This window comes from Dermacentor variabilis, chromosome 5, assembly GCF_050947875.1.
Source record: "Dermacentor variabilis isolate Ectoservices chromosome 5, ASM5094787v1, whole genome shotgun sequence".
In the NCBI taxonomy this organism is placed as follows: Eukaryota; Metazoa; Arthropoda; class Arachnida; order Ixodida; family Ixodidae; genus Dermacentor; species Dermacentor variabilis.
Genome location: NC_134572.1, coordinates 170,978,948 through 171,123,126, shown reverse-complemented (window position 1 = coordinate 171,123,126; position 144,179 = coordinate 170,978,948).

Here is a 144,179-nt window from a genome sequence, read left to right as displayed (position 1 = left end):
TGAACCCATATTGCTTATCACATTTGTGGATAGACTGAAGGTCATTTCTTGACTCATGCGCTAATCTCATAAAAGAGCCTAAGTTTCATAATCTTCCACCCTCGTTGGCTGCACACTGCACTTCGGCGCATGAAACTCGCTGGCAACACCACGTATCTCCTGAAACGGTAACGTCATCGCTATTCAGCGACAATCCGAAGGGACACCTGAGTAGACGTCTGGTGACCGCACTCTAAAAATGTTAACACCATTAACGGTGTAAATTGCCTGTCCCATGGGTGACATCCGTTTTGGATGTATTGCTACAATCCAAGCAAAAGGTTCTAAGTAACACCCCACAAAGGAAAGGGTGTTAAAATGGCGATACTTTGTCTATGGGTGTTAAATGAGCGGCACCCTTTAAGACATGGGTGTGAAACAAACGACACCCTTCCTATATGGTTATAACATAGACACCCCCCCCCCCCCTTCAATGTGACTGTAGCATGGACACCTCTCTTACAAAAACGTGTTATCCCTGCAAGGAAAAGTTCAAAATTAAATTATGGGGTTTTACGCGCCAAAACCTCTTTCAGATTATGAGGCACGCTTTAGGGGGGGACTCCGGAAACTTGAACCAACTGGAGCTTTTTAACGTGCACCTAAATCTAAGTGCACGGATTTTTTCGCATTTCACTCCCATTGCCGTGGCCGGGATTCGATCCCGCGACGTCGTGCTTAGTAGCCCAACAGCATAGCCACTAAGCAATCACGGCGGTTCTCTGCAAGTATATTAGCGTTCACTACAACCATGTAGTTAATGCACCACCTAGGTATTGTAAAAGTTGCCTAGCCTTAGCTATGTAACTATCTTGTTCAGCATATGAGCCAGAATGCAAGAGGTGTGGCCACATTGCTGCCCCGGTTGAGCATGCAGTACTATATTTAATGTCAGACCCTTTCAAAGGCAAATAAATTTCAGGTTTCGCTATTGCAGCAAGCACACGCCCCCTGCTTTTCATCATCTTCCTCTGCAGTGATATTGCACTGCCAACAGGCAGCACAGCATAATAACAAAGCATGCTGCAAGGATATCCCACTGCTTTGCACACCAGTATAATATAAATGCGCAGCCTGCCAACTTTCATTGATCATACTATAGCCTTCTTAATTTGCATCCGTAAAATTAGGGCCTAAATTAGGGCTGGAGTATTCCGATGGTGCTTTTTTGTGGAACACCCTTGTTTGAAAAAAAGTCGTTTCAAGGGTGTTTAAAAGGGTGAGAAAACCAAAGCACCCCTATTACACCTATAAGAGTGTGAAATTCTTAAGAGTGCAGATGTCCTCGGCGTCTGTTGCCGCATTGCCAAGGCTTGTTGAGAGGTCATATGGTTCTGATCCACAGTGAACGAATAACAACGCAAACAGAAGCCGATGGGAAGGGGACAGACAGATTCTCTAAAATGCATGCACTTGTATTTTCGGAAGTGTCCGAAATATAATAGCATATGCATTCACGCCCGAAAATGAAGAAACAAACAGATACAACAATCACGTGCCCGTGTTGGCCGCGTAATCATAAATGCCTATTCATCTACACATATACGCACCAACACGTCTTCTCTCTTTTCCAGTAAGGGTCAAGAACACTGCGATTACACATGCGTCATTCAGTTTATGTATATTAGCTGATTCCACCATTATTCTTGTCACCTTGTCAGAGGAGTGGCTAAGCACTTTCGCACCGTCAAAACATCGTGTGCATCCAGGATCTCGAAAATATATTCCGAAATGCCCGAAAATGGTTGAGTGATGTTCAGTTAGGCACATTTCATTTTACTGTGTATTTAGCGGAGCTTGGATATATTGAACTCAAGTTTCGTTCTTCGGAGTAAAACTCCGACTTTTAATTCAGATACCTGTGAAACGCAGAAATGCTCAAGCAACCGGGGAACCGATCTGAATGAAGTTTCTTTTTTTGCATTTCAGGAATAAAAGCTAAATCCTAGCGAATGCAGCCAGCAGAGTGCTGAATTACCACCTCATACTTTTTACTAAAGCTATAGCGAATTGGAAACTGTAACAATAGAAGCCCAAAGTTAACAAATCGGTCAAGTTTCTTGCAACCCATACCGCAGTTATGTAAACTAGGCCGTGTAACGTAAAACTACTCCAATATGTTTTATTCCAATTTCCTGACGTTAAATTTGCCTAACCACCGACGCAAGCATCGGGCGGTGATCCGCAGGTGGTCGGAACAGACCAATCGCACGCTCTCCTTGTTTATAGGACGCCATTTTTGTTTGCTTTAAAAACGAATAACATTGCCGACAGTGAGCTGCTTGCCTTATCTAATTGGCTGATAAGAGGCGAGGAGCACGCTCAAGTGGACGGGGATTCGATGGGGCCGAGCCAGTGCAATGAAAATCGACAACGGGATGATGAGAGTGGTGGTGGCGTCTGCGATTGGTCCGCTTTCCCTTACTTGGCTTTGATATGAATGGTTGAAGATCGCGGCGGCATGCAACGGATAGTTAGGAATGCCGCTTAAGTGGATCCTCAGCAAAGTAGAGTTGAGTAGAACTTGTTGCTGGGCGAGTTGGTTAGGATCTAAAGAATACATTGTTGCGCCAAAAAAAGCAAATAAAGACTTGGGAAGGAAGAATCTGTCTTTTTGTACTCTTCCTTCCCAAGTCTTTATTTTCCTTTTTTGGCGCAACAATGTATTCTTTAATGTAGAGTTACCAGAGTGAGGTCGTAAACGTGCCGAAATTGCTTGAAAACGTACATGGCCAAGCAAAAACGTTTAATAAACAAAAATAAATGCTCTCCGACAGGTGCAAGTTGGCAGCGGCTGAACAATTGGCAGTAGCCATCTTTTTTTTTTCCTTTCGGAACGGGGCAGCCGGTGGCTATTCAGAAAAAAATTCAGTTTTGTTCGGGATTTAATGTATCATTAGCGCGTACACGTCGCTTTGACGCGGTGAGTTATCGCGGTTTTTTGACATCGCGTTACAGGCAGGTTAAGTGGTTGCAGGCCGAAAACTTTTGACCAATAGCCGATGGTTATAGCCGAAAAGGCGTCGAATGATAAATAATGATTTTTTGTTCGGTACAATGATGCATAATCAGTTTGTAGGCGTCATATCAGATGGAAAGCTATCGCGGTTTTATGACGTCGCGTGACAGACAGGCGACATGGGGCTGGTTCAAAAATGTTTTTGACCAATCGTGGAGGGCTGATTGCAAAATTGGAAAAGAAAAGTTTGGAATAGCCTTAGGCTATGGCGCCCATGCATCTGTTGTAGTACCTTAGGGGGGCAAAATGATATATAATTTTACAGCATACGCGAAACCTTTGCGATGCTTACTAGGATTAGAAAAAATTCGCACTCAGAAACTGGTGTCATATTTGACAGCTGTCTTTAATAAAGGAATCTTCCTCCATTTATCTGCCTCAATGAGTGCAGCTTACATAGTTGTGATTGCGTTTTTTATTGCTCCTTACAACATCGTCAACATTTTGTTTCAGTTTTTTCTCATATATTCCGGTTTTCAACAATCTTTCTGAAAGGTTTCATGGTCACGATAAGCATCCGTTTAGCTGGTAGATAATATTCTCCTTAAATGCGAATGGCCTCATCGATTACGCTGCCGTTAATGCCGGTGAATATCATTCCTTTGTTTTCTTCTAATAAGATAGAGGCTCATAGGCAAAGTTTTAGGTTAAGCAGCTGGTTGGCCACAGAAATCATCACGGAACGATACTAATGCGAATAGTCCGCTGTCAGGGTGTCAGTGGTAGCGCTACGCACCACGTGACGTAGTTGTGGATTTAGGTGGATGTTGGTTTCGCATTAGCTTAGTAACACGGTGAAGATTGTTGCGTGCCATCTGATAGCAGAATGTGCCAAAGACGAAAAAAAAAAACGTCACATGACCATATATACAGGAAAGTTGAAAGAAAATGGCTCGTTACCTTTGCAATACCTAAAAATAAATTTACAGGATTTAACGGGCCGAAATTGCACAGCTGGTTATACGAGGGGTGCTGTTGGTGTGGGGGGCTTCAGATTTGCTATCTGCCCTTCGAATTTATGACGTCAACCCAATTCACTGTACGCGAGCTTTTATGCATCGAAACACCGTTGGCTGTCTGTGTCGGCAATCGAACCCGCGACCTCGCACTCAGCAGTATAGCGTCATAGCCGTCAAACTACCACGATGAAATTTAGTATAACGTAGTGCAGAAGAAAAGCGAAAGAGCGCAGTGACGTATTAGGGCCACACTATGTTGTACCAATATAATAGAAGAAAATATGATACAAGTCACTGATGTAGACTGCAGCATTTTGGGATAATTAATGTTCTATTGTGGTTTTTCCTATGTATCAACGTCTGTCAATGCGAATGTTCGTCCTTTCGAATTCAGACGCCGCTTAGCTATTAATCTATTCCTAAACGGGACGTGTCACACGATTGTTTCATAACAGCATTTTCTGTAGCTTATATATTGCCTTTGAAGTTTGAATGACAGCGCAAGTACAGCAGAGGGGGCAGAAGAGAGAACAGAGCGCTCACGTCCAACAGTTGCTTCCAACAGTGGGCTAACTTGTGGCTATAAAATTGCTATGCTTTCTGAAAAGACAATAAACTGTTAGCAGTTAGCGCTCTGTTATCTCTTCTGTCCCCTCTGCTTTCCTGGCGCTCTTATTCTAACTTTAAAGCGTGCTTCACCAACAAGCCCAATCCTGCACCCTTCTTATATATTGTCACCGCACAGAGACTAAATGAAGTAGCACAGAGTTTTTTAAATGCCTACTGTCGTCGTTTGTACTTCTTGTGTTTGTTGTGCCTCTGCACAAGTGGCACATACCCACCCTGGGAGATTCCCCAAGATTAAGCCAGTTTGCATGAGTGGGTAGAAATCGAGAGGGAAAAAATATCTTATTCTGAGCTTCGCTTTTTCCTCCTATTCTCCCATTCGCCTGTCGCGGCTCTGGTTTTCTTTCTCAGCCACAGGTATCGTGTAACATTTTGTCAACCTTAAGAGACAGGTATACAAAATTGTTCAGTTGATACTTCGACCCTATTCTCTATTGCATAGGTTTTCTATAAATCCCCGAATGTGAAGTAATCTCATACCATGCATTGATTCCAGTACAGCTTATTCTCTACTGGGCGTAAACCAATTTTCAAATGGGTAATAAAACTTTACCGGAAAAAAGTGAATGGTGCCGTGTCCTGGACATGCTTCATTGCAGCACGGCACAGAAAATTCATTTCACAGCATGCTGGGATTTTCTTTTTCTCCAATTATGCACCGATGAAATTCCTAGCTTTACGAAAGCACTTTCTATTGAGATATGGGTTGCAGCTATATTTCTTCTGTCAATGGTTTGCACAGAAGAAGATGAAGATAAGCAGCAGTGCATTAAGCGCACTGCCCCTAACAAGGAAACGAGGGGGAGGTTGCATTAAATTGACACAACTGCCTTACACGAAAGCCTTTGAAACAGGCTTGTTATTTTTAATAATATTGGCTCCCTTTCTGATTCTCATGGAACTCACTTACATTCCGTGGGAAGGGCTCAGAACGCGATAAGCTATCCAAACAGAACTGGGGTACTTCCCAGGTAGCACAAAAGAGATACGTAACGTTTTCGTAGCGTTTATCCAAGACGATAAAAACGGGTTAAAGAAGACACGAATGAGAGAACTTCGGCGGGAAAACGTCGTATATCTCTGCTAATGTCCGGCTTAATTACTTTCTTGAGACGATCTAGAACAGGTCTGCAAGACGTATTCGAAAAGCTGGTCTAGAAATAGGATTGGGAAAGACACAAGTAATCCCTTTGCCAAAACTATTCATAACCAATTTCTAAACGTTTTTAGGACGTTATCAAAAAGCTGGTCTAGAAGCGGTCTTGAAAGGTTTACGATCATCTGAAGCTAATTTTCGCGGGTGACGGGCTCGATCAGACATCGTTGTTCAAAACACGCGTTTAGTTTCGCCTCACGCGACTGGCCTATGCCGCGCAGACGTCGTCAGCCGCACCCGTCGGCATGGCCTAGGCAAATCGCGTGAGGTGAAACTGAACGGGCGTTTCGAACAACGATCTCCAATCTCGCCGCAGATGAGTAGAAGCGTCGGTGTTGACTGTAAGAGCCATGGCGCAGTGCCAAGCACTGTTCCCCGCATGGCCGGCGCATCCTCTACCAAGTCGCACGGAAATGAGCCTGTTAGGAATAATAAATCCTTAATACCGCCTTTAGTAAGCTACGATGCTTACAACCACAATGGGAATGACATCCTGCAAAGAACAAATGGCCACGTCTTGGCAGCAGGTGCCAGGGCTTTCTGAGCGGACTGCGCTTCTCCAAGCGCTTATCAAAGCACACTCAGTATTTGAGTGGACTGAAAACCACAGAAAAGAGTGGAAAGGTATCACTCAAATTCTAACCACAACACCCGTACTCGCCATCTTTGATCCCCAAAGGCAGTCCAAATAACACGTGATGCATCAAAAGATGGCATGGGTGCAGCGCTCTTGCAGCGTCACGATGGTGATAAGTGGCACCCAGTGGCATATAGATCCCGTGCGCTCCCGTGAAACAACCATACAGCATGGTCCTGCAACCAACACCGGTTCCTGTCGTTCAACCAGCGCGGCGTATTCCCCTGTCCCTGCGGGGCCCTCTTCAGGAAGAGCTGCGAAGACTGCAGCGCGAGGCCATCATCGTCCAGCAGACTCTCAGCATTTCGTTCGGCTGTGAGAAGCTTCACCACCTCGTGTACGGGCACAAAGTTTTTATTGAAACCGATCATAAACCGTTGCTATCTATTGCTGCGAAAGGGATCAGCGACATGCCTCCCCGCCTTCAGAGGTTTTTCTTAAGACTTCTGAAATATGATTTCGTTTTGCAGTACGTACCAGGAAATCACCTCGTCTTGGCCGACATGCTGTCAAGATCGGCTCCGCCCAGTCACGAGGACATTGCTGGCGCCGCTGACAACGTGGAAGTACACGCAGTGCAAGTCCTGGGCTATTCGGTTACGGGCGCTACGCGACAGAAGCTGCTGCAAGAAAGTGCGCGTGACGGTTACTTGAGCACTGTCATCTCCAATTTTTCAAGCGGTGAGAGCCTGCAGGGTGAACTCAAGCCGTTTTCGTCACAGCTTTCCGTTGTGGACGGTATATTGCTTAAAGGAACAAAAATGGTCATACCTAAAAGCATGCGACGTGAAATGCTAGGACGAATTTATACTGGACACGTAGGATTGCACAAATCCAAGGCAAGAGCAGGACGTTTGGTTTTTTTGGCCTGGGCTCAGCAGCGACTTATCCCTGCTGATTTAGAGTTGCTCTACTTGTCGGAAGTTTTCATACAAGCAACCGAAAGAACCATTACTCATGCTCCCAATTCCATTATGTGGTTCGAGTTGGTGTAGAAATTTTTTTCTTTTGGGCGAGTTCGTACGTCGTAGCGTTTGACGCGCTTTCAAACTTCTCGGAAGTCCAGAAGCTCCAGGACACCACTGCAAGAGCAACAATTTCCGCATTTACCACAGTGTTTGCCAGGTATGGCGTACCTCTGGAGGTGTGCACCGGCAAGGGGCCGCAGTTTTAAAGTTACGAATTTGCAGAATTCGCAAGAAAATATGACTTCGCTCATGTCACATCCAGTCCGCGCTTCCCACAGTCCCACGGTCTGGCAGAGAAATGGGTACAGATCGTGAAACGCCTCTTGAAGAAAAGTGAAGACTCACGCGAAGACTTTTGGCTAGGCTTGTTGGCCGTCCGCTCTACACCGCTTGTGGACGGTCGATCACCTGGAGAACTTCTTCAAGGCAGGCGTCTCAGGTCGAATGTACCCGATTTCGGCGACGTGCAGCCTACGCCATTCAAAAAACATCGTCAGAACAATGGCGGAAAGCATTTATCGCTCTTGGACAAACGGTCGATCGTAAGACTCAGGGACACAACATACTCCGCGAAAGGTATTGTGATGGGTAGAACGTCTCCGAGGTCCTACAACGTGGAAACAGAAGGCGGTCGTGTGTTTAGGCGTAACAGACGGCATCTCCTTCAGACTCGCGAACAATGGACATCAGACGAGAGTGATGATGATGATGACTGCGGTTCATCTTACAGCTTGCGCGCTGACTCTAGTGCAAGTAACTCCGTTGATGTTACACCGTGCCAGCCTACACACCCGCATCCTTAAGCGTCGTCCGCCGGTGGCCCGGTACCAACTACAGCGCACCACATGCTATCTCCGTCATAGACCGACGCTAATGCCAAGATGGTCGGGTCGCACCAGTAGGCCACCGCAGCGGCTTCGGTACGACGCGGCCTTTAATCAAGTAACCTGAAATGTTGTGCTTCTTCGTTACCCATCAGAGGATGTATCGGGCATGCGCTGCCTGCGCTACCTTATCAGGACAGCACTGATATCACGCGTGCGTTTGACTATTTAACAGCATGCCAATAAACCCTTCGCTACTTTTTCTTCCTGCCACCGTGTAGTTGCTTCGATCATTACCAGACACACGTCGCGCACGTTACATCTACAAGCGATATTTCCCAAAAAATATATAAAGGAGTGGAAATGTTCGCGGAAACCATGGACCACAAAGAAGCTCTTAAAAAGGATTAATGAGAAAAATAGCATATATCAACTATTCTTGACAAATCACGATCCAGACTCACTGGACTCATTTAGGAGAAAAAAAAAAAAATATATATATATATATATATATATATATATATATATATATATATATATATATATATATATATATATATATATATATAATTCACGGAGCTTATTAAAATAGCGAAGCGCAATTATTATTCTTGCATGTTTCTACTGCGTTGCAGGGATTAAGAACTTGTGAAGCAAATTAAATTACCACATTACATAAAGCTAATTTTACTCTAGAAGAGATACCCGAAGGGTATCGAACTAACAGGGGCAAAGCATCGACTGAGAAATTTATTAATCACTTTACTTCATTCGTAGACAGCGTTAGTGACACCACTGCATTACATTACATGGCCGAACAAGTAGCTTCGTCGGCTTATCTTTCCCCAACAGATGAGTATGGGGTTAGGTGTGTTTTTAAAAAAAAAAACTAAAGTAAATAGGAAAATATTGACGGTTAAAGAACGCTCCGATCTATTTCGCTATACATATATTACTCATCCCTTTAACATACAATTGTAACCTTGTTTTCGGCACTGGTATTTTCCCACAATGTATGAAGCGTGCAAAAGCGACAGTACTGTATAAGGGAGGAGACAAAAATTATGTGAAAAACAATAGGCCCATATCCGTTGTACCATTGTTTTCAAAGCCCATAGAAAAACTCATATTTATAAGAATAGCAAACTTCTTTACAGAACACTCGGTAATTACGCCGGCTCACTGCGGTTTTAGGTCAGGGCTGTGGACAAAAGTAGCATTGCTACGACAAAAAGGAAATTATATTAGGGAGAGCAGAGGACAGGAAACTTACATTAGGCAAATTTGCTGACTTCTCTAAAGCCTTTGACTGGATAAATCACAATACACTTTTACAAAGGTTACCCTTTTGCGGCATTCGAGGAACTGAGCTGAATTTAATCACCAGTTATTTGAGCAATAGGCTACAGAGTGTAAGCATAAACGCAGAACAATCACCTTTGCAAAAAGCTACTCAAGGTGTACCTCAAGGTAGTAGTATACTGGGGCCAATACTTTTTAATACTTATGTCAACGACATTACTAACATAAACCCGACAATACACTATGTCATATATTCGGATGACACTTCCTTGTTTTTGACAGGTGTGGACGTAAATGACCTTATTTCAGCAGCAAACGCGAAAATAGGTGACTTGTATGCATGGTCGACCGTAACCACCCTACAAGTCAACTGCTTAAAAAGCAAAGCCGTCCTGTTTCGATCGAAGGGAACAACGGACACAGCTACTTCAAAGCTGTACCTGAACGATTCTGCGACTGATTTTTCTTCGACAGCTAAAGCATTGGGAATAGTTTTTCACGAGCATATGGTACGGGATTCCCATAGTAAAATCGTAAGAAAAAAGCTAAGTAAGGCACTAGGCATGATTAGAAGATGTCAGTCATTTCTACCGACTACTCCGATGTTAATTATCTATAACACGTTTCTTTTTTGTTCACTGCTGCGCTATGGTATTTCGGTGTGGGGCACTGGCACCGTGTATTCTCAGCAAAAATTACTCGGGCTTCACAAAATTGCATTACGTTGTATTGTAATTGCCGAATGTAATGCACATACCAAGTCTTTATTCAATAAACTCAAAGTGTTGAGATTTGATAACATGCATGAATATTGTTTATTAGTGTCTTCGAAAACTGAATTTAACAAAGGAAATAATAATCTTACCTCCATAGCATGCTTAGAGCGCAGCCCCTCGTCTCGACCTACTAGACAGAGCGTTTATTGGAAGGTTCCTCTTTGCGGAAGAAACCATCGTCTCCAAATGCTGAAACATTCACTGCCCCACATACTAAACAAATTGAATTTTTCATTAGAGCGATTGCGCTTTCTTTCGCGACAGGATGTGTCCATTCTTTTTTATTACTAACATGATCTATTTCTTGTGGCCCAAAATGCGGCATAAAGTGAGGCATTTTTCCGATTTTATATTTTTTTTTCTCGAGGAGTACAAACATTTCTGCATTCTTCCTTCTTGTCCTTATTCCTTATTGCCCCAATTCGCCTATATATTTACGGGCCTACTTACTTGCTTATATGACTTTACGAATGCTGTCACTTTTCTGCCTTGTACTGCGGGGATGTGGGGCCAGTGAAGCTGCGTTTATATCGCAGCTGTTTTCTCGCATTCCCCACCACACACTGTATCTTCGCTTCATGTATGAATATAAAAATGTGTAAACATTGAAACACTGTGGTGAAATTAAACTGCAAACTCCAGAATATCCCGAGTGCGCACGCGAACTTCAATGCAAATAAAATGGGGCTGAAGCGCCGGCTGAGTGCGGAGCAGGCAGAGACCCAATATTAATGTTTATAACAATAAGAACGTATTGCATATTAGCGAATATTTGTTGAGTAGGAGAGTGCATGCTGGCTCGTACAGTCAAAGTGAAGCGGTGTCAAATAGCGGTGACAAGAAAACATAACAAAAGATCAGCAGCGTCGTAAACGCTTCGTTCAGGAGCCGCAAACAGAAGGGTGGCGTCGAAATGCAGCGATGACACACAACTGCTGTGCAAAGCCTTTTAATTTACGTGTGCGAACAGCCCCTTCGAATACCACTTCGCGTAAGACAAGTTTGCTTAGGTGTGAAGTGTGCGATAGACCCTGATTTGGTTTGGTGGTGTCCGCGGTATCGGAGTAGCACAAGCTTGCGTTGAACTATACATTTTGTGGTTAAAGCGTCTGCAACTTGGTCAGGTGCACCCCATTGCTAAATAGTTGTTAACCGCAAAACCATTCTTCGACGATAGCGTGGAAAGCTACTACAGCGCCTAGCGACTCCATATAGCTCAAATTTTTCCGGTAATATTCTTTAAATTAAATAGTTTGTGGACGCTACAAAGCCAATTACACACTGGATGAGCTTTTCAGGAAATCGGCGCAATCTCCTCATACATTCACTGCACGCAATGAAAAAGAGCCCATCACTGTATAATTCCCCTACCAACAGGTTTTCGTCGTCCGTGGCCCCGGAAAGATTTTAAAAGATTTTCGCGACCACAGTGGTATTATTGCGTACGCATACGAGTGTCTGAAAATGAACAGCTTTCTCTGCAGGGCTGGAACACGAATTTTTCGGGCAATCAAATGATACAAAAATAACAATATTTTTTTTGAAAATTCCAGCAGAAGCGGACAACATGATTACCGATAACAACGAAGAAATCTGTACCTCGGGAGTGTCTCTGAGCTGGCAAGCAGGCTCTCTTGATTCAGAGAACGTTCGCCTGAATCTCAGGTTCGATGCGAAAGCGCTCTAGCTGCGTTGCGCACAAATGTCAAACATTGGCCACTCATACAGCACAATAGGGTGCTGGAGACTCCAGCGCTGCAGTCAACACAACTGAAGTGAATATCGAAGAGCAGACACAGGTGCAAAAAATGTATCACTGAATACATCTTTGTGAATCCTTTCAGCTGATACACTCGTCTTTGTGAACGTCCAAAGAGGATGCCTCTAGCACGCAACTTACAATTTTCGTCGCGGCCGTTCTTCCGGCAGTATGAATGATTGATTCATATTTCATTTTATAGAGTACTACGTGGCCTCAATTTTTGTTGAGGTGAGGAGAAGAAGTGCGAAATCACAACTTCCCGCCGAGTAAACACGCCTGCCACTTTGCAGGGACCTCACAGGACCAGGATGCGACACCGCTTTGCTCAGCCCTGTTCATTTTTGAGACAAAAATATGAGTCCTCACCCAGCCATACTCATCACGGAGAGTACTCCCAGCATAGAAAAGGAGCGGCACAAGCGCAAGCTAATCTTAAGAAAGCGGTCACCCACGCGCGAAGAGTGCATATTCAAAAAGCAATCTTTCTTGCGCACGCAGATACGTACCAAATTTGTTCCAAGAAGAAAGGTTGCTAGCAGGATGAATTTCAGAATTGCGCGCTCAAGCTGCGCTCCTCCGCCTGGAGGTTTCGTCGCTCTGTCAATGTTAGGCGTCCGGATATCTACGCAAAGCAGGAGCTTTCTTCAGGAACACGTGCTTCGGAGTCGGAGTTTCCTACCTTGTCTCATTTTTTTTTTCAACCGCACAGTGCAGTGAAATATTTCGTGCTTGGCTGCGGCTGACGTGAGCGAAGTACAAGTCGAGATTCGCTTCTTTTCGTCGTTCTCGAGCTTTCGTTTTTGTCATATTTCAGTTTTTTGTTTCTACACTTTCATTTATATTTCAGTCCTGCGTGAATCGCTTTTGTTTCTTAGGAAAAGACACAATATAAGAAAGTGCAACGATTCGGCCTATGTATAATATTATTTTGCTGTTCAATGGCCCAACAACCATGAAATCTAGAAGCCTTCTTTATCAATTTAATCACATAGTTATTAGCCTTTCACTATAGAAAGCCTTCTCTCCAAGATTCCACACCGGCCATCTGTCGCATGAGCGCATCTTACGCTTACATGCTTGAAAGCTTATTACACCACTCCTCGTGCGCCGCACTTTACTATCTTCTGCTTCTCGTGGTAGCAATGGTTAATTCTATGAGAAAAACAACGCAAAGAAACACGAGCCTTTTTTTGAATGCATAATCACTCCCCAGTGCGCTCATTGGCCTTGTAGGCCCATCGTCTTACAATCAACGCAATTCCATCCAGTGCTCACTTAGTCTCTCTAAAAGATGTATGGCCTTAGCCCCCCTCCCACTTAACGTTTACGGGAAGCAAACACTGTAATGGCATCGTTTCGTGCATTGTCACCAGCTTTTCTGGACTGTTCGCTCATGCTACAGTGATTGTTACGCACATTTTTCACGGTATTACAGACACACTCGTAGCCTCACGCACGCGAAATGGTACGCAGCGTCGCTATTACGTCTGAACAGGCAACTTCCCGATAAGCGTATTTGCAACCCTGACCACATTTCAGAAAGTAGGATACTTGTGACCCCTCTTGCATATCTTGAAGATGCGATGAATTGTTCCTAGGCGGCTTAAAGCTCGTAGAAAAAGAACCGTACACATAAAACGCTCCAGAAGCTTTTCAAATAATAGTGAAAGAGAAGGCGCTTGCGGCAAGAAAGCTAGGTAGATGTCAGGGAGTTCTTTTAACATGAGGCCCGGGAGGAAGAACCAGGCTTATTATACACGTAACAATGGATAACTCGAAATTGAAGGTTAAATGCTCATTTAGGCACATGCCCACCGCGGTAGCCCGGAGGCTACAGCGTTATGCTGCGCGAACTAGAGGTCTCGGCTTCAATCTCAAACCGCGGCGTACGCACTTGGATGGGGGTTGGAATGCAAGAACGCCCGTGTGCTTAGGTTAATGTGCATGTTACATAACCGCAGGTTGACAAATTATTAACGCGATAGAGTTAAGGGCCCCGTGTAGCAGAAAATCTGACGTCGGCATCCCGCGAGCTGCGTCGACTGTCTTGCAAGCGAAAAATCATTTCGAACCACGCATACGCAATCACGCAGGCCTCCGAATAGCGCAAGGACACTGATGAGTTAATTCAATTTCTCACAGTAAAATGCGTTAGAAAAATCATAAAGCACTACTTACAAACTACTTACAGGCATGATAGCGTTGGATTGTAATTTGAAAATACTAGAAGAGATAATTCTGTTACGCGGAAACACAAACCTGTTCAAGCGTTTCTACCTTTCAAAGAGCTGCGCGCCTTGTTCCTTGCAACATCATCCAGGTGGCACTCGCCTCCGCGCATGCGTGGCCCACGCAAGAGACCGTGCTTCTACCAACAGAAAACACGCCTTCGTACAGAGCGTTCGCTGCCAGCGCTTGTTGGTAAACATCACGGTTACATAACCGTGACCTCGAGCGTACCGGAATCTTGGAAGAACGCTAACATAATCCTAATCCATAAGAAAGGGGACGCCAAAGACTTGAAAAATTATAGACCGATCAGCTTACTGTCCGTTGCCTACAAAATATCTACTAAGGTAATTGCAAATAGAATCAGGACCACCTTAGACTTCTGTCAAGCAAAGGACCAGGCAGGATTCCGTAAAGGCTACTCAATAATAGACCATATTCACACTATCAATCAGGTGATAGAGAAATGGGCGGAATGTAACCAACCCTTATATATAGCTTTCATTGATTAGGAGAAAGCGTTTCATTCTGTCAATACCTCAGCAGTCATGGAGGCATTACGGAACCAGGGAGTAGACGAGCCGTATGTAAAGATACTGAAAGATATCTATAGCGGCTCCACAGCCACCATAGTCCTCCATAAAGAAAGCAACAAAATCCCAATAAAGATAGGCGTCATGCAGGGAGATACGATCTCTCCAATGCTATTCACAGCGTGTTTACAGGAGGTATTCAGAGATCTGGATTGTGAAGAATTGGGGATAAATGTTAATGGAGAATACCTTAGTAACTTGCGATTCGCTGATGATATTGCCTTGCTTAGTAACTCAGGGGACCAATTGCAATGCATGCTCACTGCCATGAAGATGCAAAGCTGTAGAGTGGGTCTAAAAATTAATCTGCAGAAAACTAAAGTAATGTTTAACAGTCTTGGAAGGGAACAGCAATTTACAATAGGTAGCGAGGCACTGGAAGTGGTAAGCGAATATATCTACTTAGGGCAGGTAGTGACGGTGGATCCGGATCATGAGACGGAAATAATCAGAAGAATAAGAATGGGCTGGGGTGCGTTTGGCAGGCATTCTCAGATCTTGAACAGCAGGTTGCCATTATCCCTCAAGAGAAAAGTGTATAATAGCTGTGTCTTACTAGTACTCACCTACGGGGCAGAAACCTGGAGGCTTACGAAAAGGGTTCTACTCAAATTGAGGACGACGCAACGAGCTATGGAAAGAAGAATGGCAGGTGTAACGTTAAGGGATAAGAAAAGAGCAGGTTGGGTGAGGGAGCAAACGCGAGTTAATGACATCTTAGTTGAAATCAAGAAAAAGAAATGGGCATGGTCAGGACATGTAATGAGGAGGGAAGATAACCGATGGTCATTAGGGTTACGGACTGGATTCCAAGGGAAGGGAAGTGTAGCAGGGGGCGGCAGAAAGTTAGGTGGGCGGATGAGATTAAAACGTTTGCAGGGACGACATGGCCACAATTAGTACATGATCGTGGTTGTTGGAGAAGTATGGAAGAGGCCTTGCCCTGCAGAGGGCGTAACCAGGATGATGATGATGATGATGATGGTGATGGGATCTTAAATACTATCGCACTGTACTCGTAACGGCGAAGCTTAAGCTTCCTCCAAATATTTCCCAGTCCCTACTACGCCATGCCTAATATTTAAATGGTGCTTTCCACGCGTAATAGCCAAGCATTATTCAAAATATTTTTAGCGAAGCATCAAAATATCAGTACCGGCTTTCCATGCGAGTTCCAAACTCTAAAAGCTAATCTAGGCACCACAAAACATGAACTCCTTTGCCATGGCTCGGATTTACAAGCTTCCCAAAAAATTCGGGGGTTATTAAGTAGGAGATCTTCAACAACCCCCCCCCCCCCCCCCGTCTCTGACCAATTTAAATTTGGTTCTGATGTTATCATCATTATGAGCTTTTTGTCGACTGCAGGAAGCCCTCTCTCGACGATCTACAATTACCCCTGACTTGCTCTAGTTGATCCCAACGAATTTCATTAAAACACCTAGTACTTTGCCGTACTCGATTGTGCTTCCCCATCCTTGGCACCCATTCTGTAAATCTAATGGTCCTCGGGCTATCTGTCCGACCCATTACATAGCCTGCCTTGCTCCACTTTTTCTGACTTTTGTCAATTATAATATCGGTTACCCCCGTTTGCTCTCTGATCCTCACCGCTGTGTTCCTTTCTCTTAAAGTTACGCCTGTGATTTTTCCTTCCGCCGATTGCTGCATGGTCCTCTACTTCTCAAACTTATTTGTTAAGGTCAATGTTCCTGCCCTAATTGTTAAATGCGATAGACTGCAATGATCTTAAGTTTTAGAGCGCAGCTCTTAGGCATCGATTCCTTTGGCGAGCTTCAGCGTCCTATCTCGTAACCGTGCGAACGAGCACAGCAAAAAATCAGACCGAACGCAGAGCGCAGCGGACGATGAAAACAACGGCGAGAGCAAAGAGAGCGCGAGGATGAAAGCGGAGAAGGAGGGTGTGGCTCGAATTCCAGAAGAAAACCATAGTGCTGCGAACGAAGGGCTTTGGTGCGCCGATGGCCACTAGATGGCGACAGAGATGCGCGCGTCGTCTGTATGAGCAATCGCTACATGGGCTAAGGGCTATACGCGGCGGCTGCTGTGAAACGCGCCGACGCATCACCAACGCGCTTCCTCTCCCGTTCTCCCAATTAGCGAGGTAGTTGCGCCACACTTCGCTCGTTTGCGACGGGCGACATGAGACAGATTGTCCGCGCCAGCCAATATACTGCGATCTGGAAACACGTACATATACAGGCGCGCTCAAATTTTGCATTAGGAAGTGTAGCAATCGTCGATGAATTTTTATTTATCTTCAATGTAAGCTGCCGTTCATGATATGGTAATGCCTGCCGTATGTGTACCATCCCATTTTGTTCTTCTGTAAATTTTATTGGCATAATCAAGGTTCCCTGTGAGTAACTGATATAGATAAACGTACTCTTTCGCAGAATCTGGAAGGGCTGGTATGGCCCGCAGTAAACGGGAGCGAGGATGGCAGTGCGTTAAGACGCGCTTAACATGCTTTTTGACAAAGAATTTGCGTTATGTTGCGAGATACATTTTCACTGTAGAAAATGTTACTTTCAACACTCAGTAAATACTTGTAATGTCACACTTATCCCGGTGTGTATTCACAACGCGTCACCATCATTAGGGCGGTGTATGACTAGAGGCTCGAGCGGTATATAGAACGTACTCTCGCCACCCCAGTGGGTTCAATGGCGCAGTGGCTGCTGCGTACGACCTCCTGCTTTACCTAATAAATGAAAATGGGCATTCCACGTTGCACACTCTAGTACAAAAGCTTAAGTAGCAGAGCGGCCGCTAAATTTCTTTTTTCTTCTCAGCCTAGGCGTATACGCGGAAGGGTGCACTGCCCACGTGCATCTGCTTGACCAGCGTCATGCTTTTATACACTTTAAGGTGGCACCGCTGCGCTAGAAGAAATTAATTTATTTTTTGCTTGGGCCGCATTCTCCTGGCTTTTGCACTCTACGGTAAATTGCCCCGTCGTCTCTATACTGCCATCACGTTGCGAGAGTATTGCCCTGTTTTCGAGGCCTTCCCAAACGAGGGTCATCTGTCAGATCAATATCAGTGGCGACTCTAGGCGCGCTACAATTAAACGAAGCATGTTTACGGTGCGCAAGCAAGGATCCTTCAGTAAGGTAGATCTCAGAAGCAATGTAAAAAAAATATACGCAATGCTCCGTGTGGTGCGTGTTTTTCTTGTGTGCCATTGTGTCACAGGCACCTTACATGCGCATTTTTTGTCGCAACGAACGTTTATCATGTGCGCACGCTTGAAAGAAGTTTCTTTAACTCGATTTCGGTAATCCAATCCCTTGAGTGTACTCTTTCCCTTCAGGGCTTGCTGGTGTTCGCAGATGTGCGTCATTTTAACACACCTTTGGATGCTGAGTAACGCACTGTGCTTTCATGCTCTAATGTTGATTTCACAGCTGGCCTGGCAAAAAACACCGTTTGGGCTCAAAGCGCAATACGCCTTACGTCTTAGTGTCCCGTTGTAGTGAAGGTGAAGAAAGACGCAGTGTCAAAACTAAGTTGCCAATTTACCGCTTTACTGAGCGAACCTACTCCCCAGCAAAACAAGTAACACTCACCACAATGACTCCGGTGAGCACACTCGTCAGTCGTCGAAAAGCTTAAATAGGGGTCAAGCACGTCACCTTTCTTTAGACTATGATGATGTGGGGAGTTTTATGGCGCAAGGGCCAGGTGTGGCCAAAGAGCGCCATGTCTGTGGTAATGAGTTTGCGGTGTAATTATGATTGCTAAGAAGTTGGTGTGAGGTGGCTGTAAAGAGGCCTTAAAATATACGCTCTAAAGTGCGTAAAATCTGTATAATAAAATTATGGCGATGACGTATGACTTGTACTATGAAAATTTAGATGCATATAAAAAGAATGATACGATAGGTAAAATATGTCACGATTATAAGAAATGCCAGAGCACTACTGCCTCCTTAGAGCCCTTGAAGCACAAGGGCCTGGAGGCATGTGCTACGCAAAACATTTATCGTAGTGTCATCCTCTCGAGAGAGGAGGCACTACGAATTCATGGGTCTAATAACATGTAAGACGACATCTCTGAGGAAACCTAGGACACTGTTTGTATTAAAAAGCGGTTCTGGACCGAGAAACAATCGAGGATGAAGAGGAATGTGTTGGCGGTATGCTAAGGAAAAATGTCTCCGTCTCTCAGATTCAGCTTCGCGACACTCCAGGAGGACGTGGAGTACGGCCAGCCTCTCCCCGCATCTACCACAGTTTGGAGGCTCACTTCCGGTCAGTAGAAAGTTATGGGTGCCATATGTGTGTCCTATTCTTAAACGACAGAATAGGACATCTGTTCAGCGCGATCTTGTTGTAGAGGGCCAGAGTCCTAACTGTGGCTTTATTAGGTGGAGCTTATTATCTTTTTCCGCGTCCCACATGCGTTGCCAGTGGGCCCGCAGCCGCCTTCGTAAGAAAGGCCTCAGATCTGTGACAGGCACCTCGGCGGTAGGGTTAACGGCTTGCGATGCTATAGACGTGGCCATCTCGTCCGCCAGAACGTTGCCCTCGATGTTCCTATGGCCAGGCACCCAGCATATAAAGATATGCTGGTTAGATATGCACGCTTTGCACAAGACGGAATATAGTTCATTAAGTACTGGATTTTTGTGTCTATAGGGTGACATCAAGGCCTTCACGACGCTTAGGGAGTCTGTATATATCGCTGACTTTTGGAGTTTTGATTTTTTTATATGCTTCACAGCAGTCAGTAATGCGTAGGCCTCGGCCGTAAATATACTTGTTTCCGGATGTAGTACATCGGATTCTGAGAAGGATGGGCCGACGGCAGCATACGACACCCCGGCATTAGACTTCGAAGCGTCTGTGTAGAACTCGGCGCAGGAGTGCTTGTGCTGGAGTTCTAGGAAATGAATTCGTATTTCGATCTCTGGTGCGTGTTTTGTTACCTCTAAAAAGGATATGTGGCATTCTATGACCTGCCACTCCCAAGGCGGTAACAATTGGGTTGGATGCATTAGGCGAGGCTCGAGTAGTGGGACATGTGTCTCATCACTAAGCTCCCTCACTCGAAGCGAGAAAGGCTTTCTTACAGAGGGGCGATTATGGAAAAGTGTAGGGCAGGTCATATCGTTAACAGTGTTGAAACATGGATGTTGATTATTGGAGTGCACTTTAAGGAAGTATGTGAAGCTGATGTAAGATCTTTGCAGATTGAGTGGCCACTGATCCGATTCTACATACAAGCTTTGAATGGGGCTAGTTCTGAATGCGCCTGTGGCCAGACGGATACCCAGGTGGTGGATGGGATCCAGCATCTTTAGTGCACTCGGGGCGGCAGAGCTGTACACTATGGCGCCATAGTCTAACCGAGATTGAATAAGGCTCTTATAAATATTCATTATATATTTCCTGTCGCTACCCCATGTTGTGTGTGATAGCGTCTTTAGTAAGTTCATAGTTTTTAGACATTTAGTTTTGAGATATTTTATGTGCGAGATGAAAGTAAGCTTAGAGTCAAGTATTACACCTAGAAATTTCTGTTCTTTGTTGACAGGTATTTGTTGTCCACCCAGTTCCATGCACGGGTCTGGAACCAGGCCTCTCTTTCTTGTAAAGAGAACACATGAACTTTTGTGGGGGTTGACTTTAAATCCATTTTCGTCTGCCCACTTGGATATCTTGTTCAAACTCTGCTGTACTTGTCTTTCGCACACTGCAAGGTTACATGATTTAAATCCTATTTGTATGTCATCTACGTACATGGAATAAAATATAGGTGGTGGTAATGAAGCGCGGAGTGTGTTCATTTTAACTATAAAGAGCGTGCAGCTGAGCACACCTCCCTGGGGTACACCAGTCTCCTGTATAAATGGACGTGATAGTACATTCCCGACTTTCACGCGGAAGGTACGGTTGGACAGGTAACTTTCTATCAGTTTTAGCATATTGCCATGGATGCCCATTCTCGACAAGTCTCGCAAGATTCCGTACCGCGACGTTGTGTCGTACGCCTTCTCCATATCCAGAAATACCGATAGGAAAAACTGTTTGTGGACGAAAGCGTCGCGAATACATCCTTCAATACGTACAACATGATCGGTTGTGGACCGCCCTTCTCTAAAGCCACACTGACAGGGATCTAGCACTTTCTTCAGTTCAAGGAAGTGAATTAGTCGTCGATTAATCATCTTTTCAAATACCTTACAAAGGCAGCTTGTGAGGGCTATCGGGCGGTAACTTGCCACTGAGGAAGGGTCTTTGCCTTGTTTCAAAACAGGGACAACAATGGCTTGTTTCCATGCGGTTGGAAGGTACCCCACAGCCCAAATAGTGTTAAAAAGTGCAAGTATTGTAACTTGCGTGTCACTGTGTACGTTTTTAATCATTTCATACATTATTCTGTCCGATCCTGGTGTAGAGCTCTTGCATGCGTTCAAGGCAGCTCTCAACTCTGCAATACTAAAAGGACGGTTGTATGGTTCGTTCTGACGACATTTTCTGATTAGAGGCTTACATTCTTCTATTTGTTTGTGTTTGAGAAAGGATTGTGAATAATTTGTTGAACTTGACACGTTCTCAAAATGCTCCCCAAGTGAGTCTGCCTGGTCTTGTAGTGTATCGCCCTGTGTGTTTACCAGGGGGAGTGAATGTGTTTGCCGCCCTCTAATCCTATTTACTCTGTTCCAGGCTTTGGCCTCATCCCTAAACGAGTTAATACTCGATAGATACTTTTGCCAGCTTTCTCTTCTGGCCTGTCGGCGGGTTCTCCTACCTTGGGATTTTGCTTTTTTAAAGTTGACAAGATTTTCTGCAGTGGGCGAAGCGCGTAGCAACCCCCACGCTTTGTTCTGATTCCTACGTGCGATTCTGCATTCATTGTTCCACCACGGGACATGCCGTTTGCATGCCGAGCCGCTTAATTCACGTATGCATTTAGATGCGGCATCTATTACGAAGGCTGTGAAGTACTCCACAGCAGCATCGATTTCTAAAGAAGACATGTCATCCCATGATATACTAGTTAAGTTTCGGAACCTCTCCCAGTCTGCTGTGTCAATATTCCACCTGGGAGCCTGTGGCGGATATTCGTTTTCTTTAAGTGTTCTTAATAGTATGGGGAAGTGGTCGCTTCCGTAAGGATTGTTCATAACTTCCCATTCGAGTTCAGGCAGAATGGACGAGGAAACTATGCTCAGGTCAATAGAAGAAAAGGTTCTGTTTGCTAGGGAGTAATACGTGGGTTCCTTCTTATTCAGCAAGCACGCACCTGAAGAAAAAAGGAACTGTTCAACAAGACGACCTCGTGCATCTGTACGAGAGTCGCCCCACAGGGAGCTGTGCGCATTGAAATCGCCAAGAACAACATAAGGTTCTGGCAATTCGTCTATAAATGACTGAAATTCATGTTTGTTTAATTTGAAGTGTGGGGGCACATAAAGCGAGCAAATGGTGACGAGTTTATTTAAAAGAACAGCTCGAACCGCCACTGCTTCAAGGGGCGTTTGTAGCTGTAAACGCTGACAGGAAATACTTTTATGAACCAAAATGGCAACACCGCCTGATGATACGACTGCATCATCGCGATCTTTGCGAAACTTGACATATGGTCGGAGAAAGTTTGTATGTTGTGGTTTTAGGTGTGTTTCCTGCAGACACAGCACTGTTGGATTGTGTTTTTGGATAAGCTCTTGCACATCATCAAGGTTCCTTAGAAGACCTCTGATATTCCACTGAATTATTTGTGTATCCATATTGGAGGTCAGTAGGTGCTGTGTGTACAGAAACAGAAGTAGTGATTATGAAAATTACAGAGATTAAATTACAGAGCCCTTTCAAGGCCCTGTAACGGGAGTTTTGTCCTTTCTGGAGCGTTCGAGGGAGCCTCGCCGCTCCTTAGGCGCTTGGGGCGCCTTGAGGATAGGTGTTGTGTCCATTGCCTCTAGTGAGGCTCCGGACACGTGCTCTTGCGAGCGAGACGTTTTCAGAGGGAGTCCCGCCTTGGAGGGCAAGACCCCTGTGCCCACCAGCCCGGAGGTCGATGGGGCTCCCTGAGGGATTTGACTGCGCCGGCTGTGGCCAGCGCTGGAAGGGGCCGAGGAGGTTGTGGCAGCCTCGGCTGAGCCCACCTTCGGGGTCGATGGTCCCTTCTGCTCAGTTGGCGGAGCAGCGCGAGCTGCAACCACCGTGGGGGCAGATGGCGTAACTGCCGACTCACTGCGTGTGGGTCGGACAGCCGCCGGAGGCCGTTGTGACGCTGCCCCCTGACGCGCCACTTCGGCAAAGCTTTTCTTTGGCAGGTATGCTACCCGCCTGCGTGCCTCTTTGAACGATATATTTTCCTTGACCTTGATTGTGACTATTTCTTTTTCTTTTTTCCATGATGGACAGGACCGCGAGTACGCGGCGTGTTCTCCATCACAGTTCACGCAGTGTGGAGCATTCTCGCAATTGTCAGATGGGTGTTCTTGGGCACTACATTTTGCGCATGTCTGGCGGCCTCGGCAGTTCTGTGAACTGTGGCCAAATCTTTGACACTTAAAGCATCGGAGAGGATTGGGGATGTACGGTCTGACTCGGATTTTTATGTAGCCAGCCTCAATGGTCTCAGGTAGCATACTTGATGCAAAAGTTAAAATTAAGTGCTTTGTCTCAATCTCCTTGCCATCGCGCCTGATTTTTATTCTCTTGACATTGGTCACATTTTGATCGCTCCAGCCCTCCAGTAGTTCGGCTTCAGTCAGTTCCATGAGATCGGCATCGGAAACGACTCCGCGGGTGGTGTTCATTCTACGGTGCGGTGTGACCGTCACTGGAAGATTCCCAAAGGATACTAGATTAGAGAGTTTCTCGTACTGTGTCTTATCACGCAGTTCTAAGAGGAGGTCGCCACTTGCCAACTTAGAGACTTTATAGCCTGGGCCAAAAGCTTCACTAAGTGTCTTCGCAACAAGAAAAGGTGAGATCATTCTCGCTGCCTTTTCTTTTTTCTCTGAATGTACTACATGAAATCTGGGAAAATTGTCATTATATCGGCCAAAAAACTTGAAAACTTCTTCGGTGCGCCCTCGTTTATGAGGGCGATCAGGAAGGGTTGGAAAAGAACTTGCCATAGATATGTGTAAAAATTCGGCAGCGCCGCCAGCCACCCACCATGGAGCCCAACAAGGGGACGCTGCAGGACCGTGAAAAGACGGCCTGCACGCGCCAGCTGTACGACACTACTATAACCAAATCTGTTATAACCAAGGTTGGCTATCCCACACAAGGTTAACCCTTGCCGCCGAGGAGAATGAAGTAAATGGAAGAGAGGAGAGGACAGGAAAGGTCAAAAAGTAAGAGATAAAGACGAAGATTCGAGAGGAAGAGACAGGAAAAGGCGACTGCCGATTTCCCCCGGGTGGGTCAGTCTGGGGGTGCCGTCTATGTGAAGCAGAGGCCAAAGGGGTGTGTTGCCTCAGCCGGGGGGCCTTAAAGGTCCAAACACCCAGCATCGGCTCAACCCCCAGGATCCCCTTTTCCCCAGACACGGCTAAGCCGCGCACGGCTACACGCGGGAGGGTCCAACCCTCGTGTGCTCGGGTACGTGGTGTCGCAACACACCAAACGCCTGCTTGCGCAGACGCCCCTGCGGGGTTCTTTAGACTAGACTCGTTGACAATTCCAACGTAATCGTGGTGTCCATGTACCTGCTTGAAAGTACTACACAGTTCGTGTCGCACAAACAGTCTTACAACACCAGGTTGGTTCGGTGACAATAACAGACAACCGATAGAACCTACGATAATATTCGAGGAACTTCCGATACAGGTAGGCGTGTCATTGAGCCTAGCGATAATATTGTAACAAAAACTTGGTCACCAAACTTTACCTGAAATCATAAAAAAATTAGGCGCTTGTTGTTGGGACCGAAAATTAGTAATCATACGCACACAGCGCTCTTCCAATACTCAAATTTTCAGCACACCATGGCATGCAAATATTCAGAATATTCTCGAATTATCTATTGAATAGAATGATAGACAGTTTCTGACATGCAAGCAAGTAAATGACTAGTGTTAGATGGAGGGTACATAATAAACAAAGATATTTTATAAAGCACATGAAATGTAATGCCCGTATAACAGAGCGTTCTGCCATCAGGGTAAATTCCAAGTGTGAAGAGATCATATTGTGTGATCATTGCAGTAACAAAACAAAACAGCTAACCGAACCAAGCAGAACGAGATCCCACTGATCCCCATCGATTCCTGGCGTAAAGCTTGCCTCTTCGTCTTGTAGTTAGTATATTTTATTTGTAACTATTTGGAGAAAACGCCAACAAAGGCAGTGGATCCGGTGTCCAGAAAAGAAAATTGTTTGGGATAGCTTGAGAAAGCCTGACCACCATACCACTGAGGAGAACACGGATGATTGATGAAGAGCACAATACAATACCACAACATACAATGCAATGCAAATAAATCTAAGCTTTCGTCCTGCAAGTTACAGAACACAGGTATTTGCTTTCAAGGAGAGAAAAACAGTGTCAGGTCAGATATGATATTGTAAGAAAGAGTCAGGAAGCAGCATGCTATTGTAGAATAACTGGAAAAAAGATCAATGCGCACAAATTTGAAAGTAAGAAATTAGGAATAGGGAAGAAGAGAAAGCGCTGTGTATTAAGTATTGTAGTACTGATAAATACTCTGCATATTTCACTATAAAACAGGACAACTTCCTGTGCTCTGGTAACTTATCTAGCTTACATGACTAAAACCGCAATGCGTGGAGGCAATATGCAGCCATCTCTCATTACACTCCTATAAATTATCTGCTTGCAGCTTTAACAAGCGTTCCCCATAGACGAGACAGGGTGGCAGCTGGGTAAACAAGGAAGTATGAACGAAGCATGAAGCAACACAGAAGCATGGTCTATTAGGTTATCTGCTCAACACGTTTGTGCAGAAGCCATCGCACGTAGAAAACCAGACGGTCCCTGCAGCTGAATCACTTGTCACAAAAGAATGGCTTTAGGTAGTGGGAACCTGGCTTATCAACGGTTCTGTAGTCAAATCATGAGCGAATTGCTTTGCATCTCTAATGGGTATGTTAAGCGGTAAGAGAGGGATATTTTTCCCAATTCAAAGCAAAATTACGTGATCGAATGGAAATGATATAAAAGAAGCTTTCCAATACAAAAAGTTATGTAAAAAGGCACCACGACAAACTCATTGACACGAGAAGTATGTGATGCTCAGCCTTACGCAAGTACATGCGTTGAGCTATTTATTGCTTATTTTTACCCATATGCGGCATCAAGTGCGACTTATTTTGCCGTTTACGAAAACACATAAGAGAATACAATATTCTTTATAAGCGAATTGTTGCCCGTCCTCAAGATTATTGGACGAGATGGAGTGGCACAAAGTTAAAACGCACCTAGTGACAAAGAAAGATACTGAGCAACGCCTTCAATATGCAAATCTACAGACGTCCCGGAGGTAATGGAAAGCGTTTATTATTACCCGTATGCGCATAAGTACAGGCCCACTACGCATCAGACTGCGCTCATTATTGTCAACAGCTCTCTTTCGCGTCGAGACCAAGGTTTCTGATTTCGCTAACGTGTGCACTTTCTTGGTGAGGAGAAAACAGCGCTTTTCCTATGTAAAGCACTGTTGCTTTTCTTTTGCCAGAAAGAGGCCGGCTGAGGGGCACCGCTCTACGTATCACTTCTACGACGCGCCATATCGAAATCTTTTTATTACGTAAGCAACGCTGGCCAACTTAAGACAATGCCCAACATTTGACTCCCTATTTTTGTGCACGTAGCACAGAACCATAGAAATATAGATCATGCCGAACAAATTATGGTTCCGAAACACTGCGGAATAGACTACGCGCGCAATTAAATACTATGTATTGTACGGTCGCGATAGGGTGGACACGTCGCGGTTGTACTGCCTTGTTCGTTGCTGCAGTGCCTTTTCCATTGATATGGCTTCCGCGAGGAACTCTGCAACGGTCTTTGGTGGGTTGCGTATAAGGCCACCGAATAACTCTTGCTTGGCACCGCGCATCAAGTTCCTGACCTTCTTTTCTTCCGGCACGGATGGATCCGCGCGTCGGAAAAGTCGGCCCATATCTTCGACAAACATTGCGACGCTTTCGTTCGGCCGCTGTACTCTCGCCGGAATTGCAGATTTAACACTCCTTGCGATCGAGGCTGGCGTATTTTCTGAGTAGCTGCCGTCGGCATTCGTCCTATGTCGATAAGGCCGTTTCCTGGTTCTCAAACCATGTCCGCACATAGTCCACGAGTGCAAAGTAGGCATTGCGCAGATTGCGCTCTGGATTCCAGCTGCTGAATTCCGCGACACGCTCAAAGTGATCGAGCCGGTCCTCAACGTCCTCAAAAGTGTCCTCATGGAAGGATGTGGGGATTCGCGGCTGATTAAGGACGACCTCGGTCGGTGCCGTTGTGGAAGAAGACGGAACAAATGTGCTCATCCTTCTGACTGGATTGGGTAGAGTTATTCAGGTGACAGTCCTTGAAGTCGACGGCTTATCCGTACGTGAACTGGAGTCAGCTCAACAGGACTTCGTACTGGGCTTGTAGGCGCTGTTCGATCTGGGAGTGGTAGCATGTACCCCGCACCTCCACCAGAAAAATGTAACGTAATTGAAGACGGTGTCTTACAAAATAGGCGCTTCTCTTTAATGGCGGGCCATAAAAAGAGCGTACAGCTTACGCACTTCTTCGTATTTCGTGGCACCGACTTTTGCGCGCGCCGTAATGCGGTGCGGGAGCCCCACATCTCTGTGTCAATATGTTAAAAATAGACAAAGAGTAAGCATGATACACAGGAAACTTCGTTCTTTTTTCTTGATGTTTAATAATTTTGAATTTCCTGTAATCCTAATGTATCCGAAATTACAGTATGTTTTTAACTACCTTGATATGAATTTGTTTGCTTTCTTTAATTATATGCTGAATTTGTGCCTCACACAATTATGTATCATGCGTCTTTTGTGTCATAAGAACAAAGTGAACCCTCTTTGTTGTTGCTTGCTGCTTCCTGTTGCAAATACAACGTGTCTCGCTCTATTGTGACGTTTTTTTTTCTTTACATTGTAGTTTCCTTATATTCGTTGTACAAAGCCACATCGTTCGCTTCCTCATGCGCAGCAGCCAATGTATGGGGGCATGTAGCTCTGCCAAGCTGTCGTTTCTGACAGGTTTTACTGATTGTGCCCAGTGTTTTGTACCGAGTATAGGGTGCAATCAACACAACGATGATTGTTTCTTCCGACTCCTTATGACAGCCTAAGGGACCATGTACTGGAGCAAGATAGGAAGAAAAGAGGTGATAAACGCAGAAAAGTGGGGTTCGGGTTCGCGCCTGCGCGTCTTTCTTTTTCTTTTTTTAGCAGATGGCTCTCTTATCGGTTTCCGCCATCCCTGGCCCGGTGCCAAGTCCCCGGTCCATTGACGTGGGCAGTCGATCGGAGATAGCGGTGATTGGTTTCTGCGACTGGTGGCACCACCAGAGCGCTCTTTCACACATACAGCCTCTTCGGCTTCCATTTCCTGCTGACTGAAGACGCTTGAAAGCTCCTGCTTCAACTGTACAGCGTAGTGGAAGCTATACATAAGGTGTCGTATCGGTCGTAGAATGCAAAAAGTTGAGCCCAAGCCGGAAGTCTTCGCGTAGGACCGGCGACTCAGTTAATATGCCGCTCCCTATCGCGGATGTCAGGCTTATATTTCCCGCTTGTCAACAAAAACCGAAGTGACCACTGTGTCTTTGTTCTTTTGAAGTTCATGTGTGATTCGTCAGAGATTAAACTTTGGGGCAGTTCATGCACAGGAACGAATGGTAATCCTGTTGCACGAAGCACATGGTGCACCGCACGCATAATTTTGCATTGTGGACAGATCAGAAAAGAAAAAAAATGAAAGAAAACGGGGCTGTCAGTACGAAAGGAGGACGAGAAAATAGGTGTTCACCATTACTGCATCGATTGAAATGAACAAAAATAGAGCTTTCGCTTTGATACATATGGTACATGGTACGATTTTCATTCAGTTCAAAATGTGGACTTCAGTGAGAAAATGCTTGCGATAAAAAAAATGAAAAACTTCAGCGACTCTGCGCAGCAAGTAAAATCTCAGTTCTCCCCAACGGGTGCGGCCGATCCCACCACAACATTGGAAGAACGGCGCCGCCGTCATCTCGCCAGGCTCCATCACTTGTATGGATTCCACATTTCCTGTAACTTACACTCAACAGCGCAAAAAATAACTTCAATGACTGAACTCTTTTTTTGCGGTAGCATTATAGGCGGACTTCACCTACAGTATAGGTATACATCTGATGAAATATATCGGCCGATACCGCAGGTCGGGCACTGTAACGCAGCGCCCGAAAGCGCTAGCTGTCACGAGGGAAGCATGCGAAAAACTGACTCGTGAAGCGCGCGCCAGACGTTTTAACAGACGACTTTGGCATGGGAGGAGCGCACGCGCAGTTGTGGCATTCGGCTGCTGTTCTGGGAGAAGGTGGTTCGATCCCACCGTCGATCACGCATTCTTATGTAGCATTATAGGTGGGCTTCAATAATTGGATATCTAACAGAAAAATTCTGTCCGTGTTGAGCATACGCGAGCACGTCACCGTGTGCACGGAATCGCAAGTTTCAAAGTGCATACGTAGAATAGAACCGAATAAGAGTGGGCAAGGTCGCTTGTGATTTCGCGCACGCAGCTGTCGAGATATCATAATCATCACGTTAACAGTAAGCCATCGCATGCTTAGACCGTTAGCGGTGCTAAGTTCTGGACTAGCTTCTGTTGACTTGTGAAATAACCGTGCGTGTGTATGTGAAGTTTCTATTATTTATCTGCATTGAAGAATTCGCATTTGATAATTTCGCTCACACTCATCACAACGGCTCAGTGACTCTGGTGTTCTGCTCCCGGAGTCGAAGTCGCAGTATTAATTAGCCGCCATGGCGGCTGCACTTCCAGGAGGGTGATATGCAAAAACAATCGTGTCCCGTGCTCTGGGTGCACCGTAGGAACCCGGCGTGGTCGACGTTCTTCTCGAACCCTACACTACTGGGTTCCTTGTAACCAATAGTCCACCATGAATCGGCCATGGTTGCTTAGTGGTCATGGCGTGGCGCTCCGAAGTAAGAGGCCGCGGCATCAAATTGCGGCCGCGGCGGCCGCATTTCATTGAGCAAGAAATGCAATAACGTCCGTGTAGAGGGCATTGCATGCATGGTAAAGAACCCCAAGTGATCTAAATAAATGTGGAGCCCCACGATACAGCGTGCCTCATCATCAGATCGTGGTTTTGGCACCGTAATGCCCTACAATTTAATAAAACGCACTGGGTAGTAAACCGCGAAAAGTCACAAAAGATATTTCAATCGTTCTCCATATTGACAAAAATGTGAACGAAGATGTATGAGAAATGTCGTGCGCTGTTATTGCTCCATAGGTTGTACGATTTCTCATAGACTGAACGCGTTCTCATCCACTGTGCCATTTCTCATTGACAGAACGAGTCTCCCGTCGACTTAACGATTTCTCGTACTATACGTGTGTATGAGATGGCCTTCTTGCCAATGAGCGAGATTTTCTTACATCATGAACGAGTTTGTTTGTAGAGCTGAGTGCTTAAAAGATGAACGAGCTGGTACGACCTGCAAGAGTATGAACCCTAAAATATATTGGCACTTCCTTTACATATTTACATTTATAATGCCGATGCAATTCTTGTAAGTGGTACTACATGCATGATCGCTTCTGCAGACCTTACTGCAGTGTTGTCTTGCTGTGATGGTTTGTTCACAATTCTACGGTAAGGAGTAATTTTGAGGGTGAAAATGTCGGATGAAGTAATGGCTTGTATTTGTACATAAAAGTATGCTTTACGCAGGTTCTTTTGCTCAGCCATTCAAGTTTTCATAATATTGATGTCCTCTAATTTAAGCAACGCACGTCATATATCTCACAACTGTTGTTTATTGGATCTTCTAATAGTACTTTAATACACCCAGTCTGCTGAAAGATGACCATTGGGATGTGTTGCGTGAGTGACAGCTTGCGGGGCACCTGAAAAAGTAAACCCAACAATTTCTGTTCACTTACGCAATAAGATAAGGTAAAGGCAAAATCAGTTTTGCCTACACTCACACAAGTAAGAATGCTCGAGTGTTCTGAACATATGTGATACTGAACAAAGCCTATTAAATATAAGTGGTTTCCTGCAATGCTTATGACTGCTAAAGGAACATCCATTACTGGGGTAGAATACCATGCCACTTTGGCAGGCCATGGAAACAAGTGTTATCCCAGTAAAAGAAAGAAAGAAGCACTGTTTGATCAACAATAATTACTAGTATTGATGCAACAGAAGTAACAAACCTAAAATCTAGTTTTAAAAAGCAGCACAAACAGGTCGAGCGAAATGAATTACTTCGAAGCTACCCTTATGCCAGCAACGTAAAAACCTAGGTGGCGTAGTGGCTTTGACCTAGCACTGCTAAGCCAAATGGCGCAGGATAAAATTCCGGCTACAACACCCGCACAATGCCAGCAGGGGAAGTCACGTCATTTCCTCATGATAGAGATATGCTATGTTGTTTACATCGGCGTCTGGTTCCGGTAACTGTGATTGCATGGGTAGTAGCGCCGTAGTATTTCCATGTCGTGCGAATTACGCAGCATGTTTCAACAACGTTGCTGACATTGCTTTCAACAGAGAGGACAGCAACCTGCGGAGCAGCCATATGAACAGGTCAGGGTCGTAAAATGTGTTCGAAATTCGCAGCACGTCGCCGTTTGGCTTGTGAACGTTAGAAGGTGTTCGTGTTTCTCAGCGCCTTAATCGACGACTCATTTGATGTAGAGTGCTGTCATCTACACAGTTTGTTCCGGCTTGTTGTGCGCCCTTGTACGGATGTGCACTGTTCGTGAGTGGCGGCATTTCTACATCGGGCAATGCTGCAACTCCGGCTGGATTTGCTTTCTCTTGAGAACGTCCGTACACTCTTTCGCGAGTGTGCGGAAACTGCTCGTGTTCTGTCTGTGTGTGCGCGCGTCTGACATGCGTAGTTATTATGCCATCGCTTTTCAAACGTCTTTTTCATTTAGTGATTGCGTGCGCGAATGACACATTTAAGCACCCGTCTTCAATGTAGGGACACTGACATTTTCGTTGTTTCGAGGGAAGCCTTCCACGCATGGCAAGGCATTGCCTTGCGCTTATCCATTATTGGCACACGAACTACTTGGTCATTTCTCCTTCTAATTTAAATTCAGTTTGTGTAGTACGTAGGCAAATAATGGTTACCTAGTTGCAACGCTAATCTCGTTTTTCCCACTGCTTAGAGCATATGAGGATTTTTTTACTACGTCAATTTCTATCAGCAAGTTGTGAAAGACTTTGTGCAAATAATTTTTCATACCATTAATTGTGCATTGATCGTATGGCATTTTTATTGATTAATGGTTATGTTCTTTAATTTTTTGTTAATTGTGACAAAGTGCGATGTACTTGGACTGGTATTTTGCTTATTTATTCACGGACTTATTTACACTAGGTTTTGTGGTTCTGCTTTTTATTTTTTACATGTGCGCATGCATGGCCAAATGCATGCCTGCCGGCTGCCGTTTGACATAAACAGGCACTAACATCTTAGCATTGCTACAGAAGAGACTAGCAGATCTGTATTTGACGTTGTTGTGTTTGACACATTTAGCTGTTTGGAAAATAAGCAGCTTCAAGTTAGCCCATTACAATCTCTGACTGACATCTCTGATGCAAGCAATATTATCAGCATGTGACAAAGTGCATGCATCGTTTGTCACTCATCAAACTGCATGCAATAAACTCCTTTGCCAACTCGTCGTTGTTCGACGTGTTTCCAGTGTGCTATAATCACATTGCCAGATTCTTTTATTGTGGACACAAGCAAATGTATAGCATTTTATTTTGAAATTTTGAAGGTACCGAACTCCTATATTGCATAAAAATCTTAGGCTGAGCTAATCCGAACAAGGGATCTATTCTCTGGTGATAGCTTTTGACGATATCATTGCGCCAGTCAGTACTAATTGGCTGGTCGAGGAATGCGTCAGGCAAAGGCAGTAGTATCGCCTTAAGTGTTCATCCGAGACTACGTCCCCAAGTGAAAATCATTGCAGCAATAGTACCGACACGAGCTTTGAATAGGATGTGCATGCTCATTGCATGAAATTGCAGAAGTTGAACTCTCGACCTCGTATTTGCTCTGTAACTTATGCTGGTATACGTATCACAGTGGTTGCATATCATCATACAGCACATTTATCATGCTTTTGCATGTACTACCAACAACTCATCCTAAATCTCACTCATTAATTAGCTTTTGTATGCACTAGCACTTGAGTGCATATAGTATGTATGCAGTTCCTAATGGTCCTCATAGATCATTTTCCTGATGTGACTACAGTACGTGAACATCACACCACATCTCCCACACCTCATACATAATCTTGTTATGTCTACGTCGCACATCGCACACATCTCATACACGCTCTACGCATTCTCATAGCACATTGCATAAATCTCGTGCACTTAGTAAAAGTCTGCACGACACGTCATGCAGATTTCGCACATTTTCTACAAGATCTCATACAATATGCATAGCACATCGTTCACTTCTCGTCAAACCTGTGCGATATGCATACATCTCGTTCATTTCTCTTAGAATTTCCATGCGAATTTTTCAATAGGGTAGCGTCTGCTATAAAAGGATCCTTTGTAGCCCACAGGCACTATAGTGTGTTCTCTGCAAGTCCCCCGTGGTCTTTTCTTTGCTTCTGTCTCTCTTACTCCTACTGTCACTCAGTGCTCAAGGAATCGGACCTTTTAAAGTACCTATAAATAAAGGTGGCAGCAGCAGTAACAGCTTTGGAATCGAACGCAGGAGGTGGACAGAATCTTTCAAAGCTTCAGTGAGTCACCACAAATGCCAAGAAGGGACAAATGTATTTTCCATGAATGCAGAAACTTGCGGCAGTGACCATTCCCTTTTACACGATACTTGAGCGTCGTTGTTACTTGGAATCTAAGGATCGGATTAAGGGTTCTGTGCGGTAGAGGATCTTTTAGCATATCACGAAACTGTTGGCCGAAAACACGCAAGTTGCGTGAGACGTAATGGTAGTACACGAAGGCTCGTATTCTACTTCTAGCTACACCTCATCGGATCATGTGCGCCTGCACTGTAAATCACTTGCGTTCGCTTACAGACACGTGGGGCATTCGGCACCCAAGCATAGATGCGACGCTGTCGAGTAAGTGTTTTTGAGGCGTAAGTTCCACCTCATGGTCCACTACACTCAACAACAGTGCTCACAACTAGGTTGGAGCCCACACGACGACTGCGGGAACATGCAAGTTAGTAACGAATTCGAGCGATCATCATAAAAGGTTGCAGTGCAAGTTTTTACATACATGTCTTGTCAATGACAGTAAAACATTAACTTGCATTTTGCCTGCTAAAACCACGATATTATTACGAGGCCAGCCATAGTGGGGGCACTGGAAATAATTTTGATCGCCAGGGGTTCTTCGACCTGCCGCCAATGGGCGGTACGCGGGTCTTTTAGCGTTTAGGTTCCATCTAAATGCGGCCGCCATGGGCTCAATTTGATCATGCGCTCTTGGGCTTAGCTGCGCAACACCAAATCTCCTATGCCAAGACATTATAGGCCATAACTAGAAATCAATATTAAAGCACACAACATTCTGAGCGCAGAACCTGTGCATGAAATTGCTTCCAAAAAGATTGGAGCAGTGTGATAAAATTGACATTGACGCGTACAGAAGCCGAGGAATGCAGATGGGTCCATCACAGCAGCGAACAGCCAACAACGCATACCGACACACGCTCGATTGTAGCTCAGACAGCGCTTGTCACGTGTTGTTGTTTTTTGTGCTTGTTTGGCTGTTTACGGTGAGGTTCTAGTATAGATGTTCTCCAGTTCGCTTAGTTCGCCAATCTTGCATCAATGGATATGAATGTTACCTTCTGCAGAGGAGACATTCTGGTGGTTCAACATCTTGAAGAGGCAGCGCGAAAAAACGAAATTCGCGCGAAAATTCCGGCTACAACACCCGCACAATGCCAGCAGGGGAAATCACGTCATTTCCTCATGATAGAGATATGCTATGTTGTTTACATCGGCGTCTGGTTCCGGTAACTGTGATTGCATGGGTAGTAGCGCCGTAGTATTTCCATGTCGTGCGAATTACGCAGCATGTTTCAACAACGTTGCTGACATTGCTTTCAACAGAGAGGACAGCAACCTGCGGAGCAGCCATATGAACAGGTCAGGGTCGTAAAATGTGTTCGAAATTCGCAGGACGTCGCCGTTTGGCTTGTGAACGTTAGAAGGTGTTCGTGTTTCTCAGCGCCTTAATCGACGACTCATTTGATGTAGAGTGCTGTCATCTACACAGTTTGTTCCGGCTTGTTGTGCGCCCTTGTACGGATGTGCACTGTTCGTGAGTGGCGGCATTTCTACATCGGGCAATGCTGCAACTCCGGCTGGATTTGCTTTCTCTTGAGAACGTCCGTACACTCTTTCGCGAGTGTGCGGAAACTGCTCGTGTTCTGTCTGTGTGTGCGCGCGTCCTGTGTGTTCCTGCCTTCTGTCGTCGTTTTTTCGCGCTGCCTCTTCAAGATGTTCAACCAGTACCAACTCGCCCAAATGTCGATCCTTCTACTGGTGGTTCAAAATAATTGGACATATCTTGCAGATTCAGGATTGACGAGAGAAGAGAAAGTTATACCTGCTGTTTAAAATATAAAGAACTGCTGGCAGTCTAGGTTATACTCAATGGCAATGAGTATTATGTGACATTTATCAGAAATTAGCAGGCATGGCTCACATGCATGCGTAAAGCGTCAAGAAACCACAAAACATCACTAGCAATTTCAATTAGGAAAGCTTGAAGCTCTAAGACATCGTTCTTCTAATGCATATTCAAGCCTGCCACGTCTATTTCAAAGAACAAAGATGGTAAAATAAGCATCTATATATATATATATATATATATATATATATATATATATATATATATATATATATATATATATATATATATATATATATATATATATATATATATATATATATAGATATATATATATATATATTACAAGGAAAAGTTCTGTAGGTCCGGTGCATATGTAGTCGAAGAAACTAAGAACAATCCCTTGTATTATTTCACTGCTATGGGTCCCGGAAACGCCACTACGAAAATCAACGACTGCAAGTACCCAAAGACTGCCGCATGTACAACCGTCCTGGGCGATTCGCAGATGAAGTAGCTTTATCGGCATTTTGATCCGCTTCAACCAAGTACAGCAGCCTTCATATCTTAAAATGGTGCCACGATTAGTGACTTAGGTTCACTGTTGCAATTTGTGCCCCCGTCAACCAAAACCCTCATTCTTCACGTCGGCAGCAATGACGTCCCGATGTGTTCCGGCAAGACAGCTTTTGCGAAGTACCGTCAGATGCTTCACTTTTTAATAAAGCAGCGTCCTGAGACACGTCGGCTATATTCAAGCCTGGTCCTACCATGATCTTGCAATCGACGCCGTGGTAACGAAAAACAGGCTTCGTGCTACGTTGCAACAAGTCTGCGGGATTTTTTGACCAGCTGTTTCGCGGTTTTCGCCGGCGTTCTAAACTCGTATTCCACGTAGAGCATGGTTTCGAATGGCTTCCCCTATCTCGCGTCTTCGCAGGCGACGGCCTGCATCCGAGCTTCGAGGGCTACGCGCTACTAGCCTGTCACTACAGACAGTTATGCTTCAAGAATTCACAAGATGCGTCATCGTCTTTTTGGAAAAACTGCACCAGCACTAAAACGCAGTCTCGCACTCCTGGAACCTCAACAAATCAACTTCAACATGCCAACGATTTTTCATCTGACAAAGTGTCAATGCACGCAACAGGATCAGTACCGCGCTACCAAGGGACAAAAAGCCAGTCATTGAGGAGCGGCAAAATTGTGACATTGACAACCAAGGCGGCTACAAGCGATACCATGAAAAGCAAGACATCGGCGAGCGAGGCATCCGCAAAGAAGACATCAAGAGGCAAAGCATCGACAAAGAAGATATCAAGTAGCAAGGCACCGAGAAACACTGAACCTGCACCAAAGGCACCTACAGTTCGAACGAAAAGAAGCAAAACGACAAGAACCACAACAGACAACAGAACGACCTGCAGTGAGCATGTGGATAATCCAGTGACTCGCAAGGCAACAGCCAGCCCATCGGCAACTTCACCGACGCGCTGTGCCACGTTGCCTCACTCAAGGTACGGGCTGAGAAGCACGTGATCTGATCCAGCCAATGGGACCAATTGACCAACATCTTGCCGGGGTAAGGCACCCTTTGGGGACGCCTCTCTGCATTTCTTGAAGATTGGAAAGGCAATTCATAAAGGCTTTCAGTGCAACCTTCTTGCTTCCACTTTAAAAACGCACATTGCTGCATTTACTGTGCCTAAAGGTTTGCGCCTAATTTTCAGACCTGCCACGTCTGAAATGTTCCATAGCAACTTGTCGAAGTGGGACAATACCCTCAAACAAGCTTCACTGGACCTAACGCGTATTGTTATTAACCATTATGAGTCATCCGCGAAACAGTTCACAAACAAAGAGAAGCAACTTTTTGCGACTCATAACTTCACTACCGAAGAGAGGGAATTGCTGGATGATTACAGACGATGAGCAAAACGTGAACAAGGCTTCTGTATTCACCTTGTTCACGTTTTGCCCATCGTCTTGAATTTCCATCTCCCGCATTCCCTGTCTTTTACCTGGATGATTACAAGCAAGATAAAACGGGCGAACTTAACCAGAAGAAATATAAGATACGTGACAAGGTCTGTACTAGTGTGAGCACCAATGCAGATGCAACCACTTCGGCACATTCGAGCTCTGCAGAAACAGGAAATATAGTGAATATTTCTAGTAGCACGTTATCGAGGGAAGAATATAGTGTTCTATCACGAGGTTTGAACTTTTGTTCTGCAACTGGCGGGTACAATGAATTCCAGCTGATTAATGATTTGCACAATTTTGAAAGAAACATGAGGTTACGCGACTACTTTCATGATCGGGGTACCTCTAACACGACATCTTTATGTTCTACTAAGCACCGGACAACTCCCTCTCAAAGGGACAAATGTCTGGATCTATATATCAGATCTGTGCGGCGGGATGTACTTGAAGCATACAAAATGCAATTACCAGTCCGTAGGAACCTTAGCCCTAAAGAAAGGGATGCAATTGAAACATTGGCGAACCGTGACGACATCATCATTAAACCTGGTGATAAAGGTGGTGCAGTCGTCATTATGGACAAAGCCAGTTACCTAAGTGAGGCTCACAGACAACTTAATGATCAATCATTCTACAGGCACTTGATTTACGACCCTACATAACAGTTCAAAAGCACGGTAAAGGAAATTTCAGACAATCTCGCAAAAGAAAACAAGATTGAAAAATATGTAGGTAATTCATTAGTCCCCTAAGCCCGGTAGCTGGTAGATTTTATCTCCTTCCTAAAATCCATAAGGAAAACAAGCCAGGGCGACCAATAGTTTCAGGAATAGGTACAGAGAATTTGTCCCGCTCTGTAGATAACCCCATCAGTTCAATTCCTCCTATATTAGCTTCTTATATCAACGATATCGCTGTCTTGCGGGTCCCAAGCGATGCTCTTCTAGTCACACTAGACGTGGCGTCACTGTAGACGAACATTACCAATACAGGTGGGATTCAATCTGTACTCCAGGTATATAACGACTCTGTAGATGACAAACCGATCGACGATTCTACCCTTGGCAAAATTCTAACACTAATCCTTCAGCTTAACAACAATGAATCCGACGGCGAACATTATGTTCAAACTAGTGCTACCTCCATGGGTAAAAATAGCTTCCAATTATGCTAATATTTTTAGGGGCAGACTAGAATTCGCTACTCGTCACCTCAAACCATTCTATTACAAACGCGTCATCGATGGCATTTTCCTAATTTAGCACCATGCTGAAGCAGCATTGCTTTCATTCATTGCTGACTTTAACAAAGCTGCGCCGTCAATTTACTTTTCCCATTCCTATTCATCACTCAGCCTAAACTTTCTTGACGTCTTGGTATCTCTGTGCAACGGTAACTTAACGACAAATCTTTACCGAAAGCCCACTGACCGAGAGTGATGTCTGCATTTCAAAAGTACCATGTCAAACAATTCAAAACGAGCATTCCCTACAGCCAAGCTGACCGGTTCAAAAGAATATGTTCGGACGACAGTGAATTCACTCGCTACTATAACCAGCTTCGTAACGCACTAACCGTACAGAAATACCATTCACAAATAATTGCCGATGCCCTTAAACGGGCCGACTGTCAAGACCGGAAAGAACTGATTTGCACGGACAAGCGATCGGCGCCTATTTCACGTACTAATCATATCCTAACACACTCTACATTTATTCCTAACGTGTCGCACATTCTTAGGAAGCACTATAACTTACTGACACAGAGCGACCGTCTTAAAAGCATTTTCACAGAATCACCAAGAGTAGCCTATCGTCGCTCTAGTAATCTGCGTGACCTAGCAACCACTTCCAAGACTAAAGCCATTGCTCCTGCTGGTTGTCATCTCTGCAATAAGCCCCGTTGTAAAGTTTGTACACATATGACCACGTCAAAGACTGCTAGAAGCACAGCATCCAATTTTTTCTGTTAAAATCAACGACGACTTCACTTGCGACAGTACTAACATCATTCACCTTCTTGAATGTTCAGTATGTCAGATGCAGCATATCGGTCAGACCGAAACATCTTCTTGTATCAGATTCAACAACCACAAAGCACACGTTAACACCTTGCCGCACCTTCCATTATCTAAACATGTTCGACTGCCAGGCCGTACGTTTGACAACATCAAAATAACAATAATACAATCAGGTTTCAAATCACACCATGATCAAGAATTACGAGAATCCTTTCTCATTCAGAAATTTAACTCTGTTTCATCTGGTATGAACGACAGCGTAGGAAAACTGTCGAGCCTTTCTGCCATATCTTGATGTGTTTTTTTCTTGTATAGCATTGACAAATCATGCCAAATCAATTTATTGCTAGTTTTGCCATGTCGCACTTGATATCATTCTGTAACTTCATGTATAATCACGCGATACCATAATGATATTTCATACATATCATTTATCGTGCTTCAGTTACACATACTGCTGCACTTTTTTCTGTTATGATTTGCAAGTGTACACTTGCATGCACTGCTGATTGAGTCCACGTGCGCATGCCCACAAAAGCGGGTGCGCACTTTTATCTGTGTGCATTCTGACGAAGGCCGTGCCACGGCCGAAACGTTAAACCAATAAAAATGCTTTATTTTCGTAAGTGTGCTCCTTAGTTTCTTCAACTATATATATATATATATATATATATATATATATATATATATATATATATATATATATATATATATATATATATATATATATATTGTTACGAAGAGTTCCGAAGAAATGGTTTTATTTACAGGAGATGGACGATGATCGTAGCGTGATAGTAGCGCAGCTCAGCCTCTCAAACTCCTCGTTCTCTTCGTCTTCTCTTATTCCTTCTTGTCCGTGCCTTTCGTATCTGTTACATTTCCCCGCAAGCAGACGAAGCCCGTGGGGCGAGTCAGGATGGACAAGCAGGGTTGAAAGGCTTCCGGCGAGCAATATGAGTCAGCTGAGTTCTTCTTGATCGGCGACCATTGCACAGTAGGTGAGCTATGACGTAAGTCAGTTCGCTCAGGTGGTCCACAACTACAAATGGGCCTGAATATTGTGACAAGAACTTTTGGCACAATCCACGCTTGCGTTGCGGTGTCCAAAGAAGGTCCAAGTCACCTTTCTCCAACGATACTTGTACGTGACGGTCATCGTATCGCTCTTTCGAACGACTTTGCGAGGCCAGAGTACGAAGACGAGCTATTCGACGGGCTTCTTCAGCTAGACACCAAATTTTCGACACAGAATCGTCATTGTGCAGAACGAAGGGTAAGAAAGTGTCCAGAGGGCTTCGCGGTAACCTTGCATACAGGAGATAAAATGGGCTATAGTTCCTGGTTTCGTGCTTCGCGGTGTTGTATGCGTAAGTGATGAAGGGCAGCACGTCGTCCCAGCGCCGACATGATTGGAGGAGACGTACATGGCCAGCATGTTGGTCAGCGTTCTGTTTGTCCTTTCAACGAGGCCATTGGTCTGTGGATGATACGGCGTGGAATGAAGGAGCTGGGAAGTGCACAAACAAAGTAACTCTTCAATGGCATCAGCCGTGAACTGGCGACGACGGTCGCTGATGATGACACGTGGTGGGCCATGACGAAGGACCACAGAACGCAGCAGGAAGACCGCCACGCAAGCGGCGGTGGAAGACGGTGTGGCTGCAGTTTCTGCATACCGTGTAAGATGGTCTACGCATACAAATATCCAACGGTTCTTGTTGTTAGATAACGGGAATGGACCCAAAAGGTCAATGCCTACTTGCTCGTTGGTGTACTGGGCGGTGTCAATGGCCGTAGGGGACCCGGGGCTGCGGTGGTTGGTCGCTTGTGACGTTGACACGTTTCACAACTAGCGACATAGCGCTTGGTTGTTTCGTACATTTTGGGCCAGTAAAAGCGTTCCTGCGTGCGGTGTATACCGTTCGTACGAAGCCGAAATGGCTGGATGTCACATCGTCATGCATGGCACGTAGAACGTCGGAGTGGAGACTCTCGGGGACAACAAGCTGAAAATGCGCTCCGTGCCCGGAGGAATTAGTTTTGTTGAGTAATTTATCACGGACACAAAAGCGACCATTGCCTTGGGAAGTATGGGCGGCGACAGAAAGCGGATCGAAGGTAACATCGCTCTGTTGCTCTCGCTGAAAGTCTGCCGCGTCAGGGAACGTAGAAGTAACAGCAGCGAGACAGTCGTCAAAATTCTCAGCATCGCAGTCGGTAGCCGCAAGAGGAATCCGAGAGAGGCTGTCTGCGTCAGCGTGACGACGGCCACTCTTGTACGACACCACAAAGTCGTATTCTTGGAGGCGCAGCGCACAATGTGCGAGGCGACCAGAGGGATCCCGCAAACCGACCAGCGAGCATAAAGAATGACGTTCGGTGATAATATTGAATGGTCTGCCGTAAAGATAACATGGAAACTTCTGTATGGTGAAAACAGCTGACAGGCATTCCTGTTCCGTAACTGTATAATTGCGTTCAGATTTGCTCAGGCAACGGCTCGCATATGCGACATGTTCTGCGCCACTATGACGTTGTACAAGCACCGCTCCTATCCCAATTCCACTAGCATCAGTGTGAACTTCAGTCGGGCAGAATGGATCGAAGTGACGCAAGAGCGGTGCTGACGTTATATAAACTTCAGTTGAGAGAATGATGCGTCACACTCTGGTGTACAATTGAAGGATGCATTTTGTCGCAAAATACTTGTCAACGGTTAAACGATGTCGGCAAACCGGGGAACAAAACGACGAAAATAGGAACTTAGGCCAATGAATGAGCGAAGTTTTCGGGCTGATTGTGGTGGCTTGAAGGAGCTCACCTTTTCAATCTTACGAGGATCGGGCGTGACGCCATCCTTGTCGACTAAGTGTCCCAGCATAAGTGTTTGACGTTCGCCAAGCCCACTTTTTTTTCAGTTTAGAACCAGTCCAGTTTTCTCGATGCAGTCGAGAACAAGGCTGAGACGTTCGTTATGTTCTTCAAACGTGCGACCAAAGATTACAACATCATCGAGGTAACACATGCATATCTCCCACTTTAGACCACGTAGTACTGTGTCCATGAATCTTTCAAAGATGGCAGGAGCATTGCAAAGGCCAAAAGGCATAACATTAAATTAGAATAGGCCATCTGGAGTCACGAAAGTGGTCTTTTCCATGTCGGCAGGGTCCATAGGTATTTGCCAATATCCCGATCGCAAATCAAGTGTTGAGAAGTAAGAAGCAGCATGTAAGCAATCAAGGGAGCGGGATTACTGGTGCTGCCCATGGACTAGACGACTCATGAACGACACCTTTGTTCATCATCTCCTTGACTTGCTCTGCAATAACTTTGCGCTCGGAGGATGACACTCGGTAGGGCTTCTGGCGGATCGGGTGTGCGGAGCCGGAATCTATTCTGTGACCACTGCGCGACGACGGTAAATGAAGGGATGTATCTCCATGCGTGAAGTCGAATGCAGCCTCATGCCTGGCAAGGACATGTACCAGTGCTAGCCGTTCCAATGTACCGAGAGCCTTGCTGATCTTGCCAAGCATTACCTCTTCAAAATGGTCATTATTGCAAGGAGAGCAGGCTGTAGAGACGTCCGTAGTTAGTGCCGCTATTGAGCTACATGCGGCTTCATCGAAGAGAACGATTTTCATACCGCCAGGAAGGACAACCGGCGTGGCGGAACAGTTCAGCGCCCACAATGTGGCGACTCCTTTCGTCATGCACACGACTGATCAGGGCACAAGCATATCTTTTTGGCACAGTTTATGCGGAGAGGCCTAACTACAAGGTCAACACAATTAGCGTCAACAGTAGTTGCAGAAACACGAACGGGCGTCAGGCACCGCGATGGTGCAATCACTTCGTCAAGAACACTGCGTGTGTCTGTGTGTCTGTCTTCGCCACGCGTGCTTTGTTCGGAATGTGCTGATATAATTAACTTGTTCAATGATATTTCGCCACAACCACAGTCCACGGAAGTGCCGCACTGTTCAAGAAAATCGATACCAAGAATAACATCGTGCGAACAACGAGAAAGAACAAGGAATTCCGACACAAAAATTTCCCAGCCAACAAAACACTCACAGCACAAACACCAAGGGGATGAAGCCACTCGCCGCCTACTCCACGAAAGGTAATACCGTCGTTCCAAGAAAACATAACTTTGTGGCCTAGACGGTTTTTGAAAGCGAGGTTCATCACAGACACAGTCGCCCCAGTATCAACTAACGCCATGGTCGGTATTCCGTCAATCGAGACATTCACTTTGTTTTTGAGCATCACAACAGGCAGAGGGATTTCTTGCAAAGACCGTCCGGCGATCTCACCTCCATTGGCCGCGGATGCTAGTTTTCCGGCGGCAGTGACGAAGAACGGCGCCGAGTGGACGGAGAGCGACGGGGAGGGTTACTTGGTGGCATCAAACTCCGCTCAGAAGCTGGCGAATCGCTTCGTCTGGTTGCATGTGGGAAATGGTCCATTGCAAGCAAATCGGTCGTCCGCAAGTCATATGAAGTACGGGTTCTGCGTGGCGAGAACATCAGTGGTGCCCTTCGTGATTGACGGCCTTGGCTACAATACCGAGCTATATGGCCAGTGGAACCGCAGTTGTTGCACACGCGAGGGTCGCGGTTCGCAGCATCTTCCTCGAAACGAATGCTAGGCATCTGTGGCCGGCGAGAAAGTTCGTCGTCATGTGGATAACGTGTCTCTGCTGCTCGCTGAAATCCGTTATATCGTTCATAAGTCCCGTCGTGGTAGTAGGGTCGGTGTTCTTGTCGTGGCCTGACAGAAGTCACAGCGCCTCGGGGGTAAAAACGCGTCTGCTCTCGTTGTCGTCGAGCGTCGTAAGTAGGGCCTCTGTCATAGAGACGTGGCTGCTGTCGGGGCGCGAGTTCATAATCCTCACTGCCCCTCGCCACAGGATACGGGGAGAAGGATGCCACGTTTGGCTCGAAATCTGGTGGTAGGCGGAACCTATGAGCGCCTGGGTGGGTCACTTGCGCGTGAGGGCTGAGCCCTTTCCGAACTATTTGTCGGATTGTTGATGCCAGATCGAGGGGCTGGTTGCTGTCCACGCTTGCAACTGTCGTCACATTGGCTAGCGGGCCAAACTTCGGCGTGATGCGCCTCGTCTTCAGTTGCTCAAAAGTACGACAGTGCCGAATGATGTCAGCGACGGAAGCCAGGTGGTCGTTTGCGATAAGGAAATTACAAACGTCTTCGGCAATTCCTTTCAGGATGTGCCCGACTTTGTCTTCCTCAGACATTCTAGAGTCCACCATCCTACACAGTTTTATTACCGCCTCAATTTAGGTCGTGCAGGTTTCGCCTGGCACTTGCGCACGCTGCAGTAGCGTCTGTTCTGCCCTTTCCTTTTCCGTCGCGGAATCGCCGAATCGCTTTTTGATTTTGGAAACAAATCTTCCCCATGTTGTGAACGTTTCCACGGGATTGTCGAACCACAACAATGCAGTATCCGTTAGAAAGAACACGGCGCTCGAAAGCTGAGAAGCGCTGTTCCACTTGTCGGTGGCACTCACCCGGTGATAATGGATGAGCCATTCCTCGACGTCTTCGTCCAATTGTCCGGCGAAGGGACGCGCATCTCTCGGCTGTAGAACGGAACTTGTTGGCGCAGCTGTTGGAATGGGCCGTTGTTCGTCTGCGTCGTTGGACATATTCAACTCCGGTAGATTCGGTGGGAGTCCAGCAAGGCGACAGCTCCGTCGAAGAACTTCTGCTTCAGCCTCCGTCTTCGGGTGTCGATTATCAGGTACCTTCCGCCACAACTTTTACGAAGAGTTGCGAAGAAATGGTTTTATTTACAGGAGATGGATGATGATCGTAGCGTGATAGTAGCGCAGCTCGGCCTCTCAAACTCCTTGTTCTCTTCGTCTTCTCTTCTTTCTGGTTGTCCGTGCCTTTCGTATCTGTTACTATATATATATATATATATATATACAGTTTACTCATCAAATATGTATAGTGTATCGTTCTAGTCTACGTTCCAAAAGACTGTTGGGCGTTGGACATTTGCGAAACGTGAGACAGGAATTATCACATATTTAATCATTAACATATCAAATTATGGCTTTCTTCAGTCAACTCCCATTCTGACATTGACTTCGCTAGAAGGTCTCTAGGTAACAGGAGCTTCAAAAATGTTTAATATATTCGAACCATGTAATTTACATAACTGTACTGGCTAGTATTGCTTTGCCTTCCATGGCAATAAAAAGCGAGACAGTGTTGGCAAGCGTCCAAATTAAAATTTTCGATAAATTATTCGACAGAAATAGGTGGAAGGGTCAGGGCAAGGCTGGGCTCTTGCCTTGAGGTTACCGTATGTGGCTGAACCGTGCTGGCTTAATTCAGTACAGACAGATAATTTGAGGTCGTGAAACACAGGTGCAGAATCTGGCGCCGACCTAAGCATGTCACGTACCGAGCCAGAGCAATGGGCGAAGCCTGCAAAGCGTACGCGCCGGGAATAAGAACTACGATAATGGAATATTCCACGCTCGCTTCCTCTTTCAGTGACCTTTCTCCAAGCCTACAGTATCGTAGGTTCCGTTGGAAGGTAATTGGATTGGGGCATCTAGGAAAACATGCGAAAACAAATAGGGCTTGCTCCAGGAGTAGAAGTATGCTGCTTCTGCGAGAAAACACTAGAGAAAATGCCTACTGTGCGATGTAATTTTTTTTTTGTCAATAAACGCCAGTTTCGGCACGACACGCTCATCAGTAAGTCCCACGGCGTTCAACGACTCGTCATAGATTGCAACAAGTGTGTTATGCGAGCGGAAGTTGTAGTCAAGCTTAGTACTTCGTCCACCTAAAAAACGAGATTGCAGACTGCTGAATACCGTCATTTTTGGCTGTCACTGGCCTTGCTCACTTACATTAGATTCAATGAGCGCTTTAAAAACAGAAACTCGAGAAATCAAACTTAGCCCACCTGTGCTTCAGATCTGAAGTGATATGCGTGAAATATGATTTATCAAAGTGTGCCGCAATAAACTAAAGAGTTATGGGAAACATGCTTATTTAATCTTCGTAGGTATACTTTGCGAGTTTGAAGGCGATACTACACATCAGTTGACTACTGAAGCAGTTATAAGTGTTAGAAGCCCACTTGACATCTGTAGCATGATTACTTCAAACGACCACGTACGAGAAGGATACCGCAAAAAATGAGGACTGACTTAATGCAGCTCTTCTTAGCTGTGTTGCTGTGTCCTACAGCTAGGTAGGTGCACGTAGATTCAAGTCAGTAGCCAAGCCGATGCTCCCATAGGATGTCTCACAGGTTCGTGTGGACAGTTGTGCATAAGGTTTTCAAGGTACTGTTGCAAAATGATGATGTCTGTTTGTAACAAACAGCTAATATGCTTGCGGTTTTGTTTTGCTTTGGAGTAACCGCTACAGAAACGCACACAATGTTTCAAACGACGTTTATGGGGGACGTACGCAGCCATGCGAGACATTTTAGTAGTTGTCCTTCAGAGAACAAATCTGAGCGGTAGAGACCGTCCTTATTTTGGTCAAACTTGAACAAGTTGTACCTACGGGACTGTGGAGGAGGTTCGATGAAAAATCATCTTAAGTAGGTGCTACAGAATATTTCAGAAGCTGCCGACTTCGGCTGAAACGGGGCGTTTCTTAAGCGGCGCATTTCATGCGCACGCTCGTACAGGTTGGTGATAGTAGCGGCTTTTGGTGCTTTTGTCTTGCTGAATATTTCGCAGTCATGAAAATCCTAATAAAACAAATAGGCATATGTCTGGCCCCATCTCTACAAACCCGTATCTTCGCCTTAGGCTAGCCCTTTTCCCTACAAAGTTACTTAATTAAGCATTCAACGGTACCTGATTGCGGCACGTATGCACAATCAGACACATGATTCCTTTATCATAGCGAAGCTTTCTTTGTCACGGGCTGATTCTCGAGGCGATGCAATTGTAAACTACGATCACCTTGGATATCCCGTGGGACGAAAAGTGGGCTGATCCCGGAGGTGTTGCAATATGCGGTCACAGGGATGACGTGAGTGGCATGTTGAACGTTTTCGCACGTTGTTAGACTGGTAGAAACAGGTTTTTCTATAAAACGTTCTAATAATGTGAACAATTTCATAGTATTGACCCTACTACTTCGAGAAAGCTGTGCTTCACATTGGTCTGAAGATGTGCGTCCGATTTGCAGTCTTTTTACACACCACAGGCAGCCACATAATTTCACTTTTCGTTGAAATAGAGGGGTGGCGCGTTCGTTTCTTCAGCTTTAAAAATGAGGCGAACTATTGTTAAAGTACTGGCGCGTGAGCTCGTTGTGCACTCCACCATGTACAACCTAGTCATTGGTGGTCTGACGGGAAGCCGGCTTGATTAGCGTGCCTTCTTACTATTAAAGAAAGGCTCGACATACCTTTTGCAGATTTTTTTTACTTCTTGCTCTTCATATTTATGTAGATTACCGCAAGTTCTGTTTGATTGTCGACTCAAACTTTGTGCTTGTGCGTGCAGCCCCTTTCAATCAGGCTTTGTTTGCATGGCACTATCGTCTTTCGACCTGTTTTGCTCTGCCGAGCATTTTCGCGTCGTCCATCGTGACTCCGCACAAACTCGCCAAGCCCCCCATTCTGATCTACGAACATTCCACATCTCGTGCCGTTTTGTTTGATACCGTGGTTGTTTTCTACAGTGTACTGAACAGGGTTATTCCCCAACGTAGGTTTCTCATTCCCCCATTTCCCTCCCCCCCTATAAGCTTGCCAACTGGACAAAGTCTAGTTAGCCTACATGCCTTTCCTTCGTCCCTTCTCTCTCTCTCTTCTCACGCTTCAGTCGACTCAGCAGTTTCAGACGACGGGGGCTGCTGGGCGAGACAGGAATTCCCACTTTGCATCCGACTCCGCTATGCCTCCATCGTGCACTCGACGTAAACACCACTCGACGAACAATAGGTGGGCTGGCTTGGACTCCCTTCTCGACGCTTTCCACTGAGTGAGAGTTGGAGCGCCAGCAGAGTGGGGATTAAAGGTCAACCTTCGACGAAACATCGCACGCCGCCGTAAGCTTTTCCCCTTTTATTTATACATTTCTCCCGGCAACATCAATAGTCCGCATCCTTCGCGCTCTTTCGGAGCGCTGCAGCCTGCTCACTCCTGCATTTGAATGACACGAGATGGGTGGCCTGGAAAGCCAGGTGCTTAGATTCCCGCCCTTTCCATGTTCGCGAATGCCGTCATCATTCCTAAAATAACCGGCGCGTCCGTACTTTTTTCCGAGTTCGTTTGCTCCAATCTGAGAAAAGGGCGCGTACCTGTCGCCTTTCTCGATTTAAGAATTCCAGAGATATTCTGCGAGAGATATTGCTTTCGAGATTCGATTATAAAGAGGGGGGAATTCTTTTATCAAATCGCGTCTTGCCTTTCTCTGAAATTTAATAAATCATATTTGTTTATTCCTCTAATGACCAATGGAGAAATTAAGTAGGAGGTACACGCTAAAATTTATAATCAGTGAGGTTCACTGAACTATTTTTATGGGAACTGGGACTGACACAATTATACTGGAAAAGCCAAGGAGTACGGATGAAGGGTGAATATTTAAACAATGTTCAGTTTGAGGATAATATTGTCCTGCTCACCATCACTGGGGATTAATTGTAACAAAAGATTAAGGACCTTAACCGAGAAAGTGCAAGAACAAGGTTCAAGATTAATATGCTGCACACAAAAGTAATGCTTTATAGCCTGGCAAGGGAGCAAGAATTCATCACGAGTCATTCTCTAAAGTCTATGCAGAAGTACGTTTATCTAAGTCAATTACTGACAGGAGACCCTGATCATAAGAAGGCCATTTCCAGAATGAATATGGGTTGAACTACGTACGGCAGGCCATACCAAATCCTGACAGGGAGCTTACCACTGTTGTTGAAAAGAAAAGTGTACACTCATTGCATTCTAGCAGTAATAACGGCAGAAATTTGATGGTTAACAACGATGTTCGCGAAGAAGTTAGGGACCGCGCAAGGAGCGATGGAACGAAAAACGTTAGGAGTAATTTTAAAAGACAGGAAGACGGGATTATAGCGGTGGTGGATAAGAGTGCAAACAGGGTTAGCCGATATTCTAGTTTACAGTAAGATGAAACGTGGAGCTTGGCAGGCCATGTAATGCATAGGGCAGATAACCGGTGGATCATTATAGCTACAGAATGAGTGCCAAGGGAAGGCGAACGCGAGTTTGAATATGCTAGCGCAAGCCAGGGATTCCTAGGAGGGGCTTTCGTTCTGTAGTGGACATAAAGATAGGCTGCTGATGATGATGATCGCTATGGTGATTCTGGTTTTGAGATCGTGGTTCGCAGGCTTACGTCGCACAGGAAGTCATTTTCCTAAGGCAGAAGAGCGTATAAAATGGGGGATCTGGCCTGTGCTATACCGCGGCCTGGCACTAAGTTAAGTGGATCCACGCCGACGTCCGTCGCAATTTCCGAACGTTTCTTGCTGCTGAAATGAGCTAGGGATGTAGAAGGAAACGAGAAACTGGTTTACTTTACGTATTTACTACTGCTCCGCGGTTATGAAAGCACATTATACTTCGCAGCACTTTACATGTCTCAGCACTGCCCCGCCCAGCGGCCAAGATGTCCGCTTTTAAGCAGTTCTTTTTTCCTAGATCACAGAACAAGGAAAATCGGTCACTTTGTCGGGGCAAATCAGAAGGATTCAAGGGTTCGCAGCACCCCGACCACTATGGCACCTAATTTCGCGAAATTCCACCTCTGGTTTTGCGCCTTTGCTCCCTCGTACAACGGCATTACGAGGCAATTGGGAAGCAGCAGTTCACGCCATACTCGCGGTCGGACGTCGGCTCCTTGCCGCAATTAACTTGCTCTCTGTGACGGCCAACATGGGTTGCCTGCAGCGATTGCCTTTTCACACCGTCATCGCCAAATGACAGCCGTTTAGAAAACACGTAGCTTTCGGCAGACGAGTTTTCCAATGACAGCGCCGTCGAGTTCATTGAATAAAGGCTCTTGACCGCTTCGCAACGCTGAAACACACCTCCTGCTGTACTAGTAACTTGCAGGTTAATCCATGACCAATCCACTCATTGCAGACTTCTCCGCGACCGGGAGATCCCACCTGAGGGTGACCAGCTATCATGTTGCCTGAAGCATCGGTATTGAGTCCCAACCATGGGTACCCTAAGGAAATGATGGCTGTTGGCAAAATGCAGCGGGGGGTCCCAGCATCCGTTTCGTCGTGCCCTTCGTCCCGGGGACAGCACACAAGCAACTACAGTGGACTGGAAAGCGCCATGATCGCACTGAGAATTATCGCGTCTATGGTATCTTGCCCTATGTAATAAAGACACAAAACCAGGCACCGAAACATGCTGCTAAACTTCCGCGAAGCGGACAAATTTGGGAGTAGTATAGGGTTAACAACCTTCTCACAACTTCTGACATGGTCGAGGCATTCCCAGTGACAAATCATCACACTGCGCGCAAGCGCCCGGCAACCGCTGGAACCAGGTTTCGTTTACCCGATAATCCGAACACAAATTTTTTTGCCGCCAAAGTGAGCTCTCATGTTCTTCCGAGTTTAACACCACACTGTCACTCTGCACAAGGACAAAAGTGAAATAGCTGAGAATGCTAAAAACAAATCGTTTCAAATATCATACGCAGCATAAACTTAATACTCTACATCCGTTGCTATCGCATGTACTACAATGCCACTGAGAGCCTCATTTGTCTACGCAAGACTGGGAAGTAGATTCTAAGGAAACAATAAAAGACAATGCTTGCGGAACTCACACCCTCAGATCTTAAAAAAAATTGCGCTCTTTCTTAGGTGTTCACACAGGTTTTAACCTAAAATCAAAATACAGCACGTGTCCTTCTAAGTACACGTGTGACACATGCAATGATGCTTTGTTTTTTCTTTGTCCGCTCAGCAAACGCGCTTGCAGAGCCGTGCAAATTTTCCTAAAATTAAGGAGTCAGACAACGGTTCCTGAAACTAACGCCTATTCCCACCAAAGAAAAGGCGCCACTATTTGTGTTTAGGAAATAACCTGAAAGTGACTTTGAATGTTTCGCTCACACAAAAAAAATAGCTTATCTGCTGAAAAGAACGACATATCGAGAAAATAAGGCTTGCAAACCTTATTTGCGAATGACCTATCTCTTCCAGAATATCTGTGAACTTCAAAAGGAACAATGTTAACAAAGCTCGACATTTACTTATCGAAAATATTTCTACTCTCAGAGATCTCAAAACTTCTAAAGGAACAGACGCGCTGGTCCGACCTTATACCAACGCTCTCAGGAGAACGACAAGACGCCTACGCAGATGATCGACCGACTAGTCGACAGACTGTGTCGACTTAGTGCCGGTGCCGATTCTGTTCAACGGTGAGCCCACCTATAGACGAGGGCTTCGTCCTCGCGTACCCACTACCTACGGGCTTGAATTGATGGCGCAGTCAGGCTAGGCCATTTCACGACGCTGATTTTGAACTCTCGAGTTTAGTGTAGTTCACTTGTGTCCATAGCGACATGAAATGGACCACCCTTGACTTCGTACAGTCTGCACGCAAGAAGCGGGAAGCGGAGACACGTCATGAGAAGCGATAACCTGCTACCAAACTCAGCAGTGAGAGCCGCTTGCGAAGCTAGGACTCTATCAGCTTGCCTCCGTGTGATGCGGTACTGATTGTATGCGCAAATCTGTATGTGTTGCAGCTTCGCACCCATATTTCGGGTCCACGCACGTTACATGGTCTCCACTGTATTTGAAGCACACCACTGGCAGCGGCAAATATAAACAAATTAACCCATAAAGTTAGGCATGCGTCTAAATCTAGAAAAAATCCCTCACGTGTCCAGCTCCTAAATTCCTAGGGACTGAATCGTTTAGAGACTTTTGCAAAGGCGCGAAGGTGGCGCGTTATATCTTTGGCCCACGCCGGCCGCGCGTTGTTCAAAGATGATTGTGTTACGTTTCAGCTGTGGGTTCAGTGTCTCTTGGCGGAAAGCCATGGGGAAGCCGTGGTGTGGCGTGGTGACAACTGTTCAGGTGGTTCATTTCATATCCAACAAGCTTCGTTCTCCCTTTGCAAAGGAGTAAATCCAGCTTGCCGCGAAGACATGGCCTGTCACAAACGACATGCCAAATGCTGTGTCCTATACAACGCCAAGTTTTGTACGAGTTTGTGAACTCTGGTGGGTTGAGACCCGTATTTTGGAAGAATTGGGTGCTAATGACGATCGAAATATCAAAGCGGCGTTGCGCCTCGGCCACGGAGTTATCAAGCCATAGCGGTGGCGCAGCTCGAGTGCGCCCTTTACGTAACGATGTGCATTTGCATGATAGATGTCGAGGGATGCACTGCATGCTACAAATCTCGTAACGGTGATTACGTCGACCGCACAATTTTCAACGCGAAATGTGTGGTTTCTGTGCTGTGCTTCATGAATCGACGGGTGCAGCAGGGGGGAGGGGGAGGAGGGAGAGTGGGAGAGGCACAGAATGGCTTCGGGGCTGCAGTTGGGTGTTTACAGACATGCGCTTCAGTTCTGGTACAACTGGCATCTGCCGCGGGACTGTGGTGTGTTCCTGGCACAGTATGAAGTTTACGATGCTAACACATAGTTTGCTCATATTGACACGTGTGCTTGTCTTTATCGGGGGACACGCTTTCGCCGCCTAACAAATCTTAACGCACAGCGTAGAACGCGCCTGCATGCATCCGAAGTTTCTGGAAAGTTACCGATGCTTCTATCCGCTGTCTGTTGTCGCCGAACCTTATGTTATCTGATTTCATCGCGTGACGCGAATGGTGTAGAACATTGTGGAAGACACGCTGGTCCAAGCGATTAGTCTGGAACATTCGACGGCTGCTGTATAAAAGCCGACGTGGACCTGCTGATCAGATTTTCGACGATCGCCGACAGTGTTCGACGCTATCGTTGTGCAATAAGTGTAGCCTGTTTTTGTGGGCACAGGTTCGCCCAATAAAAGTTAGTTTTGTCTTTCACAGTATCGCTACTGTTTTCTTCAACGTCACCACCACTTGACATCTGGTGGAGGTGCCTTTCCTTCATGTGCCGGACACCCCCGACAAGCCGTGATCGAAGCCCGGACCGCAGAGAGAACACCAACGTCGCCAAGAACCAGCGAGGTAGCCGCAGGCTGCAAGGACTGCCCCCACAGGACGGACGTTTGCCTTAGACGACCAGGAAGATCGCCACCAAGTCCACCCCAATGGCAGTGACAGCGTCCCCCATCGTGCTGCAGCAGCCCAGGAAGCCGCCGACGTACCGCGGTTCAATGTTCGAGGACCCGGAAAGCTGGCTTGAGACATACGAGAGGGTCGCTGCTTTTAACAACTGGAACAGCGACGACAAACTGCGACATGTCTTCTTCGCATCGGAAGACGCTGCCAAGACGTGGTTCGAGAACCGAGAGGCCACCTTAACGACCTGGGAGCTGTTCCGAAGCGGCTTCTTGCAGACATTCGCAAGCGTCGTATGCCGAGAACTTGCCCAAGCGCTGTTAGAAACCCGGGTGCAGCTACCTAATGAAACAACCGCGATTTTTACCGAAGAAAAGAGCCGCCTATTCCGCCACGCCGACCCGGAAATGTCCGAGGAGAAGAAAGTCCGCCTACTGATGCGTGATGTAAAGGAGGAACTTTTCGCCGGAATGGTACGAGGCCCAGCGAAGACCGTCGACAAGTTTCTTCGCGAGGCCACTAGCATCGAAAAGACACTGGAAATGCGGAACCGGCAAATCAACCGCCGCACGAACTCGGCAAACTACGCCGGAGTTGCATCACTGGCCACCGACGACCTGCGCGAGACTATCCGAGTGGTCATGCGGGAGGAACTACAGAAGATGTTGCCTTCATCACAACCTCAAGTGGCTTCGATTGCCGACGCCGTACGTGAGGAGCTCCAGCAACAACTCGGAGTACGCCCTGAATCGCCTCAGCCACAAGCAATGAATTACGCCGCTGCAGCCCGCCGTCACGTACCCCCTCCGCGCCCAGGGCAGGGCCCAGTGACGAAACAGTTCCGTCGTCCACCACCACCCCCGCCTCCAGCATGCCAAGCCGTCACCTCACGCGGCGTTCCAAGGAAGACTGACGTTTGGCGCGCCCCCGATCACCGCTCGCTTTGCTATCACTGCGGAGAAGCCGGGCACATCTACCGCCTATGCCCATACCGGGAGATGGGACTCCGAGGGTTTGCCGTTAACGCACCGCGACCACAGATTGGCGAACGACCCCGCGATATCACCGACTACCTGGCCGCCACTCAGTGGAGCCCTCGACGACCGTCCAGTTCGTCGTCACCAGGCCACTACCTGTCGCCGCAGCACCGATCATACGCCGGCCCAGCCCGGGGCCGCTCTGTGAGCCCATATCCGGAAAACTAAAAGCAGCAGAGGTGCGGTTGCTCTTCGTCGAACTGGCGAAGATCCTCCGCCGCCGACAAAGACGAAGAAGAGACCATCTCGACGACATAATGACACGCCACCGTCCTGACGAAGTCAGGAAGCCAAGAATGCACCGACGAAAGACGACTTGACCACGCGACGTTCCAGCTTCAGTTCAGGACGACGCAGCCGTGATCCGACGCCAAGACCTAACTGCAACGTCAGACAAAGAACCATCGACCTCGACTTGATTCCCGACGGCGACGCAGTTACTGCCTTAGTGGACGCAGGGGCTGATTACTCCATCATGAGTGGACACATAATCGCCCAGTTGAAGAAAGTTAAGACCGCATGGGAAGGCCCTCAAATTCGCACCGCTGGAGGGCACATCATAACGCCGACTGGAATCTGCACGGCAAGAATAACCATTCATGACCGGACTTACCCTGCCACCTTCGTTATCCTCCAACAGTGTTCACGAGACGTCATTCTCGGTATGGACTTCTCCGAACCAACACGGCGCAATCATCGACCTCGAGTCGAAGTCAATAACGCTGTCGGAAGATAGAGCGGTACCGCCGGAGAGACCATGTAGTCCCGACGCCTTGAGTGTGCTCTAAGATCGAGTCAGCATCCCGCCTCGCTTCAGCATTGTTATTCCGGTCGGCACCGAAACGCCCGCTGACGTAGAAGGCGACATCGAAGAACACCATATCCACTGCTAGACCATGAAATTTCCGTCGCAAGAGGGATCGCTCGACTGCATAGAGGGAAAACTGAAGTGTTGCTGACAAACTTCAGCCAGGAGTTCAAGCACATAAACAAGGGCACGACGATCGCGTAAATCGAGGAAATTCTGGAAACAAGTAATGCGTTTGTCCTCTCGGATACCGCCGCATCTATGCCGATGACCATGGTTCCCGAACCAGACTACGACATTAATCCAAATTTCCCTATGATTAAGCAACAGCAGCTCAGAAGTCTGCTCCGACGATACAAAGGCTGCTTTTCGACGTCATCGAGGATTCGACAAACACCAGTCGCCAAGCATCGCAAAATCACCGAGGAGTGCGCTCGACCACTCCGCCAGAGCCCTTACCGAGTTTCGCCGCGAGGACGTGAAGCTATAAGAGAACAAGTCGACGAAATGCTGCGCGACCACATCATCCAGCCGTCGAAAAGCCCGTGGGCATCCACTGTTGTCCTGGTAAAGAAAAAGGACGGAACCCTACGTTTCTGCGTCAATTATCATTGTTTGAACAACATCACGAGGACGGATGTGTACCCCCTCCCACGGATATACGACGCATTGGATCGGCTCTGCAACGCTAAATACTTCTCGTCGATGAACCTCAAGTCTGGCTATTGGCAAATAGAAGTCGACGAAAGAGATCGCGAGAAGATCGCTTTCATCACCCCAGACAGCCTCTACGAGTTCAAGGTTATGCCATTTGGATAGTGTTCGGCGCCTGCAACGTTCCAGCGCGTGATGGACAAGGTTTTAGCAGGACTGAAGTGGCAGCTTTGTCGCGTTTACTTGGATGACGTCGTTGTCTTCGTCGGAAATTTCGGCGATCACCTTAGGCGGCTTGCTACTGTACTCGAGGCCATCAAGTCATCAGGGCTCACTCTGAAGCCAGAAAAGTGCCGCTTCGCTTACGATGAGCTTCTGTTCCTAGGCCACGTCATCAGCAAGTATGGAGTCCGCCCCGACCCGCAGAAGACAGCTGCCATAACAAAGTTCCCACAGCCCATCGAAAAGAAGGCAGTGCGTAGATTTCTCTGCATGTGTGCCTACTACAGGCGATTTGTCAAGGACTATTCACGCATCGCTGAGCCGCTGATACAGCTAACTATATGTGACGTCGAGTTCAAGTGGGAAACGCCGCAGGCCGACGCATTTCAGGAACTCAAACGACGCATGCAGTCGCCGCCCGTGCTTGCGCACTTCGACGAGCACGCCGATACCGAAATCCACACTGACGCCAGTAGCCTAGTCCTCGGTGTCGTCCTAGTCCAGAGAAAATATGGACATGAACACGTGATAGCTTACGCTAACCGGTCGTTGTCAAAAGCGGAAGGCAATTATTCTAGAACCGAAAAGGAATGCCTCGCCATCATTTCGGCTACAGCGAAATTTCGGCCTTACCTATATCGCAGGCCATTCAAAGTCGTCAGCGACCCTCAGGCCTTCTGTGTGCTAGCGAAATTAAAGGATCCCTCAGGACGGCTGGCACGGTAGAGCCTTAGACTATAAGAATACGACATCACTGTAACATACAAGTGCGGACGAAAACACTCAGATGCCGATTGCCTATCACGCGCCCCCATTGACCCGCCGCCGCAAGATGACGGGGATGACGACGCCTTCCTTCGAATATTAAGCGCGGAAGACTTCGCCGAACAACAACGAGGGAACCCGGAGCTAACAGCCCTAGTCGAGTATTTGGAAGGGCACACCGACGTTCTCCCTACGGCATTTAAGCGTGGATTGTCGTCGTTCACGCTTCAAAACAACCTACTCGTGAAGAACTTCTCATCAGTCCGCGCCATCGACCTTGTTGTTCCGCCTGCGCTGCGTCCAGAAGTACTGCACGCCCTACATGACGACCCGACCGCTGGGCACCTTGGTTTCTCCCGGACGCTATCGAGGATACAAGAAAGGTATTACTGGCCGCCCCTAACCGCCGATGTCGTCCGCTACGTCAGGACATGCCGAGACTGTCAGCGACGCAAGACACCACCGACCACGCCAGCGGGATTACTACAGCCGATCAAGCCTCCTTACCGACCTTTTCAGCAGATCGGGATGGACTTGTTGGAACCGTTTCCGACATCATCATCCGGAAATAAGTAGATCGTCGTGGCAACGGACTATCTCACCCGCTTCGCTGAAACTAAAGCTCTACCGAAAGCCAGTGCAGCCGAAGTGGCGAAAGTTTTCGTCAAGAACATCCTGCTGCGACATGGTGCTCCAGAAGTCCTCATCACCGACAGAGGGACGGCTTTTACAGCAAAGCTCACGCAAGCCCTTCTGCAATACAGCCAGACAAGTCACAGGAGGACAACTGCATACCAACTGCAGACGAATGGTCTCACAGAGCGCCTGAACAAGACCCTCGCCGACATGCTAGCAATGTACGTCGACGTCGAGCACAAGACGTGGGATGCGGTCCTGCCGTACGTAACATTCGCTTACAACGGCGGTCCAAGAAACAACACAGATCACGCCATTTAAGCAGGTTTACGACAGGAAGCCGACGACGAAGCTCGACGCCATGCTGCCGCACGTCACTGACGAGGAAAATCTTGACGTCGCTACCTATCTCCAGCGCGCCGAAGAAGCTCAACAACTCGCCTGCCTGCGGATCAAGAACCTGCAGAGGACCGACAGCCGACACTACAACCTCCGATGACGCTTCGTCGAGTACCAGCCGGGCGACCGTGTTTGGGTATGTACCCCGATACGCCCACGAGGACTCATTGAGAAACTACTCCGACGCTATTTCGGACCCTACAAGGTCATCCGACGTATTGGCGCTCTGGACTATCAGGTCGTGCCAGACGGCATTACGCATTCACAGCGGCGCCGCGCACGATCTGAAGTGGTCCACGTGGTGCGCCTTAAACCCTTTTACGGACGCTGACGAACTTCCTTATTTATGTTGTTTTCTTTGCTACGAGTGTTTTCTTTATTGCTTTCGTTAGTTTGCAGCATCGGGTCGATGCTATTTAAGAGGGGGGTACTGACATGTGTACTTGTCTTTCTCGGGGGACACGCTTTCGCCGCCTAACAAATGTTAACGCTCAGCGCGGAACGCGCCTGCATGCATCCGAAGTTTCTGGAAAGTTATCGATGCTTCTATCCGCTGTCTGTTGTCGCCGAACCATATGTTATCTGATTTCATCGCGTGACGCGAATGGTGTAGAACTTTGTGGAAGACACGCTGGTCCAAGCGATTAGTCTGGAACATTCGACGACTGCTGTATAAAAGCCGACGCGCTCGACCCGCTGATCAGATTTTCGACGATCGCCGACAGTGTTCGCCGCTATCGTTGTGCTATAAGTGTAGCCTTTTTTTGTGGGCACAGGTTCGCCCAATAAAAGTTAGTTTTGTCTTTCACAGTATTGCTACTGTGTTCTTCAACGTCACCACCACGTGACAATATTCTGCCGTGCTAGATGTTACTGCATGACGATCGCGTTGAGACTGAGACATATGTCTCGGCCCTTTGCATTTGCATGTTCTAAATTACTTTTTATTATGCAAGTGTAGCAGTCTTACTACGAAGGGACCACTAATGGAAATACATATACATATTTCTGTGTGTGTCTCAAATTTTGAAGTACACAAAAAGTGGGTCCCCTTTACGGCGGACAAGTAGCCTACGCGGCCTTTGTAATCAGCTGCTTTTTGTTGCAATGCTCCTCCCTTTGATAGGCCCTTGCGTGGTGCACGTTTATTTCCGTAGGTTTGTAAAAGAGCCATTTATTTTGTGTGTTCACTCAGTACAGACGTGCTGCAGCTTCGCTGCAGTACAATTTAGTTGTGCCGTGAAGCGTGCGAATGTATTGGGGTGAAGCGTACTAAAATTTAGATGGGCCGCTATCATTTGGTATGGTAAGCCCACTTAGGCGTCCCGGCGTGCGTACTGTGACACAAGACGGCGGAGGCTCGAGTGTGTAATTAGGGACACTTAAGCCCAGTGACATTGTCCCCTTACCTATTTTATTATGCTTCGCCGCAGTCAACACTTAAGTTTCATCGCAAAACGCTAGTGTAATGCGGAGAAGCTAATTCTGCAGAGTGAAATAATGCAACACTTCGATACTATTGCGAACTTTTGTACATTGTTGCATTGCAATACAGAAGTGGGATGCGGTGAAGCGCATTGTTAATGGAGGTTGAACTAAACTTTCTGCAGTGAAGCATTGTAAGGGTGGAAGGAGCACATCTATTATGTGGCTTTACACTGTGCTTGTTATTTTCAATTGCAATATAATTTACAAGTGCATCTGCACTCCTCATAAGCTTCACACCATGTCAATTCTTTGCAGTAATGTTTCACGAAATTACAAATTTGTATCGCGGTGAGGCTTACTAAAGCACCATTCATCATTATGGATCACAATATCTTTCTTCCATGTAAGAGCACAATGCCGATTCATGCATATGCTACTGGCTCGACTGCACATACAGTTTCAGCATTGATTCGTTGTTCATAAGTGCACAGATACTTTAAACTGGTGGGCTGAAGTTGATATTGATACACGCATATTGCGTGTTTCTTGTGGACGATGCACGCGGGCGCCCCGACGAAGACGACGAAGGCTGTCTCGCTCTCGAGCTGTTGGCTGAACTGGCCAGTGCTGCGTTATGCTTTGTAAATATACTTTGTAGATATTCTCCAGTTCTTTAACCTTTGTTCGCATAACATCTTGGTGGGGGGTGCCGTTCCCCGTCCTAGCCACGGGGCTTCGTAGCGGCCGCACCATCCTGTTTCCGGCCATGGCTCCGGGGGACACCTTGTCTGTTTCCACTCGTGTGACCCCGCCAACAACGTACGCTACGTTGTTGTAAAACCGTTACGTAGCACGTTACGGTTACCAATCCCCGTGATCCCGGTATATTCTCTGGCCAAGGTAATATGGACGTTGATGACTGGCTCAACCTGTATGAGAGTGTTAGCCAAAACAACCACTGGGACCCTACCATTATGCTAGCGAATGTCCTATTCTACTTGGACGGAACTCCTCGTGTCTGATTCCGGGCACACGAGGACAAGATCTGTAGCTGAGGTGCTTCAAGGAGAAGCTCAGCGATCTCTTTGGAAATCCCACCGGTCGGCAGCTGGTTGCTAGGAAAGAGCTTGTTAGACGAGTTTAGTCTTCTACTGAATCGTATGTCTCGTACATACAAGACGTGCTCGCTCTTTGCCGGAAAGTCGAGGACAAAATGGACGAGGTTGACAAACTCATCCACGTACTCAAAGGGATCGCGGACGATGCGTTCCACTCAATGGTATTCAAGAATGTGTCCACCATCGACGTCGTTGTCAATGAATGCCGCTGCTTTGAGCTAACCAGAAGCCGTCGCGTCATTCCACACTTCTCCCGGCTCCCGAACACGGCTTCGACGTCGTCTTGCGTCGACCTTACCGCTTCATCACCCTTAAACTAGCATGTCACACGTATTGTTTACCGCAAGCTCGAAGCTACAAGTGCTGCGCCGTTCTGTCCACGCCCACTTGACCCCACTATTGACCAACCAGCCCCAGTGGTCTCTCTCATTTAGGCAGTTGTGCGGAAAGAATTTGCCAACCGCGGTTTTCCTGCTGCCTGCTCCGTCTCCCAACCTGACGCACGACCGGCGTCGACAGCTGTGCCTCACAGAAATCTGTATTCCCCGCCCAGATACCGCAACCCTACCGAGTGGAGAACTCTGGACGACAAACCCATTTGCTTCCGTTGTCTCCGCATTGGGCACGTCGCTCGCCATTGCGAAACGTCATCGACGTCGCCGTATTTGAGCTCTTTTTCCCAGTCTCCTCGCCCATATGCCGACCCGCGCCATTACTTCGCTCGCCGTATGCCTCCTACCTCTGATGTACCCATCAACGATAGTCGTTCTGTGCGCTCGCCGTCAGTTCAGCGCCATCGGTCCCCGTCGCCGCAGCCACGCCGCTATTTGACCCGACAAATTATGGACCTTCCTGGACGGAAAGCAAGGCCATGCAGCTCTTAGAGGCATTGGTGCATTATCTTCGTCGTGTCCAACGAGCAGAAACTTACTTGATGTTCACGTCGACAGTGTCCCTTTGACGGTGTTAATAGATACTGTAGCCCAGGTATCCATAATGAGTTCTAACCTCCGTCGACGACTGAGGAAGATTGTCACGCCTCCAACTACTCGAGCCATACGTGTGGCTGATGGCAGCACTGTTGACGTCACTGGAATGTGTACTTCCCATATCAGTATCGCCCACCGCCACATTCCTGTTCTTCTTACAGTGCTGGCCAATTGTCCCCATGACCTAATTCTCGGACTCGACTTTCTTACGGCTCATTCAGCTTTGATCGACTATTCTGCCGTTACCCTTTGCCTCGAACTCGTGCATATTTGCGCCGAACTGCCGAACAACTTTAGGACGACCGCCTTCGTCCGGCTGCCCCTTAAAGCTTAGACTTTCGTCAATTTGCTATCATCTATTCCTGCGCCCAGTGGTGATTACGTCGCCACATCTGTTCCTGATGTCCTTTTGCTGCGCAATATCACTGTGCCCCACTCCGTCCTCACCAACGCCGATAACCGGACATGCCTCTCCGTCGTCAATTTTGGCCTGACAGTGGAAGTTCTACCCCAAGAGATATCGGTTTCACCTCTGCCTGCTATAAGAGATGACCACGTCACGACGTTTTCGGTAGACGTCTGCTCAGATTCGTCACCATGTCCACAGGATGCTATTTGCCCTGACACAATATCTTGTCCGATATTGCCTGAAGAAACAGCAGCTCTGTGTCTCCTTTTGGTCTCTTACCATGATCTTCTACCTGAACAATCGCCAATTGGACCACATTTGAATTGTTAAGCTTCACGTAAATATTGGTGATGCCATTCCTATTCATCGCCCGCCATATCGAGTTTCTGCTTCAGAGCGTACGGTTATTCAAGATGAAGTGAACAAGATGCTTGCAAAAGGTATTGGGGAACCTTCATCGAGCCCTTGGGCGACGCCCGTGGTACTTGTTAAAAAGAAAGATGGCACATGACGTTTCTGCGTGGATGATTGTCATCTAAACCGCATTACCAAGAAAGACGTCTGCCCCTTGCCTCACATTTACGACGCGCTCAATTGGCTCCACAGTGCCAAATACTTTTCCTCAATAGACCTTCGGTCTGGTTATTGCAATATTTCTCTGGATGAAAAGGACCAAGAGAAGACCGCGTTCGTGGCCGCTGATGGCCTCTATCAATTCAAAGTTATGTCATTCGCTCTATGCAACGCCCCAGCTGCGTTAGAACCACGGAGTAAAACATTTAGGAGGTGAAACTCCCGTCAGCACGAGCGAGCGCGGGCGACCAGATAAGGTCACAACTGTTGTATGCGCCGACGGGGCCGTATACAGTGGCGGCGCCATGCGGCGCGTCGTAGAAGCCGCAGCTAAAAAAATGCAGGGCACGGGCAGGCGGTTCCGATTAAAGGAGGCATTGCTCCGGCGCCCTCTCAACGGCGGTAATTTCTTTCCACGCCGCCAGGCGCCGCCCGCACGATAACGGCTCCGCGGGCTTGTGATCATTTCTGGTCACCGCAAACAGCAGAGTTTCCACTCCTAAATATTTCTTGCTTCGTGGTTAGAACGTATGATGGACCCTTTACTTCAAGGGTTCAAATGGTCAATGTACCTCTGCCACCTAGATGACGTTCTTGTATTTTTGCCTACATTTGAGACACACATTGAGCGCTTACCAGCTGTTCTTCAAGTCTTCCGCGAGGCTGGGCTGCAACTAAATTCATCAGAGTGTCACTTGGTCGTCGGCAGATTACAGTGCTGGGCCACCTCGTCGACGTTCTCGGTATTCAACTAGACTCGGAGAAAATTCATGCTGTCACGTCTTTTCCTGTACCTCAGTCTGTCAAAGACGTCCGACGTTTTTTTTGGAGTCTGCTCCCACTTCCCAGGCTTCGTGAAAGACTTCGCAGCCATTGCCCGACCGCTTACTGGTCTTCTGAAGCAGGACTTACCGTTTACGTAGGGCCCCACTCAAATTGACGCGTTTGCCCCACTCAGCAACATTCTCACCACGCCACCTACACTGGCCTACTTTGACCCGCCCTCTTCTACAGAGGCGCATACCGATGTCAGTGGTCACGGCATCGGAGCAGTCTTAGTCCAGCGTCAACAGGGTCAAGATCACGTTATCGCCTACGCTAGCCGCCTCCTCACAGCAGCGGAGCGCCACTGTTCGATTACAGATCGTAAACGCCTGGCTCTCGTCAAGGAGGTTTCCAAATTCCGCCCGTACTTGTAGGGCACGCACTTCTCTGTAATCACGGACCACCACGCGTTCTCCTGGCTTTCCTCACTCAAAGATCCTACCGGCCGGCTTGGTCGCTGGGCTCTACGGCTGCAAGAATATTCCTGTGCAGTAGTTTAAAATTCGGGCAAATTGCATCAAGACGCAGTCTGTTTGTCGCGCTATCAAGTGGACGAACCACCCCCCGATCCTGACCCCGATGCCGACGCTTGCGTTTTCTCCGCTTCTCAGCTGCTACACATCGCCGACGAGCAACGCCATGATGCCACCTTGCTCGCCATCATTGATGGTTTGGAATCTTCCTCTTTCGATTCGTCTCTTCCCCTGTTTGTTCTCCTGGATGGTGTATTATACCGCCACAAGGCACGCCCCGACGGTCCTGCCCTATTCCTCGTTATTCGTAAGCACATTCGGTCAGCTGTTCTCCAAGAAATTCACGATTTACCAACGGCAGGACACCGTGGCGTCCCCGCACCTACGACCGCATTCGGCGACGCTTCTTGTGGCCAGGCCTTGCCCGCTCCGTTCGGAAATACGTTGCAGCCTGTGACGTATGCCAGCGCAGAAAAACACCATCGAAGCTCCCTGCCGGGTGCCTTCAACTGCTCGACATCCATTCGGAGCCGTTCTTTCGAGTTCGCTTGGACTTACTTGGCCCTTTCCTCTTTCCGCCCTTTGCACGTCTGGCAACAAGTGGGTCGCTGTGGCTACAGATTACGCCATGGGCTACGTCATCACCAGATCCCTTCGAACGAGCTGCGTCACAGGTGTCGCCGATTTTCTTTTAAGCGACGTTATTTTGCAGTATGGTGCTCCACACCCGTTCACTGACCGTGGTCGGGCATTTCTTTCTAATGTCATCGCCGACATCCTGCAGTCCTGCTCTACCAAGCACAAGCTGACTACGTGTTCCCATCCACAGACTAACGGTCTCACGGAGCGTCTGAATCGTACCCTAACAGTCATGCTTGCGAAGTATGTCTCATCCGACCATACTGATTGGGACCTTGTCCTACCCTATGTCACTTTTGCATATAATTCTTCACCTCACGACACTGCCAGTTTTTGCCCATTGTTTCTGACGGTCGGCGGAGAACTCACATTACCACTTGACGGATCCCTTCCGTGCGCCGAAACTAGGAAGTATGCATTTGATGCCACCAACAGTGCAGCTGAAGTGCGCGAAATCGCTCGCCTCGTGACCTCGCAAAAGAAGCAACGGCGTTTCCACGATCATTAACACAGAGATGTCTACTTTTCGTCTTGATCTGTGGTACTGCTGTGGTCCCCGATTCATCACGTTGCCCTGTCAGAAAAACCCGTGTCTTGGTACACAGGTCCATATTGAGTGGTGCGTGCCGTGATTCCAGTTACATGCGAAATCGCCCTAGTCAGTACTAGTGCCTCATCTCGCCTGCATTCCACTGATGTTGTGCATGTCGCACGCCTAAAGCCATATTACTCTCCTGCTATCACCGATATTTAAACGCACTGGGACGGTGCTTCCGCCGCCGGAGATAATGATACATGCAGATTGCGTGTTTCTTGTGGACCATGCACACGGGCCCCCCAACGAAGACGACGAACGCTCTCTGGCTCCCGAGCTGTCAGCTGAACTGGCCAGCGCTGCATTATCCTTTGTAGATATGCTTTGTAAATAGTCTCCAGTTCTTATTCCTTCCTTCGCGTAACAATAAGGAAGCACAATCTTTAGAAATGGGACAAGAGGCTGCCAAGATGGTCGCCTAAGCTTTCTCCAGCTACATTTCTGCTAGAAGCTTCCATTGCAATGTTCCGAGCCTCTTTGAGCCAGCATATAGTGTATATAAAGAGCAGGTACTGATTCAGCTTGGGAACATCACCCTAGCTCTGTGCAGTATGGTGTGCACTAGAGAAGTTCATCCCTATATATAGTATAAAAACATATTGACACAATGGTGTGAGGCTCCCGCACCGCTGGACGGTGCGCGAATAGGTCGGCGCCATGAAAGACGATGAAGCGCGTTAGCTGCACCTTCTTCTTCTTGCCCGCAATTAAAGAGAAGCGTCTATTTTGTAAGACACCGTCTTCAATCTACGTTACATTTTTCTGGTGGAGGTGCGGGGTACATGCTACCACTTCTAGATCGAACACCGCCTACAAGCCCAGTACGAAGTCCGGTCGAGCTGAGTCCAGTTCACGTACGGATAAGCCGTCGACTTCAAAGACTGCCACCTGAGCACGAGTCTCTACCCAATCCAGTCACAAGGATGAGTACATCAGTTCCGTATTCTTCCACAACGGCACCAACCGAGGTCGTCTTTAACCAGCCGCGAATCCCCACATCCTTCCATGAGGACACCTTCGAGGATGTTGAGGACTGGTTCGATCACTTTGAGCGTGTCGCGGAATTCAACGGCTGGACTCCAGAGCGAAAGCTATGCAACGCCTACTTTGCCCGCGAGGACTATGCGCGGACATGGTTTGAGAACCATGAGGTGGCCCTATCGACATGGGACGAATTCCGACGGCAGCTAATCAGCACGTACGCCAGCCTCGATCGCAAGGAGCGAGCTCAATCTGCAATTCAGGCGAGAGTACAGCGGCCGAACGAAAGCGTCGCTATGTTTGTCGAAGATATGTGCCAACTTTTCCTACGCGCAGATCCATCCATGCCGGAAAAAAAGAAGCTCACGAACTTGATGCGCGGCGTCAAGCAAGAGTTATTCGGTGGCCTAATAAGCGACCCATCAAAGACCATTGCAGAGTTTATCGCGGAAGCCATATCAATGGAAGAAGCACTGCCGCAGGGAACAAGGCAGTACAACCGCGACGTGTCGGGCTTATCGCGTGACCCTCTCGCTATGCCCTTATGCAATACCGACACCTTGCGGGAGCTCATTAGGCTTGTGCGATAAGAGCTTCAAAAACTTCAGGTGGCTCCGGTATCGATACCGCGACTCGCTCTGGCTAAGGTCGTCCGTGAGGAAATCAGGCAGGCAGTCCAAGTCCTGGAGCGACGCGAGAAACCACAGCAGGAGGTACGGCATCCACAGCCTCGCATGTCGTATGCGGGAGCTGCGCGAAGTTCGTTGTCCCCGACTTTTTACGATGTGCGCGACGTCCCGGACCTTCATGGTGTGCGCGCCGTTGAACAAGCAACTTGCGACTTTCAGGCCTAGCCGCACGCCATTCATGGCTGAAACACGACCACCCCGCAAGAGCGACGTATGGCGCACTGCAGACCGGAGGCCCTTGTGCTTTCATTGCGGTGAAGCCGATCACCTATACAGGGCGTGTCCTTACGCCCAACTGGCCTCCGTAAATTTTCACGGTGCATTCAAATGGCAAACCTGCCTCGTATACCTGCACGACGTCGTCGTGTTCTCGAGCACGTTTGACGAACATCTCGCACGAGCCGAGAGTCTCCTCGCGGCGATCCGTACTGCTGGCCTCATGATCAAGCCTGAAAAATGCTACTTCGGGTTCCAAGAGCTCAAATTTCTTGGCCATGTCTTTGGCCCTAAAGGCCTCCGACCAGACCCACACAAGTTAGCTGCCGTATCCGAGTTTTCGCCAACGACAGACAACAAGGCTGTCCAACGCTTCCTTGGTTTGTGCGCATATTATAGGCGCTTCGTCGAGGGATTCTCGAGAATTGCTGAGCCTCTGACACGGCTCTCACGCGACGATCTACCTTTCATTTGGGCGGACGAGCAGCAGCAGTCGTTCAATGAATTGCGCAAGTGCTTGCAAGCGGCCCCAATACTTGCTCATTTCGACGAAGACGCTGACACTGAAATTCATACTGATGCCAGCAATACGGGTCTTGGTGCAGTTCGTGTGCAGTGGCAAGCTGGTGTGGAACGACCCATTGGTTATGCAAGCCGCAGTCTCACCATGGTTGAGAAAGACTACTCAACCACTGAAAAAGAATGCTTAGTGGTTGTGTGGGCAATTAGTAATTTCCGGCCCTACTTGTACGGTAGACCCGTTAAGACTGTCAGCGATCATCCTGTGCTGGCTTGCCAACCTCAAGGATCTTTCAGGCAGGCTTTCAGGAGCCTGCGCTTACAAGAGTACGACATTACAGTTGTCTACCGATCTGGAAGGAAGCACAGTGACGGTGACAGTCACGCGCACCACTCGCTACGACGTCATCAGACCCTGACCATGACTTGTCTTTTGTGGGCGTTATCGACGCCTTAAAAATCGCTGAGCACCAATGCGCTGACCCTGAGCTGCTGCCGCTGATCGAGAAGCTTTGAGGAGTCGAAGGTGTTTTACCCCGCTAGCTCGTGCGCGGCGTATCTCGCACTCTTTGCACAACAACGTCCTTTACAGGAAAAACTGCGGAAGCGGTCCAAATGCGTACCTCCTTGTCGTGCCGTCGGCGCTGCGCCAAGACATTTTGCAAGCCTGCCATCATGACCCATGTGCGGGACACCTAGGATTTGCTAAGACATTAGCAAAGATACGCCAGAAGTATTAGTGACCCCGGCTTTTTTCTTCTGTGCAAAGGTAGGCGAAGAGCTGCCGTGATTGTCAGCGCCGCAAGAAACCACCAGTTAAACCAGCTGGCTTTCTACACCCTGTGGACCCTCCTCAAGCACCATTCCAAAAAATAGGAATGCATCTACTTGGGCCTTTCCCAGTGACCTCTTCGCGCAACAAATGGATAGTTGTTGCTACCGACTGCTTAACCCGGTACGCGGAAACCGATGCTATTCCGCAAGCAAACTCGTACGAAGTGGCCAAGTTCTTTGAACGCCACATCCTCCTACGACATGGCGCACCGTCTGTTCTCAGCACCGACCGTGGTGCAGCATTTTCATCCGAACTTATGCAGGACGTTCTCCAGCTGACTCTTTGCACTCACCGCAAGAACACGGCGTATCACCCTCAAACCAATGGATTAACTGAACGTCTGAACAGAACGCTAGCTGATGTGCTCGCCATGTACATCGACGAAGAGCAAAAGACGTGGAACGAGATTTTACCCTACGTGACCTTCGCGTATAACACTGCGGTACAGTAGACTACACTTTACAGGAGACTTTATGCCGTTCGAACTTGTATACGGGCGCCACGCCACGTCAACACTTGACACCATGCTACCTCTGGTTGATAATAGCCCGACCAGCGAGCACACGGAAGAGTTCGTACGAAAAGCCGAAGAAGCACGCCAGCTTGCTCGGCATCGTATCCGGAGCCAACATCATACCGACAGCCTTCGATTTAACCAGGGTCGACGCAATGTCCATTACAATACCGGCGATCTCGTGTGAGTCTGGTCTCCCTTCCGTCGCCGTGGACTTTCGGAAAAGTTGCTCCGCCGGTATTTTGGTCCCCACAAGGTTACACGCCGCCTCAGTGGCGTGACCTACGAAGTCGTCCCCTGCAGTTCTGACCCCGGTTCGCTCCGTCGTCGTCCTCGCGATGAAGTTGTTCATGTAGTGCCCATGAAACCATACTATGCGTGTATGTGAACGCCGAGATGTACATGAGGAGCTCCATTTCTTGTCGCTGAAAGAACTTTTTCACGCGACCGAGAAGGTCGCTTTTCGCATGGGGGGCAATCGACAAAATGATGTGGGGCTCCCGCACCGCGGGACGGCGCGTGCCTAGGTCGGCGCCATGAAAGACAATGAAGCGCGTGAGCTCTACGTTCTTCTTCTGGCCCGCCATTAAGGAGAAGCGTCGATTTTGTTAGAGTCTGTCATCAATCTACGTTACACTATCACGCCCAGAGAGAACATAAGAAACGGGTCGGCTGCAGCAATACTAAGTGTTAAATGGTGCTTTATCCTTTCCTTTGTGGTTTCTATTTTAGCGCTTACTTTTATTATGCATGCTGCGGAGTAACTGCATGACTGCCGATCATCAGCTTGTTGGTATCAGGTCTCATAGTTCTTATAAACAGAACAGAGTCAAAAACGAACAAGCGCTTGGAGGCATTCAGTGAGCTTGCTCGGTGTCTCGCGGTGTCACTCTATGAAAACACCATGAGGCTCCAGACGAACTAAGAAGGCAGGTTGGTCACAATCGCTTCTGAACTCTATTGCCACCAAACAAACAGTGCTCTCATTGACAGCTCTTTGGATGACAGAAGGCTTGCACCCAGCAAAGGACTAGCCGGAAGCATTCGGCATCCACGAAGAAGTGGGCCTACGCAAGCAATTAAGGCCTCGGTGCCGTCCTCATTCAGTGGCAAAATGGAGAGCAACGAGTCATTGCGTATGCTAGTCGAACACTTTGAAGGCTCAGGTGAACTACTCAGCGACAGAAAAAGAATGCCTCGCGGTGATATGGACCATCGGCAAGTTTAGACGCTACTTATATGGCCGACCATTTCGAGCTATCAGCGACCATCACTCGTTGGCTGACGAATCTCAAAGACCTATCTGGACGGCTTGCAAGATGGAGTCTACGGCTGCACGAATACAATATAACGGTCGTATAAAAGTGCGGTCACAAGCACAGTGATGCTGATTGCTTGTCACGTGCATCAATTGAATACACGGAATATACACGTACGGGAAATGGACAGGATTGCCCGTTCCTAGGAGCTGTGACAACATCGCAAATGGCTCAGCATCATCGATCTGACGCGGAGTTACGCCTGCTCATTGATTACCTGGAAGGATATCCTGTCGACATTCCACGCGATTCTGTCCGCAGCTTGTTGTTGTTCGTCCTGAGAAATAATGTCCTGTACAAAAGAAATTTTGAACATAGTGGAGATATATTTTTGCTCGTCGTGCCTTCAAAGCTACCACTTGAGCTATTGGAAGCCTGCCGCGACGACCCATCAGCAGGACATTTCGGAGTGAGCAGAACATTTGCACGCATTCGCATGAAGTATCACTGGCCAAAATTATTGGTTATTGAATTCCGTGCAACACTACGTAAGAACCTGCCGGGACTGCCAAAGACTTAAAATTCCACCATTCAAGCCAGCAGGTCGCCTAAAACCGGTAGAACCACCGGAAATTCCATTCGCTCAAGTGGGAATAGGCTTATTTGGCCCATTTTCCACCTCGTCTTCAGGAAAGCGCTGGATCGTAGTTGCAACTGACTACCTAACTCGATATGCCGAGACAAAATCTCTTTTTAAAGTAATCGCCAGTGAAGTAGATGATTTTTTGACCCTAACATAGCACTACGGCATGGCGCTCCTAAAGTTCTCATCACGGATCGAGGAACCATATTTACTGCGCATATGACACAGCCCATTATGAAATTCTATTATGACAAGTCCATTATGAACCACCCATATCATCCGCAAATGAACGGTCTGACTGAAAGACTCAGCAGAACGCTCATTGACATGTTGTCAATATAGCTGGACATGGAGCACCGAACGTGGGACAGGATACTACCATACGCCACGTTCGCGTACAATACCACTGTCCAAGAGAGGACTCAAATGACACCTTTCCAACTCGTTTTTGGCCGGACCGTCACCACTACTTTAGATGCAATGCTACCTGCAGATGAGATCTCCGAAAATGACCATGACGTCAGTGACTACACACAAAGAGCTGAAGAAGCACGGCAAATGGTGCGACACCGCGTTCAGCAGCAACAGCAAACTGACGCGGACCGATAAAACTTGCGATGAAGAGACGTCCAGTATGCACCAGGAGACAGCATATGGGTGTGGAGTCCAGTACGGTTGCGCGGCTTCTCCGAGAAACTTCTTCGTCATTACTTTGGCCTGTCTAGGATAATTCGCCGAATTGGCCCCTTGAACTACGAAGTTGTTCCAGAAGGTCAAGTAACCTCATCACAATGGCGGCATCGAACAGAAATCGTTCATGTAGTCCGAATGAAACCGTACTACCACAGACAATAACTGTTTCTGCCTATACAAGCATTGCGAATAACAGCCTAGAAACCACTTCCTTCCGTATGAGCATCAGGACGATGCACTCTAGGAAGGGGGACAATGACACAAGGTGATTTCAAATTACGTGCACCAGCCGCCTCCTGTGTTCGTCCAATTATTTACTGCTACCTGCGAAAGATAGCTGCTGGGGAGCGGGCAACACGGGCTCACAAGACACGCGCTATCGGAGCAACGTGTCATCAGCGCGGGACACCAGGGAAGAAGAGGAGCGGAACTCTGGCGAAAGGACTGTGTACGTTCCAGTGGGGCTCTTGTTTAGCTGTTTGTCGGGCACAAGTTCACCCAACGTAAAGTGATTAAAGTACCGTCATTCAACTGTGTGTTACAACATTGAGCGCCTGAACCGCGCATCGAATCACTTCTCGATCACTTCTCGATGGTCTCATTCACCGCCCATTATCTCGCATGGAAAAAATGGCGGCATTATTCATGAATATCAGCGACTTTCTGGACATGCTGCTTCAGTTATGCTCCCGCTTCCAAGAGATATCATGCAACACGTATTCCTCATTTACCTCACACTCCCTGACGTACACAAAATCTGATATGCCTGTTTTGGCAATATTCCAATTGGCTCAGTTTCACATGTTCGAAAGGTTTCCAGATTATCTTCAAGTATTCACAGATGCATATGTACACAGCAACGGTCAAGGCGCCTCTGCAGCTTTTTTCAGCCCAACGACTTAGTCCTCATCCAACCTCATCCAACTTAGTCAACAACTGCGGGGCTAGCAGCGATTAATGTTGCCCTCAAATACGTCCAAGAGGAGTTAACTACATCGTAGATTGCCATCTTTAGATATTCCCGCGCTGCCCTTAGCAGGTTACAATAAAGTGATATTACTGACTCTACAAGCAAAATCTCAAGTGAGGTATCCCTTGTTACTCAATGGATACCTTCACACGTAGGGATCACCGGAAATGAAGAGGCTGATCGACTCGCTTCAGCTTGTGCTCCTAACAACCGTGACTGCCCAGAAATTTTGTTCAAGCTTGATAATGATTCTGTGCTGATTCTTCGCCAGCTACTCAAGCAACAACCAGACAAGCGCGTCGCAAATGGAATGTTTCCGCCCTGTTTTCGCTGTCAAGGCTTGCCTCGTCGCACTAGAGCACAGCTACTATAGCTGATGGTTGGCTGCGTGAACGTGCACGAACGTTTATACAGGCAAGGATGTGTGGCCAGTCCATCATGTACGTCTTGTGGCTGGTGCGAGACACTTCAGCACCTTAAACTTGAGTGTCCCACTTTCAGTGCGCAGCGCATGTCGCTAGTGAGAGACTATCATCTCCTTGGCCTGCGGTGTACGACACTCGATGAATGTTTGTACCCCAGTGGTTGTGCGTCTAAGCGTCGTCATCTACTTACTTTTCTAGAGTTTACTCACTTAGGTTCACATTTGTAGCATCGAAACTGTTCCATTCAGCATTCTGTAGTAGCGTGACCTTTAGTGACTGGCTCTACTGTGTGTGGTCTGTACTTTCCGTTCTACTTTATTCTTTAGATTTGTCCTGTTGCTCTTCCTTTCATTTTTCTTCCCCTCCCTCCTACCTTCCATTTCTGTCTTGCTGTGACTTCCCTTCAGAAGCGCAAGCAGGCGTTGCGCCCCTTCCGGTGGCAGTTGCCATCCTGCTCCTCCCTTTCCCTTTCCTGTTAATTCTATATATGTGTTCAAAACAGCAACAATATTAGTAATAATAATAACAGAAATAATAATAATGACTCTGGTGATGTACATCCGAGAGTAAATACAAAAGCTAGATTAAGTCGTGTATAATTCGGCGCAGTCTGTACGGTGAAGCAGCTCCCTCTCCTCAGGAAAGAAAACATATGTGTGTAAATTTTTTGCGCACAGCTAGTTTTTCAATGCGCAACTGACCTCAAATGATTGCATTTTCAGCACGCTGTCACGACGGACAATGACCTGTACGGAAAACATGCGTCTTACATTTATATAATCTGTTCTTCTGGGTGTTTTGCATGCGTTGCTGGCCTTCATCGCGCTCCGCAAGACTATTAATGAAACTGGTTCTCACCGCTCAGGGAAGCCAGACGAAATACGCAATACTAGCAAACCAATTCACCGACATCAAAGGTGAAGCGGCGGGGCGGTGAGAAGTGGGACGTTCGTGGTTGCGAGATCCGGCCGCAGGAAATTGTACCGCCTCGACAGGGAGCTGCTCGTTTGATTTGCTGCTGCATAGCGTTATGTGACCGGGTGGAGAAACGAGCCAAGGCAAGGGTGTTTTATACTAGCAGAGTGTCAGAGGTTTCTCGGCTGCTTCCGAAATCATTGACGCGACGCTGGGATAGTTGGGAAGGGTTGCATCATAAATTACTCACCATGCTGCAATGGGCCCAGCAAATGTCAGCTTATCGCTCAATATTTCGTACTATATTTTTTCGCGAACACATATACTTACATTGCAAATTATTCAGGATCTGTTTTTTTTCAACTCCGAGGGCCTCGCAGAAAGAAAGGGGAAGAGAAATTGTTCACATTGATCCTGCTAAAGAAACTGGTATATGTGCTGAGCATATAACTAGGAACGAGGAAAGAAAACTTCAAACCAATATACCATTATCAAAATAAACAAGTTAAATAACGGATAAACTGAAGCACCGCTTTCTACCGCTAATCATGACACGTAATGTACTTTGCATGACGTTGCCCTCACGCGCTTTCAATTTTTTTTTTTTGGCCTGCACAAGTTTTCTCTATTCATTTAATAATTACGCACTGGCCCGGTGCGTTTTGGCGACACTTGGCCCTTGCGCCACAAAACACCATATTCATCAATGTCAATAATTACGGGCCGTTTCCTTCTGCCTATGTAACTAGATGTAGGGTTATTCCGGACATCTTGAAGACGAAGGACTCTTCACCTTAATATACCCAATTTGTAGGCATCTTGTTCTCCACGCTCGTTAGGCGTTACAAAAACTGTTACCACATGGCACAGCGCGTTGAAAAACAGGTGTTGCGTCACTGACGTCACGCGGCGGTCGCAGATGCGGTTGTAGCTACAGCCTACGACGAATCGAGAGATACGGCGATGGAGGACACTCGCCGGGGACCAAGCGGATTGCTCGGTAGGCCTCGTAAATACGCTACGGCTTCGGAAGCTTGCCAAGCGAAAAACGACGTGCGACGTGCGAAGCGGGGAAAGCAAGGCATTCAATCTTGAGTGCTACTTCCTCCTGCTGGAAAGATGCTTCCTAATTGTGTTCGGCTAGTGTTACAGATTTGTAACACTTACGGGCGACAAGCATGCTGCAGATTTAGATAGTTCATTAGGCGCTCGCATGCGTCGTTGAGGGGGTCGACCTAAAGCACGGTACTTGTACTTCACACTACAGCTCGATATGTATTGCAAGAAGACTGACCCCTGCGTTCGTATAACTTAATGCATTAGTAAGTCGGCAACAGGTTTTCGCCTTCACATGTTACTGGTGTGTGACATGCTGCTGAACTTTTTTTTAGTTTCTTAGATATGGATATGAAAGAATAACTGGAAGCCCTTGTAATAAAGGTGTTTAGATACGTAGATGATTATGATTTGCTAGTTAACTATGAATTCTTTTAGTAGAAAAGGACTAAGAAAATTTATCTTTTCGAGCATTAAGGGAGGTAGTTGAGTTTGACGCAGAAAGTTCCGCAAAATAATATGATACAGTTTCTTTATTTCTCAATAGCTATTCATGCAAGTCGCTTATGCTGGGCTTTTTCTCCGAATATAAACAAAAAAAGTTGTTATATTTTTTTGCCCTCCCATTCTAAAGTGGTGAAATATCGCATCGCTGTCAACCTTCTGCATTTTGCGGCCCCGCCTTCGTATCCTCACATAATGACATTTTTTTTAAAAAGGCAGATCAATAGATTACAAGCAGCTAGATATCCTTGTAACAGTCTAGTTCTTGCTGCCCAAAAGGTTGTAATGAGAATGAAAGGAAGATACGCTACTCGTTATATTGCAAAAAGGCACCAAAAATTTGCGGTTGTGGCTTATTTACACGCGTTCTGGCATCAGTTAAAAAAATCGAAAAATTTTAATGTTGCTGCGTTTTTTTTTCTCAAGCAATAAACTGCAGTGCTTTTTCTCTGCTATTGCCAAGAAAACAACGAAGAAGGAAAGCCCTGAGAAAAGAAGGTTGTGGTGTTCACCATACTAATCGATATGTAAATTGTAGACGCAATGTTGACTACCGTATTCCTTTTCCTGGATGACGTCCGCATCGGGGATACGGCTGGATGCGGAGATGGAGACGGGTAGGGGGAGAGGCAGAAAGAGTGTGGCGCCGCGCGGCTGCAGCAGCGGTTACGGCTGATGCATGGGAGGTGCGGTGACCGCAGTGGCGCTTGCGTCGACGTTGTGTGGTGGTGTATAAAAAAGTATGATTTCATAATGTATGCAGCCCATTTATGGAGCCTTCACCTCTTCGTTGGTAATCTCTCCCCATATGGATGCTGCGGCCCCACGAGTGAGTGAGTGAAGAAACTTTGTTATGGATGCATGCAGAACGGTAAGCCTTCCCCTGTTTGGGAGGCGTCATCGTGACGCGGCCATGACGTCTTCGCGGCGTGTGGCGCCTCTGCTTCGGCCCCGGCCGCACTACTTCCTTTGGTCGACCGCGCCTGCCTCTCTTCTGGGGTGGCAGCCTCCCTCTGGTTTCGCTCGGTCTATGCTTTTCGAGGGCCGCCGAGATCTGCTGGACGGCCTGGGCTTGGACATCCTGGTCATAGCACCTTGTTGCGGCCTCGAGCCGCGGCGGGATCATTCCTATCGTTGCAGCTTCGTGCGGATCTTTAGCACAGTCCCAAGGGATGTGAGCTGCAGTGGCTCTTTTCTTTTGGCACAGACAACACAGGTCCCTTATATAAACACTTGGACGAACTAACTATGGTAAACAGACTGCGGAATTTTCCGCAATATCGCTTTGGAATACTCTACCACCTATCATCAAAAATGCAAAAAATTTATACCAATTTAAAAGAGAACTAAAATCATTCATAATAAATACTTACTGAAACTCTCCTTGTTTTTTTTCGTTTTGTTTTTTTTTAGGTTTTTTTATTTTTTAATTTTATTCCGTTTTTTTTATACCGTCTTGCTGTTAACAAGTGTTCTTATTACTCATATGCTATAAACATGTTTTGATATTACTCTTCGCTCTCATCTGTACTACTGTTGCTTTAAACATTGTATAACATCATAAGTGTCTTTAGAAGGAGGTCCCGATACAGTCTTTGACTATGGGACCTCCTTATGTATACTACGCACATGCAATTATCTGTATTTTTACTAATAAATAAATAAAAACTTAAAACTTAAAACTTAAACACACGTGCCTCATCAGCACCGGGGTGAATAACGACCCCGTTTCAAGTTGTCGATATAGAACCCCTTCCTTACGGGTCAAGCCCGGATGAGGTGGCGGCATAGTCCTTCGCTCTAGTCTGTACCACTTCACAATCTCGTTGTAGGAAGTCATTTTGTCTTTGGTTTCCCACCAGCACGACGGGTCGACCGCAGTAGCAGCGGTACGGTTGGTTAGTCCTCGCGCCGCCGCGTTCGCCCTCTCGTTGTGGTTTCCGTTGTCGCGATCTGACACATCACTGCCCATGTGGCCCGGAAACCACTTTATCACTACACACCGGTTTTCACTCGCGAGATCGACCACACGCAACACCAGCGCGGCTTCACTAAACACCTTTGCTCTGGCGTAATTCGGCACTGCCGTCCTAGAATCACAGAGCACAGTCTTGCACTCGGGGTCGGCGATGGCCAGGGCAATGGCAACCTCCTCGGCTGGATTCGCCCCTCGAGTCCGCACACTCGCCGCTGTTCTCGTTGCGCCGGTCAATGCCCCGACGACTGCAGCGGCGAATGCCTTTATGTCATGTGGTTACTCTGCCGCGTCCACAAACACGGCACCCCTGTCTTTGGCATGGAGATCGATGAGCGCCTTGGCCATCGCCGTCCGCCGCTCTTTGTGGAACTCAGGGTTCATGTTTCTTGGCACCGGACATACCTGTAGCCGTCTGCTAATTGCGTCCGGTACAGGCACTTCTGTATTTTCTGGTCCCCTTTCCTTTGGCCCCAGGCCTTGGTCACCCGGCACTTGTCTACCAATTCTTGTTTCCGACAGCCGCGCGAGCTGAGCCGTCCTCTGCGCCTGGGCGATTTCCTCCAGGGTGTTATGCACTCCCAGGGCCAGGAACTTGTCGGTGCTTGTGCAGTCAAGAAGTCCGAGTGCAGCCTTGTACGCTTTGCGTATGAGCGCATTGATCTTATTTCGCTCACACTGCCTCCCGTTGTGGAAAGCAGCAACTTATGTAATGTGGCTTATAGCGAAGGATTCCACCAGCCGGGTAAGGCTTTCTTCCTTCATGCCTGCTGTCATGTGTGACACCCTCTTGATGAGGCGGATGGCCGTGGTCACTTTGGCCGCGAGACGGTTGACCGTCTCGCCGTTGACTCGTTTGCGCTCAATCAGCATCCCCAGCCCTCGGATCTTCTCGACAACAGGGATCGTGTGACCGACGCTCGTGTTGATCTTTATTGTCTCTTGCTCTCTCGCAGGTTCTTTGCCTTTCGTCTTCCTAGCTGCTCTTTTCGGAGGAATCACAAACAGCTCAGATTTGCTTGGGGAGCAGACGAACCCAGACCCGTCCAGCTGCTCCTCGATAGCGTCAACCGCCTCTTGCAATGTACTCTCGATGTGTCCGTCGCTTCCTCCTAGAACCCAGAGCGTTATGTCGTCGGCATAGGTGGTGTGTCGTACCCGCGCGACTTGCGAGAGGCGCTTGGCCACCCCTATCATTACAAGGTTGAAAAGCAATGGCGAGATGAAAGAGCCCTGGGGGGTCCCGACACGGCCGAGCTTCTTTTTTTGGAGCCGCAGGTCACCGGCGATGATTTCGGCAGTCCGCTCCGTCAAAAAAACCTTGATGTACGCATATGTTCTCTTGCCCATGTTTAGCCGTGACACCTGGGCCACGATCGCAGAGTGTCTCACTTTGTCAAAAGCGCTCTGCAGGTCCAAACCCAAGAAGGCGCGCTTGTCTTTCGTGTTGGTAGTGTCATCGACGATTTCATTTTTCAGTTGTATCATGGCATCCTGAGTTCCGAGCTTGTTTCGGAATCAGATGAGGGTGTTTGGGTAGAGCTCCGAATCTTCCAGGTAACTGTACCACCTGTTCATGAGTACATGCTCCAAAGATTTGCCCACACAGGACGTAAGCGAGATCGGCCGGAGGTTCTCAATGTTGGGGGGCTTGCCCGGCTTGTGAATCAAGATTCTCTTGGCTGCTTTCCACTGCCGGGGTAGTGACCCGGCTCGCCAGCAAGTGTTCAAATATGCCGTGAGGTTCTAGTTGGCCACATCGTTAAGAATTTTTTTGCCCTCTGTTCCAGTGGCGGAGTTGCTGTTGAGATTGTGCAGGGCAACCCTTACTTCCCAAGCTTCAATGTCTGAATCTAGGCACTCGTTTGCTTCGCCTAGGAAGTCCGGGTGCGTTTCTGTGGGAGTGACCGGCAGGTACTTGTCGTTCAGCGCCATGTGGATTATCATGGCCAGGTTGTGGTGCTGTTGAGACTTGGTCATGGTCGCATCCAAAAGATGCCTCAGCATACTCCACGTCTTGCCGCAGTGCATCTTGCCGTGCGCTGCGTTACAAACCTCATTCCATTGCTGATTGCATAGCACTCTGCTGTGGGACTCGATCTCGCGGTTGAGTTCGGTGACCTTCTTGCGTAGGTTTTTGTTGGTCCGCTGCGTTTTCCACCTTGACAGGATGGACTGCTTCGCTGCGATGAGGTGGGCCAGGCGGCTGTCGACCCTGTGGACACGCTGGTCCGTCTGGACTTCCTTGGTGGCCTTTTCTACCTTGTTTACAATCTTTTACAATACAATACACTACAATACAATAGAGATCGATGCATCTTTTAAATAAGATTTTACTAGTAATTTCAAAGATCTCGTGTTCGGCCCAGAGTTACATTGTCTTGTTCTGTTTTACGAGCCAGTTATGCGTATAAAAGTACGAAGCATGTTGTGCGACAGTGGTCGCTCGTGGCGGCACTGATTTTTGTAGAATTTTGATGTGAAGAAGCGCGTTTGGAAAAGGAATGTTTTTCCCGATTCTTCTTGCCCGCACAAAAAGCGTAGCTTTTTATTTTTGTGTGTTTTAAGTGCCACTCTATGAATTACTTTAATTTAGAGTCTAAGCGGTCAGCAGAGTCCAGTACGTATAGCATTAGAGGCGCTGGCAATGGCTGGCAGAATTAACCGAACGAGCAACTCAGTATACGGCATTTAGGCCTTCGACATTTTTCAATGGTGGTCACGAGCGCCATGATTCAAGAATCCGCCTTTGTTCTCTTTTTCCTTGGCCACTTGTGAGTCATGTACCACGTGGAAGAATTGTTAGATCGGAAAGGCAGAGTTTGAAGACACTGGGGAGGTCAAATAGTGAGAATCCCAATTCGTTCTGCAAATTTTGGCATATCCGTACTTTGTTACATCATTGGGAGTAATCTTGCAGCCGTTTCTAGAACGAGGTACGAAGATGGCTAAGAGCAGCCTGTGCTTGAGGTGGTCAAAAGGTCGCTCGACGCGACGATGTCTTCGGCGCATGAGCGTGAAACTGTGCAGTGAGTGAAGTGGGCTTACTAAAAGCTTACCCGCTGCTTGGCTGGCCCGCCTTTTATATAACTGTCCAGTGTGAGAGCTACAAAGTTGGTCGCCTAGATTGGCGCCTACTGCGACAGTGTGACGTTGTAGAGGATAATGTGCGGTTTCACCGCACAACAGGACAGGAAAAAAAAACACCGATGTCCTCACCTGATGCTTTTCAGTTTACTGCAAGGGCTCACTCTGATTCTGAACATTGGTTAATGCTTTCTTTGTAGTTTTCATACGCTGTGTATTTTGAGAAGTTTCTTTGGCATCAATAAGGAATATTAAATGTTTTTGTCATTGTTCTTGAGCAAAGTGAGCACAAGGTTGAAGCCGCAGGCTCCGGCTTTCACCTTGTTCTCGTTTTGCTCATCGTCTTGAATTTACATCTCCCACCTTCCAAGTGTTTTCCCTTTTATTGTTGCTGTTGTTTATGTTTTGACGATCTCCATTTGTTGGTCGGTTCCCTAAGAACTACGTGAGTTGCGCCTTCTTTGAGGCATGATTGAAACCAAATTGATAAATATGTTAGGCACACAACCATTTGAAATTTGTTTATAACCGTTTGGGTTATTCTCTTCTATGGCTGCCTACTGGCGCTCGCCGGTTCTAACCACAGGATTAGTGATGGGAGAGAGTATGATTACCTGGCGAATCTCTGAGGGGGGTTGCGTGCTTGCCTTGTCGCTGCTCGGGTACAGTGCCAATTTGACCTCTAAAGCCACTATCTATCCTACGACGTGTAGTGAACCTTTCGTCCGAGATTACCATTGATCATGGACGGGATCCTCCTAGTGGGCACGACACTTCGAACCGGAGCTGAACCTGCTCAGCTGTCAAAGTCTCTTCAAGGGGAACCGATGAGCTGCATCCTTGCAAGCCCTTTCCTGGCCGTAGGCGGGCTATTGTAATCGGCCGTTTACCCCTTGAAAGCAATCGCTAATGGTGGATGCTACAATAGTCAACGAGCCGGCGACCTCGTCAGAACCATCTCCAGCTACTATTACTCTTGGAAAACAGTAGGGGTCCGGCAGAATAGGTTTAGGCAACTTGCAAGGGGCATTCCTTCCCATCAGCTGACATCAGCCCAAACTGCCACGTCCGCACCGGAAACAGGGTCTTTGTGCCTCCCTCTTTCCTTGTTAGTGCACAGTAACGTGCTTCTGTTTTGGGCCAAGCTTTCCACGTAGGAAAAGGGTTACCAGCATCCGGGTTGGTGGGAGATGATGTCATCCATCTCCTGACGCCTGATTGAGGGAAGGCGATGGGACCAGTGTGACGGACGGAGCGGTTAAAAGAAGATATGGCCACTTGGTGAAGAGATCGGCAGAATAAACTTGAACGTGATCATCTTATCTTCAGCCTTCATCATCAATCTTGTATAAAATGTAAATATAAACGTGTGTTTTAAGACGTCCTGGATGTCAGGCTCAGCCCCACGTTCCAACATTCTTCCACGGTGAATGAATACTCGCACCTCTTCGGAACCCGTGTCGCAACACAGGTTATAGTTAAAGCCGAATCCAAGGAGTGCAAGCGCAGCACTGAACCTTGCTATCACTGTTAGTGCTTCACCCTTCGGGTGAACCTATTAATTTTCAACCACTACGATTGCTGCGTGTGACAGTTACCAGCAAAATAGTCACAGTTCATGTGCATCCACCCTTGAGAGATACCTGGGAAAGTCAATGTAATTAGAGATCTTTGCCTTGATGGATGAGTAATTTGCGATGTCTTCCATATGTCCTGACGAATATTATTATCTTGATTTGTATGCTTCGGCGGGGCGGTGTTAGCGGTTGTATAGCTTAATAGATAGTCCATTGGAAGTTATGCCATATAATTAACGGCTGCGCAGGAAGCGGATGGGGCGCGGTCGCTTGAATTTAGTTAAAACTGCGGGCATCTTGTGTCGTGGCAGCATATTTATTCTGAGGTATTTGCGAAGAATAGGCATATACCGATATCAAATACGCACTGCCAAAGTTGTTTGTACGAGTTCATATCCAGTGGCACATACCCAGAGAACCAAGGTGAACATTTGGGCGAACAGCAGATTGCAGCAAGTGGTCTATTCGAGTAGGTCCCCCACTGCCCCCTCCTTCCTGCTCGGCCAGACCGAAACGTGCACATACCTAGTGACACATGCAAGTAGTTAATGTGAATCATTAGTAAGTGCTGCTGTGTATGTATCTTCCAGTGACCAAAGTTGATGTACAACAGGTTAAATACGAACATCATAGCACAAAGTGGGCTTAGTTGCCCCCCTAAATGGTAATAGCATTATAATTGCCTAAAGGGACACTAAAGTGAAAAATGACTTCTTCTGCATCGGTAAATTACCTTTCTACAACACCAAAAACACCACTCTTACAACGATAAGATGTTTGGTTAGCCAGACAGACAGACAGACAAAGAACTTTAATAACAAGGTCCTGAGAAGCTTTGCCCTAGGGCAGAGCTGCGGGCCGCTCCCACGTGGGGACGGGTAGGCCGAGCCTAACCGCCGCACCGTGGTTAGCCAGAAAAAGCGCAATAACGAAATACGGGTGGCGATGCCTACTTAAGTTCCCGCACCTGGTGGCTGTGACGTCATGGATTTTTATGGCATCTTCTAGGGCCTACTAATTATATATAGCGGCACGGATTGGCTACATTGTATTCTAAAGGAACCAAATATTAAACATGCCAAGTTTCGGTAACCTTTACTCAGCCAACGCGGCCCAAATGCGAAAACGTAATTTGGAATCGCCGACGTCACGCTGACGTACCGGCGCGAAATTCGGCGCGAAATTCAAATTCGGTTTCGGCACGAAATTAAAATACTGATACTAGGACCTTCATTTTCTCATCTAATAATAGAACTATTTTTTTTAAATGAGTGTCTGCAGGGTTCTCAAACAATGCTTCATTAGTCTAAACTGATTTATTGTTTCGCTTTAGTGTCCCTTTAGGCATGTTTTCTCCGCCCAGTGAGCAATACAGTAGCGAAGAGTGCTCTCGGGGCAAAAAAATGAAAGCGATGATCAGTTGAATCACTGCTTTTCTAAAGAAAGGTCATGTCAGTTGGCTCCCGCACTGAAAGCGGGTGATTTGCTTTACATGAATCAGATAAATTATGACTTGTCAAGTTTGTTTCGTTAACGTATCCTTTATTGCTTACTCACCAAAGTATCGATTTGAATAAGCGAAAACCTCATGGGGAATATTTACGAAAAATTACTTTTTTCTGCATCAAAAATCTTGTTACATCATGGTAACTGGGATTATTTGGCTATCAAATGCACAAAAAGACCCTCGGCACTCGAGGTGGATGTTACAATATAGTGGAATTCATTTGTTCAATTATCTGTTTTAGCTTTTAATCGGGGAAGAGGGTGCTGCGAAAAGTAGTAGGACAAGTAGGCGGTGGTACAGCAGCTTGGATTCCCAGGCAAAATTCCGAACACTTGATAGTCGTCCGACGGTCTCTTCTGGTGACACCAGTCGGATCAACTTCCTGGAAGCTAGGCACCTCTTCCTGGAAGAAGACATTTCTCTGAGCCACATCATGACACCTGACGGTTCAGTATGTTGGCTGGTCGTGGTTTCTTCCAATCGGTGTAGGTTGGCATCCTCGTCATTTCGCGATGTTATTCGCTCACTCTGAAATAGAACCAACTTGCCCACTAACAAGCCTTGACAAATCTAGGAGTGGTCGTGTCCTATTTGTGGATCGTCTGTGTAGAAGGCGGCTTGTGCGCTGTCGTCGCCTTGGTAGTCATCATAATTTTCAGAGCGCAGCTTTCAGGTGCCCGTTCATGAGGCGAGCGTCGGCGTATCTCGGCGTCCTCATGAACGAGTGAACAAGCGCAGCGAAAGAGCGAACATGGAGCGCGAATGAAAGAGGCGATAGAAGTTAGCGCGAGTTGGAAGGCGGGGGAGGAGAGCATTGAGAAAGTGCGAGAAGAAAACCGTATGGTGGGCGTTTTGGCGACGATGGCAACAAGATCGCGCCGGAGCGTCGTCAGTTCACCGGTGACGCCAACGATGCCATATATGGAAACAAAGCGCTGCATGAGCGAAGGTTTCTCTGCGGCAGATGCTGTGAATTGCACCCACACTTCACTTACGCACTGCCTCTCGCGATCTTCCGATTAGACAGGCAGTCGCGCCCCACTTAGCTTCGTTTGCAACGTGCCGCACGAGACTGTCCACGCCGGCCAATAAAGTGATTTCCCTACACACCCCTAGACCCCTCCCCTAGTTTTCTGAACCTCCCCCCCCCTTGAAGCTCTAAATTTTACTCATGTCAATCCTTGTATAAAACCTCTGAAGAGTTTGGTACAGCGCCAATGTAAAGGAAGAGGGCAATACTACGTTACCGTCTAAAGTGAGACAGAAAGAGAAAATACAGACCTGTCTACTTTAATCTAAAGGGGTTTGCTTTACCCAACTTAAACTTACTTAAACCAGGGACCAAATTTCTCTGAAGATATGAAGCCTCGTAGGAAGTTTTAGCTGCAGTGGACGTCAGGTGAAAAGAAAAAGGAAGGGATGTGGTTCGAGGCACGAAGCTATCAATGAATGAATGTGTGTTGTTTAAGGGCGCAAGGGCCAGGTGTGGCCACAGAGCACCACGGCACGAAACTATAAATGGAGAATGTTTCTAAATACAAACAACGCTTATCTATATTGGAAACAAGAGATGCAACTTAAAGCAAATTTTATAAAGAAATTAAATTTAAAAAAGAACAGCGTGCAGCCGTGCTGCTTTCAATATAAACCCTTTTAGAAAAAATCCCAATAGGTGGCGCCAAAGCTTTCAGCCACCGGAAGGCGTCTCACAAAACTTCCGGTCTTTGGTGTTTAGCTGTGTTCACGCTTGGTTTACGCGGCCGCTTCTCAGCTTTGCTAAGTAGGTGGCCGCAGTTTTTTCCCTAAAATATTTTCCTGTAGCGTTCATTGACAGCCACCGCGTGCCCGAGCTCGAGTACCGTACTGCATAGTACCTGTCTGCAGCCTTCCTTCTAGCTGGTACGAATCTTTCAGAAGTGCGGGCCTACAGACTCCTGGTCGGAAACGAACGGTGAGCTGCTAGGATCCCCGCAGCACGCTGGGAACTCGGGGAGCCGAGCAAGCGATCAGAAATATGCTCTGCGCGCGTTGTCTGAACGCTGAATTGTCTCATGAAAGCATTTTCTTGCTTACTGTGTGTGAAAACATTGTGCAAAGAAGGAGACGGTCGTTAGTTGTGAGGTGTTTATGGTGCAAAAGCGATCGCGAAAGAAAATGAATGTTGCATTGCCGTTGATATTGATGTTTCAAGTGATCGCCACAGTTGCGAAGTCGAACCAACGAAAGATTCTCGTACACGCAGCTACGTCGTACCTCTCCTGTTTTGTTAGAGGGTAATCCGATTTTACGCATCTCAAACCAATATTTCTACAGTAATATTGAATAAATTTAGTCACATGAAACTCTCTACCGGTTTCACTGACGCAATGTAGGCGGCAGAAGTTAACTAAAATCTTATACCCTACGAAAGTGCTACCCTCTGCTGTAATTACATAGGAAAACGCAGTATCAGGTGCCACAGACTCATTTCGAGAAAATGGTTTTGTGGCCACGTAATAAGAAATCGCGTCACCTTATTTGCGTGTTTTTTTTTCTTTCTTTGCTACAGGTAACGTTGCAAAGAAGCGACAACAACTGTTTGAGAATTTTTTATTTCTCGGAAAATATCGAAGTCCGATGAGTCTGAAACACCGTGTGGAGATGTGTCTACTTCAGTCTTTAATAATGCGTACATTTTCCAATGTTTGTGATGAAAGTCAAAGTTTGAATCTTTCTTTAGCAAATAAAAACACTTCGTTGCATTTCTGTAACAAAATTTCACGTTTTCAAAATTCGAAGATTTTTCGGGCGTCATTATTTGGTCCATTATCATATGTGCGGTCTTCAATTGAATTGGTTGTCAGGGAATCTGGATGAGTAGCGTTGCTTTCACGCTGCGTCAAGTAAGAAGAGCCCAACTTTAAAGATACGCACTACAATTTATAACGTATTGATTCCTCAGAGACCACTGGTACAGAACAAGCCCGCGAAGAAGTTCGAGCAAAGCATATATCGACCAGTTCTCACCCAAAATTATTTCAAATGAGGCCACCTTTGACTTGAACTGAGTGCAGTAAACACACATAGAATTTACTTTCTTCATTGATCGGGGTCGTTCCTGGTTTACAACTCTGATCTTTGAAGAAGCTCTTTTAACATTATTTCAAATTGGCCATTTCGTGAGGCATAGAGCTAAGGAAGCTAGTCCTTGCGTTTTAATAAATTGTGAGCGTCCAAAAACAATTGGTGCACGCTTTATGAGCGCTGCATAATTCGTGTACTCTCGAAACACTGTTTCGAAAAACCTCGTGATTGGCCCTGGCAACAAGTTTGAAAAGGTCCGTATACGTTGAAAAATTGTCAGACATTTAAAAACTGAATACTGACCTTTTTCGGTAAAAAGTGAAGGTCTAAATAAGTGTCTTTTTTTCATATCAAATAGAAAACACCTCCTCCCAGGTGTATATAGGTAAAAAGGGAAACTTACGTCACGGAGAGGAGCATTTGGTTAATAGGTGTCTAATATTTCAATAGAGGACTAAAGAAGAAGCAGTTTGCATAACTTATCTAGCCTCCCGCCTCCCCTAACCCCCCCCCCCCTTGATTCGATCCGTAGGGAAACCCATCAGCCAATATATCGCTAAATGAAAACACGTATACAGCTGGGCTCATATTTCACATTAGGGAATATCATAATCATTGACGAATTTTTGAAATGCATAAGCATTTCCATGGTTACTGAACGAGAAAACTGTACGTCCGCCTTCGCGTAATACGATCGCTTTCAATATAGTGCCAACCAGCCGTGGAAGAAGACGACGAACGCGCGAGCAGCAGCACAAAAATTTGGGGACGAGCCAACTTGAAATCCGGGGGTAGGCCAAGTTTTATTTGGCGGTAGGCCAAGTTAATGTTTGGGTTGGGCGAACCTAAGTTTGAGGGTAGGCCAACTTAAAATTCGGGGATGCGCCAACGTAGGTTTTGGGGGGTGGGGAAATTTGGGGACGGCGAAATTATATTCGGGGATGGGCCGAGTTGGAATCCGGGAGTGGGCGAACTAAAATTGGCCATCTCACATGTGGGTGTGGGCCAAGTTAAATTTCGGGGAAGGCCAACCTGAAATTTGGATGTGACCATAACTGACATTTTGTGGAGACCTAATGTTTATTTGAACGCTACTGGGTGCCCTTCGAGTTAAGAACACCTCACGGGCAAGGCGTTGAGACGCTCGGCGCGTTTTCATTGGGCTTTACCGAGGCGCTGTCAGAACGCTGGCGAGAGCTTGTGTGGACAAGGAACACGCGCATAACGTAGGTTTGCGTGAGCGACATCGAGAGTGCATTGGCTCCGCTGCGATGCACTCTACCCTCACACAATGCCTCACGCGCTACTGCAGCAGTTGGTGTTCGCTTTTGACCACTTTCGACCGCTCTGCTCCGTCGACATACACTAGTTGCACGCGGTGAGAAAATCTGACCATCGCCTACTAAACCCTAAGGATGGTTTGCCTCCGGAAAGGCCGTGGGAAAGCGTGCATGCGCTAGGAAAGGCATGTGAGTAACACTAAGAAAAAACACGAAGTCACAGCCAAGCCAAACATTGATTGCGCTTCAGTAGACAATTTTCAGAATTTCTTTACTTTTTTCCCAAACACCCCTCTGTTAGCACATGGAGTATTAGGCGAAACATTGGCTTGATACTCTAAAGAAGGCCTCACTCGTTATTATTGAAGGCAAACGAGCGATTAGTGGGTTGCGGTTCTCAGGGGCAGAGTTACACGGTAACTGCACAATTGACGTATTGAAAAAAAAAGCTAATTGTGGCCGATATCGATGTCGGAATCGCTCTTCTTCGTGAGCTCAAAAAGCGCTTGCGTGAATTCGCTTGAATCACATGCCCGCCTTGCATCAAGAACAAAGCAGGCGAAGGGCGACGCGTGCTCTAGACTAACTGTAACCACGTACGTGCTGGCTTAGTGCTTACAGGCGCAATGGCGTGGCCAGAAATTTCTTTCAGGGAAGGGGGCTCATGTTGCAGCTCGGCCTCCTCCTCATAAAGATGTCGAAAGATCAAATACATGAATAATAACTGCATTGCCATTGAGAAAGTTGCTGCAAACGGATTCTTGAACGCTACGCACGGTCAAGACAAGTAAAATGTGTATTTTTAATAAAAGAATACACACGTATGTCCCAAAAATTGTATCCGAAGTAACTGCCATTAACGCTTCCATGATTTTTGTATATTTAATAAGCAAAGCAAACATCACCCCAACTTTATAACTATATCAGTTCAAAACCAGCAAAGCAGTACTTGCCGCTGATATGTAAAATACAAAAGCAGTGAAATGAACAAGTTGAGAAGAAATGTTTTAATGAAACTTTGTCAGTCAAGAACTTTGTTAACATTTTTGTACATATAGAACGGCCAGGGGAAGTCTCAATGACGCTGTCATTTGTTCCAATGTATTGCTCAGGAGCAGCTGTCCCCGGTTGTGTATTTTAAGCGCTTGAACCGAAATTATAGTCGCTACAAAGAGCACATATAAACAGCAAGAGTTCTGTAAAATATACGAGGGCGAGTCAAACAAAGTAAGCTAATGCGAATATATGACAAACGGGGTACCTTACTTAAAAATAGTCTCCGTGAGCATTTAGGCATTCGTCCCACTGACTAACGAGTGTCGTCGTTCCCGGCTCACAAAACTCCTTGAGTTGCTGCTTCAAAAACCTGTAACTGACTTTTTCACGTCATTGTCCGACACGAATCTCGTTTCCTTGAGCTCTTTTTTTCCATTTGCCCCAAAATGAGGAAGTTGCAATGTGACAGGTCTGGACTGTATGGCGGATGTTGCAGCGTTTCCCACTCGAACTTTGCTAGTTTTATATTGACCACATCAGCGTCGTGGGCACGGGGATTGCCGTTGAGCAAGATAATCCGATTGGTCAGTTTTCCACGCCCTTTGTTCTTCGAAAAAAAAATTTCAACACCTTTCCGTCCGAAATGATGGCCTTTGCTTTCTTTGGGGGTAGTGAATTCGAGTGTTTCCACTGGAAGCTTTGCCGTCATTTTTCAGGCTCGTAGTAGTGGCGCCATGATTCGTTCCCGGTCACAATTTCAGACAAGAAGTCGTCACGCTCATTGTGATACCGGATCAGACAAGTCAAGGCAGCGCCGAACCTCTCCAGTTCACAATCTTCGCCATCCATTACGCACACAAGAGCCGACAACCGAGATGTTAAGCAAATATGGTGTGAACCAAAACGTGATTGATGTTCACACTCTCAGCCAGTCCATCGATGCTTATCCTCCGTTCTTGTCTAATCAGCTCGATAACATTTTCAGCTGCGTTGGGGGTCAGTGCCCGGTGGCTTTGGCCCAGCCTTGGATCGTCTTTGCAACTTCCACGTCCTTCCTTGAACCGTTTGCTCCAATACTTCACAGTGCCCAATGAAATGCAATTTTCAGCGTACACAGTAACCATACGGCGACTAAATTCTTTTTAGGAAATACCTTCAGCTGTCAAAAACCTCAGGACACCACACCGATTAACTTTTGGAATGTCCATTATGTCACGCAGCCATGTTGGACCCAGTGTATGAGAGCATCAAAGAACCTTTATCCTTACACCTGCGTGTCACTTTTTTAAATGAGAGATGTCTGTGTGCTAAGCTCATGCTTCGCAGATAATGAACAGAATCATTATTTGGCGGGGTTGGTTGGCTCACTTTCGTTTGACTCGTCCTCGTAAATTAAAAATTGTAAGAAAAAATGGAATATACAAATGCGAAGAAACAGCTTGATAAAGAGCAAAAAGTTGTCACTGGCAACAAAACTCACTGCACTGATATAAAAAACCTCGCAATAAGTTACTTAAGTATACGTATAGGTATCCAATAGATCTACGTATCTAAGAAAAAGTCACGGTATATAATGCGTCAAACAAGGCAAATAAGCATGTTGCGCAACCACAGATTCACAGGTCACAAAATCCTAAGGCCCAAATCTCGCCCACCATTCACCCCCCCCCCCCCCCCGGTCTATCGCGCACAACGGAAGGCCCCGCGCCCTTCCTCCCCACTTTTCTCCCTTGTACACACAAGACTGAGCCACCATCGTCGGCTTAGCTATGCCACGCCCCCTAACACCCTTTCACTCGCACATACAGGATGCTGCACGCGGTCACGATGTTATCGCACTTGGACTTTATACGGAACATGACGACGACGGCGGGAATGCCCCTGGAGTGTCCATATGATTGCTATCGCAAGAATATATTAAGAATATCCGGAACTGAAGGGTCCCGTGGCCCATTATTTCACGCAGTAGAAGTAACAAAATGGAACTTTCACCAAGCGACAATTCGCTGCTCCGCCACAATGTCTTCTTTTTTTGTCTTTTATGGAACGGGGGCACCGCAATAAAGAAACTCAAAGGAAAGCATGTTGGCCACAATCGAATGCCTACTTTTCGCGCCTAATGGGGCTACTGAAGGGATATCGAAGAGAACGTGAGACGCTTGGTCCACAGAGAACCACACGCATACTGCTCGGTAACCTACAACGGCAAGACAAGACTTTCCGAAAAGATTGCGCTAAAGCGAACGCGTTAATACGTCGACTCCCCACAGTGATGGCGGTGAGCAACCATTCTTTATTTTTCCTGTCTGCCAGCCAGAAGTAGTCCAAAACTCTCCTAGGCGAAAATCCACTCTGCCTAAGAAAAACGAATGTGCACCAAAGTATGCCGCGCGGAGGTCGGGGCAACACGAGAAAAACACATGTGTTCTGGCTGGCTCTTGCAACCCGCGGGTAGCGGGACCAAGAAATTTTAGAGGCTCAATGTGTCCTCGCGAATGAAACTCAAAGTACAAAAATAACTAAGAATGTAGTTACCTTTGCTGGCTTTAGTGTCTTGACATTTCTTTGGCGCGGGTGAACAAAAAATGTTGATTTTTTTCTGTTAAATGACGGCACAAATGAACCACCACAACGCTTCGTCTCATCGGACCTCGCTGCGTGCATTGTCAACTTGTCTGATACTGTGTTGATTTGGCTTTTCTCGTTGTATAGTCCAATCTACGGCTTTAGAAAAGTCAATGCACATTTGGCGTCAAATGTTTATAACAACATTAACACACAAAGTTCCGGAATTGATAACATAAAGCACAAATTTAGAAATGTCAATGCACCTTTCGCATCAGAAGTTTATGAGAACTTTATACCAATAAAAATTCAACTTTATTCGCTCCGTAGATTTCGCGGCCTCCGCGAGATGCCACGACGAGCCCACTGGCCATCAAAACACCGCTGAAACTTTGCGCTCGGATGGATATCCTTGCGTTATGTGACTCACGATACATGGTCGTTGCCGCGAAATACAGCCCGAGTTCGCAATGTATACGCTGAGATGTTTTTTGGGGCGTGAGAAAGACATTCTAGACCAAATCCAAAATGATTTCCGGCGCCGGTCATTGTTTTGGTCCATAGCTGCGCCCCTGCCCTCGATGCCACTCACGCAACTCTGCGTTAGGCGCGTGTTGCTTGTCCACACAAGCTCTCGCCTGCGTTCTGACTGCACCTCGATAAAGCTAGTCAGAACGATCAGCAGCATTCAATTGAACATTCGGCCGCCCTATAATTTTGAGTAGGGCAACACCCTCATTTCAAGTTGGCCTACATCCTAACTTAATTTGGCCCACTCCGAAATTATAGATGGCCCAACCGCAAATGTTAGTTTGCCACCCCCATAATTCAAGTTGGCCCACTCCTAAATCTAACTTGGCCTACCTGCCGATTTCAAGTTGGCGCACCACTAAATTTTCCTGCCAGTGCTCGCGCGTTCGTCGTAATCTTCTTCCACAGCTGGCTGTCTCTATGTCGAAAACGATAGTCTTACGCGAAGGAAGGACGGACGGGCAGTATTGTCTTTGGGGAACCACAGAAATGGTTACGCATTTAGAATACTTACATATTCAAAAGCTAGTGCGTAACAGGAATTGTGCCCAATATATTGTTTTTGAAAAGATTGACAATTCCTTTATGTACCCACTACTGATCAAGTATGCCTTTTCCTTTAACTGCTTTGTTTTGTGTGGATAATTAAATACATGTTTCCGTTTAGTATACGATCAAAGTCAATTTGTATATTAACAGTATTCTTTCGCCTCAGATGTGGCGGAAAGTTAATCTCCCTTTCTCACGGAAAGGTAATCTGCTTTCCGTTTTCGGAAAGAAGATTAGTAATTATGGCAACAGGAAAACAAAATTATTGGCAGCCGCTTATGTGAAACACCTGGGAAACACAAGTTTCTTCTTGTCACCACGCGCAATCTAAATGCCCTTTCAATGTTGGCCCTTTAAAAAAACGGCCCTTTGAAAGTCACGTTCATAAGTTTTTAGATCCTGGAAGCGCGTGGCAAAATGCATGTGCACACCGTCTGGCAGATTGGTGCATGGGAGAGTGTTGCAGGGCGCATGCGCTTCCAATTTTTAGTCAATGGCCTGCTTGTTCGCGCAATCCGTGCTGACGGATGCACCTTTCATCAAAATTTTCGGTCACCGCCACCAGTAGTGCTGATAAGGAAGCAGTGAGTCACCAGCCGTGTTACTTGAGGTTCGAGCTCGTCACCGTTCCCAAATTATGGAAGCGATTGCTCACTCTACCGGTACTGGTGGTTTCTGAGCATAGACCATTTTAACATGGTAAATAAAAGAGAACATTAGTCGTTCAGTTTTGTTTTTCCTCACGTTTCTGCCACGGCTCTCTGGGCGATAAACACCCCTCGCGTTTTCTGCTGCCTCGGTCAACAACCACTTGCTGGCCGAACGTCGTGCAAAAAGAACCATTCACTGCCGCTCTTTCGCAGCGCCAGCACTGCCAAGCTTCTCAAGGAATGTAAATGAAACTTTGCGGGCATTATAAGCAAAAAAAATATCTCCCAATTATGCTCGCTAACATACAATGAAACCTAATTTGCATTCGCCGCAGTTTCTATGACAGTTTTTTTTTTTTGCCAACGACAGCAGTTCGTGACGGGAGCGCGCCGCTCCGCAGAAAGCGCAATCGTCGTTTACCGCCCAGTCATCCATGGCAGAAAAGCCAGCGATGCATGGAAGCGCTTCCCTAATTCAGAATGGCGTCGAACTTGGGTAACGGGAATCGTTGCTGCCCCCCGCAGCTTCGCCGTCAGCACTATTGCTGGTGGTGGCCTCTAATTCCGATGAACGGCACTCACATTAGCGCGAAGCGAACGAACGAGCAGGCCAGCAACTTACGAGGTCACGATTAATGCGCATGCGCACTGCACCACTCGCGAAAGCGGGCACCACACCGCGAGGCGGTACCCAGATTCAATTCACCATGCCCTTCAATGGTCTCCCAACTTATGAGCGCGACTGTACAAGTGTATGCAAGATTGCTGCCTCACAAGTGACACGCCACTTGTGTTAGCTGGCCACGGCTATGCTTGGCGGTGAGATCTTGCAGCAGTCAGCGTGCTCTTGTTGCTACATCTCTTGTTAAACTTCTAGAGTTATACCCTTTCACATCGTCACGGTAAGCGTCAACACTAGATCCCTTGGTTGAAAACAGATGTCCCATCAACAACCTTTAGCCTTCGTCATCGCAAGACAAATCTTGATAAAGTGCTTCGCATGGCGATATCTATGCCGTCATGAAGTTGCATCATAACAATCGGAGTTTTTCATCACCGGTTGCACTACAAGATAAGGAAACGAGTGAACTTTGCAGGAAACAGTGGAAAATGAACGGCTCTTATTTCGCCCCGGCCGTAGCATCTCATCAATGAAACTTAAAGCCCAGAAGACGGGAGCAGAGGTGTCGAATGGAGTGCCTACGTGAAATTGCACCGCATAAAATGCGCCACATGTTTATGGCATGATCAATGCGAAGCGCGTTGCGCTTGGTTCCGTTTGTGGGAAAAGAAAAGAAATATTGCGGCAGACCCAACGCAGAATCTTTGAATTTAGACTCAGAAAAGCTTTAATTAATGGCACGAAAAGTGCTGAAACTTGAAATCTCTGTTAGTATCCTTGTTATTGTAACAACAGTGCAAGGGCACACAGAAGGCCCCTACCCAAGCCATGCCATCCACATTAGAAGCTGTGCAAACGCAGCCTATTGGCAGCTACGCAATGCGGCATATGCCGCGATCATCTTAAAGAGCGAAGTGAAATTTGCGTGATTGAAGTATACGTGCGATTGTGACACAAAGGCTGGAGTATCGGGCTGGAGTATCGGGCTGGAGTATCGGGCTGGAGTATCGGTGAGGGGCCGAGGTCGCTTCGAGGACAGGGCAGATTATTTTCTTCTTTTTTTTCTTTGCGTTTGAGCTATTTGACAAGACAGCAGCAGTATCGAGCAGCCACGGTCACGTGAATCCACAGAGCTAGCATCACTTTAAAAGCCGACGTGATAACGACACAGTTTCTTGTTCAGCACACGAATAAAAATTAGGCAAAATAGCGAGTGCTCGTGCCGTTATAACTGTGCTACACAAAGGAACAGAAAGGCCCACGAAAACAAGACGTGTGTTCACATCACTGATGCATGCATGAGCTAACTCTATCAATAGGTAACAGAGGAACTTACAAAACGCTGCTGAAAAAAAATGATGCATCAATCTTTATTTATACTTTTTACCGTATCCTTGCGCCAGCACAAGTAAAAAAAGGCGAACTGGGCGGCACCAAAAATAAAGTTTGCCTTTTTTAGTATATCTTCCGCGTCTTTTGCCCTTCAAAGTATACGTAAAGAACCGTGGAACCCACTTTTCTAGTTCTATTCACGAAGTCCTATTTACGCAGTGCCCACACACTTTAAGCACGTAACGCTCTTTCACAACGTGAAAAAAAAAACTGCGAAAGTACTGAGATGCGAATATGCTGCCTTCGTATTCGTATTGCGCTTTGTACGCGTGCATTCCTCCCTTCAATTTATTTATTTCCTCCCACTCTATCCCACGAGTGCCGCGTCCGCATCGTTGAGTTCCTTTGTGGAATTCCACAAAAGACAGTTCGCCGTCACCCCGCATTTATCATTTTCCAGTGGAGAAGCGCCATTGTGCGCTCAGATGATGCCCACACTCTGCTCGCTTTTGCAGTCGGCGATAAATATGGAGTCGCTGCTTCTCGTGACGTTTTCTCCCCTCATTTTTTTTTGCTGCTGGAGGCAGTTCTTTTACACTAATTTATGTTTGTTTCTGTGAAAATTATGCCTGGCATTTAGCGAAGCTAATCTGATCTTCGAAGCAAGCCTGTTTCCGAACATTTTTAGCGGGAAACTAGCAAAACGAAAAGTCAACTGAAGAATATATAAATCACTGCTTGGAAGAAACAAATAAAACAAACATAGAAAAACGACGCGCTGTTTCTGAGCTCTATTACGGCAGTAAAAAAATTTCATTTTGGGACCAAGTTCGACGACGCATTATCTACATCGTTTCAGAAAACAACCCTAAGTGGGCCACAAATTGCTGTTTACCTGTTGTGTATTCCGATTACACAACTATGTACGTCCTTCATTACTGCGGGATCAAATTTCCAGAGAGCTGGGCCGCTATATGGCGACAAGCCAGACTGAAGCCGCATCGTGCTTACTAATCACCCTAGTAATGGAAGTTGAAGAACGCTGGCGTGCACATCGGAGTGAAGCAACAGATGTCGCCGACATATCCGCGGTAGGCATCAGGCTCTGAGACCAGTATAACGTAGTCATATGACACGAGTTGGTGCAAATTCATACGAACGTACCTGGAAATGGGAGAGAGAATCGCGTGGCCCATACAACCCTTAACGCCACCTCGGTGTAAAATGATCTCTAAAAATGATTTTCCCTTTTCTATGCAACCTTGCACCAATCAGCTCAAGCAGCCACCCTTGTGATTTCAGCCGCCGTCGATGCCTAATTCCGACCCAGAATCATCGAGGGGCTCTGATAATGACACTCGACGAAGAGAAGGCAGGCCAGCGGATGATGGCGCATCGCCCACTCGTCGAACTTCCCCATCAGCAGAAATATTGTCCGGACTGTGCCCGCTATGCCGCAAGGAGGGAGCAGGGATTTACACACTTTCATGTGGTGACAATCAAACGGTGTCTTTTTTTTTTATCTAGTGAAACTACAAGGTCTTTCCGGCGACAATTCACAACAAGGAATTTGACTTAGATGCATCGTCCACGCTACCACAGCGCAGTTGGGATGGGACTGTCCCAGCCATGCGGAGGCGAGCTCACAGTTCCAGTTCAAGCAGCTAGGCCAACTTAGAAACTGTAAAGATAGAGCAGCTTCTCAAAGCTTTAATCGCCCAGTAGAGGTTTCTCAAGATATCTCCAAACCTTGCGAACTACACACAACGTATTTGAGAAGGATGCCACATAAAATATTGCTACAAGCGTATCTCTTATTGAAATACTGAAATGCAGCCAGCGGTTAGTGGTACACCAAAAAATGAACGTTTATTGCTTGGTGTTACTGGCTTCATAATGAAACAGAAAACGGTTACATGACTGGAAATGATCAGGAAGAGTGCGACACGTGTAATTCATCTTGCTTATGCTAAACATCAACACCCGGGCTTGATAACGTTACGTCACGCGTGCTTGATAACACTACACTTTTAATAATTTAGCTTATTATTTATTTAGTTTTTTACTTATTTATATCTTTATTTACTCATTTATTTATCTATATATTTCTTTTTGTTCCCGGTCAATTGACTAACGTTTACAACAAATGATACTCATCACATACAGCGACACTTAAATAAGAAAACGTTCTAATAACAAAACGTTTTAAAGGGACGCTAAAGCCAAATTCGACCCGCCGTGGTTGCTCAGTGGCTATGGTGTTGGGCTGCTGAGCACGAGGTCGCGGGATTGAATCCCGGCCACGGCGGCCGCATTTCGATGGGGGCGAAATGCGAAAACACCCGTGTACTTAGATTTAGGCGCACGTTAAAGAACCCCAGGTGGTCGAAATTTCCAGAGTCCTCCACTACGGCGTGCCTCATAATCAGAAAGTTGTTTTGGCACGTAAAGCCCCATAATTTATTATTTAAAGCCAAATCCAAAGGCGTTGAGGACTGTTAAAATACCATGCCGGAAAGATCGCAGGGCTTGTTTCTGGCCAAGAAAAGACTTAGTTTGCGATAAAATTGCTTCCGAAGGGTCCGCATACCTTTAGCACAATTGAATTCGGCCACACCCGAGCGGACAGTAGTAACGTGCAAAGCTGGGCTAGCTGGTGATTAATAATCATACCTTGCTGGTGAAGCAGCACACTGACATGGACACAGTGAAGACACACAAGAAAAAATGACGCTCGCTGTACTCGCAACTATTTTATTTCAGAACACATACTTCATATTTATATACCTGCGCTCTCTCAGGCGTCAAAGCAAATCAAGGCAAGGTTAAAGGCATTCTTCGAGCATGCACGGGCCAATGATTTTCCAAAAATGCCTTTAATCTTGCCTTGCTTATCTCCGACGCCTGACGGTGCGCAGGTGTATAAATACGAAGTATCTGTTCTGAAATAAAATAGTTGCGAGTGCAGCGAGTGTCGTCTTTTCTTGTGTGCTCACTGTTTCCGTATCAGTGCGCTGCTTCACCAGCAAGGTATCATGAAAGGGAGTAGTAACGTTGCATACGCCATTGCCGCCGTTTACTGCCACCGGTGAGTAAAACGGAGCCCTGCAGATGGCGATACGATTTCTTGCGCTAAATGCAAACGCGCAGTCATGGACAAACCAAGCCATGACAGAGCGTTCGATTCGCCGCTGCAGCTGCTCTTGGTCAAGTGGCGTGGGTCGTTCGGGAATCCCGCGACGTCATATGCACATGGCATTCTCTGCTACTAGCAGTTCGTGTGAGCTTGGCGAGCAAGCTAAACCCGCTCAGCACTATGCGACAGCGAAACTGCTGAAGCGCAAAAAGCCCGGGTGGCGCAGAGTGGGGAAAGCAAAACCTCTCGACCACCCGCGTTATTTTCAAGCGTAACGCCAGTTAGGTATTTTTCTTAAACGTAAAATAGAACAGGACAAGTACGGCTTTCTTTCGTCTTATAATGCAAACACGATCTTTCTATTGCGATTGGTTGAGTGCTAGTGACAGAATTATACCGAGGAGCGCCTTTTTTACACTTGAATGTCCCATGGGAGTCTATAATCCTCTCTTGGATTTACCTGAAATTCTCGATTACTAAAGTTCTGTACGCAATATTACTGAAGCCTTAGAGGTTCGCAAGCACTAATCTATCAGTTTAGCTTACCTCAAAATTTGCCTCGAGTGTCGCTTTCATGCGAAGCACTATTATGCAAGACAAAGCAGTAATCCTCATGCATCTTGTTCTTTTCGTGGGTCAATGAGCTGACAACTATCACCATCTCCAGTCAAGAAAGTGAAGTTACTGATGCTTTTGTTGGCGGCCGTGAGAGAGGCGATGGAGAGCTATCCAAACGCGTTCAATATGAGCATTCAGCGCACGTGCTAAGCGTTATGCAAGCGTCCCTTTTTTCGATGTGCCATTTGGCAACTATGATTCTGGTTAGATCAAGAGGCACGAACGACCCTCGCTACCTCTGTCTTCACTTGGCAGCCATGACGCGCGACGACGGAGAAGAAGCAGCCAAACGCGTTGAGAGCTCATCCGGCATGTGCGACAAAGCTTTCCTCGTCTGCCACGCACATACATTTAGACTGGACACGATGCGTGATCCACGTTATAGAATTTCACTGAGTTTACCTGTCCTACCAGTTATTCGGAGGTGGCTGAAGAGAGAGGGATGTGCGCTAAATGCGAGTTGTTCAAGCACATGGTGTCCCCTAATTACTTGGACCAAGAGAAGCGAACAAGTGTCGCACTGGTTTGGCTTGTTTGGTGAGCCCTCGGGGTCTTAAAATACTAGGCAATAGGCAAATGACAAAGCGTGTGGCACACCGCTGGGGCCGCAACACCTTGACGCGCGTCGGCGTCCGTTGCTGCAACAATTCTCGCGGAGTGGGCACGTCAGTCATTCCTGCTAGAATTCCAAGCCCGAAGAAACGGCTAGCCCAAGTCGACTTCGGCGAATGCTAACGTAAGCTAGCCCAAGTCGCAAAACTCATACTACACTGTTCTGCGCTAAACAAGAGTGCTTCGAATTCTGCAAAAACCACCGCAGGAGCGTCTACGCCTGCAAGCGTTTGGTGTGTTGCGACACCACATACCCCAGAACACGAGGATTGGAGCCTCCCACGCGCGGTCGTGCGTCGCTTTGCCGTTTCGGGGGAAAAAGGGATCCTGAGGGTTAAGTGGGTGCCAGGTGTTTGGACTTTCAAGGGCCCCGGCAAAGGTGACTCACCTCTTTCGCCTCTGCTTCACATAGATGCACCCCCAAATTAACTCGGGTTGTGACGTGAGAAATTCTACAATTGAGAATTTCTTTTTATGTGCTAGGGCGGTGTTAATAAAGGAGAACCCACGCTTTTCAGTACCACACATATCTCTTGCTGCTTTATAGAATTAGGCATATTATCAGCATCAATTATGTTGCATTTGCATTGGAAGGTCATCAATGACTTCTATGGCAGTAACCATTTTTCAATAATCCTAAGCCACACACAATATATTGAAATTCCAGCGTATCCATCATGCTGGAATATGGACCACGCCTACTGGGAAACCGACAGCTCACACGCATATCTGCAGCGAAATGACACGTTAGCTTATAGTATAGAAGATGCCTTCGCATACTTGATTGCGTTTATCATTGGCGCTGCGTCAAAGTATATCTCACAAACAAGTGGATCTTCTGGCAAACGACGCGCTCCGTGTGGAATGAGGAGTGCAGGAACACGCGTAAAAACTAGAACAAAGATTGTCATCGCCTAAGGGAGTCACCAGCTTGAGAAAACCTTCATACTTTTTAAAAAATATTATATCGATGAGACGATAAACGCGTAGACGGGCTAAACCAGACACCTGGCCAAAGTACCCATCAAAAATGAGCTCCTATATATAAATGACAAAAGAGGTGGGAACAGAAACAGAAAGTTTAAGGGCCGGCAAGCGAATCGCCAGCCATTAGCAAATTGTGGAGTAAATACTTTAGAAGACCAAGTGGATTCACTGGATGCTCACTTTGAGCACCTATGTACCGCTACTAGCTATTCAAACCAATTTAAAAGGCACAATAAGCACATGGGAAGGAAGCCCCTACAGCGCAAATGTAGTGCATGCAAGGGCAGCACCATACCACTTGATGTATGAACTCCATGCAACCTCAATTTCTGTAAAAATACTGTCCAGGAAACTGACGGCATCATATATGCAATGATAAAGCGCCTTCATTCCGAGACATGACACTGCTTTCACAATGAACTCGCTGTGGGCGGCTGGACACCTTCCTGCCTCTTGGAAGGAAACGATAATTTATATCCTGAAGGAAGGGAAGGACGCATCCCTGTCCCGTAACGACAGACCTATAGCATTGACTAGCTGAATCTAGGAAGCCTTTCGAAAGATGATAAATAAGAACCTGATCCACTTAAGGGACAACAAGCTACTAGATTCATGTAAGTTTGGCTAAAGGGAAGGCAGGTAGACAACAGACCACCTTGTCCGTATTGAGTCAACGATTGGACACGCATTTACATACAAACAGTTCTTTCTCTGAGTGTTTTTAGACATGGAGAAGGCTTATGACGCAACGTGGAACCATGGAATCCTACAAGATTTGTCTGCATGGGAATCTAGGGAAACATGCTGAACCTAATTTAGAGCAACCTCTCAAATAGAACAATTCGGGTTAGAATGTGTATCACTCTTTTCTGAGTATTTATTTAGGAAACTGGAGCGTCATGTGAAGTGTGCTGAGCTGCACCTTCTTTGTGATTAAAATGAACTCCCTCCATGCTTCATTATCATCCTTAATGTTTTGTTGTGCCTACGTTGATGATACACAATCATGATTTAGATCTTGCAACCTTGCACTCGGTGAGCGACACGTTCAACTTTACTCTAAAATAGTTTGTAAATGGGTCACTGAAGATGGCTTCAAACTAAGCCCAAACAGGAGCTCCTGCGTTCTTTTCTCACGAAGGAGAGGAGTGGTTGCCGACCCCAGCATTGAACTTCACGGAAAGCACATACCAGTAAAAACAAAGCACAAATTTTTAGGTGTCATACTAGATTCAAAGCCAACGATTATTCCACACGTTAGGCTTACTAAACAATAGGGCTTAAGAACCATGAATCTCCTTAAAGTCATATCACACACAACGTAGGGTAGTGATAGGAAATGTCTAATGAACCAACATAAGAGCCTCATAAGTGCATGTTGAGACTATGGTGTCATAGTGTACCCGTCCGCCACGCCGACTGCTCTAAAGACAATTGACCCTGTACACCATCTCGGCATCGGCCTCGTGACTGGTGCCTTCAGGGCAAGTCCTGTAGAGAGCCTCTACGTGGAGTCGGGTCAACGGACACTTCACCTCCAACTAACATATTCTGCTTTCACTTATTTTATAAAAGTGCATTCCGATAGCGAACACCAAGCATAATCTACCATAAACGAGACCGCCCCTTCTCTACTGTTTAGCAACCGACGTTCAGTAAGAAACGCCTTTCCACTGCGCGTGAGAGAACTCAGCGATGAAATGGGATCCACGCTCCTTGTATAGTTTGACGCCTCCCAACACGCTGCCACCGCTGTCGCAGTGGTACGTTGTAAAATGTAACATGCCGTTTGGGAATGTACCTATGCATGCTCCAGAAGATCACATTCGAATGTACTTCCGAAAATTACAAGCTAAGTATATTACCCACATTTTTGCACCGTTGCATCAAAAATTCATGCTGGTGCATATTATGCTGCAGCAGTCCGTCTTATACTGGATCACACGTTTTACACCCGCAAACAAGCATCTTCACTGCTGAAGCCTACGCACTATTCACGGCAGTGAAACACATTGGAAAATTAAGGATGCAAAAATCAGTTTTATTTGCGGATTCATTGAGCCTCTTGACGGCATCAATTCACAAAAAAATCCTGTCATCAAAAACCAATATTCCCTTACGTATAGCATTTACACTTCTAACTAGCACGTCGTAATATTCCAGCAGAGCTTTTTGTTCGGCTAGTTGGTGCATTATAGCGCCAAACAGACGACACAAGAAGAGACACGGACGAGAGCTTACTAACAACTGATGCTTTATTGACGGAAACACTCAATATATGTACGCAAATTTCGCGGCGCAACTCGCGCATTATCAAACATCACATGGTAACCAGGCAAAAGGCGATAAAAGGATTGTGAAGGTGACGTTCGGGAACATGACACGTGGTGTACAGGGCCAAATGACTATATATGATAATGGTTACGCGATACACAAACACCGCCGTAAGGGAGTACACCATAAAAACTAAACGATTAGGAATTTCGTTACCAAGCGCGGGCGGCGCAGCAACATGCTCAGTTCTAACTGAGGGCTTCTAAAAAGGACATCTCACTTATATACAGAATTTTTGATGGTTCGCTCACGCATTCAAGGCCCTTCCTTTTAATGTGGACGGCTTCCTTCAGCTCACGGGCAACACTGTCTCGACTTCTGTCCAGAACGATGGTATCTCTTAGGCGAGGCTTGCACCCGCACCCTTTGCAATGGATGGCCGTATTGGAACCAGTTCTTTTTTCCTGTCACTGTTCGTGTTCTTTTAGCCTTTTATTTAAACACCGCCCCGTAAGTCCAATGTAAACCTTTTTGCTAGAGAGCGGAATTTGATAAACTACCCCTTCCTTGCAACTGACAAGTGGATCTGTATGCTGCAATCCGCAGGTTGCGCGTTCTCTTTTTTTGTTGTTGTTAAAGCGGGCGCACAATGTAGCAAGTTTTGAAGGGGCTGAGAAAACAACCGGGACTTTGAATTTACTCCCGACCTTTTCAGGTTGTGAACTACGCGGTGAGAGTACGGTACAACTACAGATCTTAATCTCCTGGTTTGTTCTTGCGTGGTTTTTCTTGCTTTCCCTTTTATTTTCTGGAGCAGGCACTCTACTACAGAACTTAGAACTGTCTGTGGAAACCCCGCCTCCTTTAGCCTTTCAATCTGCTGCAGGAAGCTACTTCGTATGGCATGCTTACACGATTTCCTGGCAGCCGATTCCAATGCCCCTGTGGCTATCGCTCTTTTTACGACCTTAGGGTGGGCTGACTCATAAGACAAGAGCTCTTTTTGCGCTCGGGGTTGGTACTTACAGTGCACTTCAGCTCCCAGGCTGAGCTCAAGGTCTAAAAACTGTAACTTATTGTTCTTTGGTAGTTCAAAGGTGTATTCTAAACCATGGCTATATTTCATAAAAATATAGACGCTCTGTCATAAAAAGTAGACGCTCTGTCAGGAACAGTTTTCAAGAAATCTTCGAGCAACCATTCCGGGATTAACAATGTTGTCACAATCTTCAAGGACAATGGCCTGCTGCTTTTGCAGGCTGACAAGGAAGGAGTTCACTTAACATAGAAGATCCTTTCGAAACAAGGAACTCATATGATGTGGCAGGATTTTTGCAGTCCTGCGGTACCGTAGGTGGTTTTTTCTTGGTCGATGTTAAGGATCTTTTCTGTTCTATCCCACACAAGAAACTGTTTTTAGCTGTCCGGGCATGTATTGAAAAGAAAGGCACCATACCGTTTCAGGATTCTGTGGGCATGTCAGTTGAAAATTTCATGAGGCTTCTGAAGCTTTATCTTAGTTCCACGCTTGTTCAATTTGATGATAGGGTTTATGTTCAGAAGAAGGGCATCTGTATAGGGTCCTGTGTAGACCTTATCTTAAGCAACATTTTTCTATCGGCCGTTGATAGCGTTTTTGACAGCATGTTTCACAAACAGAAGGTTTTGAAAGTATTTAGATATGTAGATGATTTCCTAATAGTGCTAAACAGACAGGATCCACCAGGCCAACAAGAATCTGTCAAAGAGATGCTAGATGTTTTTATGAAATATAGCCATGGTTTAGAATACACCTTTGAACTACCAAAGAACAATAAGTTACAGTTTTCAGACCTAGAGCTCAGCCTGGGAGCTGAAGTGCACTGGAAGTACCAATCCCAAGCGCAAAAAGAGCTCTTGTCTTATGAGTCAGCCCACTCTAAGGTCGTAAAAAGAGCGATAGCCACAGGGGCATTGGAATCGGCTGCCAGGAAATCGTGTAAGCATGCCATACGAAGCAGCTTCCTTCAGCAGATTGAAAGGCTAAAGGAGGCGGGGTTTCCACAGACAGTTCTAAGTTCTGTAGTAGAGTGCCTGCTCCAGAAAATAAAAGGGAAAGCAAGAAAAAACACGCAAGAACAAACCAGGAGATTAAGACCTGTAGTTGTACGGTACTCTCACAGCGTAGCTCGCAACCTGAAAAAGGTCGCGAGTAAATTCAAAGTCCCTTCAAAACTTGCTACATTGTGCGCCCGCGTTAACAGCCAAAAAACAGAACGCGCGACCTGCGGAACTCAGCATACCGATCTACTTGTCAGTTGCAAGGAAGGGGTAGTTTGTCAAATTCCGCTCTATAGCAAAAAGGTTTACATTGGACAAACGGGGCGGTGTTTAAATGAAAGGCTAAAAGAACACGAACAGTGACAGGAAAAAGGTACTGTTTCCAATATGGCCATCCATTGCAAAGGGTGCGGGTGCAAGCCTCGCCTAAGAGATACCATCGTTCTGGACAGAAGTCGAGACAGCGTTGCCCGTGAGCTGAAGGAAGCCTTCCACATTAAAAGGAAGGGCCTTGAATGCGTGAGCGAACCATCAAAAATTCTGTATAAAAGTGAGATGTCCTTTTTAGAAGCCCTCAGTTAGAACTGAGCATGTTGCCGCACCGCCCGCGCTTGGTAAAAAATTCCTAATCGTTTAGTTTTTATGGTGTACTCCCTTACGGCGGTGTTTGTGTATCGCGTAACCATTATCATTTATAGTCATTTGGCCCTGTACTCCACTTGACATCTTCCCGAACGTCACCTTCACAATCGTCCTATCGCTTTTGCCTGGTTACCATGTGATGTTTGACAATGCGCGAATTGCGCCGCGAAATTTGCGTATATATATTGTGTGTTTCCGTGAATAAAGCATCAGTTGTTAGTAAGCGCTCATCCGTGTCTCTTCTTGTGTCGTCTGTTTACTTCAGTAACGTCGTAATATTCAGTTACTTCAGTAACGTCAACGTCGTAATATGTCGGGTGCCTGGGCATAGAGGTATCGAACGCAACGTGCCAGCAGATGATATGGCCACGTCCATAGCAACAATACTAACAACTTATGCAGACCTGTTCCTTCTCTGGACCTGAATTAATTCTTGCGCAAATAACAAAGGATCTACTGGCAAGGACTCTGGCACACATAAAGGACTAATAAGCTTAATTTAATCAAGCAACATTTAGGAAATTGGCAACTATTACCAAATGTTCGGCAAACTGAGGTAATCATCTGTAGGCACAGCGTAGGGCACATCTTCAGCACGCACAATTGAGTATTAATTGGTGGTGACCATCAAATTACAGGAGATGTGGGAAGACATCAACCGTGCTTCACGTCCTCATAGAGCGTCGAGAACTAGAAACCGAAGGAAAAAGAAACACATTCCTAAAGCATAGAGAGAACAGATCCCACTTCACTATGCAATGTCTTTATGTACAGACCCATTCTTTTCCTTATAAATCAGTGTTATCATTCTTAAACATTAGTGCATTGCAGGTCATTCGCAAAAAAAATGCGTAGCACATCGTCTCACTAGTGGATGCTGCTTGGACTGTACGATATTTCTCAAGCATGCGCCTCCATTTCCTTGCACGCAAGTGTCATGGTGAGGCAGTAGTGGACAGGATCACACAGATATATCCTTTCGTAGTAGATGTGGGATGTCGTGTCAGCCGAAGGACGAATCCCTACATAAAAACGTAACGCTTCTTTAGTCGACCAACGCTGCGTTCGTCACAGTAGCGGAAGGTAGAAGGCGCTCTTTCTCAGCCAGGCAGCCTGTTTTTATAGCCACCGATGGTGACGCATACCTCTGGTGACGTGGCGGTGGCGCTATGTTTTATCGACCATGCAGTCCAGCGTGCAGCTGTGTTATGCCGGGCCAGATGATAAGAAGACGGAGGGTGCGCAGAGGTATGCGCGCAGTGTGTCGCCACATAACCCCCCCCCCCCCCCGCAGAGTGGAGAGCCCTCAGGGCTTGAAAAAATCTGGACAGCGTACGCGACGTCCGCTGCGTGTAGTGACAGAAGCAGGCTGCGATGTCGGCAGTCGTGGATGGACGTCTGTGGGTGCACTGGTATTCCCTGGTTCGGCGGAATCAGTGTAGGCCGGCTTCAGCCGGTCGATACAGACGCGGACGGCGTTCCCTTTAATGCGCAGGGTGAAGGTTTTGTCGTCGCGACGGAGAACTGGGCAGGGTCCCCTGTAAGGTGGCTGTAAAGGCCGGCGGACGGTGTCGTCGCGGAGAAAAGTGTGGCGGTGCAAAGAGCAGCTTTGCGTTTTTCGAAATGTTCCGTTAAACCCGGTGTCCACGTGACGGGTTGGTTCCCTCGTAGACCAGCCAAGGCATCATGGAGGGGAGCCTGGTACTCGGCTGCGTGTTGCAAGAAACGCCTGTAAAAGTTCAGCATGCCGAAGAAACGGCGAAGGTCTTTAGCGGTGGTTGGTTGAGGGTAATTTTGCATGTCTGAGATGCGTTCAGGTAAGGGTCGACTTCCCTCTGATGAAACTTCATGGCCGAGGAATTTGACGGCTGAAGCGCCGAGCGTGCTCTTTGGGACATTGACGGGCCGTGGTCATCGAGGCGTTGGAAAAGCAGACGAAGGTGCCTGTGGTGTTCCTCGGCGTTGCGGGAAAAGACCAATATGTCGTCGGGATAGACGAAGCAGAAGTCGAGGCCGCGGACGACTTCGTCGATGAAGCGTTGAAAGGTTTGTCCAGCGTTCCTCAGGCCAAAGCTCATGAAGCGAAATTCGAAGAAGCCGAAAGGAGTAATAATTGCAGTTTTCGGGACGTCGTCCGGATTGACGGGCATCTGCGTGTAGGCCTTGACCAAGTCTAGCACGGAAAAAACGTGGCAGCCGGAAATGCGATAGGCGAAGTCCTGTATGTGGTGAACGGGGTACCTGTCCGTAATTGTGCGGGCGTTGAGGGCACGGTAGTCCCCACAGGGCCGCCAGCCTTCGGTCTTCTTAGGGACGAGGTGAAGTGGCAAGGCGCGTGGGCCGTCGGAGGGGCGGGCGATTCCCTCCTGGAGCATGGCTTCGAACTCTGCTTTTGCTATGCGCATGCGGTCCGGGGTAAGGCGACGGGCGCGACAGAAAACCGGGGGCCTGGGGTGGTCCGGATGTAGTACAAGGTGGTGTGCTGCACGTCGCGTGGCAACCCGCTGGGGCGCGTCAAACCGGGACCGCCGACATCGCAGCCTGCTTCTGTCACTACTCGCAGTGGACGTCGCGTACGCTGCCCAGATTTTATCAAGTCCTGAGGGCTCTCCACTCTGCGGTGGGGGGGGGGGGGGAGGTGTATGCGCGGAGTGTGTCGCCACATATATTTTATATTCGCTACACACTTTGACGTCTTCGTCATGATTTTATTGCACTTATACATATTGTGCGCACTTCTACTGCGCATTGTTTTAGGCCCCTATACAGCCACCTTCACTTACCCATTGCTGCTAATCACACCATTGCTTTTACACTACACCTCGTCTTGGCACTCTCTGGCCATAGCTGGGCCCCTGCGCCACAAAAAAGCATATATAATCGTCATACCTTGAACGACGAATGTAAACAGACACGGAAAAACAAAATGAAGCTTGGGACCTGCTTTAGAACTCTCCAACAGCGGAGAACAGAAGCTCCTAAATTTCACGCAGGCAAAGTCATACGGCAGGAGAACACATCGACGTGGTATGCTGAGCAGTTGAGAAAGGTACCGATGTATTATCAATTCTCACAAGACTGAGAGCAAGTTGTAGAACAGGGTGAAGAAGCTAAAAGGCCGACCAACACAACCGCTTTCGTTAGTAAACACTCAAGGCCGCAGCATGAGAAACCAGGCAGATTTCCTGCACAAGAAATTATTAAGTATTTTTAGTTTATCACAAGATCTGTCAGCTTTCGTAAAGTTCAAGGAAAGCGCAGAGCGAGAGCGCCTTGAAGAAAAGTGCGGAACAGATGACCCTTACAACGTCCGTTTAGTCTCGCTGAACTAAAGGCTCCTATCGGTTCTTGCAGTAACTCAGCACCACATTGTGACCGCGTAATGTATGAAATGATCAAGAACTTGTACTCAGAAACATTAAAGATATTTTGGTCTCTTTACAATACAATGTAGGTAACTTGGCGTATTCCATCCTCATGGAAATAAGCGATTATCATCCGAATTCATAAACAAGGCAAGGACGCCGCGTAGTTATCCAGTTATAGGCCAACAGCACTAGCAAGCTCTATGTGCATGGACAACTTATATGAAAATTAGTAAACCAGCATCAGAGAGCAACTGTCTGCTTGACCCCTTTTTATGTGGCTTCAGGAAAGGTAGGTCAACCATAGACCACCTTGTTCGCATTGAGGCAAACATTACAGGTGCTTATATACACAAACAATTATTTCTTTCTGTATTTCTCGAATTGAATAAGCCGACGAGACAAAAAGGCGATTCGGAATCCTCCGAGACCTATCTGCGATGGGTGTACGTGGCAACATATTAAATATGATAGAAGACTACTTGTCTAACCACGGGTACTATGTTATAGTGGGCAAAGCCCTGTGCAGACATTTCACTAAGAGACTGATGTGCCACAAGGGCGCGTGCCTAGTTGTACACTCTCTATTGTGAAAATTACTTCTATTCACAGACTGTGGTATAAAGGTTATAAACAGTGATATGGTGCCTCAGAAAGGTTGGACAACTTTTCGATAGGAGGACCGATAGGAGCACCTTATCCCTGTTTATAACCTTTATAGCACCGTGTGCTATTCCGCCGGACAGCCCCTTTCTTGATTTTGGATTTCTATTGAGAGAGTCATTTCATCCTCAATGTTTTACTGAGTATATGTCGATCATGTGCAGACAGTATTTAAGCATTGTAACGTTGTACTTGCGGTCGTCAACTTTAGGATGGACTGAACAAAGTGTTAAAATTAGCAAATGAGAAAGGCTTTAAGCTAAACCACCTCAAAATCTGCTGTGTATATTTATCTAAAGAGAGAGACAATATACAAGATCCTGATTTGCTGCAATGGACAACACATAACAATCAAGAATGAACATAAATAATTAGTATCTCAAAGCCAGAAAATAATGTCCATCCTGAAAATACAGTCGCACACAACATGGGAAAGCGACAGGAAGTGCCCGAGGAACATCTGCAGGAGCATTGTACGGTCGTGGTTCGACTACGTCACCAGAGTGTATCAGTTTTTTAAGTCAAGTGCTCTTAAGATGCTGGGCCCTGTGCATCATCTTGGAATACGGCTCGCCATCGGTTGCTTCAGGACAAGTCTGATTGAAAGCCTCTATGTGTCGAGTCGGACGAATGGTCCCCTGATCTGAAACCCCACTCATCCCCTGATAGGATACCGTAATTCAGTAATTATCTTATTTTTAATTCCTGCATATTTTCAGCAATTTACAGCTCTGCGTTTTAGGTCTCTATACCACCACGCCGCATGCGCCATTAGTCTACTTAGTACTCATCGTTGCTGCCAAGCCGCTATTTGACCTCAGTAGGCCCTTGTGCCATCAAACACCAGATATCACCATTCTGCAAATGCAAGCTACAGCTGAGTCTGCCCTTAATGTATTTATTTTCTTTTTAGATGCTAATAACGCTAGAGAATGCCGCCGTCGTCCGGATCTTTTTATTGCCATTAAATATAACCTTTGCAAGCCTGTACAATGTCAGTAGAAAGAACTACTGATTACGTCGAAACACCGCCAAATACACGCGTTGGAGAGTATACGGCAGAAAAATATTGAGGGAACATGCAATATCCAATTTACAAGGTTAGTCCAGGCCTAAAATTCCATGTGTAAGGCTTCATTATATATTCAATTTCTTGTTGTTTAGAGCACATATACGGTCAACTCCCATGACAGCTTGGTCAGAAAAGCGCTTAGTGAGTTGAGCATTGGAACAATTCAACCGAACTTCACCGAGAACCTAAACATCATACAACTGGCGATTTCATGTAGCACAGTAAACCTACAGTGACATAAATACGGTAGGCGTTGGCCTTGAAGAATGGTTTCGTACGGCAATCAGTCTGGCATTCCTTAAGCTCAAATGCGTTGTTACGCACCCAATTCGTATACGCCAAGTGCTTCAGCATCGTGTATCGTTTCATTTACTGTCTCTCGGTCTGCCATCCTTCGCGTAAACTTGTACTTAACACATATTTCAAAAAGAAGTAGTAGTCGAGGCTATTTCATTCTGTTAAGCCAGATTTTCAAAGCTCATTTATGTAGCTCAAATAACAAAGGTGTTGCTTACCGCCACCATTGATGTACAATCGCGATAGAATAGCGCCGTGCAATTTCTGCAAGGTTTTACGCTTCGCCCAGACTCCGCACAGAACTGCGCGTTTTTCAGAGGCTATGATGAACAAGGCTGGTGGACGAGGATGACCTGCGACATCGTCGTCACGGTCATAAAAAGAGCGTCGATCGATGCTACAAATGCGGCATGCAATATTTAAGATAATTAGGAGTGCCAAACAAGGTCCATACACTAAATCGAGGATGCCTCAAACGTTAGGCCGTAGGTCGAAAACAACTGCGAAAGAATTAGTGGTGCCACTGCCAATAACGATGTCAAAGAGACCGCAGCGACAACGCGGAAATTTCATTTACACAGTAGCAATTTCATTTACCCACAGTTCACCGTGGCCCAGTGGCAGATACATAAGAATTCTGAATGCAGATGAAAGGGTAATTTTTGCCCTAATCTCGCATTACTTTACTCCAAACGATCGTTGTAAATATTATTGCTTCTAAAGTGAACAATCCTCACCGGAAGGCCTAAAACGATTTCCCCAAACCGAAAAGCGAGAAGTGGTTCACGCAGCAAGTTGCAATAGTATGCGAGGTCACCGAGCCGGCTATGGAAACTTAATACATAAATCTTCAATGTACCTGCTGCGATGCATCGCATCCATCTTTGGAGCAAGCGCCATTTAGGAGGAAGCAAGCAAACGAACAAAGTGGTGATTTCCACTACTAGAGAATGCTGCTTTTGCAGTGAGTTGCGAGCCGTAGAAATCGCTGACGTTTCTTTTATTTTGCCTCCCACACGCTTGTTAACAGCAAATTGTCTTGACCTTAGGGCATCTCAATAGCAAGCACAGCTTTTATGGCGACACTGTCTCTGTCGGCGTCATATTTGCTTAGCAAAGTAGATGTTGGGCTAGTTCGGGTGCATAGCTACCGATGTTTGTTGTGCAAAAGCAAAGCAATTGAACGAAGAAAAAAACCGAAATAGGGCATTTGCTGTCGCTTTTTCTTTCTCTCACTTTTTCATTTCCTAAATTTTTGCGGCATGAACATTGACGGCCAAATTGTTTCACACTTTTGCCTCGGAGCATGTGCAGATGACGGGGCATTTTTGTCTGAATCGTCCACATTTCCTTGTCGAAAGTCACTCAGAAATCAGGATTTGGTAAAGGGAATTGCTAGCTCAGCAATATATTCGCAGCAGTTTTAAGCATAAAGAGCGAGCAAAAGACAAACAAAAGAAATGCAGGAATGTTAACTACAAGTTGTTCAAATCGCTACCCTGAATGGGCAAAAGGAACTTAAAGAGGTGGGTAGGCAGAAAAGCTAGCATAAAAACGAGGATCATGACAGAATTCAAGAGCGACATGCCAGCGGTATGAGTTTATCGCGCAGGCGCGCACACAGCGGGAAGCAAACTAGCGCTCTGGCTTCTTTCAGCGCAGACATCTGCTGTGATCACTGTCCAAGTGTTTTTTGCCCTAACAGCGGCTGGTCTTAAGCATAAAATGCAGCATTTAAGAGGAAGATTCACACAGCGTCTTTATGCAAACGCAGGCGCATGCGCACACATGCGCACGTGAATACGAACGCACGAGAACACACACAAACACACGCACAAACAAACACACGCACAACTACGGGCATACGAACAAACACAGACAAGCCAGTAGAAAACGAGCTGAATGGTGTGCCGCGGCAAGCGGCGACGATACCACCAGGTCACCGCGCCAAATGAGGCCAATATGGCGCCTATGCTTCCGAAGAGCACTGAGGACTGGCCAAAAGGATGCCTCGACCCTTGATGCTGGCGACGATGTTTGTATGCTTAAAAAGCCAATTTATTTTCATTCATGTTGCTCAGTCCTCTTATGTAACTAATTTGCCTTGCGCTTCTCTGTCTTTCAAAGAGACCCGATCCGTGGCGCCCTGCGCTGCCTCATTTGTGGCTTTACCTTGGGCCTCCAAAGTGAACAGCCCTCCCGTTATTTGGCTAATTCCCAACCGAGACAAGGTGTCAAACGTTAAGCACAAAATGGCTTTTGCGAACGTTAGCGCTGGCACCAACACTTATTTCTAGGTTCTTCGCACCACCTCATATTTAACGTAGCCCCAAAATGCTCTATGTTTCGTTATTGCTCCGTTCGACATATTTATTTCAGCCTTTCTTTTTTAGATGGTCTCGGTGAATGCTTGACTATGTATGTCTTTCCTTTGCTTATGTATATACCAACGTATTTAGATCGCTTGGCAATGAATGGCCTTGCTGTTGAATTGATACCACAGATTGTGTGTCTCTTCATTAAAAATCACAATTCCCGAATTCCTCTATGCTAACTTAAAGCCTGCATCTGTCGCGGCGCCGCCGCACATATTCGCCAGAATTTGTACACCTCTCAAATTTTTCAAATCTCTCATACATTCTGTTGCACTTTTTTCCCATTGGCTGTAAGAAGAATAAAGACTTATTTCAATGTTTTTCGTCTTTCGATGCCACTAACGCAAAGCGTGAACCAAAATGGAGGCAGAGACCATGCTTGTTTAAGTACTCGGTGTACTTCATGAACTCCATTGCCACCCGCCGTGGTTGATCAGTGGCTATGGTGTTAGGCTGCTGAGCACAAGGTCGCGGTATCGAATCCCGGTCACTGCGGCCGCATTTCGATGGGGGCGAAAACACCGGTGTACTTCGATTTATGTGCACGATAAAGAACCCCAGGTGGTCGAAGTTTCTGGAGTCCTCCACTACGGCGTGCCTCATAATCAGAAAGTGATTTTGGCAAGTAAAACCCCATAATTTAATTTCTTTAACTTCATTGCCTTCGCCGCCTTCTTACACATTGTAGTCCGTTGTCTCTATACAAGGTCCTAGTTTTCTTAGAACGTCCAACATTTTTAAAAATTGCCTGTTGCAGATAGCACAATCTTAACCCTTGACCTAAATTACTCGATGAGGCGGCCATTATTCCCTAATTAAACATTCAGCATAATTACACTAACTCCTTACATCGAAGCTGTCTATGGCGCGGAAATGGAAAAATATGTGTCCGAGATGTTGACACTCGAGAATTAAATCCTCGCCTAAACACGTGGTACACAGCGGCGAGGTTCGAGCGTGCGCAGCTACGACGCCTGTCCTCAGCGGATCTTGTGACATGACGTCACACATTTTCATTTGCGCGTCGATAGCTGAAGGTAAAACGCGCGCCTAGGCTGACCTTGTGAGTTGTGTCTCGAGGAGTAGAGCTTTCACTTGAAAACAATGCGAAGGAGCGATGAACGCTGTTGCCGAAACGCTAGTTTATCACGATGCTTGTCGAAACTTCAATGTATAAGAATGAATTAAAAAAAGTTTTAAAAAGGAAATGAAAAAGACAGAAAAGAAGAAAATTTAAACAAAAAATGAAAAAAAATGAAAAGATGAAACAAACAACGAAGTAATGTGTTCGTGCATTTATTCAACCAACATAGCATAAACGCCATATAGAACTTAATATAGCTGTAAAACAATACAGCTTCGCTGGTCTTCCATCTTCAAATACTCGAAGGGCTGTGAATTTTTACTTAATTATGCTATGGCATATATTAAAATCTGCGACATATAGCCGGTCAGTTCGCAAAGTGTATCCACTTGGAACAAATTTTCTGTCTTCATTTCGAGATATCATTTTCAATGTGTCCGACGAAATGCATTAGTGTTCCAGTTACTTTCGGGCTTCAATGCATAAAGTAGCTTCTTCAAAGAATAAGTAACTAGAACGCCAGTGCCTTTCGTCCGACACCCAGAGAATTCGTTCCAAGTGGATACGCCTTGCAAACTCAATGGTTATAACTCATAGATTTAAACGTGTGCCGTAATATAAATAATTTGAAAGTTTGATAATTATGTTAAATATTCAATTAGGCGTTTTAATTTGTCCTAGAAGTAATGGCCATCTGATCGAGTAATTTAGATCAAGGGTTAGAATTGTGCTTTCTGCCGGTGGCAATACTTATTACAGTGAAGCTGTTTATGAGTACGGTTCCGTGCATTTTCCGTGTCCGTCAACAAGTTTATGTGAGCAAAAAACTATAATTATCAGCAATGGCTCGCGCCACTGCTCGCGCGTTCATCGTCGACGTCTCCTTTCACAGCTGGCTCCGTTGCAGGTCACCGTGCTATCGTTCCCACACTGCCCCTCCTTCTGCGAAAGCGCTTATGGCACTGATCCACCACTGCAGTCGGTGCGGTGATTGGTCTCAAATGCTTTGCCTCAATTTATTGATGACGACTTCCTACAACGAGCTGAAGAAGCCCGACACTTGGCGCGGTTCCGTATATGCCAGTAACAACGTAGGGACGCAAGCTACTACAACCGGCAGCGCATAGAAGTTCAGTACCAGCCAGGCGATAAACCGTATGGGCACCAGTGCGCCGTCGCGGACAATGTGAAAAACTCCCCCGCCGATACTTTGGACCTTACGAAGCTATTCGCCGAGTAGGTAAGCTGAGCTACGAAGTTATCTCTCACGAACAAGAGCCATCAAAGCGGCACAAGCTTACGGAGGTCGTAGAAGTGGTCCCCATGAAGCTTTACTGCGACGGACAACGAAAACACATTTATACATAAATTTGTTGCACACGCATCGGTACAATGCGCAATCGGATGGGGTCTCTTGCCAGCGAGAGCTCTCCGCATGCCCGTTACGAGCACTCTCGCGAGGTACCCTTCCAAGCGCCTCATCGCATCGCCATTTGAAGAGCGCCAGCAACGCCTCCCGCATGGCGAGGCAGTGCGTGTCTCTCGCGCACGCACACACGGAAGCGGCCGAGCCCCCGTCCAATGAGAAGTCACGGCGTGGCTCCTGGTCTTCGGGGAGCGTGAAAGTGTGCTCGGTGTGGAGACTTGGTTCACTGTTGAATAAGCTCCTGTTAACTCCGCTTGTAAGTTGTGTGAAAGTGCCTTAGCCTTTAGTTTCTGTGCACAAGTTCGCCCACAATAAACCAGCTTGTCTAGTGTGCTTCATTGAAGAGTGCTACAATACTGCGAAATGAATACACGAATGTATACAACGAATGTATAGTACGAAATAACGCGGAACTAATAAAATATATAGGTGTGCGTACCTTTCCTCACGATGACCATCAGTCAAGACAACAAATTTCTTTGTACCCTTGTTCAAAATTCTGTTACACCTCTTTGTCGTCTGCTACACAGCTTCGCTTGTTATCCATTTTAACAGAGTGAAATGGCTAATGATTTTTTTTACTTTCTAAAAAAAAGAACACCAGTTATAGAGTGCACCAGGGTGCGTCCTACATCGATCGATCCTTTGACTGTACTGCTCTCGGGCAACAGAAAGAAGCCGACAGGGCGCCCCAGAAATTGGTCCTCCTCGAATTCCCTATGGACGTCACTGCTCACGATTCAACGCGAACACTCAGCAGCTCCGCGAAAGGGTCATCTAAGCCCTGGCGCTCCAGAATATGCTGTCATTGGGCACGACAGCACTCAAGGAATGCAGCCACCTAACAATCCGTTTGTCTTCATTCTTCAGCTTGTTCTCGGACTGCTGCTTCACGCCAACCCGGGCCTTGAGCCACCAGGAATGACCGGGATAACGAGGATCTTCAATGTGACCAAAGCCACGTGCCGGACGTCACGCTGATAAAGTCGCGGGGTTCTGTGCTGCACCGTTCATCGGTGACCTGCGCAGATCGCTGGGCGCACAACCAGTGCTCAGCGCCACCCCACAGCTCGCGTATGAAGGCCGATCACACGCATGCCGAAATCATTGGGCACGACAGCACTCAAGGAACGCAGCCACCTAACAATCCATTTGTATTCATTCTTCAGGTGAGAAAGCGATACGGAAAATGTATCCGCTCTTCTTGGAAATGTACTCATTCTTCTTAGTGCTGCCGGGCCCAAGGCTGCCTGGTATCGTGTTTGAACATGCTGTGCTTACACTAAAGCTTACATTACTTGGCGGAGAAGTCGAAACTAGTCCCGGCCATGGAATAAGTCAGCAATTAAAGGAAATAGCCGCAGATATTCAAAGAATTAAGGAAAATCATCTAGCTGAAATCGATAAGAAATTGAACACGTGGACAAGCCTACATGAAAAAGTCGATTCTTGTCAAAAGCAAATAGCAGGCATGAATTCGGTAATAATATCAATGCAAAATGATATCGATGATCTAGAGAATCGTAGCAGACGCTCTAATTTGATAATACACGGACTACCAGAAGCCACTGGGGAGACACCCTCGACACTGGAACGCAGAGTGAATAAAGACGTTATCGAAGGCCCTCTGGAATTAAAAGCAGTAGCCATCGAACGCGTACATCGGATAGGAAGAGCAGAACCTAGCAATATTTGGCTTGTAATCTTCAAATTACTAGGTTAAAGCGATAAGTACACAATACTGAAAAGGGGGTACAAACTGAAGGACACTCAACTACCTATTGCAGCAGACTTTTCAAAACGCGTGCAGGATATCAGAAGAAAACTTTGAAACAGTGCGAAGGTGAACCAGCAAAAGAATAAAAAGGTTTTGCTTATTTTCGACAAACTATACATTAACGATCACCGGTATGTTTGGAGCAACGAGCTGGATGAGAAAGTGCAACTTGAAAAAAAAAACGACTCAGAAAGAGGGTCAGAAAATCGCCGTGCCGGCAAAGCAGCGAACATCACCGGAAAAGACAAAAGCCGAGTTGTAACTCTTCGAGGCGCAAAATCTGCGAACTAACACATTTCACAGTAAATGCTAGAAGCCTGGTCAACAAACTCCAGGCACTCGATAATCGATTATGAACCTGATTAGCAGTTGTAACAGAAATGTGGCTCACGTCCGACATTCTTGATCAAGAGTGCGCGCCGCCAAATTATTCCGTTATCCGAAAAGACCCTCCCACAAGTTATGGCGGAGCGGCGTTAAATAATAAAAAAATGTTTTTCTTTTTCCGTTCTGCCTGAGATAAAAGACGCTGAGGCGGTATTTTGTAAATTGCTTTTCGAAGGTAGAAACATTGTCTTAGGGTGTGTTTATCGGAGCCCGAACTCGAGCGACGAGTGTACCAGTGCCATTCACGACTACATGCAACGTCACGCCCATGGTTCACGCATCGCCGTTATGGGTGATTTTAATATTTCGGACATTAATTGGGATGACATGCACTACTAGCCAGCAGCCTCGGATGCACTATTTGATCTCATGTTAACCTTCAATCTTCATCAGGTCGTTTCCCGTCAAACGCGTTCGTTGGGAACTACTCAAAGCATTCTTGACCTAATACTTATCAGCCATCATTTCGATATTAACCATATACGAACTGACGTAATTCGTGGCATATCAGATCATGAAGTGCCAGTATGCGTGTTCCCACTGATTGTTATTACTGCCCACTGTCCTGTGTCCATAGTAAACGACTTCCAAAACGCTGATGACAATAGCATACTAACAAACCTTGATCACGAGTTCCAGCCTTTTTCCCAAATGGGTTCCAATGCCTCTGTTGACGTAAATTCCCTTTGGCCTATGTTAAAATCTACCGTCCTGTACTGCGTCATGAACTACGTGCCTACTAAAACCAAGCGGCCGCCAAAAAATAACTTCTGGATAATCCGAGAAGTAAATGAGGCAAAGCCCCGTCTGAAAAGATTGCGTAGAACAATAAAAATTAGAGGAGACAAATCCGGGGGGACTAAACTGCCTAAAGCCATCGTTGAATTCAAGCTTAAAGCCAATCGTGCAAAAGAATGTTATTTTAATTAAACGTTACCGAGCATTCTTACTGATAATCCCGGAAGCTTCTGGAGGCACTTTCGCACCAACGAAAGAGAAGCATACCGCTTACGCCCAGAGGAAGAAGCTGCGAAAGCCAATGCATATAACACTTTCTTTCAAAAGTATTTACTACAGACAATAACATTATTCCCCCCAATGTAACTAGACAGGGTGTAAGCATTGGCAAATTAGACATTACGGACAGCTGGTATACTTATTTTTCTGCTTAATCTTGACCCTAAAAAAGGCAGCGGTCCTGACAACATACCTAACGACGTTCTAAAAAGGTATGAAGACTGGTGCAGTTCCTACCTCGGCATAATTTTTCGTAAATCACTCAAGACTTCACAACTAGCGAATGACTGGAACATTGCAAAGGTAATACCTACACATAAATCAGGCGACACAGCAGAAATTTCTAACTTTAGACCCATTTCATTAATTAGTACATCCTGTATGCGTCTAGAGCACAAAATCTTAAAGCACATAACGGTTTTTCTAGAGAGCATTGGCTTCTTGTCTCCCTACCAACATTGCTTTCGCAGTGGTTTATCAACAGTAACCCAACTAACAGAACTAATCCACGATCTTGCATTTACTGTCAATCGCCGCGGCCACATTGACATGATTTTCCTTTATCTATCTAAGGCATTTGACTGTGTATGCCACAACAAATTAATCGTTGAAGTTGAAAGTGTTGCTGGGAAAGGGCTCCTTTCAGCCTGGGCAAAATAATTTCTGGCCAACTGTTCACAACTTGTAATCTGCGAAAAAATGCTCTCTAACACTGTTGCCGTCGCTTCCGGAGCCCAAGGCTCCGTTCTTGGGCCATTACTCTTCCTAATCTATATTAATGACATCACAGCTAACATTGGTTGTAATATAAAACTGTTCGCCGACGACTGCGTTCTTTATAGCGAAATCACTCATTATAGCGGCCACATCGCACTTAATGCATCCCTCAACACTCCAGCCATTTGGTGCTCTAATTGGCAAATGTCAATTAACGTAACAAAGGCTGTGGCCATGACCGTAACAAGGAAAACAAGACCATCTAACTTTATACATGAGATTAACGGCATACCACTAACTAAAGTTGAACAACATAAATACCTGGCAGTTACATTAACCTCACACCTCAGGTGGGACAAACAGTTTTCGAATATTACCGCAGGAGCATTACGCAAACTATTCTTCCTGAAAAGAAGTCTTGCGCACGCTACGATATCAACGAAGCTAGTGGCCTATACACAACGTTCGTTAGGCCCGTTCCCGAATATGCAAACACAGTCTGGTTTCCTCATACAACAACTAACATAAGAAAATTAGAGGCAGTACAAAGAAAGGCTATAAGGTTCATTCACAACAAATATAAACGCGATGACCCAACTACTAATCTTCTAACGCAGTCTAGGTTGCAAACGTTATCTACCAGAGCAAAGCACGCTCGCCTGAAGTTCTTGTTCCAGCTTCTAAAGAATAACTATAAGATAGATGTGTCCAGGTACATATCATTTTTTGAGGCTCGAAAAACACGCAATAAACATGCGTACACTTTAAGAGAATACACATGCAACAACGACACGTAGTTGAAAACTATGCAATCATTCTGGCACCGTTGGGCGCACAGAAATATCCGGCAGGACAGTTTCATATCTCTCCCTGTAAAGTTCTCTTGAGGGATGTTTCGGTGCACGTGAGGCTATATGAATTATTACATGGTTTTCAACTACCTTTTTTGTCATCGCATGCACAGGTAACGTTTCGCTGTCGTCCTCTATAAATGTTCGAAAGAACATAACGGTAAAGGCTCGCTCACTCTAAGCCGACACAACGCCGATTTCAGTGTGCCGACTGTCGGTGATAGCGTTTTATACCTTCGATTTGACACCTCTGTCACACTGTACGACTCCGAGCCTCCGCCGACCATCTGCAGATTGTCGGTGTCGGTACAGCGTGATAGATGCGACGAAACGAATGAAAAAACGCTGTCACCGACACTCGATAGATCGAATTCAGTGTCGGGCCGGCCTAGCGTGACTGAACCTCAAGGGTATTACCAGCGCTACAAAAAACACGCATAATGGTGTAAAAATGTCACACTGTACCGTTCGTCATCCTACGGTATAGCCTGAGCCGTGTATTACTCTATCGCCAACCATACTCGCCTGAAAAGTTGAGACTGGGAGAACTTTCATTTTCGTAATGTAACTTTCAGCGGGAGGCGCTCCAGCATTATAGATTTGTAATATATATATATATATATATATATATATATATATATATATATATATATATATAGGTTGCGCCGCTTCTCATTGCTCGACTCAGGCTTTAAGGGTGAAAAAGAGAGCCATCGATTTCGGACTGATCGCCGAGGCTTAAAAGGATATTCGCCCTTCTTACCTTGACACACTTTCTGACGCAAGCGTCAAGGGAGGCCTTGACCTTAGCTTATCGCGAGTTTCTCACTTCTCTTGCGCCGCCCCTCAAACAAAGGTGGTTCTTTCGTAAGAACTTTATTTTCACGCCAGTATATCTTATAAGCTCAGACGACTTTTGCGAAAGTGTTCCTGCCATGGAGATGTTTAAGCTGCTACAGAAAGCCTCAGGCTTCAGGTAGCGAGCCACACCTCCTATCTTTCTTATATTTTGTGCGTTGTTAGGAAAGTAATGCCAGCATAGTAAACAAACGCGCCAAAAGGGTCCCAAATTTGAACGCATTCAAGGCGCCTTAACGGCGTGAAGGTAAGATAGGAGACGTGTTTACCTGTCTATGATGGTCACTCGCCTTCGCGGTATGTCTTCTTTTTGAATGCTCTTGTAGGGTGCTATTGAACAGCGTCATGAATAATTTAATGCACGAAATTTTCTGTAGTTCTCCCTGCTCCTGATTACGCTCGGAAATGTGCACCTCCAAAGTCTAGTGAAGACACACAGAATGATGGCACCAAAGGTTAGCTTTCACGTTACATTAAGTTACTGCACAGTGGCTAAACAACGACTCAACGTAGCGTTATAATTACGCACCGATGTTGTTGGTCGGCTACATATGAATGCTACTAGAGCCGCTTTGCGGCCTGCTACGCCACTAAGCCCATTCAAATCTGCGTCCTAAGCTGTTCATATGTTTATGTGCAAAAAAAGAAGACGTACACATATAACAAAATTTAATATAAGAAAATGATGTTCAAATAGATTATATTTGCAGTATTTTATAAGAATTGCTACCTTGTACTGTTCTTAGTTTATAGATATTTTTATACCCTCTTGGGGGGGGGGGGGGGGGCATTTCCAACCGTTCTTTTGCTACTCTTGCTACTGACATGAACACACCTTCAAAACATTGAAAATGCAACGCAGGTGCTTCACCACGCTTGTGCTAGAATGCCTTAAAACCATGTTCGTGCTCTAGAGCTATCTATCGTAGCTGTAGTTTGTTAAGTCATTTGCACCTGCCAACGGAATAGCCTCAGAAGTATTATGCAGTCATCATCGTTCTCCAACAATGCTTCCAGTCGACTGGCTTCATAGCGGCTTCTACATTAGCCACTGTAAAATAGGGATGTTTTGTCTCCTGCGAAACAAAAATGAGTATAAGAAAGGGAGAGGAGGAATGTAAACAAGTTTAAAATTGTTTTTTCCCTTGCATGCGAGCAACCATAAATTCCAAAAGTGTACCAAGAAGCGCTTGGGTAAATGCTCCTGATGCCTCTTCGCAGCTACTGAGTAAAGAGGAATAAAAGCAGAAAACATTCCCCCGTGCGCGCATCATTGTTGTTTGATTTATTATTTATTTTGTCGTGACTGTAAGTGAACACTATCCTAAGTAAAATAAGTCCAAGAACGCTGCAAACAAACCACTTTTCCAAACAGAACACTGTTTATTCTCGACAAAATGGCGTTTCATGTCCGGAGGCGCTCCTTGCTTTGCTTATTCAGTTACTTTCTTATTTTGTTCACCATTGCAATCTTACATCGCTGGGACTTTACGATGTTCTTGATGACAGGCAGAGAGTGCACGTGCGATAAAAATATGAAATAATACACACGATTAAAAAAGCTAGTCAACCATACTGAAGCGAAACAAGAAAGTAAAGAAAGAATGCGAATAATTCCGAGGAGATTCTACAGAGCAGAATACCTGGGAGCACAAAGTAAGAAGAGCTCGTATCAAGTGCGGTGTAACACAACTCGTGGCGTCTGCTATCTGGACGGCCGACCCAAAACTGCGGGTCACGTCCTGCGGTCAGAGTCGTCCCGTATGGGCTAATCGAGGAAACGAAGTGGCGAGACAGGCCCGCGTCCACACAAAGACACAAGCGTGAAGCGCTGTGGGATAGAAACACGTGGTTGCGAGATGGTGTGCGGATCTAGAATGAGAACTGCATCCAGAACTTTGTGCCCGAAAGGAAACGTGAAACAAAGTGAGTACGCTGAAAACAAAAGTAGGATAGAAGCTGGCGACTGTACTAGAGTAGTCGTTGTGAAGACTGGGTGAGACGCAGCCCAAGCCCTTGGCGGTTGCGCTATCCCGGCGAGGAATTTCGAGCGCTCCCCATCCGTATCTCCCAGGAAGCAGCGCAATTTGCTACGGCTCGCTTGACGCCACTGGCGCCGCCGTGTGTTTTAAGGGGCTTGCCTGCAGCTTCGGTCATCTTTTTGCCTTTATATTTCTACAATGACGATTTTTGTATAAGATTCTCCGTCTGCTTGTATTGTCTAGCAGAGAAAGCGGAGAGGAAGGATTCGTAGGAAAACGAGCTCCATTTGAAGCGACCTCATTTGAAAAGAAAAGTGAGGCAGTTTTTTTTTTTTTTAACAAAGCGTAGGTTCTGCTGTCTGTTGTTATAGTGGGCATTTGTAATGTACTTCTTCCACATGTGTATATTATCATCATCATACAAGTGCATTTTTTTCTTGATGTGGCATATGGCCGCATCATCAGTGTGGACCGTGTCTGGTGGCCGTCGCGGTGTCTCTGGCGCTAAATAAAGGTTGGCCCTTACTGTAACGTCAGAAGGGGGCAGGTGCGTTTCGGTCTCCCGCCTTCTGAACGCTTCGTCTGCGCCTTGGAGCATAGTTCAGGTCGCCGTTTGTACCGACTGCCGCAGGGCAAGACGCAGGGCAAGACGCCGCAGGGCAAGACGCCTGACGCTTCCACATGCGCAATCCCGACACCGCTAGCCGCATATTCTCTGATCATCAGGGGCCACCAGCGTGATCCCCGTCTTTTCACTGGTCGACGCGGGGAGGATGTTGAGGCTATCATCATCATCATCAGCAGCAGCAGCAGCAGCAGCAGCAGCAGCAGCAGCAGCAGCAGCAGCCTGGTTACGCCCACTGCGGGCCAAAGGCCTCTCCCATAGTTCTCCAACTACCCTGGTCATGTACTAATTGTGGCCATGTCGTCCCTGCAAACTTCTTAATCTCATCCGTTCGCCTAACTTTCCGCCGCCCCTTGCTACGCTTTCCTTCCCTTGGAATCCATTCCGTAACCCTTAATGACCATCAGTTATCTTCCCTCCTCATTGCATGTCCTGCCCATGCCCCCCCTTTTCTTTTTCTTGATTTCAACTAAGATATCATTAACTCGCGTTTGTTCCCTAACCCAATCTACTCTTTTCTTATCCCTTAACATTACACCTATCATTCTTCTTTCCATAGCTCGTTGCGTCGTCCTCAATTTAAGTGGAACCCTTTTCGTAAGCCTCCAGGTTTCTGCCCCCTACGTAAGTACCGGTAAGACACAGCGGTTATACACATTGCTCTTCAGGGATCATGTTAAACCGCTGTTCATTTTCTGAGAATGCCTGCCACACGCACCCCAGCCCATTCTTATTCTTCTGATTATTTCGGTCTCAGGATCCGGATCTTCAGTCACTACCTGTCCTAAGTAGATGTATTCCCTCACCACTTCCAGTGCCTCGCTACCTATTGTAAACTGCTGTCCACTTCCGAGACTGTTAAAGATTACTTTAGTTTTCTGCAGATTAATTTTTAGACCCACCCTTCTGCTTTGCCTCTCCAGGTCAGTGAGCATGCATTGCAGTTGGTCCCATGAGTTACTAAGCAAGGCAATATCATCAGCGAATCACAAGTTACTAAGGTATTCTCCATTAACTCTTATCCCCGAGTGAATAGCTCTGTTAAACGGTGTGATGATCTGAAACTCCGCCACGACTCGTTCTATGTGACGGGTGTGGCGAAGACCTGGCTTTGCAACCATACGATTGAGTTCCCCGATCGGACGAGCTTAAAGCAGGAGCTTCGGCGACTTTTCGCACACCGGCAGTTCGCTTCGCTTTTGCGAAGACAACTCTCGATAGTCGCAAACAAGAAACCGCCGAGTACAACACATCGTACATCGAGGATATTTTTGCGCTCTGTCGTGGTGTCAATGACGCAATGGCTGAATCGCACAGAGCAAGTCACATTCTTCAAAGTGTTGGGATTGTGGCCTTCAGCGCGCTCGCCGTGAAGAACCCCGCTACCATCGCTGAATTCATCTTGGCGGGCCAGCGCCTCGATGAACTCCAGTCCGTACACTTACAGCCAGCATTCTGTGAACACCGATCTACGGCCGACAACGACCTGCGTGTTACAATCCGCGCGATCATACGAGAACTCAAATAACTGGGCCTGACATCTCGATTGGCGTTCCCTTCTCAGAAGGCTGAGAAGGAATACGACTGCACACTTGTCTGCGCATTGTAGGTCTCGTCCTAACTGTGAACCACTGTCCTGTGATGTCATGATCCTTAGCAGAAGGAAGAACAATGCCAAACGTGAAGGAAGAACAATGCCAAACGTCTATTATATCCAACCCACAGGTCTAGCCTGCGTGAGTCAACCTGCTATTACGCTTTTCGATTCGTAATTGTGACGGCTAAGCACTTAGAAAGCGACAACAATGCCTACGCCTCACTAGAGTCATTTGCGTCCTTTATGAGTTGGCACATCTGAATGTTTATATATATATATATATATATATATATATATATATATATATAACCCGCCGTGGTTGCTCAGTGGCTATGGTGTTGGGCTGCTGAGCACGAGGTCGCGGGATCGAATCCCGGCCACGGCGGCCGCATTTCGATGGGGGGGAAATGCGAAAAACACCCGTGTGCTTAGATTTAGGTGCACGTTAAAGAACCCCAGGTGGTCAAAATTTCCGGAGTCCTCCACTACGGCGTGCCTCATAATCAGAAAGTGGTTTTGGCACGTAAATCGCCAAATATTATTATTATTATTATATACATATATATATATAGCAAATCTGTGTGCTTGATATACTTTTTCACGATACTCTGGGTATCAAGGTAAACTCGGTTGATCGAATACACCGATTGGCTAGACAAACAGCAAGCAGCACGAGACCTGTAATCATGAACTTTTTGATTATCGCGGAAAGGAAAGTGTATTAAAGAACGCTAGGAAAACTAAGGGTAGTTCTATGTGAATTAGCCATGATTACGAAGTCATCTGCAGGTAGATGTTGTGGAAAAGTAGCGAAACCGAAAAATCAAACGGAGCAAAAGTGAAGCTGATATATGATAAGCTTAACGTAAACTATGATTCATACGGATGAGATGACGAAAGGAACATCCGCTATCCATGTAAAAGAAGTCAAGATAAGGCAAAGCGCAATGATGACCCCGACAGTTGTACCTTACGCAGTTCATCTTCAGGTGATACGGCGGTCAGGATGGTTGGCAAGCCAAGTGAACAGTCGCAATCGCAGCTCAGAGTGGTTGCACTAAAGGCAAGGAGCATAGTTAACAAATTAACAAAACTTGAATATTTATTGCGTTCTTATAGCCCGCATGTTGTGGTGTTAACAGAGACGTAGTTAAACAATACTATTGAAGACAGTTGCATTGTTCTTATAGGTTACAAGATCTTCAGATGGGATCGGGATTGCCGAGGTGGTAGAGTTGCACTGGTGATCAAAAGTGCAATAATCGCAACGAAAATAAATTGTGCCCTACATGAAACAGTCCGGTGCAAGGTAAATTATGCTAATACAGTGTACCTTATTGAAGCCGTGTACAGACCGCCTTATACTCCACCTGGATTTTTAGAAGACTTGAACATGTATTTGTTTTCCCATGTAAATGAAAATGCAAGACTGATAATGGCCGGTGACTTCAACTTATCTCATGTCAACTGGGAAAATTTTTCCAGGGGCACGTAGAGACTTCAAATGCCGCATGTTACTTCAAGTGATGCTTTCTGATAACCTGAGACAAATGGTAAAAGATCATACAAGAGTTACTTTTACGTCGCAGTCATTGTTGGACTTGGTTTTTATCTCTTGTAAAGTGTATGAATTTGATACATCAGTAGAATGTGGTATATCTGATCACAAACTGATCGCTGTGAACGTGATCTGTAGCAGCTGTGTCAGAACAAAGTCATATACGTATACTTATGTGAAAGATTATTTCCATGCAGATGACACATGTATTCTTGATTATTTAGCAACGTCACTTGATTTTCAAAGTGCGTGTGAAATGGAATCTGTGGAAGAGCTGTGGAGGCGTTTTAAGGAAGCAGAAAAGCACTGCATAGGTCATTTTATACCCACACGGTAAAAACGAACAAAACGACGCAATCCGTTGATAAATAGAAATATTATTCATATTAAATGCAAGATAAGAAGACTGCGCAAAGGGAAAGCTACGATGGCGGAAGTTTCAACTGCTGAAAGAAAAATAAAAGCAGAACTGAGGCAGTGTAAACAAACTTTTTTTTACAAAACGCTCCCTAACTTTCTAAAAATTCCCCCAGAAGATTTTGGCTTTTTCTTCAAAGATAATGGTGAAAGTATTAAACAGATATCAGAAGGGACGGAAATTATAGAAGAAGAGAGTGAAATTTGTCACAAGTTCAATCGTTATTTTCAATCAGTGTTCGGGAAAAGTCAAGATTACGCTGAAGAATATCAGTTGCCTTCTTCGTTTCCATGCTTAATGGAAGAGCTCTGCATTAGCAAAGAAGAAATACTTAACTGGCTATTGTTGTTAGACACGAAAGTTTGCTGGGCTGGATGGCATACCAACTGTATTTTGCGACGGTATGCGGAGTGGTTATCATATTACCTTAATATTATGCTTCAAAAATCCTTGAAGTGTTGCTTGTTACCCCATGGCCTGTGCAGTGAATAGTCCTCCCAATATTTAAGAGTGGTAAACGGTTGTTAGTAAACAACTATAGACCTGTATCTCTAACATCTGGGTGCTGTGTGTTCTAAACTCATTGACACCTAGTAGCAAAACATATCGGACAGTTTCTAGAAAAAACTGATTTATTATGTCCGTTCCAGCATGGCTTCAGGTCCGGTCTTTCTACCGTTACGCAACTTATTGAAACAATTATTGATTTTTGTATTTCTCTGGATGCAGGTCAGCAAACTGGCGTTATATGTATCGATTTCGCGAAGGCTTCTGATAGAATCTCCCATCATAAACTGCTATTTTTAACTCCACAGTGCCGGAATCGATACGCGATTGCTTGCTTGGATTGGTGCATATCTGTCACATCAACAAGCTGTGAAAGTAAGAAAAGAATGTGTCGAGTAAATTAGAGGTTTATTCAGGAGCACAGCAGGTCTCTGTATTAGGGCCTCCTCTCTTGCTCCTGTTATGTCTAAATGACATTGCCTCAGTTGTCGAATCACCTGTCCAAATTAAGCTTTTCGCCGACGATTGCTTAATTTACTGTCCAGTTGCATGCAGGAATGACCAGCTTAAAATTAACCACTGTCTTTAATCATTAAGTACATGGTGCAGAAAAAGGGCAATGGAAATCAATTATAAGAAATCGACTTACTTACACATAACAAAAAAGAAATCTCCACTTTTGTTCAAATACAAGGTGAGAAAATGTGACGAAATAATTTTGAGCCACATCATCAGCTTCAAGTACTTGGGCGCAACAATTACCGATAAAATAAATTAGACTGATCACGTGGAAAATGTATGTTTGTCATCATATCAAAAATTACGCTTCTTTAGGAAAAAAATGCCGAAAGCAACGAGAGACGTGAAATTATTGGCATATAGAACTTATATCCGACAGGTCTTAAAGTATGCTAGTACAGTTTGGAGACCGCATCAAAAGGTTCTTCAGAATGAATTGGAGCGTATTCAGCGTCTCTCTGTACGTTTCATAAGATGGAAATATCGGCGCACAGATTGGTTACGGGAATTTTAAGAGTATGTGGTTGCAAATCATTAGAATGAAGAATTCAGAAGTGTCGATTAAAACAGTTTTTTTTTTTCAGATAACGCATGAGAAAGTAAAAGTAAAGAACGAAACATACGTAAAGCTCCAGTCTAGTAAAGCATTCCTACGAACCACTAACTTCCTCCTGGTGCAACCAATAAGAAACCGTACCGATCTGTTTCGTTTTTCTTTTTTTCCTGAAGCCATAAGCTTATGGCACAACTTACCAGAAGAAGCTGTACAAAAGAACGATATCTGAGATTTTAAATCTTTCATTGAGAGTCATTTCGATTAATATGCTGTCATTTATTAGTTGACCATTGTGAATGTGTGCTTGTGTTGAGAACCTTGTTCATGTACTTCCCTGCAGCGACCCTCAACAGAGGGCCAACAGTATGACTAAATAAATAAATATATAGGATGCACTGCTTTCGGAATAAACAGTTGTAGGTTTAGCGATCGTCTTACCTTTCCTTTCGCCTCTCACTGTTCCCTTTCTTTCTTTCTTCCTTTCTTTCGTTCTTCCTTTCTTTCTTTATTTCTTTCTTTCTTTCCAGTTTTCGCGCTAAAAAGCATCATGTTAACACCTCGGGAGCCCTTGCGCTCTTTCCTGAAAACATTATTGTTTGATAGATCGACGAGAACTTCTGTGTCGGTGACGTCATCGGTTAGTCATGTTTCAGTTTGTACAAGATTACAAATATGTTCGCACTTGGGGAGGAAACTGGGTAAGTTTGTAAAGATAACAAAAAAGAAAGATTTGGCCGATTATCGCGAGGGCTGTTAAAAGAAAGTTCAGTTACATGATGATGAGCTGTATGGTATGCGATTCCTTCCATTGCCTGCGATCGCTCGTCGAATGCGTACCGCTTAGAACCGATGAGCAATAGCACAAAAAAAAATTTTGTGGTTTTAGTTTTCGGATATCTACTGAGATGGTTTCGCGCATCTAAGACAGGACGTGAAAACTCCTTCACAAGGATGTAATCAGTCCTTTTTACCTTAGGGCCATTAGAAAGGGTTAATGTTTGGTTTTCAAAAATGTGAAATAAACTACTATTGGGCGAGCACTCTAAGAAGAGTGGCGCCAAAGACGGTGAGCTCGTTCAATCTCTTTAGGGTGAATCACTAGATCTAGGTGATCACGGCAGTGGCGGAAGACTGTTTCTTCAGATTCGGTGTATGTTTCCGATTCATTCTTATCTGCGATATTATAGAAAATTAAATGGTTACGTGTCGAGCGATTTCCGGCGTCATCCAGGCGGGCTTCTATTCCTATGATTTCTAAACTGATTGGGGGGTGTCAGCGCAGATTGTATCCATGTCGGTGCGATGTGTTACCACATCTGGATAGCGAGTTTCTAGGTCGGATAATCTGTTACTGAGGTGAGATATATCTTGTTCAGTAGTTCTTAGTTGATTTCTAAGACATTCAACTTCTGTAGGTAGTTGCGCCCGACCAGAAGAGAGCTGCTTGTTTCTTCTTGCTTCTTCTTCCTAAACCCTTGTTGGAGAAGTGCTCTGTTTACATAGAAATGGAAGCGAAGTTACGCGAGAAGTTGTTGAAGATGCTTTGATAGTGGGGGCCGCTGATAATTGCATCAGTTCCCCTTCAGTTGCTCTCACTGCGAGTGAATTGGCGTTCCTGGAAGCGTCTGGCTTTCATGAGCGTGATTGGGCCTTTTCGGTGTGCGGCACTATAAATACAGTTTTCTTTTTCTTGAAATATGCACTCAGCTGAAAGTTAGCGCTCGTCCTGCTGTTTCACTTTTGTTTGTGTCTCCCAGCGCTAGGACCTTTTTGGCAGCTTGTTTAGTTCCACGAGTACCGTGTCGGGACCCCGGTTTGCGTCGACATCGCCAGCCAGCAGCAATAAGGTACGCACGGTATCAGCACATTTAAGAGAAACGGAGAGGCAGCACTGTGGGCTTTGTAGCTGCAGGCGACAGTAGTCGCGCGTGCTTCTTTTTTTCGTTTTTTTATGAAAAGACAATACTGGTTATTGGCCTGAACAGTGAAGGCGAATGGATTTATGAATGCATCGTGGCACAGCCGGGGAGTCGGTACAGCACGGCGCGTGGTTGATGTTGCTTTATATTCGCCTCGTCGGTTACTGTCAGTGACCGTAGGGGAATTCAGGGGCAGTCGAGGAACAGCGGCCTGGTGCTGCCGGATTGTATGAAACTGTAAACAGCTGAGAAGGGCCGTATCACGAACCGTCCGGGTTCATGAACAAGGGAGGGCTCGAGGCACCCTCCGTCAGACAGACGCTCCGCAGCGTGGTAGTGGTGAACGATGACTGCCCGCCGAGCAGCTGTGCTCGTCGGTGTTTATTGCGGTGCGGTGACCTGTGTTGCCTACCGACCCTGGCAGGCCACCCAGCCTGGCGGGTCAAGGAACATTATGTGCGAGGGGGCGTCGCATGCTTGTTACACACCCTTACCCCCAGTTTGTTTGTCCACAACAAATGTCCAAGTTCAAAGTGCGAGGCTCTGCCTCCGCCCTAGCCGGGTAAACGGTGCCTGCTACCCAGGCGAGTAACGATCCCGTGGCCTCCGCCGTCGAGTACTCCACCTGCGCACCAGGTGTTGACGGGCCGGGTGTGGCAACGCCGGGTGCTGCCTGAGACGGCTTCGCTACATCTGGAGGATTCGCAGTGGTTGGCCTTGTGAGTGGTGCCGGACTTGACACCGGCCCCAATGGGCGCCGCACCACTGGCAACGCTTGTGGCCTCTGAGGTAGGCGGTGCTCTGCTCGAAGCGACTGGTGTTGCCGCTAGTCCTCCTGCGGGCTGACCAGGTCCTGAGGCGAGGCCTAACATGGTCGGCATGTCTGTGCCACGTGGTCCCGTCTAGCATGCGGACAAGCAGCGATGAGGCGCTGGCCAGAGACACCACCTGTCCGGCGGACCAGAGTGGGCCAGGACGAAAGTTCCTGGCGATAACTGGAGCTCCCGATTCCGGCAAAGGCTTCGGGCAATCTCCGTCTGGAAATCCCCAGTCTAGCTCTTGTTGAGCTTGTCATTGATGGTTTGTACCACCCGCTCGGCTGCACCGTTTGAAGCAGGCTGCTACGGTGGAATCATCAACCGGCTGCATTCCGTTCTTCATCAGCCACGCCAAGTACTCTGTGCCGGCGAGAGCAGGACCATAATTGGACATGGTGACGTCCGGCAACCCCTGGGTCGCAAAGACCTGTCGTAGCGCTGCCATGGTCACACCTTCTGATGGAGTGGTGACAGGTAGAACCTCCACCCACTTCGAAGACGCGTCCACCACCACCAGGAAGTAATGACCCTTGAAGGGTCGTCCAAATTCCATATGCAGGCGGTACCAGGGTCCCTGTTGAAACGGCCAGGGGGTGATTTCCAGATGAATTGAGGCCCACTGATGCTCCTGGCAGATTTAGCAGCTCTGCACCACGTGAGCGATGTCCTCGTCCATGCCAGGCCACCTAACGTGGGACCGGGCCACCATCTTTGTCTTTTCTAGACCAGGATGATCCGCGTGCAGCAACTGCAGGACCCTGGTCAGGAGACTTTGTGGGATCAGCACCCTGGAGCACCGCAGTAGGCAGCCCTGCTGCAGGCTCAGCTCAGCGGCCTTGTGGCTATAGGCCTGCTGAACGAATTCGTCTCCACGGGACACCGCCTTGACCACCTGAGACAGGACTGGGTCCCGGCTGGTCGCTTGTAATACCGCAGATCTGGAGGGCACCTACGAGTACGCGTGCTCCAGCATGAACACTTAAGCAGGTTCCGGAACAGCATACATATACAGCCACAGATACTGGTGGAAGCGTTCGACACCGAACATGAGGGCCAAAGCTTCCTTGTCCAGCTGGCTGTAACGTTCCTCTGCAGCACGAAGCCGACGAGAAGCAAACGACACAGGGCGTTCCTGGCAATCCTTGTCTCGGCGTGCCAAGAAGCTCCCACGCCGTACGGCGACGCATCTACAGTCAGGACGACTGGATTGGCAGGATAAAAGTGTACTAGCACTGGAGCCTTGGTGATTATCTCCTTGCTAGGCTGGAACGCCCGATCCTGCTCCTTCTTGCAGACCTAGTGCTCACCATCTCGAATAAGAAGGTGGAGCGGCTGTAGAAGCTCCGATAGGTTTGGCAGGAAGCTCCTGTAGAAGTTGATGAGGCCGAGGTAGCTCTGAAGCTCCTTGTTGTGAGACTTAGGCCCCTTGACCACGGCATCCACTTGGCGGGGAGCCGGGGCTAGGCCAGCCTGGGAAATAACATGCCCCAAGTACTCAACACTGAAGGCCAGGAAAACGTACTTTTTCAGCTTGAGCTTGAGACCGGCGTCCTGCAGCCATGCGAGGACGTTGTGCAAGTTCTGCAGGCGGTTCCCGTCGTCACTGCCAGTAACCAGGATGTCGTCCGAGTACACCGCCACATGCCTCATGCCCCTGAACCGGTTGTTCATCTCCCTCTGAAATTTGGCTGGGGCTGAGCCCACGCCAATGGGTAAGCGCGTGTACTGGAAGAGCCCCAAAGTTGCCGATATTGTGACATGCTTCCTGGAGGAATCCTGCAGCACCAGATGCCGGTAAGCATCTCTGACGTAAGCATCTCTGAGGTCGAGCTTGGTAAACTTCTGTCCACCAGACAACGCTGACCAGATATCTTCAATATGGGGCAATGGGTAATTCTGGATGGTAGCGACGAAGTTGGTGGTAACCTTGAAATCCCCGTATATCATGACACTGCCGTCTCGCTTTAGGTCTGGTACGATGGGAGCGTCCCATTCAGACGTCTTGACGGGCACCAGGATCACCAGGGCACCAGCCTTTTAATGGCATCTGTGCCGCCGTACATACTGACCGTCGAAACCTGCGGGCACCCCATTTCCATGAATCTGAACACGGGGCCCAGCGTGTCAGTAATGTCCGGAAAACCCAGAGCGACCGCAGGTACAGCCCTTTGTTACCAACTTGTTTGCCGCCGCTTCCGCCGACGGTGAGCTATGCCCACGGGCAATATCGCCGGCGCCCTTCTCGCCGGCTTCTATTGCCAGTGCTGCCTTCACCGCGTCATCCAGCGAGGGGTCGGGAAGCTTCAGGAGTAGCGTCTTCATGGAGGGGTTGTTGATGCCGCAGAACAAACGGTCTCGGAGCAGCGAGTCCAGCTGGTCCCCAAAAACGCAAGCGCTCGCTAATCCTCGTAGCGCAGCAATGAACTGCCCGAGGGCCTATCCTTCCCGGTGGCTGTGCTTCTAGGGTTGTTAAAGCGTAAACGTTCAATTAGTGTGGTCGGTGCTGGGTTGAAATGAGAGCAGAGTATGGCGAGCAGCTCACCCAGCGTCTTAACATGTGGCGTGGCTGGCTTGAGAAGGTCGAGTAGGAGACTGAATACGCGGGTCCCGACACTGGCCCGGAAAATGTCCCGCTGTTTGGCCTCGGGTGTGTCGTTTGCGCGGAGAACACGTGTACTTGTTCCTCGTAAATTGGCCACGCGGACCCATCTCCCTCGAGCAACGCAAGCCTTCCGTACAGCGGTGTGGTGGCAGCAACGGGGGGCTGTGTTTTGCCGCTCGCGGCGGCCTGGGATAATCCGTGGGTTGACATGTCGCCAGTGTCACGTTCCGGCCGGGTTTGTGAACAAGGAAGGGCTCGAGGCACCCTTCGTCAGGCAGACGCTCCATAGCGTGGTAGTGGTGAACTGTGACTGCCCGCCGAGCAGCTACGCTCGTCGGTGTTTAATGCGGTGTGGTGACCAATGTCGCGTACCGAGCCTGGCAGGCCACCGAGCCTGGCGGGCCAACGAACATTATGGCCGAGGAGGCGTCACATGCTTGTTACAGGCCGGTGGGACACACAAAGCGTAATGGTTGACTGGGAGCCTAGGCATCGGAAAGGCGGGAACCAGGGCCAGAAACGGTATTTGGGTGCTGAATAGGGCAGGAATCCACGCAGCGAAGGCGGTCAGTATTGATGACTGCATCGCGGCACAACCATCGAGCCCAACCCTGACAAGATTTCGGCGGTATATCGCTTCCATCGTCTTGAATATGCCAAAGAATTGCGCAGTTTCCTTTTTGTCAATCAATCAAATAATCAATCAATTCAATTCAATTTTATTGAGAAGCAAATTAGTACAGAAGCAATTGTAAACAAGAAGATGTCCCACTATGTAAACTGCAGGCCGTACCCCTTACCATGAATTGTAATTCAAGAAACAAAGAGAACATAAGGATACTTAGGTGACATAATAAGCAGATGAAAGAAGAAATAAGTACACTGGTTTACTACATAATCATCTAATAAAAAGTAGTTACCCGCTGTGGATGCTTAGTGGCTATAGTGTTGGGCTACTAAGCACGAGTTCGCGGGAACGAATCCTGGCCACGGCGGCCGCATTTCGATTGGGGCGAAATGCGAGAACACTGGTGCACTTAGATTTAGGTTCACGTTAAAGAACCGCAGGTAGTCCAGATTGCCAGAGTCCCCCACTAAACTCTAAGAAAAGTTTATGCCCTATGAATCGTCTTTTGCCACGCAACGACAAACGTCATCTGTCTTGTCCGCATTTCATTTCTTTAACGCTGCAAGGCCGGTACTTCCCTGTAGCGAACGGCATGCGCATTATCAGTATGATATAGCATTGCCGACATGAAAGTAGTGGGCGTGACGTCTTCAAGAAAGGAAACGCAAGCAAGGCAGATGATGATTATTGTTATGTGGCATGCATACACCCCGAAGGGTGTACACTTTCTTTAGAGTGTACAGTCTAAGATAAGTTTGCACCCTTCGGGGTGTATATTTGCCACACAACAATAATCGTAATCTGTCTTGCCCGCATTTCCTTTCTTCAAAACACGGTGCTCGTTACTTTCCTGGCGAGAATGCTCTGTCATGCTGATAATGCGCATGCCGTTCGTGACTACCGGACTTGCCGCGTTAAAAAAAGGAAATGCGGACAAAACCGATGATGATTACCGTTGTGTAGCAAATATACACCCCAAAGGGTGCAACTATTTTTAGACTGTGCGGCGTGCCTCATAATCAGACCGTTGTGTTGGCACGTAAAACCGCATAGATATTACTTTTATAAAAAAGAAGTTATAAAACATAAAAGAAAGAAGCACAAGAAATACAAAACAAAACCGACCCAATATACCAATATATGTATAACCTCTCACGATACGAAATTGCAAGTAGGTGCAGACGTACATAGAGAATGTACAGTGACAGTCATTCCTTTATTCCAAACAGGCAGTCATTTAATTGAGATTTAAAGACAGAATGGAAATTACATTGTTTTAAGTTGTGGGACACTAAGTTTCGTAGAGATATAGCAGAAGCAACAATAGTTCGTTTTCCATAGTTAGCGTGTGCTTTCGGCAAAAGTACATTGCGTTCGTCATAAAAATGAGTGCAGTTTGCATTAACCAAATATGTATGATGGGATTATATCGAGGTAGAGATAGCGATGAAAAACTTGGAAGAAGAATAGACCCAGATTATAGTAATAAGATCGGGATAGAAGTAGTATGCCATTGTTAATAAATAACTGTAGAGATTGCGACTGACGAGCTACAAAAAAAATTATGCCAACGGCTTGTTTTTGAGGGTTAGAAGAGCTTATAGATGGACGCTATAGGTGCTGTCCCAGGCTTCAAACCAATGATGAATGTGACTGCAACTGAATGCACAATATAATGTGACAAGTGCTGTGATATAAAAAGAAAGCTCTAACACGAATGGGGGCCCGAAGTCCTGCTGCGATTTTTTAGATAACCGACAAAACGTGGTCACGGAATTTTAGCTTACAGTCAATAACAACACCCAAAAAGGTAATGCTACTACTAGTTTTCATTTCCTGAGATTGATTCTATCTAGGACGACGAACTGAGGTTCTTTTATGAGGACACATAAAAAGCATGTAGCAGGTTCTCCTTACATCCCTTGTTTTAGTTTACTTTTACTGCACGATTTTGAAGGTACCTTAATTCTGTTTGAAGATCGGACGTACGATGGCCAAGGCTGGTATGCGAAGAAAAAAGTATGGTATCGTCTGCATATAATATGCACAGCGAAGGAGCTGAACACTGAGGGAGGAATAATATGGCGAGCTGGGCTTGTTGGTTGATGTTGGCGCTTCCATCAAATTTCAAACATGACTGGCGGAGGACATTATTGAAGGTTATGAAGAGAATCAGGACCACAATACAGAGTTGAGGAACACCAATTTTTATACTAATTGAATATGACTTTATACCATTAAATAGATATGCGTTGATTCCTGTTGTTCAAAAACTCCGCAAAAGGTCTAAGGCTTGTGCACTTAGGCCATAACCCTCTAGTATGCAGTCGTCAATAGAGGGTTAAGTTTTGCAATGTCAGCAAACATTGTTCAAGCATAAGTTCCGTTATCAATACATCTTTTAATGATGTCAGTGAAGTTTGCAATTTTCGTCGAAAGCCCCTCGCGGAAACCAAACTGACAATTTAAAAGAAGATCAAACATTGCGAAATACTGTATGCGTTAAGGCCGATTTCAGTTACTTTTTCTAGAACGTTATCAACGAAAGCAAGCATTGAAGTTAGCCTATAATCTTCGACAAGCTTACTCTCATCTTTTATAGGGATAGAAATTATATGGGCTCTCCAGATGCATTCCTTCCGTCTCCGTCGGCGTCGGCATGAGGTTCCGTATAAAGTCCAAGGGCGATTAAATCATGCCACGCGCAGTATTCCGTATATCCGAGGGAAAGCGTGGGAGGGTGGGCCAGTGCTCTACCTTGCGCACGCAAACACGGAAAATGTGGAGGAAGCGCGCCGTCTCCGGGGGTACGGTAGGGGGATGGGGCTATCCTTCTCCTGGTGGCCCAGGCGATTACGCGAGCGCGCCGAGGCCGCTGCATCCTGAAAGCCATCTGCGACGGCGACAGAGTCTGCCATGCGTTGCGTTTCCGCGGCTCATACCCCTGTCACACGGGAAGATTTAATGTCATTCGAATCGAATGGCATTCGCATATAATCCCAATAATCGGGATTTACATGGGAAAATTTATTGTCAATCGAATGGAATGATATTTGCCATCTAGTGAGTTAGGGCAACTCACTCGCATTCGATTTCGAACCGAATGTATACTCTTGACCCCAGATTTACAACAGCGACACGCAACACGAAAAAATAATGCGTACATAAGCAAAGTCAGAAAATATTTTTAGACTTATAAAAAGGAATAATTATTTTTGCCGCGATGATATTTTCACCACGGCGTGTCCTCAAGCGCTATTACTCTTTGCATCAGGAGTCTGTTGCGGCGGTCGGCCATATTGGATGTGTCGATCGAACTGCTTTTAGTAGTGAATAATTGGCGTCAAAATGATTTCGTCCACTTTAAAAGTACTCACAAAAGTTGCTAAACACGTTGAATAGGCACAGCATTTCTTTGAGTTTCACAAATTTTGTTCCAAATTGTCATTGCTATCATTTGCGACTGCCATTATATCTTACTGTGTAGCATCGCAAGAGAAAAAATGGCATTCGATACATCGAATCCATTCGGTTCGAATGACATCAAAGCTTCCCGTGTGACAGGGGTATTAGTTCGCATTAATGGGAGACGCAGCATGAAGGTCGATTCGCTCGCTGCTGTCGCCAGGATTCCTCGGTCCAGCCTTTCGACAGCGAGTTTCCGAGGCCATCGAGTGAGATGTGTTCATGTTTGCTTGTGCACGCATGGCACCAGGCTTGTTAATTTAGTTAGTATGTCTGCGTTTCGAAGTTTATACGGCCGATAAAGCTAGTATCGTTGCTTCGCATAGCTGTCCACTAACTTGCTATGTACGTGCACCTTTGTCAATTATTCCCAGGGAACCCTGATCACGAGAAGCAAACTTATAGAAGAATAAAAATGGCTTGGAGCGCATACGGCAGACATTGTAAGCTCCTTACTGGAAGCTTACCATTATCATTGAAAGAAAACGTGTACAATCAGTGCATTTTACCTGTGCTGACATATGAGGCAGAAACTTGAAGACTGACAAAGAAGCTTGGAAACAAGTTAAGGAGAGCGCAAAGAGCGATGGAACGAAGAATAATATGCATAACGCTAAGCAACAGAAAGAGAACGGTTTGGATCAGAGAGCAAGCTCGTATAGCCGATACTCTAAATCACATTAAGAGAAAGAAATCGAGCTGGGCAGGCCATGAATTTCGCAGGTTAGATGACCGGTTGACCATGACGGTTACTAAATGGGCGCTTAGAGAAGGGAAGTGCAGTCGAAGACGGTAGAAGACTGGGTGGGGTGATGAAGTTAAGAAATTCGCGGGCGCTAGTTGGAATTAGTTGTCACAGGACAGGGGTAATTAGAAGTTGCAGGGAGAGGCCTTCATCCATCAGTGGACATAAAATATGATAATAATGAATTTGTTATATTAATCCATGCGTTACCTTTTGGGCTAAACTGCCCCTGAAGTTTAGCCCGAATTACCTGAAGTAGGAAAATACGCAGCTCATAGCAGGTCAGAAATGGCCGCAGCGTCAAACAGCTCACTCATATAGGGTCATTGCCGGGAAGGGGCCGGGCTTTTGAAGTGCTCGGCCAGGAACTAAGGTGACACCACGCGTCGAACATAGGCTGCAAGGTCCACTGACGATGGTCAGATGTGCGTAGATGAGGCACACTTGGATGATATGCGCGCAGATACGCTGAGTCGAGTTGCGATTCGCAGCTGCAGGTAGCAACAACACAGTCTGTAGGTAGCAGCCAGCTTCACCATCAGTGTTCCTGTAGTAGGAAAACACGCCAGGTCAGGAGTCATTCCGTTGCCCTTCAGACAACCCTGGACGCAGTATCAGTTTGGACAATTTTTTTAAACAAATTAGTCGCTTTATGTTCTTTATACATACCCCCAATCTATCAGCTGCATGATTATGACTTCGAGTCATTAATAGATCAATTATCCGAACCATGCTTGGTTTCTGCAGATTCGAATGCACACAGTAACCTATGCGGTGACTCTCGGCGGCGCGTGAGGTCGTCCAATTGAACAGTTTTTTTTTTGTGAAGTCTTTTAAACGGTGAGGAACCTACATATTTTAATATTGGTAACAAAAAAATATTCCTCCGATTCATCTATAGACCTTAGCATTGCATCTCTAACCCTTTTACCTTACCATAAATGTAATGTTCTCAGAAATCCTTGCAAAAGCGATCATTTCCCTATAGCTCTGTGTACAACAGTGTTGAATGAATGTTCCCCGCTGTTTCATCGGTGGAAAAGCGATTCAGCTGACTGGCAACATCACGAAAACCTTACGCTTATATCGCGGTCTGACATTTGTGCCGTAAGCGTGGACGCTGCGATTGAGTACTTTACGGCTTTTTTTACTGATACCGCGTTCAAATAAATACGTGAAACAAGCGGATCATGTGACAAGTAGCCTGTGCCGTGGTCGAGCGCTCAGTGCCGTAGTGCGCGTAAAAGAAGGAGAACAAAGCATGAATGTTTCTTCGTGGTTTGCCGTTAGTAGAAAACCTCGTTAATTTCAAGCATGTCAAATCTCAGGTAAGGAGAAAGTGCCGACAAGTAAAAAGAGAACACTGGGAAAAGTATATATCAGGAATTACTTCGTACACAGATGAAAGATGATGAGTGGGCAGGGTGACAGCGGCGGCGATACAATATTAAAACACTGTTGCTTCATTGTGCATATCCTCGGATGCGTCGTCGAGCCTGTCTTACCGTAGTGAACGCCATGCGACATCACCTTCGCATGTTTCCCGGTTGATCGATCCTTCTACGAACTACACGAGAAGGCCTTCATCACTGCATCGCCCGACTGCCATATCACCCATGTGTGTGACAGTTCTGGAATGCTCGGGAAATCAACGACCTGCCTGCGTGTTCCATGGAACTCTGGCACATTGTGCGCACACCATCGATATCTGGAGCGATACCCCGACGTCCCCATTCAACGGTTGCAAAGCGGCGCTGAAGGCTTCGCTCGTTAGTGGGAAGAGTGACAGCGGCGGCTACACGATGTTACAACGCTGCTTCTTCATTGTGCAGGTATGCTGTTTCCAAAATTCCCGCAGCTTGAAATCCGACAATCGATCATTGCTGCGGTTTTTTACCCACAAGACGCGGCTCATTTATGCTTGAATGCCTTGTACTATATCAATTGCCTTTTGTTGAGCGGTGACGTTGAGCTGAATCTTGGTACCCACAAAGTTGATTCATCAAAAAAGCTCGGCAATTCATCGAAAAGTAATTATTCTAGTAACAGTTCTTCTGAACGCTCTACGTGCTCCACACTGGCCACTCAACATTCAGCTGCTCCGGCATGTACGACCGAAGATGCTGACATTGTCACTATGCTTACAGAGGTGCTTCAACAACAAAAACTGATAGATGGGACCTTGCCAAAATTATGTCATTACCAAGCTTCTGTAAACCCGCATTTTGATGCGCTAGAAAACCCTGTAGCAGTACTTGAATCGCCTGCAACAGGCCAGAAGGTTGATGCGAATGTTTTCGGTCTTTTCCGTTCCGAGGTTCTGCGCTAAGTATTTCTTCTTCCGTGTGCAGCTGCAGGACCTACTAAAAACCAACCCGCGTAAATTTTGGTCATCTGTTTTGCTACGTGATACATCGGCTACGTCTATGGTGAGTTACAATGATTCTACCAATGCTCCATTTCATATATCAAACCAATTTAATGAGTATTTCCAGGTCGTTTTCACTCGTGACAACAATCTCATCCAACCGGACACCATTGCTCCTAGTGACGTATCCATCAATGACATTAACATTACCAAAGAAGGTGTATTGGAACTTAATATTGAAACTCGATGTTAAGATGTCTGCTGGGCCAGATGGCATTCTGAACTTGTTTTTCGTACGGTACTCTTTATGGACCGGTAACTACCTCACTGCCATATTTCGCAAGTTCCTGGCATCTTCTACAGTACCCTCATCCTGGAAAATGGCTCAAGTTCTTCCTTTAATCAAGACCGGTGACGAACAGATTTTATCTAATTATAGACCTATTTATATAATGTTGCATCTAGGTCGCAAGCCCCAAGGGTAGCGTTGGCCCGGCGGCCTGGGGCACAACTAGAAGCATACGAAGGTCCTGGCAAAGGATGAGTTGACTGCTAACAGAACAACTTGTTTATTATTACAAAAGAGCGGCCGGTCAGGTCGACCGAAGTGGAGAGGCGGGAGACCACGTTACTCGACGGAAGAAATTGAAGCCTCTCTCTTGTCGTCCGGGGGCAGCTGCTTTTATACTCTCGGAGTCGAGGGCAAGAAGGAACGGCTCGGGAGAGGCGCCCGTGACGGCGGCGCACGGACACGTTGAGACAAGAAGTGACGCATACGCCGGGCCGGCGCCGGTCAGGCCTCCTCCCTTCACAGTTGGGTGGCTCCTCTCCCAGGCTGCCGCGCTTTGACAACCGTGGGCACCAACATGCACACACACTCACACACACACGCGAAGACACGTGGCATAGAAACATGCCTGGACGTGCTTGGCAGGAAGCGTTGCGGCAGCGCTGAACTGGCCAAAATGTCCGCCGCTGTGAACGAAGCCCCGGCGTCCGTTGCATCCGCGCCGGCTATACCGCACGTCGGAGGCGCAACGTAACAGACCGCCCCGCCGGGAGAAGGAGATCCCGATGGTCAGGGGACTGCATCCGCTGTCCGGAGGGATGTCGCTCGATGATGCTCACAACCGAAGTCGGTCGTCATTCGGCGTTTCTTGAGCGCAGCGCACAGAGAAGGCCTCGTTCTCTCGTTCAGGTTCACACAGGACACTGCAAAGTGACTTCGGGAGAGTTGCCATTTTTTTCTCCTTCCCAGCAAGCGTTAGAACTACGCCGCAACTCAACCGCTCAGTCAGCAAGCACGACACAACCCTCACTAAGCCATGCCAGGCTCTTTCCCCTCTAATACTACTGCCTAGTTCCTTACCGTAGTCTAGCAGCAACCAGAACGCGTCCATAAATTGCAAAATTGCACTAGAAAGCACGTCATGACTTTGAAACACTAAACAAAAGCAATATGTAAAAAATCCTGCCTCGGGAAGAAAAACATCAGTAAGAAACAACTTTGAGGCTGATTTCTACGTTAGGGGCCTCGACTTAAGCCATCGGCGTTACCGTTGAGACTCCCCTTTTTGTAACGCACCTCAAAGGAATATTGTTGCAGAGCGAGGCTCCAGCGCAGGAGGCGGCCATTTATGGAAGACATGGTCTGCAGCAATTGCAGAGGGCAGTGATCCGTCTCAATGATAAACCTCGAGCCGGCTAGGTAGCATGACAATTTCTGAACGGCCTACACGAGACACGCACACTCTTCCTCGGTGGCGCTGTACGCCTGCTCACGACTGGTCAGCTTACGACTAGCATACAGGACGGGGTGTTCCACTTCTCCATTTTCCCGTTGGCACAGTACAACGCCCATGCCTCGCTCACTAGCATCGCACTGAACAACGAAGCCTTTTGTGTAGTCTGGCGATCGTAGCACAGGCGGGCTTGTTAGGGCGCTCTTTAGGGCGCTAAAAGCTCTTTCCCTTGTCTCGTCCCAGACGACTGTTTGGGGCTCTGTTTCTCTTAGAGCATCCGTCAGGGGAGCCGCGATATCAGAGTACCTGGAGATGTACCTCTGGTAGTAGCTGGCGACACCTAAGAACCACCGAATATCGGTCTTCGTGCGCGGTTGCGGGAAGTCTCGCAC